We start from the raw sequence: 144,179 nt of genomic DNA, 5'->3' as shown, positions 1-144,179 counted from the left end.
CCTCTGGCAAATTTCTCAACTAGTACTTCAAGGAAGGGGAGTTCATTTGACTACTCCATTGCTAAAGCGAATTTTAGCACAGGATGGAGCCTATTAAGACATGGAAGGAAATTATTACATGCAGCTGCAGATTTAAACGTAGCAAACTTTTCATCCACTTATCAGAAATATGCGAGAGGTAGGAAGTTAGGTGTCCTTCCATTGAAGACACGTTTCTCGTGGAACCCAGAAAAGATGTTTGCGAGAGCTGGGCCTAGAGGGGATCCTAAGGCAACACCATCTATTTGGGCATACATGGTGTCATTAAAACTGAACTCAACTGTGCAAATTGCCAAGCTCATATGTTTAATGAATACTGATTCATGCAATGGTGGCAGGTCTCAATTGCCATTATATAATGCTGCAGCGCAAATATCTTTCTTAAGTGGAACATTGGTGAATAGGCTAGCAATGTCAAATGAGCACATGAACACAGCACTGCTATCGATATGCAAGTCCTGTATTGTCTTCACAAATGTGAAGAGATCCTTCACCATGTATGTGAAAAATTTGGTCAAAACTGGTTTTAACAATTTACCTAACCATTTGGCCAATGCATGTTGTGCAGCACCGGTTATAGGTAATATAGGGCATAAAGGGACATCACTTTTGTGTGCCTTGGGCTGCCCATATATATGTGAATGTAGCGAACTGTGAGGACAAACCCTGTCATATATATATATATATATATATATATATATATATATATACACGCAATAGCTCATTGCTCTTCCAAAAGTCCAGCGAGCGTTTTTTAAGCTTACGTTCGAGCAAGGCTATCTGGTCGTATTGAGCGGCATGTCTAGTGAATACGATTTTGGAGCTGTCATTAAGAATGTCATGCATTTTGTTGATATAGTGACATTTGTTAAGGATGACTATTGCCTTCCCTTTGTCAGGTTTACTGATATGTATGTCCGAGTTGGTCTTAAGGCCTCACAACACTGTAAGACATTTATGTTGCATGTGAAAGTCAGAAAAGTCATTCGGAATCCTGCAATATGCGTGCACTGGAGCAGCTAGGCATGCTTTGAAGGATTCAGCATCTTTAGTGGACGCTGGTTTGTGGTGGGATAGTTGGGAATAGAGAAGTTCCAACTCAGCAAATATCCCTTCCCGTTTGATTTGGGATGATGGCCCACCAAGATTAAAACTACACGCAAGAACAAACTCCTCGTTTTCTGAGAGTACATGGTCAAAGAGATTTGTTACGCATTTAGTGGCGTCATTAATTGCGTTGCCAAATTGCTTCCGATTAAGTGAGTTTATGGTGTGGACGTGTTTCAAATAGGTACTGTTTATAATGCGACCATCTATTGAAGCAAAATAGTGCCACAAATGGATGAAATCAAAAAATGAAATAAATTTGCGCACCTCGAACTAAGCATAGTGCAGGGCACGGCGTAAATTAGCAACCCTATTACCAATCTGCTCAATCTCATCCCGCATAAATGCTCACTCAATCGTGGGACTGTCTCATTTTCGCATCATCGATACATTTGGAAATGAAAACTGACACAACCTTGGGTCTAATACATGCTTGGAGAAATTCATATGATAGCTTACTTGTTCTTAACCTACCTGTAAATTGAACTGTGCTGATCATATCAAACAGCATGCTCCAGCCACTGTTCACAATGGGCATGGTACAGACCGTACCCAACCAGGCCATGCTTGCAAAACTCAAAACACAGTGTCCAATATTAGATGTGATTCCTTGATTGGCCCACATAATCCTTAGTGTAGTAAGAATTACACTGACAAGCAATTTAAGATGGTCAGTTGAGCTTGCAATGTTGCGTAGCTGCATGTACTGGAAGTGGCATATTAATACACAGGGCCCTGGTCTTTGCAGACGGAAAGAGCATATAGACACGCTGCACATGTTTCAGTTAAACAAAATAAGTGACAGTCATTTGCTGACTCAATCCTCAGGGCAATGCCTTGACCAATCATGGTCACCACCTGGTTTAAATTTCAAACCATGCTTGGCAGTTAACTGTCAGTCACCATCATTGGTGCATTCCCCATGACAACGCCTCTACCAAACAAAGTCCACTTGCCAACCAATCAGCACTCTCTTATATGTAATTGTTGTTTTTCCCCTTTATATTGGCATTCTTGCAAAGTGTCCTAATGAGTGCAAGATGACATATCTATTTTTTTCAGCAATATTGATTGATTTGTGTGGGATTTGCAGTTGTAGTTTATGTGCCTGAATAATCCATGATATTTTTGTACTTCTGCTTTCCATAGAACTTTGGATTTAGTGACAGCAAAATGGGTCGCCACTTCGGAAACTTGATCAGATTACGGCACATCATCACCTACACCATCTCTCCCTTTGAACAGAAGGCATTTGCGAATTATTTCTCAAAAGGCATTCCCAATACGTGGAGACGATTTAAGAGTCAAGTGTTCCGGATTGTTCCTCGTATGTATAGTAGTGTTTCCAGTAGCAAAACAGGCATTTTCTGTACTGAAATTAATTTTAAAACTTGGGGGTTTACTTTACAGGTGAAGTGTAGGTTACGTTCTGTTTGTATGGGTCTAGCTTGATCTTGTGTTAATTTTGAATAGAAATATGCACAGGACTAAGGTACCATCAATTCATGTGGCTATGATGGTGATAGCATATCAACCGTTTGTACCAAACTACCGCTTGTAGTCAAAAACATCTTGCATACACTCACACAATACAGGTAAACCTAGTTCACTTGTATTTATTTAACACCTGCCACCATTCACTAACTAAGGAAATTAAGCATTTACTCTTTAAAAACCACTTGTGCACTCTGCTATTCATGTTGCCCATTTTATCAACGAAAGCACAAAGAAGCTTAATGTACCAATGCATATGCCATGTGAATATGAGAATTGAGATCACAGACTCCATTTAATGTAGGAATCCGATATATTACTTATACTTGGATTTAGGCAAGGATAGATTGCAAACATTAATTGTGGTCATGTAGACACAGAATGTTGCACTGGATTAGAATAATCCTTCATTTTTAGGACTACCCCAAATAGAGGACAGCGGCTTTCACTTTGTGTGCTGGACCTGAACTGTTTCATACTGGAAGTGATGTGTTGTATTCTTTCAGTTTGATGAAAGTGCTTATTATAGGTCAGATTTACAAGTTGAACTGTTGCATTTTTTCTTTCCAGCATTTGTGGCAACATATCTTATTTATACGTGGGGCAACCATGAACATGAATTGTCAATGAGGAAGAACCCGGCTGATTTTGCCAACGACAAATGAATGGTGGTCTACGGAGGGGATAATTTCTAATGATGTAGCAAGGGTATTCCTGACCAATTGCTCACTTTCACTGGAAAAATTGACTCTGCTCAGAAATAAAGTATTTATAGTATACAACCTGCTGTATGCTCTCTTCACTAAATAATATTATTCTATACCTAATAGTAAATAATTACTGAAGTACTTTGTTGAATTGGGAGCAAGAAATGGAACAGTATACCTAGGTCTGCTCATGATTATGCTTTAAAGTCCAAATGGAGTGACTAATATGTCAACTGGTTGTTTGTCCATTTGGGTTGAAGGTTAAATAAAAAGCTCCTGTTTTAGCGCAGGTAAAACTGAACTTATATATATATTTTTATATATATATGTGGGTATATATATATATATATATATAAGAACAATGTTGACTGCTTGAAAAGCAGTTCCATCTCTGCTGGGATAAAACACAAAGATTGTGTATTGCTTCCACTCCAGATCTCATACTCAGTTTGTTCTGCACCCATTCTCATCCTTCAAATGTAAAATAAGTGTGTGTGTTGTACTTAAGTTGAACAGGTTTCAGAATGTTACAGTAGCTCTTTAATTATTGGGCAGTTGCTAATGCTGACTTAAAACAAATGTGATGCTTTGCACTGCTTAGGAATTCTGATCTGTAGTTGATTTTTCTTTTGATGTGCAAGTTATGAGTGACTTTCAGTGTGTATTCTTCCTGACCAATTCTGGAAAACACTTTGTAGTTGGATGGCTTGTGCAATTTGGTTCAAGGGTTAATCCAGGACTTTTGGACTTTAAAACATCAGCATGTGTCCTTGACAGAATCTGTTAAAAGTGGAATTAATAATAGGACAAGTTGACATACTAGGGTAAATGCATCAAATTGGGAGCATCACCACATTTCCACATGAGTTAATATTCTCTGCTCTACCATTGTGGGCAGAGGCGAAGTGTTGTCTCATGCAGAAGCAAAACTTGCCCATAATTATCTTGCACTGATTAGAAGGAAGACCCAGTTAAGAATAAGGTATTTCTTGAAGCAAAGAATTAATGGATGAAGAGTGGCAGCATCTAGTTACGTGATAATAGCTGCTGTGGTTGATTTGAAAGATACAAAGAATTGAAACGGTTGAGATTTCTGAATCTCCCTTTCAATGGTGTTGAGAGGATAAAGATATAATTCAGCTGTTGCACATCAAAAATGGAGTTTGCACTTCCTGTCTCCTACTAGCTGTATGATGTGCAATTGATAAAAGTCAGCCAGCAGCCTATGTGCATGTTCTCTTGACTGGAGATTGGCAGGTGGAAGAGGAATCTTAAAAAAAAGCAAAATAAAGTAACTAAAAGTGGTGAATTGATAGAAAATGGAGTTGATAATACAACAGGAAAATAAAAGCTGGAATACATCAAAGAAAGAAAGGCAATGTGTAAAAGAGTACAACAGTAAACAGATCACACAAAAAAATCCTACACACCAGTGTTATAAAATCAAAGGTCTTTCCAGTGGCTGCTGGAGGACAAAAGTCCTCAGGTGACGTCTGTCAATAAGGTTTAGTGTGATTAATATAAAATAATACTCAGATGATCGGGCAAAGGTAACAAAAGATATTAAAGTCCACTACTCAAACATACTGGTATCAATATGTGGCAACATAGAAATTATGTTGATATGATACACGTTGGAGAACCAACAAGATGTGGCAGGGAGGGCTGGTTCTCACCTGTTAACATAAAACACTTCACTCTGCTTTCCCACAGCAGTAACTCCTTTGTTTCTCTGCGACTCAAACCGCATCTGTCCCTTTTTCTGTGAAATACCATGGAAAGGTGTTGAAACTCACTCCACCTCAGTGAATTTTTGTTTGAGTTTCTCTCCCCATAGCAACTGGATCAAATGGGCCTGACCCCCGAGCTGAGGTGTTTATATGGAATTCTCTATTTTACCATGTGTTCGTGGTACATTTCAAAACATAACCATCTTGCAATGTTCTGCGTTCATGACATGTTAGATTCAGGGTTAAGGTTAGATTTTGGGTTAGGGTGACTTTATTTAACAAAGAAGATACATGTTATTGAAACATTTATTTTGTGGGAAGAGATTCCATTCCATACTGGGACAAATTTGCTGAAGGGCAGATTGTTCACTGGGAGATTATACTGTATGATCATGCTGTTGATGCTTTTACCCAGCATGATTTAGTTGAACAAACAAACCATATTAGTTTTGAGCCTTTCTGATTTGTAAAAAACTGGGTAGTAAGGAAGTTTCAATTGAGCAAGAAGAGATCTTCTTGAGCAAGAAGAGAGATACGAATTTAATAGCTTCATATGTCTTTCAAAATATATGGATTATGTGCAAGGGTGGTTGAAACTGCTCACAAATGCACATGATTAACAGCAATATTGAGAATTTCACAGTAAAGTATTGGCTAACTGTTTACCAGAATTGATTGCATAACATTAATTGTGTTCAAAAGCACAAGTCTCACAAGCAAAAATAATAAAATGTCAGAATAAAATGCCATTTTATTTGATAAGAGAGACAGGTTAGAGTGGGTGAGAGGAGCAGAGAAATTGAGATGACGGATGTCATGCCAACAGTTCTCAATGAAAAGATCAAGAGAAGGTAAGAATCCAGAGGGAGGGGTCCAGGTGGGGGGAGAATATCAGAGGTGGGTAAAATGATCCATTGAACGGGCAGAGGATTCCTGCGCAAAGAAGTGAGCCCGGAGACCAAGGCGGTGCAAGAAGAGTTCAGCATCATGCCGAGCCCGAAAGTCATTGAGATGAGGGCACAAGGGTATGAAACTAAATCCTTTGCTGAGCACTGAACGTTCAGCATTGGAGAGAGGAAGGTCAGGACGTATGGTGAATACGCGGCCGGGACTGGGATTGGAAGACAGGATGAGGACAGAGGGACAGGCAGGGGTGGAGGGTCCTGGATGGGCGTTGGTGTCGATGAGTTGTTGGAGCTTGCGTCCCTTTGCACCTGAAAGAAAAGACAAAGTTTCTTGTTGAGGTGTCGGATGAGACGAAGAATAAAATGAAGCTGGGGGCACAGGCTGCTTAGAAATAGGGTGCTGCTGGAGGGAGAGGTCGAGTGTGTTCATATGGTGGCGCACGGCACTGAGCGTGGATCTCAGGATGCGACAAGAACAGCAGTCCAAGGAGCATTGTATGTCCAGGAGATACCTGTAATCCTGGGTGGGTTTGAAACATGAGGGATGGAACTTCATTTGAAATCCACGTGGGGTAAGTCAGAGACGGAGACAGTCACTGAGGAAGAAAGTATGGCTGTGAAAGCAGAAATCCTGTTGGAGAGAAGAGCAATACTTCTTCAAGGTAGGCATTCCTTGAAGAGAAGTGTCAGTCAATTAAACAGTAAGATAAAAGCAAAAAACTGCGGATGTTGGAAATCCAAAAAAAAAATTATATTGTCATCAAACCCACTGACAAGGGTGGTGCTGTTGTTATCTGGCACACTGACCTCTACCTCACAGAGGCTGAGCATCAACTCGCAGACTCTTCCTCCCACTTCCCCTTGGACCATGACCCCACCACTGAACATCAAGCCATTGTTTCCAGGTCTGTTACTGACCTCATCTCCTCTGGAGATCTTCCTTCCACAGCTTCCAACCTCATAGTCTCCCAACCTCGGATGGCCCGCTTCTACCTCCTACCCAAAATCCACAAACAGGACTGTCCCGGTAGACCGATCGTGTCAGCCTGTTCCTGCCCCACGGAACTCATTTCTCTTTATCTTGACTCCATTCTCTCTCCCCTTGTCCAGCCCTTTCCCACCTACATCCGTGATTCCTCTGACACCCTACATCATATCAACAATTTCCAGTTCCCTGGCCCCAACCGCTTCCTCTTCACCATGGACCTCCAATCCCTCTACACCTCCATCCCCCACTGGGAAGGTCTGATGGCTCTCCGCTTCTTCCTCGAACAGAGGCGCAAACAATCCCCATCCACCACTACTCTCCTCCGTCTGGCTGAACTTATTTTCTCACTGAACAATTTCTCCTTAAACTCCTCTCATTTCCTCCAAGTAAAAGGTGTGGCTATGGGTACCCACATGGGCCCTAGTTATTCCTGTCTCTGTATGGGGTATGTGGAACATTCCTTGTTCCAGTCCTACTCCGGCCCCCTCCCACAACTCTTTCTCCAGTACATCGATGATTGCTTCGGTGCTGCTTCATGCTCCCGTCTGGACCTGCAAAAATTTATTAATTCTGCTTCCAATTTCCACCCCTCCATCGTTTTCACATGGTCCATCTCTGACACTTCCCTTCCATGACCTCTCTGTCTCAATTTCTGGTGATAGACTGTCCACCAATACTCATTACAAGCCTACTGACTCCCACAGCTACCTTGACTACAGCTCCTCACACCCCGCTTCCTGTAAGGACTCCATCCCATTCTCTCAGTTCCTTCGCCTCCATCACATCTGTTCTGATGATGCCACTTTCAAAAACAGTTCCTCTGACATGTCTTCCTTCTTCCTTAACCGAGGTTTTCAACCCACGATGGTTGACAGGGTCCATCTCCCATGCATCCGCCCTCACACCTTCCTCTCCCTCCCAGAACCATGATAGGGTCTCCCTTGTCCTCACTTATCACCCCACCAGCCTCTGAATTCAATGGATCATCCTCCGCCAACTCCAGCATGATGCCACCACCAAACACATCTTCCCTTCACCACCCCCCCCCCCCCCACCCCCTCGGTGGCATTCTGCAGGGATCATTCCCTCCATGACACCCTGGTACACTCCTCCATCACCCTCTACACCTCAACCCCCTCCCACAGCACCTTCCCATGCAACCGCAGAAGGTGCAACACCTGCCCCTTTACTTCCCCTCTCCTCACCGTCCAGGGGCCCAAACACTCCTTTCAAGTGAAGCAGGATTTCACTTGCACTTCCCTCAATTTAGTCTACTGCATTCACTGCTGGCAGTGCGGTTTCCTCTACATTGGAGACACCAAACGCAGACTGGGTGACCACTTTGCGGAACACCTTCGGTCTATCCGCAAGCATGACCCAGACCTCCCTGTCGCTTGCCATTTCAACACTCCACCCTGCTCTCATGCCCACATGTCCGTCCTTGGCCTGCTGCATTGTTCCAGTAAGCTCAACGCAAACTGGAGGAACAACACCTCATCTTCCGACTAGGCACTTTACAGCTTCCAGACTGAATGTTGAGTTCAACAATTTTAGATTATGAACTCTCTCTTCCACCCTCACCCCCTTTTTTCCAATAATTTATATAGATTTTTCTTTTCCCACTATTTCCATTATTTTTAAATGTATTTCCATCCATCGTTTTATCCCTACCTTTTAGCCTATTTCGATCCCTTCCCCCCACCCCACCCCCACTCAGGCTATCTGTACCTTGCTCGTCCTGCTTTCTACCCTTAATGTCACCTATTAGCACATTCCTTAGATAATATCACCACCTTCAACACCTCTTTGTCCTTTTGTCTATGACATCTTTTGGTTATCTCCACCTATCACTGGCCCTCTATCCAGCTCTACCTATCCCACCCTTAAACCAGCTTATATTTCACCTCTTTTCTATTTTTCCTTAGTTCTGTTGAAGAGTCATAGGGGCTCGAAGCGTTAACTGTGTTCCTCTCCGCAGATGCTGTCAGACCTGCTGAGTTTTTCCAGTTATTTTTATTTTTGTAATGTATTTAAATGCATTGATAGCAATGTGAGGTTGCTCATGTTCAAAATATGCTGTAATGTGGGCTAAAGGCATTAAACCCTTATATATTATTAAATGGAATCAGGAGGAAATGAGTGTTTCCTTCACTTCCCCCAACCATGCTTGAGTCCTTGTTATCTTTTTGCTTATTCTACACCTGTTAGATTATGAATATTACGGAGTTGATCTTTGCTTTATGAGTTGGCAACATCACCTGTACTACGTAAAGAATGTGAGCCTATGCCATGTGGCTGCCTATAAAATAAGGTGCAAAAGTATCTCCCAATGCATTCTGTCTGTTCTGTACTGCTGTGTGCACAACTATTACAGAGTACTCTGCAAAAATGAATGCTCAACTTATGAAACTCTTTGCAATTATTTGCATAGCTTCAACTCTTTTGAGCAGCCAGGTATTTATATTTCAAATTACAATATTGCATAAGATCATGTAATGAGGTTGTGAAATTAAATGTATAACAATTATTTTTTTTAAAGTATTTTATCAAGAGAAGGTTAAGAATCTGTGCTACAGTGGCTAAATATGAGTTCAAGCCTGAGATTTTACAAGGAATGGTCCAAATTATCATAATAACGTAAGGACTAAGCAGGTCCTTCAGACAAGAAGATTGGGAAAAGTGGAGGGCTGGTCATTCTGAAGTAGCCTCCTCATGCAACTTGTGGCAGCTGGTGAAAGAGTTGTAACAGTTGAGACCAAGGAGCAAGTTGCCTTCCTATATTTCAACTGGACTGCAATATGTGGTGAACTTCAGCAATGCAAGGTTCTCGCTTAGTCAAAGGTGATTTATTTTTTGAAAAGTAGGGTGGCAGTAGTTTTGGTTTGCACTACTAAGAGATTGTGGACCAACTATTCATAACTGATCTAAGCTTTTATGGTAACCACGTTTCCAGGTTATCATCTTCTTAACTAAAGATTGTGTATTTTCATGCTTGAGTAGGAAAGGTTAGTATTTTTTCTGAATTATGGAAAATGATACCTTAAAGCCACTGATTGGAGAAAATATCTCTTAAAACATTATTAATATTTATTAAGCTAGTGAGACTAAAGAGACTATTCAGTATACATATTGTGTCTGTGCAGTTATTTTCTCGATCAATCCAAGTCTACTCTTGTTGCCCATTTCACAGTTTCAGCTGGTACGCAGGTATGGACTGGTGCACCAAGGTGCTTTTCCATAGTGGGTTCCAGATCTCAGACCTATGCAGGGAACAAAAGAAAGTCATCAAGTTATTTCTTTCTGTCCATACAACTATTGGTAGAATGAAGAATGGCACTGGCAGAGGCTTGAGAACTGGTTTCTGTTGACCTGTACCAGGGAATGTGTGCATTTGTGTTAAAGACCCGTAATCAGAAAAAGTCAAAAAGAGAGATGAGAGATAATTAGAAACATTTAACAGTAATTGATTTTTGACTTTTGATTCACACAGTAGGATATAATATTGTGGTGTCTAAGGTACTGGATGATTTCAGTGTCATCATTAATAATGTAATTCTGGGCTTTCCTTGTAGGCTGATTGTGCTGCTCTAGGGCAGGTGGAGACTGTGCTGCAGAGAGTCCGAAGAATGACTCCTCTCTGGAGATGGATGACTTACAGACCCCTTGGATCATCTTGCAGGGACAATGATGAGTGTGGTTCAAAATACTGCAGGTAAACAAAAAAAATCTTCAGGAAATAATGCGAAGAGAAGTTTAAAACCTAATGAGACAAAGCTTATCATAACCAGTGTTTAGGTTGTGATCTAACTGGAAAGCACAAAGGAACTTAAACAAAAATAAATCAAGGTCTTACACATAATGTCATCTAACATAGCTAATACTTTTAAACTTTTGTACATTACTGTCTTATTCAGGAATCCCCATCATTGGAATCTGCATGTTGCAAGTAAAAAGAATTGAAAGAGGAAAGCAAAGTCTTTTCCAAAATCTCAAATTTAGCCTTTATAGTTACCAAATACAGAAAACTTGTATCACGGTCGAATTGAAAGTTAGTAAAGTGTAGAATAAAAGAAGCAAAGGAAAATTCAAATGCCAAGCAAGTGTATAGCCATTTTCATTTCATAATTTATTGGTGATAGGGATTACGATGACCATATGTTATTTTAAAGTCTTTAAATAATTAGGGAAACACTGAATTGGATTATCATGCAAAACACTTCCTACTTCATATTCTCAGCCAAGAATTGTCTTGTTTTTGCAGAGAGAAGCGCTGCTCCTTGGTTGTCCATGAAGACTGAGTTCCATACAGTGTCTTTGTAAAAAAATCACATGCAAAAATAGTCATGTAAATGGATCTTGACCAATATATTTATGTAAATAATCTTTGGGTGATGTGGTTGTATAAATGACATTTTAGCCAATGTTCTCTTGTAAATTAATTGTGTACAGTGTTTATTGTAAGTGCATATTAATATATTTATGTGTATACATATGTCAAATTAAGGCTGAATAAAATGTACAAATGTGTGAAGAACAGTGGAATCAACTATTTTCATTTGTAGTACATTAAAATCCTAGTGTTGATAACACCATCATGCATTCGTTCATTGTGATCAATGCAAAATGCAGTTACATCTATCAATTTTACTTGTTCCAGAGGCGTGTGAAATTAGTTTGTGGACATTGCGTCTTTCCTCCTGGTTGAAAATTTGTGGTTCCTTTGAAATCAGCAACTCCCCAAATGAGAAATTCACAGAATCACAGAATTGTTGCAGCGCTGAAGGAGGCCATTTGGGCCATTGTGTCTGCGAATGAACATCATGACTGAGTGCCATTCTCCTGCTTTTTCCCTTGCACATTATTTGAATAGAAACAATCATCTATTGCCCTCTTGAATGCCTCATTTGAAACTGCCTCCACCAACTTCCAGGCAAGTGCATTCCAGACTCGAACCACTTACTGTGTGAAAAAGTTTTTTCTCACGTCATATTTGCTTCTTTTGTAAATCACTTTAAATCTGTGTCCTCTTGTTCTCGATCCCTTGGTGAGCAGGAACAGTTTCTCCCTATCTACTCTATCCAGCCCCCTCATAGTTTTGAACACTAGAGGATTGACTAACAGGAAACAGAGAGTAAAGTTAAATGGGTCATTTTCAGGTTGACAAACAGTAACTAGCGGAGTGCCTCAAGGATCAGTGCTGGGACCTCAAATATTTACAATCTATATTAATGACTTGGATAAAGGGACAGAGTGCACTGGAGCCACATTTGCTGATGATACAAAAATAAATGGGAAAGCAGCTTTGAGGAGGACACAAAGATTCTGAAAAAGGATATAGATAGGCTAAGGGAGTGGCAGATGGAACACAATGTGGGAAAATGAGGTTATTCACTTTGGCAGAAAGAGGAGAAAACAAAATATTATTTAAATGGAGAGAGATTACAGCATGCTGCAGTACAGAGGGACCTGGGTGGCCTCGGACGTGAATCAGAGTTAACATGCAGGTACGGCAAGTAATTAGGAAAGCAAACGGAATGTTGCCCCTTATTGCAAAGTGATAGAGTTTAATAGTAGGGAAGTTTTGCTACAACTGTACAGGGCATTGGTGAAACTGTACCCAGATTATTGTGTAAGGTTTCAACCTCCTTATTTAAGGAGAGATATACTTGCATCACAAATGTTGAACAGGCATGGGCCTATGCTCATTGGAGTTTAGCAGAATGAAAGAAACATAAAAGATTCTGAGAGGGCTTGACAGGATGGATGCTGAGGGAATGTTTTGCCTTGTCAGGAATCCAAAACAGTTTCAGAATAAGGGGTCTCCCATTTAATACAGAGATAAGGAGGAATTTCTTCACTCAGCGGTTGTTAATCTTTGCAAATCTCTACCGCATTGAGAAGTGGAGGATGGGTCATTAAATATTCAAGGTGCAGTTAGATGTTGTTTTATCTATAAGAGTCTCAAGGGTTATGGGGAATGGGCATGAAAGTGGAGTTGAGGCCAAGATCAGGTCAGCCATGAATTTATTGAATGGCAGAGCTGGCTGGTGGGGTGGGGGGCAAATGGCCTCTTGCTCCTATTGCTTATGACGGCCTATTTTATGGAACATATTGCAAGGGAGCTGAGATGAGAGATTAAAACGATGTGAAGGGAAGTGGGTGGTGTGAAAATTGAAGGGAAATCACTACCATCACTGCTCTGGGAAATGACATCAGTAAGACAGAGCAAAGGACTAGACTAACTCTTGAAATGTACAGCATTGGGTTGTAACTTCTGACAGGTATCAGAAGGAGATGGCCCAATGAAAATAAAAGAAATAAATATTGTTACCTGCCCTGGAAATTTACATTGACCCTTCCGGTCACGGGAGCAGCTGGGGCCTGTATCGAATGACTCCTCGCAGGCCCCAGCAAAGTGTAAGTCCATCAAAACCACGCCCCTCAATGATGCAAATAGACATGGGAACATCCCCTGAAGGCAGCCTTTGATGTTCTATTTTTTCAAATAGCAAGGCGAAGTCTTGAGGATTCACAATTTTAAAGGTATTTCACAGCTTTAAAAAAACTATTTTGTTATTTCTTTTAAACAGTTAATTAATCAATAACAATAGCATTAAGTGCATATTTGGATATTTATTTTAATGATTGAATATAATTTTTAGTCAATATTTATAAATGAACTTAGTTTTTCTTTTTTAAGACTGTAATGTTGTTAAATGACGAAGTGTAATGTGCTGTAAAGTACCACATTTTTGCATGTAGAAGATGGCAACGCAAGAGAGTGTGGTGAAGAATGGAAGTCAACATTTCTCAGATGAGGAATTGAATTGCCTGTTAAACGAGGTGGAAGAAAGGTGCACATACAGCCTAGGGAGGGGCTTGGCCTAAATAGCCAAGTGGTTATGGTACTGGGTTTGTAACCCCAAGATCAAGAGTTCAAATCTCACAATGGCATTAAAAATATTAGCTTGGGTGGAGTTGGTGGCCTAGTGGTAACATCACTGGACTTGTAATGCAGAGGTTCAGGCTAATGTTCTGGGCGCATGGGCTCAAATCCCACCATGGTAGTGGGTGAAATTTAAGCTTGGCCTAAATAGCCAAGTGGTTATGGTACTGGGTTTGTAACCCCAAGATTAAGAGTTCAAATCTCACAATGGCAAACTATGAAACAATGTAACTTCAGCTGAAACAGATGGAAACGGGTTTGTACTCGAAAGAGTTACATCCTAGGGAGGGGCTTGGCCTAAATAGCCAAGTGGTTATGGTACTGGGTTTATAACCCCAAGATCAAGAGTTCAAATCTCACAATGGCAAACTATGAAACAATGTAACTTACTCGAAAGAGTATCAAGAGTTCAAATCTCACAATGGCAAACTATGTAACTTCATCTGAAACAGATGGAAACGGGTTTGTACTCGAAAGAGTTACATCCTAGGGAGGGGCTTGGCCTAAATAGCCAAGTGGTTATGGTACTGGGTTTGTAACCCCAAGATCAAGAGTTCAAATCTCACAATGGCAAACTATGAAACATGTAACTTCAACTGAAACAGATGGAAACAGGTTTGTACTCGAAAGAGTATCAAGAGTTCAAATCTCACAATGGCAAGCAATGAAACAATGTAACTTCATCTGAAAAAACAGATGGAAATGGGTTTGTACTCGAAAGAGTTACATCCTAGGGAGAGGAAAATCAAAACCTCCAAATAAAATTCAGACCATTTGTTTGGAAACAAGTTGCAGCAGTGCCGAATGTAAAACAACATTGTACCTAGGACTAAAAACAAAAAAACTGCGGATGCTGGAAATCCAAAACAAAAACAGAATTACCTGGAAAAACTCAGCAGGTCTGGCAGCATCGGCGGAGAAGTCGAGTTGACGTCGAAGGGTCGTGAGGACTCGAAACGTCAACTCTTTTCTTCTCCGCCGATGCTGCCAGACCTGCTGAGTTTTTCCAGGTAATTCTGTTTTTGTATTGTACCTAGGACGGTGGATCAGTGCCATATGAAACGGAATGATGTGACCCACTCTGCAAGGGTATGTATATATCTGAATACCATAAAGTAATTTCTGAAACTTAAAATCCTAGTTTGTGACTTCAAAAATTAAGAAAGGTCAGAAATGTTGTTTTGTGTACTAACTTTGAGTTGTCGTAAAATGCAGTTGCCTTGGAGGTGGTTTGAACTAGTTTCAGCCAATCTTGATTAGACAATACAGAAAGGTTCAGTGCTAACTTTGCACTGTTATAAAATACATTTGCCTTGCTCTGAATTAGTTCAAGCAAATATCTTGATTAGACAATACAGAAGATTACAGTGCTAATTTTCTCAGCTGTCTCCAGAAGACAACCAGATTTTTTTAAAAAATCAATTTCTTTCTTTAGACAAAGCTGGCCCATAATGCCCACGAGCGCTCACTGACCGGAGGGGGGGAGGGGGGTGCTGTTTTATATGAAGGACCTAACAGAACAGGAGGAGCAGGTATGGAGGCTGATGGGTCTCTCCAGCCCCATGATAAACAGCAGTGAATCAGATGCGGGGATGAGCGAAGGTGATTTAAAAAAAGCTGAGCGCTCACACCATCAAGACGACACTTAATTTGTAACCAAAAAAAAAAGTGCTTTTTCACACTCACAGATGGTACGGCCACATCAGATGCCAATGTGAGTTTGCTGCAGCAGCAGAGATACCTGAAAGGGGTCAGGGCGTAACAGAGCGAGTACATCGCAGCAACTGTAGCCGCAGCGGAGGAGGGAGAGGCCTTTTAGGAGGGTGAGAACTCTGACTTTGAAGGTGCCGCTGATGAAAATCCTGTGTTAACATTAAATTTAATGGTGCTTGGGGCGGGGCAGGCCTGTGATTATATAGCTGCTTTGTCGGAGGGAGGGCAATCGGAACCTCCAGGTGGTGAGGAGCTTGTGGCACCGGCAGTAAAACTCCGCCACCTCCATAACCACACAAGCAACATGTGGCTATGCAGGCGGTGAAGAGAGCCATTATGGTGTCTCATAAGCTCATTATGGTTCTGAGAAACCTGCACATGGTGAGCATGGACCTCAGTTAATCTTTGCGGATGCTGGCAAACATGTGTCCTCATTTCAACTAAGACATGATATTGCAGCTATGAATTGTTGAGTTGATCCTTGACCGCTTCTATCAGGATCTGTCACGGAGGGGTGTTATGGCACAGCAGCTGGTAAAGGCCGAGTTATTTAAAATCCCAGAGGGAAATTTTAAACAACTGTCATAACCCATATTTTCAATTGCTATATTTGTGATGCAACTCTGAACTCAAATGAAACCACCATGCCTCCAGAGGGTTTTTATATAAATTAACTAAGACATGGTTAATTTTACAAGGTATTAAACACATACACATCTACAAACTACTACCATAACTACCCCAAATTAATCACTCCTAAAATCTTCACCAAGACAATAATAACCCATAGACTTTAAATTGACACCAGGCAAAGCACATTTTATCTTCCGAATTCAAAATGAGGTTCCTTTCAATTTGTTTCCTTTGCAGACAATTGTAGGCTTACAGGCGGCTTAGATATCACATGCCTCCAATTTCGCCATACAAAACTCTTCTGTATATACCTAGCCTTCCCTTTGAATGCAAATTATCATTATATCACTGGCTCTTTGAACTCCACCTCTTCTAACAATAAAACCCTTTTCAAAGTACCAATTTTATTGGTAATATAAACATATTGCTTGGTGTCTCCTAGCTAGGTGCAAAATTGCACCCCCAGTCTTTGAATGGTTTATTCAATAAAACGTAAATATCCCCTTTACCTTACTGTTTAACATCTCAAAACATCAAAGCACCCAGATTAGCTGGTTTTAATCAAACTAACACACACACACAGGCACAGACCCTACAAGTCCAATTTAAAATAATTTCCAATGACATTATATACATTTATATCTCTTCATGATAAGGGATGAAAGTGAGAGGCCAATTTACAGCTGCAAACCAAGCCTTAATTGAAATAAAGACAGATATTTGCCAGAATCTACTGAATTGACTAAGGTCCATAGGCAGGTTCTTCAGGACCACAATGAGCTTATGGGACACCATAATGACTCTCTTTGTGAATCTTGCTAAAATGGTTTACACCTGCATCTGCACCTTCAGTCCAGCAGCTGCCCAGTTCAGAGAAACCTGCTGCTGGGCATGCATCTGGGACACAGGATGTTATGTCACGGGGACAGGGGTGATGCAGAAGACATTAGGGTCCCTTCTCCTCTCCCTCCGACACTGTCTCCTCTACCTCATCCATTGTGAAATAATGGGGGCAAATATTTTTGTATTTTCATTGCTTTGAGTTCCTTATTTATTGCTATTTTAACCATTGGCTTGACTGCAGACTTTTTTTGTTACATTTGACTTATTTCTGGTTTGTATTTTAGTATATTTATGCCTTTTTAAAAAAATACACTGTTCCAGTTCAGATTTGTTTATTTGAGTTATGCTATTCAGTTACGGTTAGCTTCTATTTAAGTGATCAGTTTTTGATACTGTAATTACACATTTGCAGGAGTCTGTAAAGTTTTATGGAAACTATTCACAAAAATGTAAGAGATGCAAAATCTTAAATATTTGACAACATAGTAATATTTAACTTAAGCAGCTTCACTTTCACATTTTGAATAATAATCACCTCAAGTTTTTCCACATTTTTTTGAATTAAAATAAAGCAATTTCTTCAACTTTAACATAACAGTTGTCTTGTTTTATTTTGGACGGATGGGTGTGTGGGAGGGAGGGATGGAAAGGCAGTGAATTTTCAGAACTCAATGTCCAAAATCAGTAGTGACTAGGTAATCTCCAGTGCCCTGGTGACAGCTGGAGCCTGGGCCGCCTCACGTGCTCCAGAAGGTATGGATGCATGTGGCTCCACATCACGCTCTTCCATTTCTAGCACTAAATCATCTTCAGGGTGCAGGGTAAGTCCTTGCTGGAGGGCAAAGTTGTGCAATGCACAACATACTACTACAATCCTCGAGACTATCACAGGTGAGTCCTGTAAAGTGCCCCTGACCTGTCCAGGCAATGGAAACTTGACTTTAAAAATGCTTACGTCCTCTCCATCACTTGATGCATTGCTACATGTGCACAGTTATATCACTCCTGTGCTTCATTGCTGGTCTTCCAAAATGGTGTCATAAGCCACATTCTCAATGGGTATCCCTTATCACCCAGTAACCATCCTATAATTCCTGGTGATGCAGTCATGGTCTGGTGCAACACTTGAGTTCGCCAGGACGAATGAGTCATGGCACTTCCCTGGCTGTTTGCATTTTCTTTGAGGATCTTCAATTGGACATCACACACCATCATCACATTCAATGAATGGGACCTCTTTCTGTTAAATAAGGAAACAGCCTCATATGTTGGCGCCTTCGATAGAAAGTGTGTTTCATCAACATCCCCAATAACTTTCAGGAAACCAGCAATCCTGTGGAATGCGAGAAACCTCTCCTTCATTCTCACAGGGGATATGTCAAAATGAATATTCTCTGAGGCCCTAAGAAAAATTGCCTTAATTACCTGGTGAATGTAGGCCCTCACAGAATTCTGTGAAACGTTACACGTTACTAATACATGTTGAAAGCACCCACTTGCAATTCAGTGCTGTTGTGAGTTTCATCTCCATTGTTAAGGCAGTGTAGCATTTTGAGATTAGATTCAGGTCTTCCTTCACTTCCTTGCTCAAGCGTAGTCGCCTGACACACAACTCTTCTGACATCATTTCATATGACATCTGTTGCCTGTACACACTCTGGGGTGGGTAAACTGATGATCTCATTTAGCAAGCGGACATGTTGCTGGACTCTCCTCTCATGGACCCTGTGCCTATGTTGAGCCCCTAACATAAGCAGCATGGTTCCAATAAGCAAAGCAGAAATTATGTGCCGGGGTTGAACATGACTCCAGGTCAACTTTGGAATCGACACTTGATTCTGGACTACCTGTTAGAAACATAGTTCACATCAAGTTACATGAAACTTGCATGTCATTTTAAACATTACACTTAAAACATTTGAAATAGCCAAATTATATAAATGGACTTGTAAAAGTAAATGCAGAACTCCTTTGCACATATATTAAATTTACCATTTAAGTGGCTTCCAAAGATCAACACTGCATTAAGAGACTCTTAAAACTGGAATACACCATGCTGCATTAAAATCCTTCATAAACACCTACTCCACAAAATATCTTTAGCTGAAGTTTATTAGAGACACTTTTAAAAGTTAAACCCATCTTGTTACATAAGAAAGCACCTTTTAAAGGAACAAACAGAATTGCATGACAAAGTTGTAAAAAGATTAAAATTCGATCTTTTTTAAAGTACAGGTAATGTGCAAAAAGTATGTGTCTATTAAAATAAAAAAGTTTTCACCCACCTAAAGAATCTCTCCAAAATGTCTGCTGCCTCTCTTCACCGCTGTTAGACCAAGAATGAAAGTGTGTAAAGAAAACCACGTAAATGCTTGAATACCTTCTGGGCATCCAGCCGAAATTTGCGCAGTCGTATCAATTTAAATGGAAAGCCTTCAATATAATGTAATCAACTGGGCAGTGCAAAATCCCAGTTAGGAAGTTTGAATGCACCACTGGATTGACAGTGAGTACCCAGAAGGTTAAGGCTTATTATACCTGTGAAGCTATGAGAATTTGCTGTAGGCCACACTGCAATACCATTGGATATGCAATACCTTATACTTATACCTTACTGCAATTTTCCATGTTTCTTAAATAATTTGAACGCTGTTTAAACTCATTTCATGTCAGGGCATCATCAATTCCAGCTTCTTGTTTATACCCGTTTGGAGCCATGGGTTATTTTCATTATGGTCAGAAAGGAAGCTGTTGGCACCATGTGCATTGTGGTTTGGTTTTGGAGGGAAAGGCAGCTGCAGCATCATGTAGCCATGTTATTTATGCTGTGTTATGCTCCAAGTTGGATTCTGCGCTGCAAGTCAGAGTTCTCCAGGAATACATTTCAGGCTTCAGCACAGAAGCTAAAACTGGAACCTGAAAACACAGTATTACTTAGGAATTGCTCTGGAAAGTTTCATGAAGGAGGGAGAATGAATCTGGGAGAAGGAATAGGTGAAGAGTGTTGGAGGAGAGTAGATCCACTGTAAATTGACTGGGGGTGTTTTGGGGAGTGTTCACTTCTGTAAACTGAGGAGTGGAATCTCATCTGCTCCTTTAATGCCATCACGTATTGTGCTGTACAGTTTGATGGGCACCACTTCTGACAGTTTCAGGATGAAGTGAAACAGAGCTGTGTCCTAGCCCCAACTTTGTTTGATATTTTCTTCTCCACGCTCCTGCTCTTTGCCTTCCCTGCAAATATGGAAGTTTACCTGCACACTAGGTCAAACAGCAAACTCTACAATCTGTTCAAAGCAAAGAGAACTCCTCTATGCTGATGATGCTATGCTAGTTGCTCATATGGAAACTCCGCTACAAGTCTCATAGGTTGCCTCTCCTATGCTTATAGTTTCTCCCTTACCACAAGCTCAAGAAAACTGGTCATGATATAGGGTGTCACATCTCTGCCCTTGATCACACTAAATAACATCCCACTGGAAGTGGTTAGCAAATTCTGCTACCTTGGGTCCACAGTGAGGACAGACAGTAGTCTTTTGATAAAGAACTTAGTACCATGCATAAGGAAAGCAGCTACCACCTTTGGTTTACCCACAAAACATGTATGGAATAAATCAAACTGACTCTTAGGACCAAAACAACAACTCGCACCTGAACCTTTCGCAGCACTTTCTGAGCATCTCATGAAAGGGCAAAGGTAAAGGTCACAAGTATGTTGGCAATTATCAACCAGCGGCAACTTTGCTGGCTTGGGGCATGTTCGCAGGATGGAAGACAGAGGCATACCCAAGGATTTTCTGTATGGCGAGATAGCTGGAGCCAGAAGACCAATAGGACTCACAAAGCTCCACTTAAAGGATGCTTGCAAGTGTGACGTGAAGGGCCTAAACATCGATTTTTGCACCTGGGAGATGCTAGCCGATGACAGGGACAAATGGCAATATCATCTGTCAGCCAGCATGCTCCACCATGATGATCAATGGTTATAGGGCCATTGGCAACAGGCGCCAACATTGAAAACAACAACCCACAACACCTGATAACCACTTCAAATACAGTATTTGTAGCAGAACCTGCTTCTCATGGGTTGATCTCTTCAGGCATCAGCAAAAGTGCATCACATGAAGCTACACCATCCCCAAGGAATTTGCTGCATGTCCATCATTTTTAAAATTAATTCATGGGATATGGGGCATTGTTGGCTAAACCAGTATTTATTGACCATCCCTAATTGCCCTTGAGGTGGTAGTGGAGCTGCCTGCTTGAACTGCTGCAGTTCTCATATAGTGTAGGTGGAAGGAAGCATGTGTATATGTCTCTGTGTTATGTATTTGGTCAGAAACTTCTTTGGAAACATTAATAAATCCTGACATAGAGGTCAAAACACTAATCTGTTGTCATGTGAGTTTGCTTCCATACTTCCTGGAAAACATCTTAGATTTTTGCAATGTTATAAAGAAAAAAGGCAACCATTTATCTACAGCAAAAGTAATCAGGCTGGGATGCATACATGGTCACTTGCATTCTAATACTATGCAATAGGGCATGGAAATATCTAGATATATCTGGATTTCTTTTAATACTTTTAGTCTGCAAGACAGAGGAATGAGTGACAGAAGTTAAAATTACTTCCATTTACTGATTGTGAAAAGCACTGTATAAATACAAGACTTTTTCCTGACAGATCTCCTGTGCATTATTCGTGCATCTGCAGCAGTTCTAAAGTTTAGCTGCTAACCTGGCATAACTTCTGCAAACCACTGCTCAAGAGCTCCCTCTGGGAATCCCAAATAATTGCAATCATCTAAAATGACCTTGTGTTCTGGTTTTGAGTCACACCTACTCCCTTTATGAGTAGGTACATCAACAAAAGTTATAGTCTCTTTATACTAGATACAATTTATGTCCAATCTTCAATTACCCTGTTGTGTTAGCTGTGGCTTGATGGGAGCATCTGTGCCAATGTTGGATGGTTGTGGTTTCAAGTCCCACTCCAAGGGCATCAGCATAAACAGTGAAAATTAGGTGCTGTACTTCTTGGCAGTTATAAGTAAAAATATGGTCTAGGAGAAAGTAATGGAACAAATCTCCAAGACCTGATAGTAGAAAGAAAAACGGGTGAGGAGATTAATGATGCATTTAAGTCATAATTTTTCAAAGCACTTCAGATTTGGAAATTATGCCTTTGGTTAGGCCAATTGCAAATATCACATTGTTATTTAAGAGAGATGAATCCGTAAATTATAGATGTCAATTATGGGGAATTACCAAAACTATTAGAGACAGTGACTGAGCCATTGGACAAGTATGATTAATGGTCAATAATCAGACTGAAAATAATAAAGGCTTTTTTATCAAGGAGTCTTTGGATTCTGGGAAAAAAGAAACACAAGGTATTGGTTTGTTGATGTTTTGTTTTATAATTTTATATTATATATTTTATAACATCCCTAAATTCAGCACACCACTTAAACTGGATGAAGGTGGGTGGTCTTCACTCCAAAGGTGCTCTCAACTATTTCTTTAACCTGGTTTAAAGATGTTGAGTTAGAACTCAGCTTTGGAGAGATGTTGCAGAGGAGGTGTTATATGGAAGTGCGTAATAATTAAATTGGAAAAACAGAACACACTCAAATACATCAATAGGGCAGAACAAAACACAAGGTTGTGAAGGAAAAATTTAGAATAGATGTCAGGAAGTACTTCTTTACATGAAGGATGACCAATTAAGAGAATGGTGAAGGCACAAACAACATTTCTAATCCTTTCCCTTTATTTATTGGGGGTGGGGGGGGGGGAGAGAGAGAAGAGAGAGAGAGAGAGAAACATTTAAGAAACATAACTTGATGGAAATAGACTTGAGCCTTCACATGCATGGTAGCACTAATGCAATAAAAACAAAGACTAGCCTGCATTTGAAAAGTTTATTAAAGAAAAAGCTCACTGGAAGTTCACTAAAGTTAACAATTTTGCATTATACACAGCAGACCTACTTTCCTGACAGAATAATTAACAAGAATCTGAGGGTTCTTTTTTTATACACAGTAAATACGTGAATCCCATTTTCCTTAAAAATATGCAACTTGTGGCTGAAGTTGAAAAATACAGAGCAGAGCTGCAACAATTTAGATTTGCTAGAAACCCTTTTCCATTACGATGGAAATATATAATATTCTTTACAGAAGCCATAAGTTCAGGTTATACAATGCTTTACTTGCCATAACCAGATTTTACAAATACATCCCAATGCAAATGTGTCATATCTGAGACAACCTTGACCCTGCAATACTCTTTGTAGAGCCAAAGTACTGTATACTGCAAAAGATGGCACTATGTTAGAGAGCAACCTCATCCACAGCTATAAAGCTTTTACTCACTGAGTTCACTATTCACCTCCATTTGTATAAGTCAACATAATCAAGTGTTATAAATCATAAGCAAACAAGTTATTTGAAACATATTTAAAAGAAAATTAGAATTAAAAGTAGTCCATTTCCCATAAGCTCTAAAAAGGTACATTGTGTAAGGTACATTTTGTAAGTTACATATACTAAATTATATTAACTAATTGTATTTAGTAATACATTTATTTGATGGGGATAACACTCTATGAACTTATATAGTTCAAATAAAATACAGGCAGTTACTTTGAGGACCTCCAAAACTATGCAAAATGCTAGTATTTAAGTTACTTCATTATTCTTCCATTACTCGTACAATTTGTTTATAGGTGGGTTGGGCTGGGGAAGAGAAGAAATATTAAACAATATAGCAATCAACTGAACATTGTATGAGTAATTTTGTAAAGAAACAAAACGTTCATTTTCAGGAAATCCCCTAAATTAAAATTGAAAAGTCACATGCAAATTGAGAGCAATGATTTGGTGAGGTATAAACACTGATCAGAACATGCTTTAATAACATTATAGGAACATACAAAAGTCAGCTGCATACTCAAATGTTCATAGTTATCACTTCCCTTTAAATTTATTTTAAATGTTTTCTGTCATATTTTATTATATCCGAATGCTTTATGTGTTTTGATGAATTCATCTATAGCGCTAGACTGGAAATAAACAAAAATACTCTGTAGAAGCTAAGTGAGGAGGAAATAGTTTCCAGTAAATTTTGTTCATCTTTGGATTCTGAAAATGAAAGTACAAATCATAGGGAGGCATTAAATGCAAACAGCTTGTTAAAAGGTCTAGATGACCTAGACATCTACAGTAATAAATACTATAAAATATTATAAGGTCAGTTATTTCTATCAAATAAACATTTATAATTAGAAATGCACATTACATTTAAAAACTTTTGATACTTTATGCGCAGACATCGTATCAAACACAAACCTATTACACCTTCAGTATTAACATCACATACACATAGCTCAAGACAACAACGGTAAAGATTGAAACCATTTTGGAATTCGGCTGACTGACAACGTTTGAGGATCTCTCTAGATACCACTGGACAGGAAGACTGCTAGTTAGTGGTTCAATGGGCATTCCATGTGGTTCAATACATTAGCAGTTTCTACAGAATGGACACTGGAAAATACATTACAGGTTACTTTGCAAGTATTAGTTTATAACAAGTGGCTCTCATTTTTTGATTACACTAAGTATTATTTGTTTGACTTCTCCGAAGTTTGCCACCAACACAAAGGCATTTCGGCAGTAACAGATGTGAGGAAAAGCATGGTTGCTGAGCTGTTCCATCCAGCTCCATTATGAAACTCTTAAGAATATGAATGTTTGCCATTTTAATTTTTAAAAAATATATTCCTGTCTTCCCCTGCATTAAAAAATTCCCTGTTCTTAATTCATGGTGCTGCAGAGGCCAATTGTTAAATCAAGCACACTTTGCACAATCAGGCTGGTCTTTCCACATCAAACACATTGGAAACATTCAACAATAATTTAAGTCTTTTTGGGAGAAGAGAAAGTAAACCTCGGCCATTCATTCACATTCTGTCACATCCATGTACTCCATACTGATGTCACTTCTCACTTCAAATGGCAAAGCACATTGATGGATTTTCAGCAGGAAATCCATTTTGCAATATTTTAAAGCAGCGAAGAGAAAACATTTTTAGAATGTGCCTCCCAAAGTAAAAAATAAATATATAAATAAGATGGCCTGATTTAGATTAATAACCCCTCCAAATAAATTTCCTTTGTCTTTTAAACTACTTATATATTTGCTGACTGCAGTCTAATTATCGTAAAGCTAAAATATGGCAAGTATACAATTTCCTTTTTAGTTGGCAGGATAATTATTGTTTTGAAACAAAAACTTTCAACATGGTAAATATTTCTAGACTGAAGTCGTTAGATTTAAAACAAAGTTACAGTAAAATAGACTCTTTAGGCTGCTATATTTCTTCAGTTCACCTAGCTGCAGATTACAAGAATGTTTGCACCCTGCACCCCCAACCCCCCAAATATTTTATTTCTTAGAAACTCCATATCCCACACTAGTGTAATCATTTTAGAGTAACATAGATATCCAGCAGATGTAGTCACAAACTATACCAACATTCAACAACACAACATGACTCGAGATGAGGAAGACAACTCGAATTAGCTTTCTTCAAAATTACATCATTACACAGCCTTACTGTTTGATGTAGCACCTTGTAAGCTACTGTAAGTATAAAACAAACCAGGGGAGAAATACAAGAGATGTATAAGGCACACCTAGTATGTTTGATGTGGCAGATTCAAACTCTCAAAGAGCATGGAACAAAAACATGGAAAATGCAAACTTGGTTATACTGCTTCAGTTTTAAAGAAATGCATTTATGTTAATCAATGATATTTAAAGCAGCAGTGTAAGTCTGATGCATAATTATTGTTGCATTGGTAGTCTGAGTTTCCAGATCTTAGACTTAATACAAAGAAACTCAATCAGTTATTTATAGTTAAAAGTACTTAAGCTGTGGCACATCCCACTTTTACTTTAAAAAAACATTCAGTTAAACAAGAAGCATTTCTGACAAATACAGTATTTACTGTAAAAGATGTCAGTTCATATCTGGTACTGTCCAGCTGTGCATATCTCAATGCTAACTCCTGTCTATGTACACTATAGGTTGGATAAGATGCTTGCCTAGTGATACAGACCAGCAGACACTTGGAAGCAGGGCAAGCTGTGTTGGTGATGCAAGCAGCTGCTATTCATTTGTCCAGCATCTCAGATAGGTTACTATAACCATATGAATGTTGTACATCTCCTGTACCAGGGTGCATGCATTCTGTACAAATGTTACACTAAACCATTTCAGACAATTCACTTATCCAGTACGCAACATTCAAAAATGAATGCAGTAAAGTACCCACGTAAACAATGTCTTAAAATGGTCATCTGGCAATAAATCCATTCACAATTATATCAACTGTGCTAGAAAGTCAATGCTGTTCACAAAAACTGTGCATCACAGTTACAGCACCAGCACATTTTTCTACTTTCATGGATTAAGTAAATTTCCCAAGTAGGTCACAGCACCCAACCTGGAAACAAAGTCTGGCCTTGAACATACTACTGCTCTCACAATTAGTAAGAGTTTTTAATATACCCTGTGATAATTCCTGATTCAGTTCAGAAACTGAACAGTATTCAAAAGGTAGACAAACTCTAGTTATCCTTACAATAGTTATGAACTTCTATGGAACTATTAAATAGAACACAAAGTAAAACACAAAAGCACGCATTGGAGATTCCATGCAAAGTGACTTGGTTTTCTTAGCTCTGATTGCTTAATTAGTGTAATGTAAAAGTTGCTCGTCACAGTGTTTACATGATTGCAAACAGAAAGAAATGATCCTTCATAATTGGGCAAAGCTTCTGAAGCTCTTAAGGTATTTGTGAAGAAATGTAATATAAGGGTTAAAAATAGTTATATGTACTGGGTTCAAAAATAGTTTAATCAGCATGTAACTCGTCATAATTTTTGTTCTGTAAAAGGTCAGGAGCCTATTTACAATTAGAAAAGTGGAAACAGTGACGTGAAAGGATTGAGAAAGTAAGTAAACAACAGATTTTTCAGGTCTTCTGTCCAACTTTTCCAAACTCATGGTAACAGGTTAGCATCCAGTCGGAGCCAATGTAAACCCTGACGAGTGTAGCGCACAAGATCGGTCATACTGCTGCTGCTGAACACCAAAGGATGCATCACTTTATCCAGTTCCACAAAAAAGTCTGTAAGCAAAAAAACAATCTTTCAATAATTTCATTCATTAACATTATTGGATCAACAAAATCGTTGAAACTTAAGTATTTATCTGAAAAAGACCAAGGTAATTTAAAAAAGAAGTAAATCCAAGTATATTTATCTGTGCCATAGTACAAATGCATAATTCAACTTGTTTTCCCATTGTTCCATGTGGTATTAATTATCACAAGGTAGCCTTAAAAAAGAAATAAAAAAGAGCAAGAGGTCATTCAGCCCCTCCAGGCAGTGCTGCAAGAGCATAAAATCATGATCAGTAAGATCATAGTTGATCCTCTACCTCAGCTACACCTTCCTGCACTACTCCCAAATCCCTTAGTATATAAAGATCTATCAATCTCAGACTTGAATATACTCAATGACTAAGCATTCACAGCTTTCCGGAGTCTAAATTCTGAAGGCTCACAATCCTTTGAGTGAAGAAATTGCTCCTCATTTTAATCCGAGATGACCAACCCTTTATTCGGAGACTGTGAGTAGGGTTTTAGCATCCCCAGCCAGGGAAACAGCCTCTCAGCATCTAACCCATCAAGCCCCTTAAGAATTTTATATGTAACATAGCTGCTACACTGGGTCTGCAGCACGTGATGAGGGAACCAACAGGAGGGAAAAACATACCTGACCTCATCCTCACCAACCTGCCTGCCGCAGATACATTTGTCCATGACTGTATCAGTAGGAGTGACCACCGCACAGTTGTTGTGGAGACCAAGTCCGGCCTTCACAATGAGGGTACACTCCATCATGTTGTGTGGCACTACCACTGGGACAGATGGTACAGATTTTGAACAGATCTAGCAACTCCAGGCTGAGAATCCATGAGGCGCTGTGGGCAATCAGCAGCAGCAGCATAATTGTACTCAAACACAATCTGTAACCTCATGGCCCAGCATATACCTGACTCTACCAAGCCAGGGGACCAATCCTGATTCAATGAAGAGTGCAGAAGAGCAAGCCAGGAGCAGCGACGGATACCTAAAAATGAGGTGTCAACCTGGTGATGCTATAACACAGGACTACTTGTGTGCCAAACAGCATAAGCAGCAAGTGATAGACAGAGCTAGGCGATCCCACAACTAACAGATCAGATCTAAGCTCTGCGGACCTGCCACGTCCAGTCAGGAATGGCACTGGACAGTTAAACAACCCACTGGGGGAGAAGACTCCACAAATATCCCAAAATTCCCCAAGTATGTCCTGTACTCAAAAAGCAGGGCAAATCCAACCCAGCCAATTACCGTTCCATCAGTCTACTCTCGATCATCAGTAGAGTAATGGAAGGGGTCATCAGCAGTGCTATCAAGCGGTACTTGCTTAGCAAAAACCTGCTCACTGATGCCCAGTTTGGGTTCCGCCTGGGCCACTCAGCTCCTGATTTCATTGCAGCCTTGGTTCAAACATGGACAAAACAGCTGAACTCCCGAGGTGAGGCAAGAGTGACTGCCCTTGACATCAAGACTGCATCTGACCAAGTGTGGCATCAAGGAGCCCGAGCAAAACTGGAGTCAATGGGAATCAGGGGGAAAACTCTCCACAGGCTGGAGCCATACCTGGCACAAAGGAAGATGGTTGTGGTTTTTGGAGGTCAGTCATCTCAGCTCCAGGACATCACTGCAGGAGTTCCTAGGCCCAACCACCTTCAACTGCTTCAACAATAATCTTCCTTCCATCATAAGATCAAAAGTGAGGATGTTCGCTAATGATTGCACAATGTTCAGCACCATTTGCAACTCCTCAGAAACTGAAGTAGTCCATGTCCAAATGCAGCAAGACTTGGACAATATCCAGGCTTGGGCTGACAAGTGGCAAGTAACATTTGCACCACACAAGTCAGGCAATGACTTTTTCCAACAAAGTAAAATCCAACCATCGCCCTTTGATGTTCAATGGCATTACCATCACTGAATCCCCCACTATCAACATCCTGGGGGGTACCATTGACCAGAAACTGAACTGGACTAGCCATATAAATACTGTGCCTACAAGAACAGGTCAGAGGCTAGGAATCCTGCGACAAGTAACTCATCTCCTGACTCCCAATGCCTGTCCACCATCTACAAGGCACAAGTCAGCACAAGTCAGGAGTGTGATGGAATACTCCCCACTTGCCTGGATGCAGCTCCAACTACACTCGAGGAGCTTGACACCATCCAGGACAAAGCAGCCCACTTGATTGGCACCGCATCCACAAACATAGACTCCCTTCAACACCGACGGACAGTAGCAGCAGTGTGTACCATCTACAAGATACACTGCAGGAATTCACCAAGGCTCCTTCGTCAGCACCTTCCAAATCCATGACCATTACCATCTAGAAGGACGAGGGCAGCAGATAGATGGGAACACCACCACCTGAAGTTCCCCCCTAAGTCACTCCCCATCCTGACTGGGAAATATATCGCCGTTCCTTCACGGTCGCTGGGTCAAAATCCTGGAACTCCCTCCCGAACAGCACTGCGGGTGTATCTACACCACAGGGACTGCAGCAGGTCAAAAAGGCAGCTCACCATCATCGTCTGAAGGGCAACTAGCAATGGGCAATAAATACAGGCCCAGCTAGCGAAGCCCATATCCCATGAATTAATAAATTAAAAAAATGTTTGAATGGGATCAACTCTCATTCTTTTATACTCTAGGAAATACAGGCCTGGCCTACTTGATTTAGAACCATAGAAAAGTTACGGCGCAGAAGAGGCCATTCAGCCCATTGTGTCTGCATCAGTCGAAAAATAAAAAAAACTGGCTTCCAATTCTAATCTCATCTTCCAGCACCTGATCTGTAGCCTTGCAAGTTACAGCACTTTAGGTGCAGATCCAGGCCCCTTTTAAATGAGTTGAGAGTTTCTGCCACCAAACCAGGCTGCAAATTCCAAATCCCACCACCTTCTGGGTGGACAAGTTTTTCTCATGTCCCCTCAACTGCCACCTTAAATCTTAAACTTCTCCTCATAGGACAAACCCGCATCCCAGGAATAAGTTTAGTGAACCAAAGGCAGTGCCCTACTCTTCGAAGAGTCATAAGGATTCGAAATGTTAACTCCTTTTTTTCTCTCCACAGATCCTGCTGAATTTTTCCAGCATTTTCTGTTTTTGCTTCATGAGTTCCTAACTGTTTGCTGTACATGCACGTGAGTCATGTACAAGACACCCAGATCCCTATGAATAGTAACATTTTCCAGTCTCTCACCATTTAAAAAAAATTGCTTTTCTATTTTTCCTACCAAAAAGTGCATAACCTCATTTTTCTCCACGTATGTTCCACTGGTTATGTCCAAGCCCATTCAATAACTAACAAAATCCTTTTGAAGTCTATTTGAATCCTCCAATAGCTGACTTTCCCACTAAACTTTGCAACAGCAGCAAACGTGGATACATTATACTTGGTTCCCTCATCTAAGTCATTAATTAGTATGTAAATAGCTGAGGCTCAAGCACTGATCCTTGTGGTACCCCATTAGTTATTGCCTGCCAATCCAAAGATAACCTATTTATTCATTCTCATTTTCTGTTCATTCCAAAATCCATACTGATCACCCTCAATCCTATTCATCATAATTTTGTATAATAACCTCTTGTGCAGCACCTTATAGAATGCTTTTTGAAAATCCATACTACATCCACTGATTTCCTCTCGTCTATCCCACCAGTTTCAATTTCAAAACGAGTTGTCAAACATGATTTCCCTTTCATAAATCTGTAGTGACTCCACCTGATCATATTATGCTTTTTTAAAGTGCCCTGATACCATTTTGTTAATAATGGATTCCCACAATTTCCTAATGAACACAGGCAAACAGGTTTGTAGTTTCCCATTTTCTCTCTCCTTCCTTTTTTGTATAATAGTGGGGTTGCACGTACCTTCAATTTACGGTACAAGTTCTAGAATCTAGGAAATCTTGGAAGATTAAATGCAGCCACTATATCTGTTAACTACCTCTTTTAAAACTCTAGGGTGTAGACCATCAGGCTCACATGATTTTTTGGCTTTTAGTCTCAATGTTCCATAACAAATAGACAAGGCATCCACAATTACACTTCCATACCAACTAGGTTATGACAAAACATTTAAATTCAATTTTTAACAAATGTGAACCAAGTAAAAAGCTTGGGATTAGGCACTGGATCTGGGATTTGAGCAAGCTCAGTACAGTGACAGCTATTGAGACCTAACCTTAATTTTAACATTTATATTTAATTTTGTCGTGCTCTTTATAGGCATGTCATATTAGGAACTTTCCATCAATATTTTTAAAAATTGGACACAAACAAGGTGTTAAGATGGCTGTTGCAAATCATATGACTTCTGACATTTGAATACAGATGGTATCAAGTCTCCAGTGAATGCCTAATTAAATATGAACATTGGTGAGGCCATCTGTGTCGTTCACACATCTCATTAAGGATGGGTCAACCCAAGACTATGGAATTTCCAGACTACCTGTCTCCATGTTTTATACTAGACAAAAGGGAAGACTGAAATTCAATTTGTGGCAGATGGAAATGAATGCCAGCATCAATCTCTAGTTGTATACAGTAACCTCCTCCATCCAAACTAGACTGAGTGGGCCTTTGGAGTGTTAAGCCAGCAGTCAAGAGATCGAAACTGGTTTCAGAGACTGCACCCTTATTCTCCCAGGATCCAGATCACCTGCAGCATCAGTCATCAGCCAATCTGAAAACCCAGACTCAAACTAACTGCAAGTCATCAGGCAGCCAAAGTGCCTAACCTGTTCAGGTTTTCAAATTTTGTTTGAGAGCCAACATCTTAAGATATCTGACTGCAAGAAACCTCAACCTGTTGTGAACCCATTACAAGACCCTCATTTTAATGTTATGTCATCCACTTTAAAAAATTCTTTCACGGGATATGGGCATCACTGGCTAGAACTAAATTTTTATTGCCCATCCCTAATCGCTCTTGAAGAAAGCACAGGCCTGCCACATGGGAGACTGAAAATTGTAACTCAAAAGACTGAATTAACTGTAATCTGCAAAGTGCACTCTATTTCTTATTAAGCTTTGTGTGCATGCTCTTGCGTGAGGCCGAGTGTGATGTTGCGTTAATCTGGGGCAAGTGAGAAAGAGTAAATAACCTTCATTGTTAAACTGAAAACTTGCTGAATTATTTAGCTGGGATGCACATTGCAAGGATAAGAAAATAGATCTCTTTCCATACTACCCATAATATGTTTTATAAGAGAGCATATACATTCTGTCCATGACAATTTTTTAACCTGTCAACCAGTTTAGGGCAAAAGAAAACTGCAGCAGTAACTGTTTTTTTAGATGAATATTATATACTATGGGTAATTGGAATTTCTTCATTGTATTTCTGGAGTTGCTCAAACAAGATGTTTATCTAGCTTTGGTTTCTAGCACCTTACATGCTTATTGTTTTCAGCTAAGTAATGGAAGCCAATCAGGAGGCCTATGATTGCGTTAAAATGAGCATTACCATTATGCTGCTTAGCCCAGAGATATATACATGCTGCTGTTGACATTCAAGCTTTAAAAAAATAAATATTTTGGATAAAAATCCACCCACCTCATTCAATACCTCAAATCCAAAAGGGAAATGCCATTGCCATAATTAAGGTGCGACAAAGTGCCCATAACTTTTATTTATATACATAACGTATTAAAACATCTGAAGGCACCTCACAACAATGTTATCAAAGAAAATTTAACATTGAGCAAGTTTGGTCAAAGGATTAGGTTTTAAGGAACATCTTAAGAGGAGAAAAGAGAGGTAATCTTAGAATTCTCATCCTTGTTTTCAAATCCCTCCATGACCTTGCCCCCTCTCTGGCTTGTAACCTCCTCAAGTCCTACAACCTTTCGAGATATCTGTGCTCTTTCAATTCTGGGCTTGAGCACCCTGATATTAATCATTCCATCAAAAGATTTCTTCAAATTCCAAGAGAATACTCTTGTCTCACAAAGTACACAGACCTACTTTAAAAAGATGATCACAATGCAAATATCACTTTAGAGCTATGATTATTTTCCTTTTCAACAATCTGAATTCCCTTTATCCTGAAGGTGCCGATTCCTGATGGATATAATTTAGTGACAGGCACTCTTGTTAACTGGACATCATTCATACAATAATGAATGTGGCAAACTATTTAAGCACAAATGGATCATAGTTGAGCATATACTGCATTCATATGGGTCCAGGTTTGGCAAAGCAAAGGCACTTACTGCTGTCTGTGAAAAAAACTGCCCACTAAAGTCTCTGTGGCGTGGGCTTCCCCTTTCCTGACAGCAGTAAAGGGGATCTCTTGGCATGCAGCAGCAGTGCTGTCAGCAAGCAGGTAAGCAACCAATCAGGCTAAAGTCTTCACACGCAGCAAACAAGGAAGTTAAAAACACAATCTCTTTCACTTTCAGGTAACACAATAAATGATGATTAGGGTTAGATTTAAAAAAATATGATTTGATTTAGATACTAAAATAGTGAGTAAACTTTTTTTTTAAAAAGTGTTTTATTCAATCATGGATAAATTTAATACCCACTCTCAGGACCAGTAAGGGCGCTAGCAATAATTATGAAGTCAACATATTGTTAAAAAACCAGTTGCACCTCATTCAACAAGGTGCAACTCTGTCAAGAGTTTTTACAGTAAGGCCAGCAGTGTAGAAGTGCAAATTTTTGTCAAATCATGTTTGTACTGGGAGATTGCAGTCTGTGGAAACCTTAGAGCACACTCTATGGAATACAGTAGACTCAAATGACAGTAACGTCAGGATTTCCATGTTATTTTGCAGATGTGCGGATTCTCGATATTGCTGTCAGTTTCAGTGGACTAATGACTGAAAATGCTGACAATGTCACTGTCATTACCACCATAAAATCCAGTTCATGGTATCCAGAAATGGACTCGACCTGCAGATGTCACTGGATTAAGATTAGGAATCGAAGTCTCCTTCCTATCTAGCAACACAAAGCAATCTGTTGATCAGCTAACTCAACATAGGCTGGGGATCGGAAAATACTTCAGGTTCTACCCAGCTTGGACTCATTACTAACTCTCTGGGTCCATCCGTGGCCTCTGATTTGTCCGACATCCAGTCTCGAATAGAAATTTCCAACCAAATATTGGGAAAACAGAAGGTCCCTGCCATCTCTGTTCCATTATCACAATTCCATCCTCCTCCCTAAGGTTGCACAAACCTTTTGCAACCATGGTGTCCTATTTAACCCCAAGATGAGCTTCTCTACCACTGCTTACTTCCACCCCGGTAATATTACCCATTTCCACCCCTGCACTAGCTCACCTGCTGCTGAAACCCTCATCCATGTATCTGCTGCTAGTTCTAGATTTGTTCAGTGCTCATCGGGCCAGCTTCCCATTTTCCATCCTCCAAAATAAGCTTAAACTCATCCAAAACACTGCTGCGTGTATTTTAACTTGCCCCACACCAAGTACCATATACCCATCACATCTATGCTTACTATCCTATATTGGCTTCTGGTCAGGCAAAGTCTTGGTATGAAAATTGACCCTTTTTCAAACTGCTCCCTGGTCTGGGCCCTTTTCTACCTCCGTAACCTCCATGAATCCTACAAGATATCTGCACTCCTCCAATTCTGGTCGTACCTTCAACTAGCTGCCTTAGCCTCTACGCGCTGGAATTTTCTCCCTACCTTCCTCTCCTCCTTTAAGATAGTCCTTCAAACTTCCCTCTTTGGCTAAGCTTTTGTTCATCTCTCCTAATTATCTCCTTTTCTGGCTTGGTATCAACATTTATTAGATTTTTACAGCAAATCTCAATGCAGAATCCAAAAAATACTGGAAATAGCTGCAGACTAAATCTCAAACTACTTTTCCCACTCTAATGGTATGAAATTTACACATCTATAATATATAAATGATGGGCTATTGCTTGATGGAGTTATCATCATATCTGTTGATGCCAAGCTGATTGATCTGGCTGTTGGAGTTCTACATTGTCTGCCTGCTAAACACAGGCTGCACTAATATAATGCACTCTTTTAACATACCAGATATGCCATAAAATAAGAGCCACTTATAACCTACCTTTGTTTTCTTTTCCTAGCTGGTCAGCTTGGTCCCACACTTCAGTGGCATACAGGAAATTGGATGTGACTTGAACGTAACTAGCTGCCATCTGGTGGATTCTCTGTGGTATTGTGACTGAGGCAGAAGAACTACTGGAGGAAGTGTTACTTCCGGAGGAATAGCTCCCAGTATTACCTGGAGAAAGTTTGGGAGAGACTGGAGATGGTGTACCTGCAGCTTTGCTAAATGAAGAAGGAAAAAGAACTTTAAAAAACTTTAAACACTTTCCAAAATGGTAAAACACAACAACAAACTTTCAGATTCAACTCAAGGAATTCTTTATACATTGGTTTAGTTTCTAGTTCTCTCCTTCATTATCTTCTTGAACATAGAGGTTCATTTTGAAGAATAGTTCTACAGGTATCAGCTTCTCTCTGACTCCTCATCCAAATGGCATAAGTGTCAGAAATTAAGTATCAGCAACTTATTTGACAAGCAGCACTCTAACCTCAACAGAGGCATACACAATTGCCAAGAAGGTACTGATTCGACTTGGAGTTGGCCAATACAGAGGCTTCTTTGGTTTTTCCAGTACATGGATCCTTAAATTACTTTTCTATCTATACAGCTAGTATAGTATTGTTGTTCAGCAGTTTTGTTGTTCAGCAGTTTTATTGGACAGAAATAAAGAAGTGGCAACATTATTCTAGAGACAGGCTCTGACCTACTTACAGAGTCCTACGGTGAGAACCTCCATCAGGACAACGTAATATCATATCGCATGGGTTGAAGCCACAGAGCCTAACCTCAGCGTTGGGCACAGTTTAAAAAGGCTCAGAGCTTCTTACAACTTGAAGTTTATTTAAATGTTTGTGATGCTTCAAATGTAATAGTCAAGAATGGATGACTGTAGCAACAGCATAACCAAACATTGAGGAGGCAGTGGCATAATGGTATTGTCACTGGAAGAGTAATCCAGAGTCCCAGGGTAATGCTTTGGGGACCCAGGACACTACTACAGCAGATGGTGGAAATTGAATTCAATAAAAAAAAACTATGAATTGAAAGTCTAATGATGACCACGAAAGCATTGCCGATTGTCACAAAAACCCATCTGGTTCACTAATGGCCTTTAGGGAAGGAAATCTGCTGTCCTTACCTGGTCTGACCTATATGTGACTCCAGACCCACAGCAATGTGGTTGACTCTTAAGTACCCCCTGAACAAGGGCAATTAGGGATGGGTAATAAATGCTGGCATAGCCAGTGATGTCCACATCCCAATGAATAAAAAAAAATAAAATTTGTTGTCTGCATGAACTATTAAATTAAGCAGTGTCTCAGGTGGGCTTTGTTTTCAGATGCAAAGAAATAGAAAATTAAAAAAAACTTAGGTTGCTTCTTATAGTCAGAATGTAGGTGGTGTTCCAGAATGGTGGTGAATTCAGAACTTAATTATGTGACATGCCTTGCTGTCATCCTGCACACCAGCAATCTAATTAATTAAGAGGTGATGGCGTAGTGGTAATGTCACTGGACTAGTAATCCAGAGGCCCAGGCTAATGCTCTGGGGACAGAGGTACAAATCCCACCATGGCAGCTGGCGGAATGTAAATTTAATTAATAAATTTGGAATTAAAAGCTCGCCTCAGTATTTTGGTGACATGAAACCATTGTTGACTATCGTAAAAACCCATCTGATTCACGAATGTTGCTGAGGGGAGACAATCTACCATCCTTACCTGATCTGGCCTACACGTGACTCCAGGCCCACAGCAATGTGGTTGTCTCTTAACTGCCCTCTGAAATGGCCTAGCAACCCACTCAGTTGTATCAAGCCGTTACAGGAAAGTCAATACGGAACGAATCTGACAGACCGCCCAGCAATGACCTGGGCACCAGAAATAACAAAGGCCCTGTCCTCCATACGAAAATCTGAAGGTTTGTGCCATGTTTGGAACAGCTGTTCCAAAACTAGTCAAATAACAGCCTGGCATATTCACACTAATGGAATTATTCCTTACATTCAAATCAGGTCAAATATCGGAATGGAAACCTTGTGCTGATTACCACCTATCACCACCCCCCGCTCAACTGACAATTCAGTGTTGAACACCAATTGGAAGTAGCATAGAGTGGCAAGAGCACAGAATATATTCTGGGTGGGGGACTTCAATGTCTATCACCAAAAGTGACTCGGTAGCATCGCTACAGGCTGAGTCCTAAAGGATACAGCTGTTAGACTGGGTCTGTGCAGGTAGTGAGGAAACCAAGAGGGAAAATTGTACTTAACCCCGGCCTTACCAATCTACCTGTCACAGATGCATCTGTCCAACAGAGTATTGGTAGGAGTGACCACCGCACAGTCCTTGTAGAGATGAAGTCCCATCTTCACTTTGAGGATGCCCCCATCGTGCTGCGTGGCACCACCACAGTGCTAAGTTGGATAGATTTCGAACAGAACTAGCAACTCAAAATTGGGCAGCCTTGAGGTGCTGTGAGCCATCAATGCAGCAGCATGTACTCAACCACAATCTATAACTTCATAGCCCAGCATGTTCCCCACTCTATCATTACCACTAATCCAGGGGATCAATCCCGGCTCAATGAAGGGTGCAGGAGGACATGCAAGGAACAGTACCAGGCATGCCTAAAAATGAGGCGTCAACCTGCTGAAGCTACAAGACTATTTGCATGCCCAGCAGCAGAAGCAGCATTCGATAGACAAATTTAAGCAATCCCACAACCAATGGATCAGGTCTAGGTCCTGCCACATCCAGTTATGAATGCTAGTGGACAATTAAACAACTGGAGGAGAAGGCTGTATAAATATCCCCATCCTCAATGACGGGGGAGCCCAGCACATCAATGCAAAAGACAAGATTGAAGCATTTGCAACCTTCAGCCAGTAGTGCTGAATGGATGATCATCTCAGCCTCCTGAGGTCTCAGCATCACACATACTAGTCTTCAGCCAATTTGATTCACTCCACATGATATCAAGAAATGGCTGAAGGCACTGGACAGCAAAGACTATGGGCCCTGACAACATTCCTGCAATAGTACTGAAGACCTGTGCTCCAGAACTAGTTACGTCCTTGGCCAAGCTGTTCCTCTACAGTCACAACACCGCATCTACCCGATGGAGTACAAAATTGTCCAGATTTGTCCTGTCCACAAAAGGCAGGACAAATCCAATCTGGGCAATTAACACCCCATCAGTCTACTCTTGGATCATCAACAAAGTGTGGCAAACTGAATAAAAGGTTGGCTTTGTAACAGGAAACAAAGGGTAATGGTCGATGGATGCCCTTGCGAATGGAAAGTTGTCTCAAGTGGTGTTCCACAGGCTCGGTGTTGGGATCCTTGCTGTTTGCATTATATATTAACGATTTGGATGTGAACGTGGGGGGAACGATTGGGAAATTTGCAGATGACACAAAGAGTGGCCAAGTAGTGGATAGTGTAAGAGGATAACCATAATCTCCAAAACGATATAGATGGGTTGGTGGAGTGGGCAGTAAAGTGGCAGATGAATTTTAACAGAGGGAAGTGTGAGGTCATACATTTAGGGAGGTCAAACAGTTACAGGGATTACACAATAAATGGGAATATACTAAGAGGGGCAGATGAAGTGAGAGATCTTGGCGTACAAGTACACAGGACCCTGAAGGCAAAAGTTCAAGTAGACAAGGTTGTAAAGAAAGCATATGGAATGCTCTCCTTCATTGGCAGAAGTATAGAATATAAAAGTAAGGATATAATGTTGGAATTGTATAAAACACTGGTGAGGCCACAACTGGAGTACTGTGTGCAGCTCTGGTCACCACATTACAGGAAGGTCGTAATAGCTCTGGAGAGAGAGTGCAGAGGAGGTTTACAAGAATGTTGCCAGGGTTAGAAAAGTATAGCTACGAGGAGAGATTGGATAGGTTAGGGTTATTTTCCTTAGAACAAAGAAGGCTGAGAGGTGACTTGATTGAGGTATAAAAAATTATGAGGGGAATAGATAGAGTGGACAGGATAAAATTGTTTCCTTTGGTGGAGAATTTTAGAACCGGGGACATAGATTCAAGATAAGTGGCAGAAGGTGTAGGGGGGACATGAGGAAGAACTTTTTTACGCAGAGGGTAGTGGGAATCTGGAATTCGCTGCCCAAGTTGGTGGTAGAGGAAGAAACTCTAAACTCTTTTAAAAAGTACCTAGATCTGCACCTTAAATGCTGTAAGCTGCAGGGCTATGGGCCAGGCGCAGGAAGGTGGGATTAGAAAGGGTACCTGGGTGTCCTTGAGCTGGCCTGGACCAGATGGGCCGAATGGCCACCTTCTGCGCTGTAACTTTTCTATGGCTCCAAAGTGATTAAAGGTGTCGTCGACAGTGCTATCAAGTGGCACTTACTCAGCAATAAGCTGCTCACTGACACTCAGTTTGGGTTCTGCTAGGGCCATTCAGCTCCTGACCTCATTACAGCCTTGGACCACACATGGGCAAAAGAGCTGAACTGAAGGTAAGGTGAGAGTGACTGCCCTTGACATCAAGGCAGCATTTGACTGAGTGTGGCAACTGGTTGTCGGGGGAGAGCTCTCCACTGGTTAGAGTCACACCTAACACAAAGAAAGATGGTTGTGGTGGTTGGAGGCCAATCATTTCAGTACTGGGACACTGCTGCAGGAGTTGCTGAAGGTAGGGTCCAGGGCCCAACCATCTTCAGCTGCTTTGTCAATGACCTGCCTTCCATCATAGGGTCAGAAGTAGGGGTGTTTGCTGATGATTGCACAATGTTCAGCACCATTTACAACTCCTCAAATACTGAAGCAATACCCAGCAAGACCTGGGCAGCATTCAGGCGTGGGCTGAGAAGTATTATGTAACACATGTGCCACACAAGTGCCAGGCAATGATTATCGCCAATAAAAGAGAATCTAAACATCTCCCCTTGACATTCAATGGTATTACCATTGCTGATTCCCCCCTGACATCTGGAGGGGGTTACCACAGAGCAGAAAATGAACTGTGCAAGCCAAATTAATGATGTGTCTACAAGAGAAGGTCAGAGCCTGGGAATTCTGTCATAACTCACCCTGACTCCCCAAAGCCTGTCCACCATCTACAAAGCACAAGTCAGGAATGTGAAGGAATATTTTCCACTTGCCTGCTTTTAGGCAGCTCCAAAACACTCAAGAAGCTTGACACCATTGAGGACAAATCAGCCTGCTTGATTAGCACCCCATCCACCACCTTAAACATTCACTCCCTCCACCACCAATGTGCTGTGGCAGCATTGTGTACCATCTACACGATGCACTGCAGCAGCTTACCAAGGTTCCTTCTTCCACACCACTTTCCAAACCTGCGACCTCTACCGTCTAGAAGGACAAGGGCAGCAGGTGCATGGGAACACCATCACCTGCAAGTTCCCCATCAAGCCACACACCATCCTGACTTGGAACTATATTGCCGTTCTTTCACTGTTGCTACGTCAAAATCCTGGAACTCACTTCCTAATAGCAATCGATATACCTACACCACACAGACTGCAGCGGTTCAAGGTGGCATCTCACCACGATCTTCTCAAGGGCAATTAGCAGTGAGCAATAAATCCTGGCCTAGCCAACGATGCCAAACAAGGTGTCAAATAATAAATAATAAAATCAAGTTTTTTAAATAGCTTGCTGCGGATATTGTAAGTGAGGAATTTAGAGTGAAGGGAAATATTTACTTAAGGATACTAGTTAATGGCAGCGATTGAAAAATGCTGCATTTAATAATTTTTCATGAATACCCCCATATTCCTTTGCTCTTCTCCCCATTCGCTTTCCTACTTTTCTTACAAAAATGCACCACCATATATTTATATATCTTACAAGTTAATTTGCCACTTAATTGTCCAGACTGTAAGTGTTCTAATGTCGTCTTATATTATGCTGCATTCTTCCTCATCATTAGCTACACCCCAATTTGGTATTGTTTGAAAATTTTAATGCTGAGTTACTTGCTCCCAAATTCAAAGCATTAATATAAATTTAGTGGTTCTTAAACTGATCCTTGTAGATTACTGCTTTCTACCTTCTTCCAATTTGTCCCATTGGTCTTTATTCAAATTGGAAGAAGGTAGAAAGCAGTAATCTCTGTTACTTTTTTTTAAGCCAACTGACTTTCCATTCAGCTGTTTGTCCCACGGCTCCACACTTTCCAACCTTTTTACCTCAGTCTACCAGGTGGTATATTTCCAAAATTTTGAGACTTTTTTTGATGAGGTAACAGCGAGTTGATGAAGTTAACGTGTTTTTAAAAATTATTCTTTCTTGTGATGTGGGCGTTGCTGGCAAGGCCAGCATTAGATGCCCATCCCAACTGACCTTGAACTGAGTGGCTTGCTAGGCCATTGCAAAGGGCAGTTAAGAGTCAAACACATTGCTGTGGGTCTGGAGTCACATGTAGACTAGACCAGGTAAGAATGGCAGATTTCCTTCCTAAATGGGCTTTTACGACAATCGACAACTGTTTCACCATTACTGAGACTAGTATTTTTAATTCCAGATTTTATTAATTGAATTTAAATTCCATCAGTTGCCATGATGGGATTTGAACCAATGTCCCCAGAGCATTAGCCAGGATCTCTGGATCCTGCAGTCCAGTGACATTAGCACTATGCCACAGTCTCAAAAGGCATTTGATAACGTGTCACCAATTAGGCTCGTCAGCAAAGTTGAAGCCCATGGAATAAAAGGGAAAACGGTGGCATGGATATGAGGTTGGCTGAGTGACAGGAAACAGAAGTGGTGAACAAAATTGTATTTTAGACTGGAGGAAGATATACAGGGTCAGTGCTTTTCTTGATTATATATTGATAAGCTAGATTTCGATGTACACAACACAACTTCATCACTCGCAGATGACACAAAGCTTAATGCATTGTTAACCGAGGAGGCTAACCTCCAAGAGAACAGACAGGCTGGTGGAATAGCTGGACACATGACAGATAAAATTTAATGCAGAGAAATGTGAAGTGATACATTTTGATAGCAAAACAAGGCTAATATAAATTAAAGGGTACAACTCTGGACAATGTGCAAGAACAGAAAGATCTGGAGTTACACGTGCACAAATCATTGTGGTGGCAAGTAGAGAAAGTAGTTAAAAAAGGCATAAGGGATCCTGAGCTTTATAAATAGAGGCACAGAGTACAAATGCGAGGAACTTGTGAACTACCTTTGTAAAACACTGGGTTAGCCTCAATTGGAGTATTGCATTTGATTCTGGGTACCATACTGGAAGGCTTTCGAGGGGTGCAGAAAATGTTCTAAGGATGGGAGGCATCAATTATGATGACAGATTGGAGAAGCTGGGGTGTTTTCGTTAGAAAAGGTTGAGAGAAGTTTTATTAGAGGTGCTCAAAATCATGAGGGGTTTGGATAGAGAAACTGTTCCTATTTGTGGAAGGGTCAAGAACAAGAGGTCGCAGGTTTTAAATGATTTGCAAAAAAAAGTGATGGGAGGACATTTTTTTGCCCAGCAAAGGAAAGGGATTTAGAATGTACTGCCTGCATGTGGTGAAGGCTTTCAAAAAGGAACTGGATAAGCACCTGTAGATAGTAAATTTGCAGGGCTAGGGGAAAAGAGCAGGGAAGTGGACTGGCTGAATTGCACTCACAGAGGGCCATATCGACTCCATGAGCTGAATGTACAATAACCATTCTATGATTCTATGAAGGCTTTGGAAAATCCAAGTATATGACAGGTACTACATTACCTTTGTCTACTCTTTCCATTACCTCTTCAAAGAATTTTGAAAGATAGTTAAGCACAAAACCTTTCGGAATTGATTTTGATTATTCTTATATTATACTTTTTATCTTTAGATGCACTGTTTTTTTCATTTATGTTAAACTGACTAGTCCACAACTCCAAGGTTTCTTCCGTCTCTCACCCGTATATAAGAACATTAGCTGTCCATCAGTCCTTTGGCACTATTACCTCTTCGATAAATATAATCTAGTGCTGTCATCTCCTGCCTGGACACTTACAATCTGGACCCAGGGTTTTATCCTCTTAGTTTCGCTAGTTTGTCAATTATGTTTCTTTCTATCCCAATCATATTAATATTCTTTTTAAACTTATCCCCTGGTAGCGTCTATTTTGCTGGCTTTAGTAGAAACTTGGGCAAAGTAGTTATTCAATATTTCTGCAAATTCTTGCTCGTTAGGTATCCTGCTCACCCTTTAGTGGCCCTATCCTTATTTTAATTTTCCATATGCTATTATGTATCTTTAGAATATTAGTTTTTCTTTTTATATTTCTTGATAATTTGATTTTATAATTTCTCGATAATTTGATTTCATAATTTCTCCTTGCATTCCTTTTTAAAAAACTTTTCTCCTATTCACCTTTGTCCTCCTCTCCTTGAGTACCGAAGTACCTCATTTTTTTTTTAAACATTCAATTTTCTCTTTTGCCTCTTTATTTATCCACGGTGCCTCATAATTAGCTTACTTATTTTGTGTTTATAGTGAAATAGATTTCTCTATAACTCTAGTGATTAACAATTTAAAGAATTCCATTTATTTTCCTGTTTTTCAAGATTTTTCTACCAGTTTATCTTTAGTCCCACCTTAATTTCTTCTTTATTTGCTCTTTTCCAATATGTTACATTTTGCCACTATTTATGCCAGTCTTGATCTTAGTCTTGAATTGTATAAAGTTGTGATTGCCATCACCCTATGGGTGAAAAAGCTAATCAACTCCCCCCCAATCCTTCTACTAATTACTTTAAATCTGGTTATTGAGCTCTCTACGAATGGAGATAGGCCCTTCCTAATTGTATATATCTCAATTAATTCTCCTAGTCTCCTTTCACTACTTCTCCCTGCCAGTTTAATTGGGTGTAGTTGAAATCTCCCATGATTATCATTCTATGTCTATTATTATTTTGTTATGATATATTTCTTTTTTTTGCTATTTCGTAGTTTATAGTATACTGGCAGAAGGATGATGGATCCCTTCTTCTAATTACTCAATCCACATGGATTGTGTCTATTTTACTGCTAAGTACATATCCTTTTAGTACTGCCACTGTTATCTTTAACTAATACAGCTACTCTACCTCCATCTTTCTTCCCTTTCATTCCTAAATGTGTTTTTTCCAGCAATATTTAGTTGCTAATCCCATTTAAAGACTTCTACAACTGTTGGAGTAGTGAATGGAATTAAAATTAACCAAGCTTGGCCTTTCTAGGTTCAAGCAAATTTCTGGCTTTGGTGTCTAAATTTAGTGTCAATCATTTTGGACTTGTAGATGGATAAATGCTCCCCCAAATTGGAATGTGGCAGCAGGGAGGTAAAATAAAACAGTACTTTCAGTATCAATTTACCAATTCATTAGCTCATAGAGGTTAAAAAGAAATCCCCAAACTATCAGCAGCCTTTGGATTAAAAGTTGCTGAAGTAAATAAACAGTAATATCATGTGAAGTGCCAAAAATCTCACCAAATAGCCTTACTTGTGCCCAATACTTAACAGAAGGACCCAGAAGTTCCTTGCTTGTCTGAACCAATGGTTTTAACACGGGAGAACTGAGCACCTCAAAGTAGTATGCTAATTGTTTAAGTTTGATTCCTAAAAAGGATGTATATTTAAAAGTACATTAGCTCCATTAGCTATTCAAATATACCAGTCAACTGTTTTTGTATCAACTTTTAATTTTTGGAAACATAATGTAAGATAGACCATTAAGTAAACTTCACAGATTCAAAAACATAACAGAAAAGATTCACACTAATCAAAAGGCATACAGAAAGGAAAAATAAATTACCTTCCTACGCCAGGTGATTGAGCCTGCGCACTGTTATATGAATTCTAGAAAATAAAATTATTTAATATCACAGCAATGAAGTATCTAGAGTAATAGCAGCCAAGTAAAATAAACTGGTGAAAAAAGCTCCAGAATAATTTACCTTGAGATGTTCAGTCAACGTTTTGGAGTATTTTAATGCACTGTCTTTCTTCAGTTTAAACAACCTCATGTACAAAAGTGACTGACATCGGAGACTAGAAAACAATGACACGAATTTTAACTTGTTAACCGGAGGAATTTACTATTGCCTATGCTTCTTCTACCCTGATGAATGCTAAAAACTGAAGGTTCAAGTAGTGGCTCAACCAATTTGAAATATAAAAGAAAAAGTTGTTGAATTATTAATCAAGATCTTTTAAAAATTACATATTTATGTGCTTATCTAGTTTCCCCTTATTTATCTATACTATTTGCCTCCATTACTCCTTGTGGTAGTGTTCCACTTTCTCATTGCTCCTTGGGCAAAAAAGTTTCTCTTGCTGACAATCCTATGTTTCAGCCCCTAATCTTAGACTCGCCCACAGCTGAAAATATCTTCTCTATCGAAATCGTTCATAATTTTGAAGCCTCTATCAAGTCTCCCCTCAGTCTTCTCTTTTAGAGAAAGAACCCCAGTCCATTCAGCCTTTCCTGATAAGTATATGCTCTCAGTTCCAGTCTTAAACTGGTGAATCTTTTTTCCAGTTATAAATGGAGGTATCTTGTAGGAAATTTCAGGCAGCAACCTGCACTCTGCAACTGTAGAGCTGGAAGTGCAACATGATCTCCCACACCTTGTTATTAATAGTATTTTGATGTAATTGAGCTTCAGTGCAAACTGGAGGTAGCATTTGAAGGCATAAAACCAAACAATTATTACCTTCATATGATTGTTAAATGAATATAAAACTAAAATGGTTAAGCAAGTATGTTAAAATACAAGTTTATTATTACAAACCACCCATATGAAACAACTTTGCTGGTTCCAGCATCAGGTTAAGTAAATGCTCAGGAGAACTGAGTAAGATTAGGACTCTAACAAAAATGTTTGTTAGTTCCCATGAATGTGTTAAGGTTCAAACTGTACATTAAATAGAAGATTGTACTAGGCTAAACCCACCACAAGACTGCCAGCTTTTTATCGGCTGCTGTAGCATCAGGTGCCATATGATTCTTTAATTTCATAGTGTACCTGGAATGAAAAAGACGATTCTTGAAACAGCAATATAAAGTACTTTTTATTAGAGGCCACTTAGTCATATACAATTATTGGTACAACAAAATGGTATTCTGAAGTCCAGGAGTTTTACTTACTTGATTAGTTCTACGGTCTCAGCATACATGGGGAAAGGGGATTTTGCTTCTTGAGAATTACGTTCCAAAGCATTACCACACTCAATGAAAGACACAACGGCATCAAGGTAATATACCGCTTTTTCAAATCTGTCCGACTACAATTGACAAAAACAGGAAGGGGTCAGTACAGAGATCCATGGAATAAATAAAAAAGATATAAAAGTCAAGATTTCATAAATATTAGCAGAGTATAAATGCAAAGAGTTAATGCTAAACCTATTTAAAAGCAACATAAATATTGTGCTTAATTTTCAATGCCCAGTTTGGGGAGGAAAGTGAAGCTGTGGAAATGTTGATGGGGAGTTTCACTAAGATGCATCAGGGATGAGGGACTTTAAAAAGGAGATATGATCTTCACTGCTTTAGTGGAAAGAGCCCCAGTTTTTCTAGTTTCTCCTCATAACTAAAGACATTTTCAAAATTCATACAGGATTCTGAAAAGGACTATTTCCACTGCAAGGGTAACTAAAGAGCATTATTTTATGATATACATCTAAAGGGGATCCTCGATCTGAAACAACAATGGAAGCAGAATTTATAAGAATTAAAAAGGGAAGTGCAAAAATATTTGTAAAAGAAAAATCTTAAAGCCCACAAGGCAAAAATTCAGAGGAATGGGATTCTATGGATAACTCAGAACCAGGGAGCCCACATCTGTCCTGTGAATTTCTCTAATTCTGTAAAGCCAAGAGAAATTAATAAACAGAAGGAAATGGGTCAGATTCTGCTAACCAGTACTTGAGGGGAAAAATAAAACAGCAGATTTTGCAGCAAAGAAACAAAGCACCTAAGATGCAAACTGCTCATATTAAAAGTGATGAGAACGATACAAGATATTCTCTAATTACTTGTTTTTAACAATCTCTGTGCTAAACAGTTAACCTTTTGTCAAATATCACGTTTCAACAGATTACTTCAGTAATTCTACCATGTAAAATATGTCTTCCCAGAAAGAATTTTAATGACATTATCTTGTGATAAACAGCAAATGTGGCTGAAATGAGAGAGAGTGACTGCCCTTGACATCAAGGCAGCATTTGACCGAGTATGGCATCAAGAATCCCTAGTAAAACTGGAGTCAATGGGAATCAGGGGGAAAACTCTCCGTTGGTTGGAGTTATACCTATCACAAAGGAAGATGGTTGCGGTCGTTGGAGGTCAATCATTTCAGTTCCAGAACATCAGTGCAGGAGCTCCTCAGGGTAGCGTCCTAGAAACAACCATCTTCAGCCGCTTAATCAATGGTCTGCCTTCCATCATAAGGTCAGAAGTGGGAATGTTCGCTGATGATTGCGCAATGTTCAGCACTATGTCCAAATGCAGTAAGACCTGGACAACATTCAGGTTTGGGCTGACAAGTTGCAAATAACATTTCCGCCAACACAAGTGCCAGACAATGACCATCTTCAACAAGAGGGAATCTAACCATCATCCCTTGACATTCAATGGCATTACCACTGCTGAATTCCCCACCATCAACACCCTGGGGATTACCATTGACCAGAAACTGAACTGGACTAGTCACATAAATACTGTGGCTACAAGAGCATGTCAGAGGTTAGGAATCCTGTGGGAAGTAACTCACCTCCTGACTCACCAAAATATGTCCACCATCTACAAGGCACAAGTCGGGAGTGTGATGGAATACTCTCCACTTGCCTGGCTGAGTGCAGCTCCAACAACACTCAAGAAGCTTGACACCATCCAGAACAAGGCATCCTGTCTGACTGGCATCCCATCCATAAACATTCACTCCTTCCATCACTGATGCATAGTGGCAGCAGTATAAGCCAGCTACAAGATGCAGTGCAAGAATTCACCAAGCCTAAGCACCTTCCAAACCCACTACCATCTAGAAACGACAAGGGTAGCAAACACATGGACACACACCACCTGGAAGTTCCCCTCCAAGCCACTAACCATCTTGACTTGGAAATATAGCCATTTGGTAGTACAGAACTTGAGTGTGCTGAAAAAAAGAGACATGTTACATCTTTTTGTCTTGCACTCATCAGACACTTTCCAAGAATACTAATAGAAGGGAAAAACAACAATTTATACTGCATGAGAGGAGTGTGCTGATTGGTTGGCAAGTGGACTCTGACGGATAGAGAGGTGCCATGGAGAATGCACCAATTGATGGTGACTAACAGTTAACTGCCAAGCATTGTTTGAAATTTAAACCAAGTAGCTTGAACCTGATTGGTCAAGGGGTTTCCTTGAGGAATGAGTCAGTGAATGGTTGTCACTTATTTTGTTAAGTTGAAACACGGTACAACGTGAGTACATGTTCTTTTTGTCTGCAAGAACTGGGCCCTGTGTATTAATATATGTAGCTTGCAGTACATGCCACACTGTGAGCCCGACTGACAATCTTAAATTGGTTGCCAGCATAATGCTTAGTACACTGAGGATTATTAAGCAAATGTTGTCCAATTGTTGAGAGTTTTGCAAGAATGGGATAGTTGGGTTCAATCTGTACCTTGCCCGTTGCAAACAGCGGCTGGGACACGCTATTTGATACGAGCCTCCAGTCTTTGGGACGCACGGCCTACATATCCAGCATCACATTGGCACTGAAATTCATATGCCACATTACTCATTTGTGAAATAAGCAGAACATCTTTTTGGCTCGATAGCAGTGTCCTGTTAATGGTGAATACCAGTCATGTTGCCCCTGCATAGTAGCAGCATGAAACAGCTAGCTTCAACTGTTGCTCAAATTTTTGAGATACCTTTCCCTTCCAGGGTAGAAGTTAGTTAGAGGTAGAGGTAGACTGGGCACTTTTCAGGGCCCGAAAGTGATGGCCTTAGGTCAGTTCATGAGTGTGTGAGGTATACAGCTTGAAATGATCTGATCAGGGTAGCCATTATCCCGCAGGATGCTTTTGATGCATCCTTTTTCAGAAGCAAGCTCGCACGATGAGCAAATCCTAATGTGTATATTGACCAATGAAGATAGGCTTGCGGTATACTGTGCTGAAGTACCCCTTGGCAGGTTTCTCAACCAGTACATCAAGAAAGGGGAGTTAATTTGACTGCTTAATTTCAGCAATGAATTTGAGCACAGGGTGAAGCCCATTAACATGTAAGGAAATTAGAACATGCAGCTGCAGATTTAAATATAGCAAATATATCATCCACATATCGAAATGCTGTGTGGTAGGAGGTTAGGTGTTATTCCATCGAAGACACATTTCTCATGGAACCCAACAAAGATGTTTGCGAGAGCTGGGCCTAGAGGGGATCCCATGGCAATACCAAAACTGAACTCAACTGCGTGAGTTACTGAGTTCATAAGCTCATTCAATACTGATTCATGTAATGATGGCAGGTCTAGATTGCCATGATACGGTGTGCAGCACAATTATCTATGGCTTCCTTAAAGTCCATTGGTGAATAGGCTAGCAATGTCAAATGAGCACAGCATTACTATCGAAATGCAAGTCTTGTAATTTATCTTCACAAATTGTGAAGGAAGCCTTCAAGGTGTATGAGGAAAACTGGTTGTAACAACTCGCCCAACCATTTGGCCAATTCATGTGCAGAACTAGTCACGATAAGATAGGGCATAAAGTCACATCACTGTGTCTGTCTTGGGCAGCCAATACATATGTGGACACAGCTGTGAGGACAAACCATGTCATATATCACATGGTAGCTCATCGCTCTTACGCAAGTCCAGCAAGTGTTTTTTAGCCTACTTTTGAGCAAGGCTGTCCGGTCATGTCAAGCGGCAGGTCCGATGGATATGAATTTGGACCAGTCATTAAGAATGGCTTACATTTTGTTGATATAGTCACGCTTGTTAAGGATGACTATTCCTGATGAGTGCAAGATGAAAAGCTTTGAGACGTCTCTTTTCTTCAGCTGGGTCAAAATCCTGGAAAACTCTACCTAACAGGTAGGTGGGTGTACCTACATCATTTGGACTGCAGCAGTTCAAAAGACCTGCTTCTCTATCATTCAGATACTGATCAGGAGTTGCTTTTGACTGGTGGAGGGAAATGCTGAAAATGGAAGAACAAGTCTATCAATTACATCTGAAATTATGTACATATGCAGGGGTATGCTGAATGACAAATTGTTTGCTTGGGTGAGATGAGTTGGTAAGGTGAGCAAACAGAGGCTGAACAGAATGAATCCTAAAATGATTACAGCATGAAAGATGCCATTCAGCCCAGTAAGCTTATGCCAGCTCTCTACAGGAGCAACTTAGCTAGTCCCATTTCACCACCCTTGTTTTTCAGACTGGAGTGGAGGAAGGTATACAGGTGTGCTCAGGGGTTAGTGCTATGACAATTGCTTTTCTTTATTTTTGTTAATGTCTTGGACTTGGGGTGTGCAGGGCAATTTCAAAACTTGCAGATAACACAAAACTTGGAAGTACAGTGAACTGCGAGGAAGATAGTGATTGATTTGCAAGTTTGCTCCTTTGTACCTTATTGATACTAGCTTTTCATTCCAGATTTTCTTAATTAAATTTAAATACCCTTGCTGTGGTGGGATTTGAACTCATGTCTTTGGATTCTTAGGCGTCTGGATTAATAGCCCAGTAATATGCTGCCATATCCAAATTCAGCATTTAGGCTCCAAAATTGTAACAAGTAATTTGCTTGTTTCATCTTCAGGATAAGGAAACTAAATAATGTCACTAGAAGGCAATTAATTTGCTCTCATCAGTTCTTCAGATGTCAGTTTGCTACCAAACTAAAAAGGTTAATCATCATTGTGAAGTACTTACCAAAGCATCTGCATTGTGCTTAAGCTTTTTTGCTTCCTGAAGGTAATGATCTGCTGAATGCAACCTAAGATTGAAAAAGGCAAAACTAGTTTCATATTTAGCGTTCACCACAGTTCAAAATTGCACAATGCTAGCACCATTGTATCATAAACCACACTTCAGCCATGCCAAGAATAATCGAATCTTACAAGTTTAATTTGAACACTTCTTTGCTGTTGCTTAGCAATTACAGAATAACATTTTGTTTAAAATTTCATTTTGAAAATATGCATGGCCTAGTCCAGTGATCAACAGCAAGGTAATGACCAAGCACCACTGACCTCGAAGACTAATGTCTGCACAGATCTAGTGATCTCTGTGACGTGGATTTCCCATTTCAAGACGTAAGCTTGAATCTGGCACCCTCAGGGGGATTGTCAGGTGCCCAGCAACAGTAGCATTACCAATTGCATTAAATGCACAGAATTATCCCCTTTTCATTAAAATGTTTAGAGAGCTAAATAAATGATTAGCCACACGCATGGGATTAAGGTAGAAGCTGAAAGATCAAACGTTCCACAGCCATTAAGAGTGCTGCTAAACAGTTGCAGGCCATTCGACGAGGTGCAATTTTTTTCCTCCCACATGTTTTTACAGCAAGACTAATAATATGAGGGCCAAGTGTTCCTTAGTTCAGAGTGGTTCTACTTGATGGCAGTAGCCTAGGAGGCTTCAGTGTATTCTATGGGGAGGTGTATTTTAGGTCACAGCAACTATGCATGTGCGGACTCCAGAAGTTGTAGTCTGTTTCGGAGGTTAATGTTGATGAACGAAGAAAGTTTCACCGGTATTACTGATGCAAAATCTGGGCCGTAAATTTATATATTCAAATTACAGCAATTACTGAACAGTCCGGTGTTACAAATTTCAAATATTAGTTTGAACATTAATGAGCTAAATTATACAATTTCTATACTTCAGAATCAGCTGTGCAAAAAAGCAGTTTTTCAAGATTAAAGTGATATAATTACATACAATTTTAGTGAGAATACAAATTCTGACATCCATTTTCGCCTTTTTACTGTCAGTTTTCCCTTGTTTTGCACCACTTGTGGCTGAAAGGAAGGATTTCGACAGGGTACTGCCAAAACTGCTTTGTGCTGAGTGCCAGGAGGTACTTGGCAGAAAGTCAGTAATAAGCAACAACTCAGTATTGTTTTTAAATCATTCACAGGATGTGAGCGTTGCTGGCAAGGCCAGCATTAATTACTCATATGTAATTGCCCTCAAGAAGGTGGTGCCAAGATGGTGTAAAATTCTTGAAAAGCTGTAGTCTGTGCAGTGAAGGTCATAGCAGTTTTGATACAACTAACTAGCTTGCCAAGCTTTTTCAGAGGGCATTTGAGAGTCAACCACATTGCTGTGGGTCTCATGTAGACCAGATTGGGTAAGAACAGCAGATTTCTGTCCCTTAAAAGGATATTAGTGATGATGGGTCCTTACGACAATTCGGTGGTTACATGGCCACCATTACTGACACTAGATATTTTAATTCCAGAGTTATTTGTTTATTTAACTCCCCAGCTGCTGTGGGGTTTGAACTTGCCTTCAGGTCACTGGCAAGGCCCCTGGATTACTAGTCCTTTGACATAATCATAATGCTACGGTATTGTTTTATAGATCAGATAGATTGATTATCCACTTTGCAAAGCACTCAGACAATTGGCAGTTTTGCTGTTATTACAATTCTCCAAAGAGAAAAGACAAGTCCAATTGCATCCATTTTTTTCACCAATGCTTGCTTGGTAATACCATAAGTTAAACTCACACAAACATTATTGATATTAGATACTCGCATATTAATCAACTTTGCCTGGCAAAGTTAAGTGAGATGGAAGCAGATCACTCGGTCCACTGAATCTGCATTGATTCTTTCATAAAATAATCAAAAATTAATTAATCCTATTATCCAGCTCCACAAAGCTGTATTTTCTTCTTCAAACATTTATCTACTTTTCTCTTCGAACATTAATCTACTTTTCCCTTAAAAAATACAATAATGCCTGCCTGAAAAGTTGCTATTTACAGGCTTTTTTCAATTCTGGTGGAACCCGGTAAATGTGGAATAAGTGCATACTGCACTGTGAAAGAGTCTCAATCCTGGATCTGAGGATGAAGAATGGGAATATTTTCTTAATGGGTAAGAAACTAAGCTGTAGTACCCAAATAACTAAAAGCTAGTGAACAGATACAAAAAGGCCAAAGAATGTTGGCTTTTCTCTCAAGGCAGTTGAAATACAAAGGGAAAGAAGTGCTGCCTCAGTTATGGAGTGTCTTGGTCAGATCCCATCCACAGTATTACATTCAACTTTGGGAACCAAATGACAGGAAAGCTATATTGGCACAGGGGTACAAAGCAGATTCACCTGAATGATGTCAGACTTAACATGTTAAATTATGAGGTAAGGTTGAATAAACTTGGCTTGTATTCCCATGAGTTTATAAGGTCAAGGAGTGGTCTAATAGATGTCAAAAATGATTAAGGAATCAACAGGGTAGATACAAATAAGTGCTTTCCTCTAATGCAGGAATGCGGAACAAGGGGGCATTAGAGTTACATTGTTCAGAAGTGAAATTACTTTCTCATGCAAAGGGTAATGGAAATCTGGAACTCATTCCCCCCAAATGGTTGTGTTTGAAATGTTTCAATTGTAATTTTTTGGACTGAGATCAATGGATTTTTTTTTTAAGTAATGTATCAGATGATATAGATCAAAGGAACTGTGAATGCTGAGTTCATTAATAAAGCTGGCAGGACAGGTGATGTTTTGCAGCTGTATCATGTGGGAGCTGGTGGACACTAATGCAATCCACATCTGAAAGGTGGATTGCAGCTTGAGAAACTTTGGTTCAGGATAGATGAACTGGAGTCCAAGCTTTGTACACTGCACCGCATCAGGGAGGGGGAAGTTACATGGACATTTTGTTCCAGGATTGAGTCACACCCTTTATGCTAGGTACTTCTGATGTGGTCCGTGGTCAGGGGCAGCAGGGTGTGACTGTGAGTGAGGTAGGTACGGGGACCCAAAGTTATGAAGCACTTGCAACTGTCCAACAGGTTTGAGGTTTTTGAAACTGTGCTAATGAAAGCAGGGACTGCAGGAAGTGTGAGCAAACTGCCCATAGTACTATGATGCAGGAAGCCATTCAATTGGAGAGAGCAAAAAAGAATCTAGTTGTAATAGAGGACAGTTTAATTAGGGGAATAGATATGCTCTTGGCTGCAGAGAACCATGAGTCCCAAAGGCTGTGTTGCCAGTCTGGTGCCAGGTTTAAGGATACCTCTGCTTAGCAGGAGAGGAACTTGCAGTGGGAGGGGGAGCATCCAGTTTTCATGCTACACATGGATACCAATGACATAGGCAGGACTAAGAGTTTCTGTTGAGGAAGTATGAGCAGTGCAGGGCTAAATTTAAAAGCAGAACCACAAAAGGTAAAAAAAAAATCACTGGATCACAATCTGAGCCACAAGCAAATTGGCATAAGATAAATAAGATTCGAGAGTTGAATGCGTGGTTCAAAGATTACTGTGGGAGGAATGGGTTGCAATTCATGGGACACTGGCACCAGTACTGGAGAAAGAGAGAGCTGTACTGTTGTGACGGTCTTCAGCTGAACCATGCTGGGTCCAGTGTCCTGGTGAGTTGTATACCAGAAAGAACTGTAAGAAAGGGCTTTAAACTAAAATAGGGTTCAAATTAGGAGATTTGGAAAGTTAAAGAGAAAGGGCAAGGTAAAACTGCAGGGTAGCGATATGGGCAATGTTCACCAGAGTATGACAGGAAGGGACAGAGTATCCAAATGTAACAGTTAAAGCCAGGCCAGTTAACCTGTCGTCAGTCATCGGAAAAGTGCTCGAATCGATTAAGGATATCTTAACAATGCATTTAGAAAGCATAGTGTGATTAGGAAAAGTCAACTTGATTTCATGAAAGGGAAATCTTATTTCACAAATTTATTGGAGTTTTTTGAGGATGTAGCTAATCATGGTAATCAGTGGGTTAGGTCAAGGGTAGAAGTTTAAAAATCAAAAGGGTTGCTAAGTACAATTAGGGAGAAAGATAGTCAAGTACAGACATTAGGAAAAAAAATCCAACAGTCTGGTCCAGGCAACAACTGAAGAAATTGAGGGTAAAAACAGAAGAGGAAGAAGAAAAATCGCGTGGGTGGTTAACATTGAGACGTGGACTAAGGGCCCGGGAAGAAACAAGATGATGGCAATGGCCCCATTAAGATTATGGTGAAAACGGACAAACAAACCAGTTGGGTAGATAAAGGGAAACCAGTAGATGTAGTATACTTGGTTTTCTAAATGGCATTCGATAAGGTACCAGTCAAAAGGTTAATACACAAGGGCTCATGGAGTTGGGGCTGTTATATTAACATGGATAAAGGATTGGTTAATGAACAAGAAGCAGAGAGCAGGGATAAATAGAGCATTTTCAAGTTGGCAGGCTGTGTCTGGTGGAGTGCTCCAAGGATCAGTGCTGGGGCCTGAGCTATTTATAATCTATATTAATGACTTGGAGGAAGAGACAGAGTAATGTATCTAGGTTTGCTGACGATACAAAACCAGTTGGGAATGTAACCTGTTAGGAGGTCACGAAGAGGCTGTAAAGAGATTTAGACAGGTTGAGTAAGTGGACAACAGGGTGGCAGAATGGAATATAATGTGGAGAAGTGTGAGGCTATTCACTTAGGTTGTAGGAATAGAAAAGTAGGACTTTTTTTTAGGAGGCATGAAACTTACAAATGCTGATGTTGAGAGAGACTTGGGTGTAGTTGTACAAGGGACACAAAGTTAGCAAGCAGTTAGGAAGGGAAATGGCATGTTGGTCTTTAAAGCACAGGGGTTGGAGTACAAGAATAAGAAAGCCTTGTTATAGTTGGTGAGACCACACTTGGACGTTGCAGGCAGCATTCACTGAGAGGGCTGTTTTCTGATTGGAGTAAATTGTCTCTATATTCTCTGGAGTTAAGAAGAATGAGAGGTGATCTCCTTGAAACATTTAAGATTATGAAAGGGCTTGACAGGGTAGATACCAAAATGTTGTTTCCCCTGGCTGGGGAATCTACAAGGGGACACAGTTTCAGGATAAGGGGCTGATCATTTAGGACTGAGATGAGGAAAACTTCTTCACTCAAAAGGGTTGCGAATCTCTAGAATTCTCTAGCCCAGAGGTTTATGGGTGTGCCATCATTGAATATAGTTACGGCTGAGATAGACAGACTTGGGGCTGAATTTTTTCCCCTATTGGAATGGAAGTTGATGGGTGGGCGTGTACAAGTGCTCTTCCGATCGGCACACCCGAATGGAGGCGCGCTGCCATTTTACGTGAGCGGGCCAATTAAGGCCCACCCAGTATGTCGTCCGCACAGAAGTGCTATGCACTCCCTGTGTATGGGTGGGTGGGTGGGGTGGGGTGGGGGGGGGTTGGAATTCCCAAAATCAAGAGTGCACTCTTTTGCGCACACGCACGGAAGAACGCACTCAACTCCCCGATGCGAAGTGCTGCCTCAGGGAGATCGGTGTACATGTAAAGAGGATAAAAATAGAAAAATAAAATTTCCCTTACATGTCCCCTCATGTGACATGAGTTGGGACATGTCCATAATTTTTACAAAATCTTCATCAAAATTTTTTAAAGCCTACATAAAACCTCATCCCACTCATGGATGAGGTTTCATGTTTTTTCTAGTTCCCGCCAGGGCTCCTGGCCTGCCTGCCAACCTTAAGGTTGGACGGGCAGGTCCATTAATTACTTAATTGACCCTATCAATGGCCTCAATTGGCCAGTAACAGGTTGGCGGGCGTGCAGCTGATTTTGCTGCGCTCCCACCTTCCTGAAAATTTAAATTGGGCGCGGTGAAGTCAGGAGTTCTCCTCAACGTCACCATGCGTCATTTTACGCATCGGTGAGCAGGCCCCGCCCCCGCTCGTCGACTCATAAAATTCTGCCCTTGGTGTCTCAGGGAACGAAGAATATGGGGAGCAGGCGGGAAGGTGGAGTTGAAACTCAAGACCAGCCAGGATCACATTCAATGCCAGAGCATGTTCGAGGGGCTGTACAATATGGAGAACATAAGTTTCATATGGAAAGAAATAAAAGACTGAGCATTTATGCTACTCCCTTTTCTGCAAATTTTAGCAAAATGAAAGTTTTATGATACAACAGCAATGAGAGTTGTTCGTGAGTTAAAATTAAGCATATAAACAGGTCAAATGATATGCCACCGCTCAACTGCACAGCCAACTTTCAATTAAGTATAATAAACATAAATCTTATTAATTATGGAATGCAGAATATAGATTTAATAAAACCTGGTTGTTTTATCTGAATATCCCTCCTTGACTTTGTTTTGAACAAGGAAACCAAGATGAAAGGCATATATTGCAGTGCAATACAAGGCAAAAAATATTAAAATTGGCTGGGTAAGCCATTAAATAATAATTAAGTGGCACCAAGCTTGGATTTTAAATGCTGAAAGATTGTAGTAGGAAAGTAAGATGAAAAGATTTTCCATAGGTTGGGGGCCCTGGGAAAGAATAATCTGAAGTAGAAATTGTGCAATGAGACTCAATTATAAGATGTTGGCAGATACGTATGGCCAACCCGTTGCTATCAATGAACAGCAAGATAATTATAGTTAACCTAGTTCATTAAACAGAACTCAATTACAACGCCAGACTTGAACCCTCACTTTTTTAAAAAACAGTTAAAGTTTGTGTTTATAAAGATGATCTTTTCTTAGTGTTGAACAATTATTTAAATTTAGGTACATGGATTATCAGAGAGATTACTATTATACTTACCGCTCATCAAAGCTGAGTTTGGGCCTTCTTGACTTTAAACCATCTCCTGATGGTGTTGATGATTGCAAAGGGTTCAAGGAATTAACTGGGTTTTTCTCTTGTAACTACAAATAAAACAAAATCAACTGTGTACTTCAATGAAAATCACAAAAGTCAATGCTCTAATCACAGTATGGACACACACCAAGCCCCATCTAACACTGATTCTGTTGAGCAGCTGGACATATAGAACTTCAGCGGCAACTAATCTTCCTAGGCACTAAACACTATTTTTATACTTTTCATGTACCCAGCCTTCTTTTATCTGGTGTCACCCAAACTATGATAGTTTTCTCTTACAGCCTTCAGTTTTGTCAGGTGATGGTTTGTGCTTTGGAGGTCAACTCAATGTTAAACATCACTTGGTGCAGCGGAGGAGACCCGCTCCAGCATGCCATCCTGTACTGCACTAACAACTTGCAGCAAAACTGGAGTGTCCTCTTCAGGATGCAAGTCTGGGCAAAATGTATAGAGATCCTGGGCTTCCCCAGAGTCAGGGACCCCTCTTGACCGCTTCATTTGGGACCAAAGAAATGCAGAGCTCGATGTGTGGTACCAGTTTGGTTGCAGGATTTGCCAGAAAGATTACATATTTAGGCATCATTCCACCATTGGACTTCACTCGAGGATGTCAGGGTTTACTCCCTTAGCCTTCACCTCTCCTGAGGTATTGACACAATAGTGGGGCTGTTTGCCCATTGTTGGGAGATTAGTCCATGAGCGCCAGGGTCTGTTCACATGCTGGTGGGCCTGTGTACTGCATGTTTAGGGGCCAAACCTCCTCAGAATTCTCTAGAAGTCTTAACCCAGGGCCGCAGTTTCCGTGTGTCGCCAATTAGGGGGTACAGCAGAAGACTGGCCGATAGAGATATTGCTTACTGACAGGGAGAGACATGCTTTGCTTTTCACATTGCTGCTAAATATGTAGATGGAAAATGAAAAACACACTAGGACACAAAAGCAGTCATACACAAATGGTAGTTATCACATCAATTTTAATGGCTAATTGTTTTAACTGATTTCCACTTCTGGTCTTTCCACACCATTCTTTGACTTTTTGCCGTTTCTCACCTCTAGTTCTCCCCATAGTTTGTTACTCCTCTCTGCTGCTGTGCCCTTGTGGAATTTCTCTCACTGCAATCCCCCACACAATCTCCTTTGTCTTGCCCTCACCATCTTTCCCTGCTCTCTCCCAAGGAACCGCTCCCCTCACAACATGCTGCCTCTCTCCCACCTTGATCTCTTCAGCCCTGGTCTTCGATTGCCTGGACCATCCTGCCTTGAAATGCTAGGCTTCCCACCAAGCAGTGCTTAGTTTTGCAAACTGCCTGATGGGAAACAATTCCAATAAGGTTTGGCTGTTAAATTTAGCAGGACCTCAGTGTTCCTGGTTGAATGTCCCGCATAAATCCCTGGTCTCAGTGTCTGAGTTCTAGCAGAAAGATTCCCTTCTGTGGTTCTCAGTAATGAGGTGCGCCCTGCATAAACTGAGTAACTACATATACACACCGGTTTCTTTTTCCAGTTTCTTTACACAGTGTGCTGCATTTTCTCACAGACTCAGTTCCTCCATTTCCAGGGATCACCCGAGGAGAAAGGGAAACACACCAGCATTTTTCAAACAGCAGTTCCCTCTTGTAATGAGGGACAATTTTTCTATTCAGTCAGAGTCTCCTCCCATGGGTGCCGCCCCCCCCTACCCCTACCCCCTCACTCCCCACCCACCCCCAGAGTGATGGTCTCCTCCCTGCTGCTTGGAGGGCAGAATTCCCTCTTCCCGGGCTATAACATGCTCTGCTCCACAGCCCTGTGGAGTGCAAGTTCTCATAGTCAATTGCTGAACGCTGTGATGCCCTCTCCAGGAGGGGGAAGAGAGTGTGGGTGAGTAGTCGTCCTGGAATACTTTCACCCCTGCACACCCTGTGTCCACCCTGTTCTCACAGACAGGCCATAAACCAAAGGGAGGGTATTAACCTTACTGATGAAAACTAAAAGCCATAAACCAACATCCAGGGCAGCAAGGAAACACTGGGATAAATCAGTACTGTCTGCAAATCAGTTCCAATTAATGTTGGTGATTAACAGGAAAACTCTCTTCAATGTATTTAATATCAGGAATTTATCACTCACCTTAATTGAAGCTTGTGCCCGATTCTGGTGCAACAGTGTGTGGGATTTATGTTTCCCTATTAGTGCACAGTTAGCACACACACTGCATCATCTTTACAGTAAAACTCTGGGACATTTTTATGATCAATTTATTATCTGTCTGTAACAGACACAGGCTCAATTAGAAATTGGTCTTTGTCAGCCTCCTTTAGTGAATGCAGTTTTAATCCAAGGGAGCAAAAGGAAGCTAAACAACTAAGACGTCTTCACAGATGGGGATGGATTCTGAATGCAGTAATCACACACAAAATGGGCTGAATGAGCAGGAGGCTGTGAGCTGTTGTATCTTTCCACAATATTACATAGCATGAAGTTTCTCTCCAGACTTGGCGCGGGGGTGAATAGCTGACTACACTAAAGATACGCCAACCCTCCAGGGCCTGTTGTCTGGGCCCAACCACCCTCAATACATTTCAAACAGTAACTGTGCAAACAAGGTAATGCCACAGGGTCCTGATAGACGTGGTGACACATAGCACAAATTAATTCATCATCTAGAATTCCAGCCTGCATCCTTTCAGGTTCTGAAGTAGTTCTCACAGAGCACACAAGGCAAGCAAGGAGCCAGAGCAGGAAGTGAAATTTTTATAAATTCTCGGGTGTAGGGACTGACAATGTTGGTTTCACTTTCATGACTCACTTTGGCTGAAATTTAACTCAATCAGGCCTGCAGTAGCATTTCAGAATCAAAAGCAGAAAAACAAGATTTCAGTTGTACAACATGAACCCAGAATACAGAAAGCTGGGCTCAGTAAACACAATCCCAAAATTAATCAGCTCAGACCAGACTCAAAATGGCTTAACAAATTAAAATTGGTATAAAGAGGAAATCTTGTGTGCTGGGGGGGAGGGGGGGGTTGGTGGAGAGGAGAGAGAACAGCTCTCTGGGGAATAGAAAACCACGCAGGTCAAAGGCTTATCAGAGGGACGGTGGGGGGAGAAATAGCAAAACAACAGAGGTTACAAATCTCAGTACTAACTCAACATTTAAAAAAATGAGAGCTGCTGTTGAAGTAACCTTGGCTGGCTGCAGTGTAGCCTGTAGCCACATTCCATCAACGAAAGACAGCATAACTACCGATTGCAGGGGCACTGATCAAGCAAATTTGTCCTGGATAATGGTGAGCTTCTTTAGTGTTGTTGTTGCACTCATGCAGGTGGATATTCCATCACATTCCTGACTTGAGCCTCTGCCCTGTTTCTGTAGCCAGTTTTGATATGGTTAGTCAAGGTCAGTTGTTGGTCATTGGTGGTCTTCAAGAAATTGATTATGGAGGACTCAACAATGATTGTAGTTTAAGGTCAGAAAGCGATGGCTGGGCTTTCTAATGAATGGTCATCATCCAACAATTATGTGGTGCAAATATCAGAGGTTTAAGTCAGTCATGGTTCTCACAACTGAATACTATCCCATGATTCTTCGCTGGATTATTTGCATGTATGTGTGCATGACAGGTGAAAACATTTTTGGCTGCAATAACACAGTTGAACACCTGTCATTCCTCACCCAAGACTTAACAGAAAAATGGCCAGTTGGTTGAAATAGGGTATGGCTACTAATGATATTTCACCATGATGTTGTCCAATAAAGATGGCAGAAAAGTAGATTTTTATTCCTAAGCTTTCAGAAGACCTTTTCTCTTTATATATCTCATTTCATGGAGCCTTAAGAAATGGGCTCATGCTTATGATTTCTTAAGGTTGGATTATTAACCTTAGTTACAGTAAGGGAGTGAGTAGTTAAAATTAAATTGAGAACCAGTTATCCTTACTCCTCATTATGCACAACTTGGTGTTAAGATGTATAACATTGGCTCCAGGCAGGTGTGTAAACACAGTTTATGACTGCCTATACTTATCTCATTCACTACAGAATAAATATTCCACAGTTCATCTGGGACACAGAAACATGAGGAAAATAATCAGACATTTGTGAACTGCACCATACTAAAACAGCACCTTGGATGTGATTTGATGCTTAAATTTTGAAAGGTATAAAAATACAATGACTTACCCTATTCTCCTTGGGACGAAGGGATGTTTTTTCTTCAGCCTTTTTATGCTTGGAAGATGAAGAACTGCTTTTGTTGCTATTACTGCTGCTATTGTTCTGCTTTGTGTTACCTGTATTGCTCTTTGAGGTGGAGGTTTGATTGACGGTTCTCCTGCGACTTTGATGTTTGTGCTCAGTCTTGGATGTTTTTTGTGCAGCGCTTGCGGATGGAGAAGACAGAGGTACCTTTTCTCTTTCAGCAGTTGATTTTGATGAGCTGTGAAATGAAGAATGAAAACTCAATTAATTATTTCCCCCTTACTATTCATAAAATGATATTGAATCAGTTTTACCTCCTTCAGAACAAACAGATTCTAAGGTGTTAAATTGCAGGGTCACACCCCACCTGCCAAAGAGTATTTAAACTCTGAAAATTGCCACTGGTTGATGACCTGTCTGTCTGACTTTCAGTGCTTCCAATAGTTCCCTCATCAGTTTCCAAACTCACCAATGTCTGCACTTCAATCAAACATGTGTCACGTTCTGTCTCTATCTGCCTGCTGGGCTATGACGTCAATGTTGGCACTGTAAGCAGCTGGTCTTACAGTCAACACTTTTATGCTCGTTGTAATTTACTTGAGTCCAATTTTAAAAAGAGTCAATTAGTGGAAGGAAATGTTGATTGCACAGGCTGATAACTTTCTTCATGGTCAGTCCAATGGTAAAAGAGACCACCAGATTCTTTCAACATGCCCTTGGTTGAAATTAAAAAAGTGAGTTGAGACACTGACTAGGAAATTTTCAGGAGCATCATAATTCAAGATAGATGGGTCACCTACAGTTCTTGCACTGTGGGTATTGAGTAGCCAAGTTTGGATTTCAGTCTAGATTATTTTAGAAGAGTGGGATGTTGATGCAGGTGACATGGGTTTTCCTGTTCAATTCCACTGCGCAATATATTTTATGTACTAATTATCCCATGAAAATTTCAAATTACCTATGCAGTACAAAAACTCCAGAATACTTGCACATAAATTGTGTTTCAATAGAAAATATAATCTGAACAATTTCAGTGATGGCACCTAATCACAATGATACAAACTTGACTTTGGTTTTTTAAATTCTTTCACAGGACGTGAGCGTTGCTGGCGATACCAGCATTTTTGTTGCCCATTCTTAATTGCCCTCAAAGTGGTGGTGGTGAGCTGCCTACTTGAACCGCTGTAGTCCATGTGGTGCAGGTACGGCCACAGTACTGTTAGGGAGGGTGTTCCAGGATTTTGACCCTGCGAAAGTGAAGGAACAGCGATATAATTCCAAGTCAGGATGGTGTGTGGCTTGGAGGGGAACTTGCAGGTAGTGGTGTTCCCGTACATCTGCTGCCCTCGTCCTTCTAGATGGTAGAGGGTTGGAAGGTGTAGTTGAAGGAGCCTTAGTGAGTTAACTGCAATGCATCTTGTAGATGGTACACTGTGCATCGGTGGTGGAGGGAGAGAATGTTGAAGGTTGTGAATGGCATGCCAATCAAGTGCGCTACTTTGTCCTGGATGGTGTCAAGCTTCTTGAGTGTTGTTGGGGCTGCACTCATCCAGACAAATTCAAGAGTATTCCATCATGCTCCTGACTTGTGCCTTGTAGCTGTACAACAGTTTTTGGGGAGCCAGGTGGAGAGTTACTCTCCACAGAATTCCCAGCCTCTGACCTGCTCATGCAGCCATGATATGTGGCAGGATCATCAATCTCATTCATGATTCATGTGGGACTGGTGTCACACACCTCAATGTACGTCCAAGCAGGTGGAATGGGTGGGGAAATGAAAAGGGGAGAAAAAAAAAGAATGGGGACAAAAAGGCTCCCTCTCCTGAATGATATCCCTAAAGTTCATTATGTGGCGTAAGATGGCAGAATGAAAATGGGATCACGATCTGCTACGATGGTTCCTATGATCAAACACAAGGTCTAAGCTTCCTCAAATTAGACTGTTGGATGAGGCAGTAGAGGGCTTTGACTATGACTATGGAACAGTTTCACACCACTAACTGCTGTGTTCAGCTGAGGACAAATTGGTGAAAATTAGAAAGGAAAAGAACATCAAAAAATGTTTACTGGTGGAAAGGGTTAATTGACGAATATATCTAAAAATAAAATAATCTATAGAACTCACTCTTTACTGCTGGAGAGCTTGTGGTTAGAATTACTCCTTTCTTCTGCTTTAGGCCTTTTGTTTTCACAACTCTCGTTTTCCCCATCGTTCTGAACAAACATGCAAAATAATGATCAAAATCTCAAATTGCCATCAACTGTAGCTTTGCACCGATTACAGTCACGAGTAATGCTACAAACAACACTTTCCAACACTTTCACGATCAATACATTCCAATAACTTTGATGTAATTTAGTATATCACATACCTACTAGATTCATGGGATCCAAGGCAAAGTGGCAAGTTGGATCCAAATTAGTACAAGAGCAGGGAGCAAAATGTAATGGTCAATGAGTCTTTTTGTGACTGGAAGGTTGTTTTCAGTGGGGCTTAGTTCCAGTTGCCTTGCTTTTTGTGATATATATCAATGGTTTTAACTTGAATGTAGTTGGTATGATTAAGTTACAGATGACATAAAAATTTGCCATGGAAAGGTAGAGAAGGAGAAAGCTGTAGACTATATACAGGACGATATCAATGGAATATTCAGATGGACAGAAGAGTGGTAAATGGAGTTTGAGAGGTAACATGTTTAGGGAGGACGAATAAGGGGATACAGAATAAATGGTAGAAAACTGAGAATCAGAGTCACAGAGGGATCTTGGGGTACACGTCCACAGATCCCTGAAGCTGTACGGACAGGTAGATAAGGTGGTCAATAAAGCAAAACAGGGTACTTGCCTTTATTAATCAGAAGTTTCCCGCTGTCGGGGGGGGGGGGGGGGGGTTGATGGCGCATTCATCTCCCTGAGGCTAAGTGCAACCTCAGGGAGATGGTCTCTATTTTTAAAAATATTAGCAATAGAGAAAAAAAAAAATTCCCTTACACGACAATGTCACATGAGTTGGGACATTTTCATAATTTCCAAGAAAACTTTATTAAAATTTTTGCCACCAGGGCTCCTGGCCTGCCTGCCAACCTTAAGGTTGGACGGGCAGGTCCACTAATTACTTTAATTGATCTGTCAATGGTCTCAATTGGCCCTTGACAGGTCGGCGGACGCACAGCTGATTTTGCTGTGCCCCCGCCTTCCTGAAAATTTAAATGGGGCGCAGTGATGTTGGGCGTTCCGCCTGACGTCACCACACATCAACTTTACACGTCGGCGAGAGGGACCTGCCACCCGCCCCCCTCCCGGCTGACTGTAAAATCCTGCCCATAGAATATAAGAGCTGGGAGATTATGCTAGAACTATATAAAACACTGGGTAGGCCACAGTTGGAGTGCTGCATGCAGTTCTGGTCACCACATTGAGAAAGACGTGATTGGACTACATAGGCGATTTACAAGGATGTTCCCCGGACTGGAGAACTTAACAATAAGGAAAGAATGGATAGGCCGTGGTTATTTTCTTTGGAACAGAAGAGGCTGAGGGGAGGCCTAATTGAAGTGTATAGAATTATGCGGGATCTAGATAGAATGCATAAGAATGCTCTATTCTCCTTGGCTGAGGGGTCCATTAACCAAGCGGCATAAAGTTAGGGTAAAAAGTAGGAGATTTAGAGGGGATTAAAGGAGCAATCTCTTCACTCAGAGGCTGGACAAGACAGAAGAAGCCCTTGTTACATTTAAAGAGTACTTGGGTGTACACTTGGGAAGATCTGCAACCTACAAGGCCACGGACCAAAGGATGAGCTGAATGGCTACTTGTTGGCTGGCACGGACACAATGGGCCAAATGGTCGTCTTCTATGCTGTAAATGTCTGACTCTATAACACCAACAGGATTGTGAAAATATAGGGAACAAGGAAAAATTTCACTTAATTTTCTTTCAATATTTTAGCTTCTACTATCCTAAATTTGAGATAGCTTTCATCTTTACAAATCTGGTCCTAGCTATATAATCAGTTGAACAAACCTATTCAGGGAGGAAAGAAGGTTCAAATATGACCTTGGAACCAACATTAGAGAGGCTAAGAATGTAACAATACTCAATCGGAATGCCTTTTCTCTCCTAGCCAAGTTTAATTGCAGCATTAAACTTATTCCCGGTTTCTACTAATTGCTGCTCAGGACCTGCTGTAAATACCCTAGTTTTCTAGGGTATACCCTGTATTCTAGATTTTTGTTTCTATGCACAGTGTGCAAGGTTAACAGCATTTTTCACTTCTTAAAAATATAGTTGCATGATTAAAGAGAGAGGGGAGGAATTAATCCACTGCAGAACAAACTCCCAGAGACAGCTATATGGCGATGACTAGTCATTCTGTTTGTGAAGTTGATTGAGGGATAAACGCTGGTCAGGACATCAGGGATGATTTGCCTGCTCTTTGAAACAGTGCTATGGGATCTTTTCTGTCCAGCTTAAGAGGGCAGACCCTGGTTTAATATCTCAGCTAAAGAAGACATCTGACTGTGCAACATTCCTTAGCACTGCACTGGAGTGTCAGCCTTTGTTTTTGAGCTTCGAGTCCTAGAGTAGGACTTGAACACAGAGTCAAATGCTGTCAACTGAGCCGCAGCTACACTAAAAAAGGGTGCTACACACATTCCTTTGAAAAGGCATGTGAAAGCTAATACTACAGTTGAAAGAATCTTAATTTAAAAAAAAACTATTTATGCTCATAAATGATCATTTAGTCCACCTCTACATTGCTTCCTTGTAGAAAAAAATGGAATGCAGTATGAATCAAAAATGCTATTTTCCCTCTCACCTTGTGCTTTCGCTTGCCTTTATTTGATTTTTTTTCAGTTGACTGCTTCGGAGTGTCTCGCATGTGCCTGTCCAAAGAGATCTCCTTGTCCACTTTGGGTTGCTCAGTTTCCTTATGAGGTGATTCAGGTTTCCTAGATAACAGACTTAAGTCAATTCTAACAATGAGTGAAGTAATATTACGATATTTGTCATCAACATCACTCAATGGTGAAAGGAGTTCTTTCTCTTCCATAGGAGAGAAAAGCCTTTGCCGAAAAAAGCTGTCTTCCCCATCAACAGAGGATTTATGGACAGGAGTCCTATTATTCTCTGAGTACTTTGGAGTTTGGGAAGCAGGAGGGAGAGTTTCACTTTGCTCAGAATCAGAGGAAGATGAGTCCGTTTCAACATACTCTCTCGATTTCTGAGGCGTTTTGTTGGCACTCTTGGGGTGTTTTCTTTTATCAACAGTTGTCCTGGTTGAAGACTTGGATTCTCTCTTTGTGCTGGGTTTTCTAGAACCCTTTGTAGCAGCTTTATGACGGTTTGCAGGAATGGGAGTCGCTCTATCAGATGTAGGCTCACTTTCAACTTTTAGCCCTCCTCTTGGTTCCTCAGTTACAGCTGGTCGCTCTGCTTTCTTCGGCTGTTTTTTACCAACTGTCTTCCTCTGTGCATTGCCATCACTTTGGGCTGGTGACTTTTGGCGACCTCTAGTTTCTGACCCTTTCTGTGCATTCCTTGAATCCCTCCCAGGAGTAGCTGTGCTTACATCCTTGGATCCACCTGGATCCTCATACGTGACACTCTGGTCTCGGTTTTCCTTCTTGTAACCATGACTCTGTGATGATTGAATGTGACTGTCCACAGATGAAGCTGGTGAAACTTTGTGAGAATTCACCTTGTTCAGCCAGTTGTCCAACTGCCACTTACTTGAAGGTGGTGGTTCAGGCTGGAACAGAAAGAAAACAGAATTTTGAATTGGTGTTCATAGATTTCTTTAAAAAACACATCCAAGTGGATGATGGTGGCACAGTGGTAACATAATTGGACTAGTAATCCAAAGGCCCAGGATAATGCGCTAAGGACATGGGTTCAAATTCCACCACAGCAGCTGGTGGAATTAATAGATATGGAACATAAAGCTATTCTCAGTATTGGTGACCATGAAACTATCAATTGCCATTAAAAACTCAACTGGTTCACTAATGTCCTTTAGGGAAGGAAATCAGTCATCCTTAACTGGTCTGGCCTACATGTGATACCAATCAGCAATGTGTTGCTGATTGTCAAATGCTCTCTGAAATTGCTTAGCAAGCCACTCAGTTCAAGGGCAATTAGGGATGGGCAACAAATGCTGGCGTGCCACTGATGCCAACATTCCATCAAAGAATGTAAAAAAAGTGAAAAACAGTTTCAAAAGAATTCTTCTGAACCCAAACACTGTCAACTTCAGTGAATGAAATCACTTTGGTTGTGCTTTTCTTTGGGCCTTTTGCAAAAACTTCCATTTTTTCCTTTCAATAAAGGTAACGAATCACTATTTCTACCATCCCCACCACAAAGTTAATAAAAATGGAATGCTTTCAAAGTAATTCTACACAAGAGGAAGCTGTTCAGGTCACAGGGTTAAAGAAGATCACATAGCAAAATAAAACCACATTAGCTAACTGGCCATGTTAAAGACAATATAGGCTAAACTAGAAATATTTCTACAAGGAAAACTGCTCTCAAGAATAAGGACCAGTATCAAATGCAGCCTTTGACAAAATACATAAAGGCATGAGAGAAGAGAATTGGCATTACTATAAGCTTATTGCCTAAGTGTTTTGCAGCTATATTAGAAATCAAAGAGCCATTGAGAGGTGTTAAATGGCTATTCTGCATCAGTCTTCATTATTGAAGATGATGCTACATTAGCAATGACAACATAGTGGTGATGCTATACTTGAACCTCAAATAGATAGAATTAGTGACTTCCAAATGGGACTAGGCTGTGGGTCGATGGCATGCAAGCTAGGGAGCTCAAATTGCAAGCTGTGCTGTGAAGCATTGGCTTATATTTAATAGTTCAGTGGAGACTGGGATTATTCCCATAGTCTGGAGAAAAGTTCACGCGCTGCCAATATTTATAAAGGAAAATGGGCTAGATTTTGATGTAGGCAGCAAACCAACAATACTCACCACAGACCTTGAAAAAAGCTGCCCGCAGAGATAGTGATTCTCTGCTGCAGATTTCCCCTTTCCCAACATCAGTTCGTTTCTGCTGCCATGTCGAGGAGATCTACAGGCATCTAAAAGCAGTGATGCCATCAAACAGCAAAAGCAGCTAATTTCACTGAAGTATTCTCACAGAGCTAACCAGGAAGTAAAAACCACCAAAACTCTTCATTTTTAGTTCTATTTATTCAGATTGCAAAATAATAATTGAGATATACACAAAATAAAGGCAGAAGAAAAAATTGTGGAAATTGTCATAATTGACATTCACCAAATATAAAATTAACTCTTTCAGGTTGGGCGAGGCTATTAGCAGTAATTACAAATTTAGTGTGTAATAATTACACCTCATTCAACAAGGTGTAACTTTTTAAAAAGGATTTTTACAGCAAGAAAAGCATGTAAGAGTGAAAGTTCTTGCCAGTTCAGTAGGTTCCAATTGATTGCAGTCTGGGGGAAACAGTTCAATCTCTGGAGAAGCCTATAATAATTGAGAACTTGAATGCTGCTGGAAAGGGAGACATGTTGCCGAAGCAGGACAAATGGAAGAATGCAAAATTTCAAACGATCACAACAATTTATACTACAGGACAATTAGGTGTTGATCGGTTGGCAGGTCAACTCTGGCCAAAGTGATACCATGGAGAAAGCAACAGAATTATAGGCTCTCCATGCTATAGCGTAATTCAAAAAATTCACTAACAGTAACTTCTGAATTTCTGTATTTAACTGTGCAAGTGTGGACTCCGGAAGCTTCAGTGAAATAATGATGGCGAGTGCTGAGATTCGCCATTAGTTTAACTTTGGTTACTGGCAAGCTGATAGATTGGACCAGAGATGATCATCTAGAAAGAAATGGTAACATTAAGGACTTCAAGCACAGCTTCTGGAAAAGTAGGCTCTGTCTCGTTAACTCTGCTAAGCAAGTTACAAAGTTGGTCAAAGTTAAAGCCCAGCTTACATGTATCTGGACTTCAGTGCCTTTGACAAAATACCACAAAGTTACTAAGCAAGTTTTGTGGAATTGGTGGGAAATTTTGGAGTTGGATAAGAAGCTGGTTAGTACCATAGACAGAAATTCATTAGTAATGGTTGCGGCTCTTGGTGAGGTTAGTCACTACTCGACTCCCAAAAGATTGAAAATAGAGCCTTTGTTCTTCACCGCTTCTCCAGTGCAGTACTGAGGGAGTGCAGTCTTACGGATGAGACATTAAACCAAGGTCCCATCTGCCAGCTCAGGTGAATTATTTCAAAGAGGAGCAAGAGAGTTCTCCCCGGTGTCCTGGTTAATATTTATCCTTCAAACAACATCACAGAAACAGAATATTTGGCCATTACCGCTTTGCTGTTCATCAGCCAATTTGCGCAAACAAGTTCTAAGTTTTCTATATCATAACAGTGACTACACTTCAAAAGTACTTCATTGGTTGTAAAAAACTATGGAACATTATTGAAAGGTGCAAGAGAAATGCAAGTCATTATTTTATTGGGGGAACACAATCACATTGTTTATATCGTCTACATTGGTAAATGACAAAATGTGGGTGCAATGGCCTCAAATAATGGCAACAAATTTCAGACAGATCTAAATGAAATGGGGAAATTGGCCCATATCCGACAGGTGCCTTTTAATATAGATAAATACCATGTGATACACTTAGGTATGGACAGCTCCATGAGATCATACCAGGACAGGAAAGACTCAATATATTTTCCATTACTTAACAAACAAAAGCCTCACTACTGACTAGAGGTGACAGCCAGAAATTGAACACCAGCTTTCTCCTCCTTTAAATGAATAAAACAATAAGATTAACCAATTTGAAGTGGAAGAGACATCTGTGTTCATAGGAAGATGGTGAGTGACATTTAGTAATTGGAAGTAGGCAAACCAAGTTCAGCAAAAAAAAAAATGGAGTTGCTGGGCTTTGGCAGCATGGAGTGGTGATATTAAAGCATGACAGTACTGTTGAAAAAGCTGGAGCTTTCAATGTTGTGTTGGAAGAACACTGGAACGTAGAACTTATTTTACTGTGTAGTGTCTGGGTTCTCACAGCACAGATAGAGTGTCCCACATTTTGGCAGTACTCAGAGGGAGTGGTGAGTTCTGGGGTCTATGAAAACTGGGGTAAGTACTGGAATTTATCAGCACTGGGGCAGATAGACTTAGTGGGAAGTGATCGTGGGGGGTTCTGCAGTCTGCACTGGAGAAGAGGATTTAGAGTGTGGAGTAAGGATGGCAAGTGGGTGGGGAAAGGAAAGGAGGAAATATCAATATCTGGGTCCTTTGTAGGGAAATATCAATGCCTAGGACGCAGTGGCATTGAAGTAGTCACAGTAGTCAGGGCATTGTAGCACTGAGGCCGGGTGTGCCCAGGTGAACATGGCTAGGCTCACACCTGGCCACTAAGCATCTCCCTTCCTTTGAGTTGACAACCATTAAGCCCTCAGTTCTAACCATAATAATCACATAGCTTATATTTGGTATGCCAGCATGCATGTAGCAAATAAGACTGTTTAATGGGAATAACTTATAAAACCGAAGTCAGGCAGTATTGACAGCTAACTACTACAGGACAGGGGGTGAGGAGGGTTAACTGGGGAGAGAACACTGATGCCTGATAATCAAAATATTTTCAGAAAATAAAATGAAAACTGTTCTGAATTGCATTTTGCCATCAGTTGTATAAGTTTAGAAATCTGTCCTAGGATAAAGAGTCTTTCAGTTGCAGGCAGAAAAGCTTATTGATGCTTGGTAGAAAACTGTGGAGGCTGTATACATGCATACTGTTGGATCCCTAAAGAGAAAAAGGAGACATAACTGAGTCAAAGCAAAAATTTTATGATGAGGCGTTTGAGAGTGGCTGTCGTAAAACGAAAATGAAATAACTAAAACGACAAAAAGACAATGTGACAATTAAATGCAAGAACTTGGAATATATTTGTAAAATATTTAATGTAACTTTATAAATTAGGAAATTTGACTATGAAGCACTGCATTGCATGTAGTATGTACAACCTTTTAATATTTATTAATTGTGCACTTCAGTGGCAATGGTCACCGCATAGGATTATCTCTTCTTGTTCCCTTAATTTTGGCTTGTACGTTCCCTACTGGTGTTATGATTGATTCACAGTAAAACTATGAATCAAAGTGTAATGGGAAAAGTGCAACAGGAAGGGAGTTTTCAGGAAGTGTCCACTAAATGCAACACTACTAATAGAAGTGCCCCAATACCTAAATTCTAGCCTTTCAGCACTTTGCAAGATAAATGATACCAGTCACTGGTATACTCTTATACAGATAAGTGCATGAAGATCAAACCCCTGACATACCTCAGGAGATATACATGATGGTTCATTCGCCTCACTGTCACTAGAGCTGCTCTCACTTTCAGAGTCTGATCCAGAACTACTTTCAGACCCACTGTGGCTACTGGAGTCAGCCCTAGGTGGTTCCATAACCTCATTGCTTTGTTGGGAAAGCTCAGTACTACTGAAAAAGAAGAATGATTTGGTTAGTCTATTAAGAAACAAATACAGATTTTTTAATATATAAAAATGTGAAGTGGAAGTAGTCACCTGTGTGGGTGTCTGAGCGCCAGATAGTTAACATTACACTAAGTGAGATTTTCTAGCTACACCAAATATCATCTCTTGTTAATCAAATGCAAAATCACCCCATTAAGCTCATTACCATGTTTCAACCTCTAATGGCAAGTAATCTCTGCGCTGCATGATCTTTTTGCACTCTAATACACAAACAAAAGTTTCAGGGAGCCTGTAACTTTTAGAAGGAGCAAGAATTATGTTTCAAGTTATTCTTAATGCTTCTGTATGAAGACCTAGTAAGTGAATATAATATTGTGAAAACAAGTTATTCATTAAACAGTACTTCATTAGAATTATTAGTAGTATTCTGGAAACACATCTTCATTCCCAAATGGGAAACCCCATGCAATTGTCAAATCAAGTAACACATCGATATGTTAACAACGTTGCTTATCTCAACTGCAGGATTAATCAGATAATGGTGAACACCTCAAGGATTATAATTTGCTTGATGCTGGCTAATGTCCCCAATTCTTGTCTCAAGTTCCTGATGCAATCACAAAATGTTATTAAGTCTACGAGTAGATGACCTGCATTCCTCCTGGTCAAAAAACGATAATAGTGCATTGTAAGGAGGCAAGGATAAAGAACAAGGGAAGGGACAAATGTTTTGGTGACCTTTCTACATTACACAGAGTTAAATACTACCTACCCTTCAAGAGTAGCCCTTGCAGGTGCTTTCCCCATATCCTAGAAATAAAAAAAAATACAAAGATACTCATAAAATTGAGGTACATTAGTACTCAAATGTAGGATACACCATTTCTTTTATACATATTCCAAAAATTTCTTTGGGAAGATGTGTCAATTCTTCACAGTAAAAATATTTTTAAAATGTAGTCAGAAAATGTGTTTTTGCAATGTAGATTCAATTAAGTAGAATTCCTCCATCCAAACACCATACAACTTTAGTACACATATAATAGAACCAGCAAAGTATTCTAAAAGATGTTTCTAAACATGTACCAAACTACCAAGCAGGCAGATTGGAACTGATGTATTAAACTATGCAAGATCGAAAAACTCATATGTTTGATAGCAGTAAAAATGTTTCTAGTTGTACTAGTAGGTTTGGATCCAAATGCAAAACTATCAGAAATAGTGCAGTTTTGGATTTTTTTTCTCCATTATTATCCCTATGCTTCAGTTTTGACTATACAGGAGGGAGGGAAATGAATGAAAAATTCCACTTGCAAACACACCATTTTTTTTGTTTTATCAAGCTGCAAAGTAAGTCAACCGGTCAACTTAGATTTCACAATACTTAATGCATTTCTTTTTCCATTTCCATTCCTTTGTTGTTCCTTTGCCGTCTGCTGCATGTGATCCTTTATAAATGGTTATAGTTCTTATTTCCATTAACTAACAGAATCACAGAATCTGCACCATTGATAAATGTAAACCTTTTTTGCCAATCAAGTATCGCAAGTTTTTGGTGAGTGAAAAGATCATCCAGGGATGTTTAACGGAAAAATCCTTGGTCCTTTCTTCAAGAAGCGAGCAACTTATTCATATTTTTCCAGCACATTAAAGGTCTGCTGCATCAAATTTATCAATAAATTGCAAGTTAGTTTCATTAAGTAAGCAATTTCACTTTTCATACACAGAAAACAAATGCTGGAGTGAAGGCAAACCTGGTCTGCATCGCTGTCTTCACTGCTGCTAAGTTTGAGGTCATCTTCCAACATTCTATACAAAAAGGAAAAACAATTACCAGCATCACCACTGTAAGATACAAATTTTGTTCTTAGAAATTCATCTGCATCAATGAAATGTTCAGCTATACTTGGGACAGCAAGTTCCATTTTAGTGTATCCCTCTCCAGACAGCTACGACACAAGGCAACAACTGGGTGTGTGGGATAAAGTCTAATAAAAAAAATATTAAATCTGTCAGTCAGGAATACAAAATCTCAATGATCTAATTGAATGGTGGAGCAAGCTCGACAGGCTGAAAGGCCTAGCCCTGTTTCTATCACAAATTAGGAAAATTCTCGCTCAAGGGAAAATAAAAGCCACATTTCCCATGGAATACTTAGGGCTGTATTTCACTGGAAAAAAGGAGTGCGCAAAAGGGGTTCTACTTAAAGACCCATCTCAGTAAAACTTCATTAAGTAAACAGAATGAATTTAGAAATAGTTGTGGACCAAGTATAAGATAATTACATTTTCAGAGCATAGAAAATGTTGAGTGATTGTTGGTAGGTAACAATCACAATCAAATTAGTCAACTGAATTAATCTCTTACAGTTTGAGTCATCCGAACCCTTAAGTTATTTTTTTAAAATTACCAGCCATCAAGGTGAATGACTAATGTGCTGTATGTACAGAAAGTCCTCGCTTTAAGTCATCCTGTTTTAGGTTGTTTCGATTTAATGTTAAGTTTTTACTGGGGACGGTATTCGTGTTTAGTGTTGTGGATTTGCATTAATATGGTTTTGTGCTGGGCATGATGAAACGTAACGTGACCCAATTGATGCTACTTAGGAGTAGCCTCTCCCACTCCCTAACGCTGCCCACTTCTCTAGTTTGCAACCTCCCCAGCTTGCCAGCTTACCTCCATAATCCCACAACCTGAAGCTGCTCTGACACCATAGGTTACTTCTTGCCTTTTGCTACTCATCCCCCAAAGACTTGCTCACAGCAAGGGTTTGGGAGTGAGTCAGCAATGGCTGGGGGTGGGGGGTGTGGGAGTGTCAGCGTCAACCAGAAGGGGAGGGCAGATGACAGTGGGGAACACAAGAGGTGGCGATCCAAAGGGCCGGAAAGCGGGAGAGGTGGCGAGTGGGACCGATGGCTAATGGGAGGCAGGTAGAAAGAGTTAACATATATTTATTTTATATTTTAATAAATTATATTGTTACTTTTTTACAAATATAGTAATGTAACACTATATATAAGCTTACAGGGTATAATTTTCAATATCTTTCTGATTGGAACCTTTTACCTTGGTTGTAATGGGGAAATCAGATTCACTTAACATTGTTTCATTTGAAGATGCATTTTTCAGGAATGCAGCAATGCTAAGCAAGGAATTACTGCTGCTGATGCCTGACATTGTCTGTACTGAAAGATTAATCAACACTGACAAATATAAATTTGCAGTTCACTATCAGAAATTTTAAAACTGACAAAATAGTACTTTAGTTTTTAAACAAACTGAAGGGACCAGGAAGCTGCTGCAATACAGCAATATGCGATCATATAAAAAATGAAAATGATATATTCACTGGAAGCAAATATACAAACAAATATGACTGATTATTAAACTATAATGTGGATTGCAGAATATAAACTGTTAAGTAGGCAAGCTGTCTAAATCCTAAACTTTAGTGCCACAAGTACGTTAAAGGAGAAAGTTATAGCATAGCACAAGATGTCTGTTCTGTACAATCCATTACTCTGTAAAATCATGTTTTGATTCTAACATTTGCTGGTGTCTAATTTAAACATGTTGATTTTGATCGCCTCTTTACCCTGAGTGGAAGGGTCGCCAAGCTGACTTTGGAGTATGGCATCTGTTGAGTAGCTTTCCTATGATTATTGGAATTTCTACTGACAAGAAACTCCGTAAATTAAACTCAGAATGGACAATAACAGTAGAAATCAAACTGGCAGAACAAATTGCAAATTTGGAGAGAGAGGGGTATGCATGAAAGAAACAAAACGCAAGTCATAGGCAAGGGGAAAACTGGGGTATGCAAAGTAGCTAAATGCAGGCTAGATACTTCTAATTTAAAAAAAATTCAATTGTGATGCAGATGTCTTAATAAATGTACACAGTGATTTATAAATATCAATGTCTAGTACAGTTTAAAATTCATTGCTGGCTAAACTATCTTTAAAGAAGAACGTTTTCTTACTATTATATGGCAAGAACATGGAGTTCAAAGTGATGATTACACAAAACAAAGTCACAGAACGTGAAGGTACCCAACACTTATTTCGCAACAAGAATCGCACCACTGAGTTTTCCTGATTGCATATAGGATTGGTAGTGAACTGCTCAGTATTGTATATTGTTTTTGGAGGAAGAAATTAAATACATCACCACAAAGGGTCACATACGGCAGTCTATTGCAGAGATGCCCAACCTTTAGGTCCAAGGTCATACTTGACCCCTGAGCTTTGAAAATCCAACCCTAAAAGCACAAGCTATTTGTACTGACCCCCTCTGTGGGTTCTGTGTGTTTTTAGCTCTAGTCTATTAGCACCTTGTGAAATACAAAAATCAATCGGAACAGTTACTGAAACATGCATCTATTTGGCAAAGTCAAATCCTTGCAACACTGTGATTTACTGTTTTCTAGGTTCTGCTAGTCTGAGTGAAATCCAGATAACTTTCTAAAAAAACAGAATTTGCAATAAGCTTCAGTAGGCTAAACTGTCATGGCTCAGTCAATACTATCATTTGAATGAATGATTTGAGGCCTCCCTTTTTTCAAGATCTTTGAGCACATCATCCTGGAGGTCTGGGCTCACCATTCCAATTATTCTTTGTTTAAAGCCCTTCAGTCCAGTTTCTACTTTGTTTAGTGTCCACTGCAGCCTGACAAAAATCGACTTTTTATTTGACTGTGGTATGTTCCAGTCTCCCTATTCTCAACCTTTCTAAAGCGTTTGATACATGCACACCACATTGTCCGCTCCATGGTATCATCTGCATTTGGTCCCACTTTTTAAAGAAATTTACTCTCTGAATGTGGGTGTCATGAGCAGGGCCAGCATTTATTACCCATCTTAAGTGTCCTGAGAAGATAATGGTGGGCCACCTCCTTGAACTGCTGCAGTTTCTTCTCTGTGTAGTGGTTTAATATAACTAAGTGACTTGCTAGGCTACTTCTAAGGGCAATTGAGTATTTTTGAATTATTCGCTAACGGGGTAAGGGCATCATTGGCTGGACCAGCATTAATTGCCCAATTGTCCTTGAGAAGGTGAAGATGAGCTGCCTTCTTGAACTGCATTAGTCCATGTGGTACAGGTACACCGACATATTATTATAGAAAGGGAGTTTCAGGATTTTGACCCAACGACTGAGAAGGAATACCGATATAGTTCCATGTCAGGATGGTATGTGGCTTTGAGGTGAAATTGCAGGTGGTGTTCCCATGCAACTGCTGTCCTGCCATTCTAGATGGTAGAGGTCATCAGCAGAGTATCTTATAGATGGTACACACTGCCACCACTGTGCATCAGTGGCAGGCGAAGTGGATATTGAAGGTGGTGGATGGGGTGCCAATCAAACAGGCTGCTTTGTTCTGGATGATGTCAAGCTTCGAGTGTTATTGGGGCTGCGTTCATCTAGAAAAAGAGAGTAGAGTATTCCATCACATGTCCGACTTGTGTCTTGTAAATGGTGGACATGCTTTAGGGAGTCAGGAGGCGAGTTAACCATTGGAATTGTATACAAACCAAGTCAGGTAAGGATAGTAAATTTTCTTCCCTAAATGACATTAAAGAACTGTATGCGATTTTTTAAAAATACAAACATTCTTGACAGCTTTATGGTCATTTTTTTAAATTATGAATTTATACCAGTTTTTTGTTCCCAGATTTCTTTTTACATTCAAATTATCATCTTCCATGACACTTATTCACTGCATTAACAGACTAGGCACCTGGATTACTAATATATTAGTTTAACCACTATATTACCACGCTCCAATATAATCAGCACTTTCCATGCGATCGTTTTTCCTTGTACTCCACCACAGTCATCTGTAACGTGCCACAAGGTTCCACCCAGGAACTATTAACTCCTATTCCTTATCTGCATGCTCCTCCTTATCATCCAAAGGTATAAAGTCAGCTTCCATATGCATGTTGAAAACGCACATCTCTAATTATAAAATAAGAATCCATGGTCACCACCATACTTGTCTGACTGCTTGTAAGGCAATGTGAATTTGTAGGAGACCTCTATATGTCCATTACCATTTTGTTCAGTTCTTGCCAAATAATCTGCACCTTAGCTCCATCCTCCCCTTTGTTACTCCTTCAGGCTCAACTTATTTGCGTTAATCTTGGAAGTTTTGTTTGCTGTGTTTGGTAGGTGGGAACATGACGACAGGCATGGGCATTTAGACAGGAGTACAGGAGAGGAAAATGGAGGGAACTGGGGGTGGTAGGAGGGAATAGCAAAGGGGCAGAAAATAAGTATTCAGGGCAGGAAGAGAGAGAGAGAGAGAGAGAAACTAGAGAGAACAGAAAGGTGAAGGCTGTAAAGTGCTAAGTTCAGAAGGTTCTACACATTCAATTCCGCCCCCCTCCCCAGGTGTTTAAAAACAAAAGAGCTTACCAACGATTTTGTGGAAAAGCCCCAGTGGTTTTCAGCACTCTGACAACTTCAACTAAAGCTTCCCCAAATTCATTGGGAAAGATTTGAAGAAATATTGGGTCAAAAATCCTAGAACTCTCTTCCTAGCAGCACTCAATGTACTTAGAACTACATGGACTGCAGCAGTTTAAAAAGACAGGTCACAACCATCTTACAGGAAATTACGACACGGCAATGAATGTTAGATTCACACGTACATGCATATTAAAAAAAAAAATCCATTTTAAGAGCCACATTCTAGCCCTGGTCAACATTAAGAAAAAAAATCTGGTTTTTGTATCACACCTTCCAAATCCTCAGCAAGTGTCAAAGCATTAACAGCCAAGAATTACTTTTGGGATTTCTCTGTTGTCCAGTGACAAATGCAGAGAATAATTTTTACACAATACAGTGCCAGAAACAGCACTGAGACTATGTTAATCTATTTAAGTGGCATTACTTGAAAGACTAATAATAGCCAAGAAAACCTGATGTTTTTTTGAAAAGTAACTTGTGATTCCTTATTACCACTTGTACAGATAATGCTTCTGTTTAATAGGTCGTCTAAAACATGCCACTTCCAATAACACTGCATAACAGGGCAGCATGAGTGAGGAGGGACAAAAAAAAAAAGACCCTGAAAGAGAAAAAGACATCTTGGTAGTTCTGCACTGCTAGATTAGGTTAGGTCAAGGAGCTGGTATGATCCCCTCAGCCCATGGTGTAACAGCACCCCCAGGAATACTTATCTCAAACAGATTCAGAATCTGGTAAAAGTAATGAAAAGAGTAGGTCATCTTCACAAAGGAGACAGACAGACTAAACACTTGTGACACTTAGCTGCTAATTCCCATCTATACCACTACATGATCTGCACTACCCAACATTCCTGCAGATGACACCTGAACACCTTTTATTGAAGAAGTTGGGAAAGTGACCTAGCTCTTTAGGCAATGGAGAAAGAATAACAAAAGGTATGGAGACTGTTATATAGCATCATCATTTGCAACTCAGGTCCAAGCACCAAACAAATATACTGTATACCACACAAGTCTGCTTTCTACGTTAGAATGAGAACCCAATGCAGACTTACCTTGAAGCAGTTTGGTCAGTTTCAGAGCTATTTAAAAAGAAAGAAGGTGTTAAATCATAATGTTTATAAGCTATTAAATTTGGTACCTAAGTTTTGCTTCATAAACTTTTAGTGTTTTGGAATCCAAAGTAGTTTTAAAAAAGTAAAAAGCTACATTTAACACTTCTCTATTTCTGTTCTCTTCAGTTAAGAACACATTTTATCTACAAATGCATGCCAATATTGCTGAACTGCATGATTTAACACATAAGAAAACCAAACCAATCAAGTTTCAATTATGGCATTGAAATTCTTTGTTGCCAGGTCCTCTTGTTTGCTGTGTAATCCTGGTACTATTTCAGTTATACTTGTTACTAATGTACTCAATACTTAATAAAAACTGAATCAAGAACTGCAAACTTAGGGACAATAAAAAATCATTATGGCTTCCACCAGTGGGTTACATTGGTGTATAACTGGCTGTTGGAAAATCAAAGTGGAGGCAGTGGAATCCTCATAATTCATAATGCACTATCAGGATGCCCAGAAGATTAAATATTTAAAAATGATGGTTGAAGAGGAGGGTGGCACTTAAATGATGATTAGGTTCAGTATAAACCAGCTAATTATTTTAAAGCATGACAAAATACATTCGCCTGGAAGCCCTCCAGCAACTTCATTGCTCTTTTGTAAATCCATTCAACCAAAGGAGACATCTAACTTGCAAATGCTTGGCAATGACATCACTGTTTTCCTGCTTCAATAGAGTTAAAGTCATTGTAGCATAGGATGAGACCATTTGGTACATCAAGTCCAAACTGGCTCTCTGTAGAGGAATCCTATCAGTCCCATTCCTGCACTCTACAATAATCATCAATAAATGCAGCACTGATTAGGACTTGAACATGGAGGGTAGTGTAACATGATCTCCATGGCTTGTTGGGTCACTCTACAGTCTGAAATAATGGGAACTTCCATAACCACTGCCAACAGAGGCTTCGGATTGGGGCTGACACTTATACAGCTCAACACCATACCACACAATGCATTCACCCTTTAGTTGTTGGAGAGATCCTCCTCACCTAATAGTTCCCAAATTATCCCTATTTGGAATCACTGGACTTGTGTTCAGTTATGCACAGAATAATCACCAATAGGCAAGCGATGTGCATTTTAACTTCTCCAACAAGCTGTTAGCAGCTGCCCTCTCTCAAATACCATTTTCACTTTAACATATATCAAGTGTAAACTAACATTTTGTATAGTCTGAAGCCCATAATTAATATAGATCCCATGATTTGGGAGATGCAAGGGAAGTTGAGACCAAGATTTTGACGACAGGATCCCATACTGCAAGTTTACAATCTTGATCACAACAGTAGGGGAGAGAACAATTAGAAGCAACAATTCTAATGCCATTTTCATATAGCATTTGCCGCAATTACAAAGATGATTTATCTATTTGGATGGAATTTATTTTTAATGGGGAAGAGGAGAAAGAGATGGCAGTTTAAAAACAAAAGTAAATCAACAGGAACTTTAAGTGGAATATTTTTTTTTTCAGATGTTTATTTCATTGTGAATAGTCTTATTTTACAATAAAGTTGATTATCCAAGAGTGTCCCCTCCAGAAGATAAGGACATTGACATCATAACAACAGACTTGAAACTTTACAAGAGATGCCTTTAGTCATATTTATTGACAATTGAAAAGCATGGAAATTAATTGAAATACAAATTATACAGTATACAAATATTAAAATAATTAAATCAGTAAAATTACAAAACGGTTTAACATTTTTAAAACTACCTTTCATATCATCTGGCTTCACACACATCTGAGTTACGCACACATATTTTCAAAACTGGTGCCTGCCACAACCCTTTGCCAGTAGCCAAGTGTACCAACAAAACTATCTGGAAGAAGCCAATTCTAATATGAACAGGCTGCAGAATCATTAAATGCACCCTTCCCATGATAAGTATATTCTCCGACACTGCATGTTGCCGAAACAATTTATAAACACAGCATCAAGATCATCTACTGGTTGTGGTACTATACTGTTCAGATGACTATTAGGTGACAAAGAAACTGGACACATTCCAGCCTAAGGCTTACTTGCAGATTGCATACTTCATTAAACATCTTCCTCAGTCAAAAATATGCTGAAAGAAGAGGGAAGGATTCCTCCATGCTCTAAATGCATTAAAATTGTAAACCCAATCTTTATGCAAAGGGTTTTATGATTACTGAAGAGAGTGCAGAGAAATTCTTGTTCCAAAATAAGGCAAAATGAAAATTACTTACCATTTTGCTTGGTGATGACTGGAGGTTGATTTTGATGTTGCATTGTATCTCTCTGCAATTAAAATCTCATTATTAAAAAAAATATAGTTCTAAACACTACCAAAAACCATTCAGGGCCTTCAATTATGTGCAATAAATTTCTACCTAATTTATAAGGTACTGGACAAAGGCTCTCTTAATTATCAAGGGAGCATGTCTAGAGAGTAGGTGAGTCACAGACTAAGCAGGTGCCAGGTTCAATGCTTGATCTGTGCTGAATTAACTGATCTTAATTGGGTAGTGATGGAAGTACTCCAATTGGTCTCAGTAGGCTGAGGGTGAAAATAATTTTGTTGTTCTCATTGCTAATCACTGCCCTTTGTGGTGTAATCACAGGATGAGGGTAGAATCAGGTTCATCCTTGGTGCACAGGTGAACATTCTATCCACATTCAATAGCTCAGCAGGGAGTCAGAGATCAAGAGGGAGAAGGGAGGTTGGGGAAGGCAGACGCACTTGCTTTGATATAGGTTTGGAGGAAACTGGGGTTCAGGGAAGAAATTCCAGAGCTTTTGGCCAACTAAAGGCACAGTGATCAATGGTGGAGTGAAGGAAATGGAGGTTGTGTAGGAGGTCAGAGCTCGACTGCAGTGTTTTCATAAACGTAGGCTGGAGGAGGCTACAAAGATAAGAGGCGGGTGGTGCATAAGGCTAATAAGGGAACTGACTGCACGAGAAACATGGAGACAAAGAAGCTTATTGACAGCAGTGATGACGGGTGAGCAGGAATTGTGTTTTGGATGAGCTTAAGTTTAAGAAGGGAGGAGAGGAGGCTGGCCAGGAGATCATTGGAACAGTCAGTCATAAGGTGACAATTCTGAACCAGATTTAACAGCAAATGGGCTGAGGGAGGGATGGGCGATGTTACATAGCTGGAGGTAGAAGTAGTTAGTCTTTTTGTGGCAGAGGACATATATTTGGGTGCTCAGCTCAGAATCAAATTGGGTACCAAGGCTTCACAGAGTTTGATTTGGCCTGAAGCATTGGTCCCAAAAGGGGATGGAATCAGTGGTTAAGGGAGTGAAGTGTGAGGGGTAATGAGGCAAAAAGACAATGGCATTAGCATTTGAAAAGCTAAGTTGGAGGAATTTTTCTATCACACGGATAAAAGTAGAATCAAGCAAGAGAAATCCAATTTGTGGAAGGGAAATCCATAGTTGGATAATACAGGAAAGTTTTTGAAAAAAGGATAGTGTCAACCTTGGCTCAGTGGTAACATCCTTCCAAAATTAGGTTGAGGATTCACCCCCTTTTTCAGGGACTTGAGCACATAAATTAGGTTAGCATTATAGTGTAGTACTGAAGGAAACACACAGAAATAGAACATTCAACTGTGGTGCCAGTCAGTTAGATCAATGCTGATTTGTATCCCAGCACAATTTACTTGCCTTTGCTCCATACCTCTTGATACCCTCCACCTAACAAATATTTATTGATCTCAGTGCTGAAAGTTTCAACTAAGCAGCATCAGCATCCACCACTTCATGGAAAGAAATATCTGGATTTCCAGTGCCCTGTGAGAGAGAAAAAGTGCTTCCTGATGTCACCCCTAAAAGGCCTAGCATTAATTTAAGATTGTTCCTTTGTTCGAGATGGAGTGTTGGACACAGATGACATCTTTGGGATGAGATGTTAAGCACAAGTTACAACTGCCCTCGCTAGTGGACATAAACGATTCATAGTGTTAAACTTCTGACAAGATGGTGAAGTAGGAAACCAATTGTTTACTTAATACTAGATTTATTTACAGATTGCAACATTGTAAATGCCTTCCTTTACCTAACACCTTTTGTCCCAGTAGTATGTGCTTAAGGTACTTAAATCAATTAAGGTACTTACATCAATCAGTGCCTTCCACTTATATATCCTTAATCTTAATAATACAATTAACATAACATTAATACATAGTACTATTCAGAGAGCAGGGGGGTTATCCAAGAAGTCCTGACCTATGTTTGTCCCTCAACACCAGTAAATCAATTTATCTGGTCTAAAAATAGAAAGTGCTGGAAAAACTCAGTAGGTCTGGCACCTGTGGAGAGAGAAACAGAGTTAATGCTTCAAGTCAGACATTAACCATGGGCTGAATGGCCACTTTCTGTGCTGTAACTTTATGGTTATACGGCTATCTCGCCACAGATGCTGCCCGACCTACTGAGTTTTTTCACCACTTTTTTATTTCAGATCTCCAGCACCCGCAGTATTTTGCTTTTGTTTCAGTTTATCTAATCATTTATCCTTGCTGTTCATGGGACTATGCTGCAGACAAATTGGCCACCGTATTTATCTTATGACAGTGACTAGATTTCAAAATTATTAACTGATGGATTTTATCATGTTCTGTGGAAGTTAAAGGCACTACATAAATGCAAGCTTGTTTTTTCTTTCAATCTTTGGTCAACATTTACACTTCAAGTATATTAACACTTTAGATTTAACCAGGTAAATAACACATTAAATAATTATGAAGTGTTTATTATTTTGACCTAATTACCCCTAGCATTATTGGATATTTCAGCGCTACTATGCATTCTTCATAATCAACAGGAACAGATACATTCCTGGGTAAACAATCTTATGCCACCATTTTCTATTCTTAATCGATAAGGAGGTGTTAACAACTAGCCACTAAGAAAGAAATATTGTCTATCAACTTCATATTTTAGCACCATTTTCGCTTGCTCCAAACGCTCGTGATTACCGGCATGTGACTAGTGTCCAGTTCTTTGCTAATTGTTGTCCTTTAATTAATTAATAGGCATGTTTTTCCTTCCTGCTGTGAAGAAGTACCTAGCTGTCCTGGGCTTTCGCCACCCGAGCTTGCCAGATGGTGGGCATTGCAGAACTAAATTTACACCTGACCATGTCAATCTGACTTGGAATAAAAGGCTCATCAGATTCTGAAGACAAATTATCCCTACAACCTTAATGTAGCCTGAAAGTTGTAAATGAATATGGGCAACTGTTAACCATTAAGATAATTTAGTTTTTAAATCACTCCACTTAGGTAGTGAATATATGTTTCATTTTATTATTGTGACAAGGTTTTAAAACTATAAGTGGATTCCCATAGAAGTACTCTGGGGGGGGTACATGACGGCACATGGTAGAATTTTAATATCTGCTGGGCGTGCAGTAAATGGATAATAGTGGCATTTCCTGATTGAAGTTACACCCCAAAATAGTCAGAAAAGAGTGTTAGAATTTCAGTGCTACAGACAAAGTATAAAGCTATTATATAACACAAGCAAATGCAATTAATCAATCTTTTAAGGTGTAGGTGTCGCTTTCAAAGATTAAAAATGGTTAGCTAATGTTAAGTAAACACTGGTTAAGTTCATAGACAGGTCAGGTATGATTGTGTTTCTCTGGTGTTTTTCTGTCACTGCAGTTTGTACATTCCAAGTAACTGCCTTTACTCCTCATTACCTTTGCGCAGAGAGAAATTTAATTAGCGTGCCATGACTTAAGTATGCAGTCTTTGTTTAGATTATGATAAAAGAAGATCTTCCATGCTTTGGCTGTCAGCAAGTTGGATGATATGTAATTTTCTACTGACAGGAGCATCACACCATGTAATGAAGACTAATATGGATAAATTAATAAACATCCCATTTTAAATAGTTTTAAATACTTACTCTGCCCTGGTACATTGTAGTTAACATGCTGAGATTCCTAAAAAGATAAAAGATAATAAAGATGTGAAATGTACTTCAACTAAAATGATCATTCTAGGACTGGAAATGGAACAAACTTCTCCTTTACCCATAGATGTTCCGCTGACTATCCAAATTTTAAGCAATATAGGCCTCTAAAATCCACTGCCATTCAGGAAATTTTCATAGTGTACTTTACCTGCAAGATCGTGTACATATTCTGTAGGGTTTTAATCACAATACATGTTGGAAAACAGTGCTGGAAGTAGTTTCTTAAATTTACTCACAATTAGGACCTCTTTCGAACCCAGTACAATGAACTTTCCACTCACCAAAATCTGTTAATTGAGCCTTAACCAGAGAAAATAAACCCTGAAGAGAATTGAAATGCACCTTTGGTAGGGACAAGAATCTAGTCAGTGGGGTAGATAAGAGCAGCTACAGGACAAAAAAAGGATCAGATGCAGCATGAAAGCAAAAGGAAATGGAAGAGAGAAAGAAACACACCAAGGTTAATCCCAAGCTGTAGTGATTTTCAATTTGCAAAAGATGCAAAGTAGTGAAGCTTCCTCAAACTAGTTAGTAAGTGTGCTTGTAGATTTGCTGCAAAATGAATGCATCATCTTCAATACAACCTGACATCTGTACATAATCACAGGTTCCCCTTAGCTGTGCATTAGTGGAAATATTCACTTTACCAATGCATTTGAGCTTCCCATCTCAGGAATGGATTTACATTTGTTCAAATAAATCGTTAATATCATCAACATTAAAATGTAATGTGTCAAATTTTAAAGTTTATATATTGCAGGTACATTTTTTCTACTAAAAGGATACAAAGATACTCAAGTTCCCTTGCATTGTGAATTCCTCTGCAATGCCTTCCTCACTCTTGCAGTGTGCTTGTCCTTTGACATTTCTTCTTTTTCTCTCACACTGAGTAGTTCCTTTATCTTCTCCCACATCATGGATTCACAGCTACATTATTTCTTTCCTACATCACACCAATTCCACTGTTCTTGTACTCTTCTCTTGACCCCAGTTTTAAAAATTCCATGTCTGTAGAAGTAAACACAGATACCCACCTTTGTTGGAAATGGAAATTTTGATGGCTCAGCCTTGCACGGTGTATGAATTGCTGTCAGAGGTGGTGGCCAGGAGTGTGTCATTTCCTACAGCACACAGTGTACAATGGGTCAGAATTGTATTCCATGACAGATGACGCAATAATAAATCCTAACCAACAAGTAATTTATACAGAGGGTCATGAGGACTCGAAACGTCAACTCTTTTCTTCTCCGCCGATGCTGCCAGACCTGCTGAGTTTTTCCAGGTAATTCTGTTTTTGTTTAGTAATTTATACAGAGCAAGCTTGATGGGCTGTATGGTCTACTCTTGCTCCTATTTCTTATGTTATATTCTGATAACAGCTCAAAAATCTTGTAGCTTCAACTACCTAATACATTAAAAAGTTTATTTTTGCACACACATCCTGGCAACATTTTTCATTATAAATTTATATAATCAAACTTATAATGGAGAGTGACGTAGACCCAAAGTATAATTACACCTTCCCACCAATTAGAACCTAAGTCTACATAATCAATCTGCATTATAAATATGGGCATCAGAATTTACAAAAGATATATAAGTACAGAATTTTAACTAATCTGGGGGCTGAATCACAGTGCGCCCTGGTCAAATTATCCCCCGCCTTCTAAGAGCACTTCACTTAAATATTGAACTTGGTCTTTGACTTCCCATGTATAATCCAACAGAGGATCAACTAACTAACTAACTAAAGATGGTTATTTGGTGGTGCAGAACTTGAGTATTGCTGAAAAAGAGAGACGTCTTTTGTCTTGGACTCAGCAGTTTAATTTTGCAAGAAAATACCTTGTCTGTTGCAAAAGCGGAAGGGATATGCTGTTTGATATGATCCTCCGGTCTTTAGGACTTAAGGCCTACATACCTGGCATCTCACTAGCACTGAAATTCATACACCACATTACTCATTTGTGGGATAGTGGAAAGGTCATTTTGGCTTGATCCTGTTAGTGGCAAAAACCATTTGTGTTGCTACTGCATAGTAGCAGCGTGAAACAGTTAACTTCATTTGTTGCTCAAATTTTTGCGATATCTTGCTCTTTCAAGGAAAGCTTAGGGGAACTCGGCACTTTTCAGGGCTGAAAGCGACAGCCTTTGGGCCCGTTTATGAGTTTGCGGGATATACAGCGTGAAGTGATCCATCAGGGTAGCCATTATTATCCTGCAAGATGCCTTTGATGCACCTTATTTCAGCACAAAGCTTGCATGGTGAGCAAATGGCTCATTTACGAGGTTGCCATTAGGACCAATCTTAAAGCGTGTGGGAACTATAAGAGTCCCAACGAGTGTATCGACCAGTGAAGGTAGGCTTGCGATAGACCATGGTAGAAAATCTGGCAAATTTCTCAACTAATACATGAAGGAAAGGGAGTTCATTTGACTGCTCCATTTCAAAGGTGAATTTAAGCACAGGATGGAACCCATTAAGACATGTAAGGAAATTATGACTTGCAGCTGTGGATTTCATTATAGCAAATGTACCATCCACATATCTGAAATATAAAAGGGATGGGAGGTTGGGTGTCATTCCATTGAAGACATATTTCTCATGGAACCCAGCAAATGTATTTGAGAGAGCTGGGTTTAAAAAGGGGATCCAATGGCAACATCATCTATTTGGACATACATGGTGTCATTAAAGCTGAATTTTAAGTTGCCAAGTTCATACAATTTCACGCAATGGGTCTAGATTGCCATGGTATAGTGCTGCAGTGCAAATATCTGTGGCTCCCTTAAGTGGAACATTGATGAATAGGCTGGCAATGTCAATGATATTTGTTATATTTAAATCTGCAACTGCAACTGCATGTAATAATTCCTTGCATATCTTAATTGGTTCCATCTGGTGCTCAAATTCACCATTGAAATGGAGCAGTCAAATGAATTCCCTTTCTTTGAAATCTGCTAGGGGGTTCTCTACCATGGTCTACCACAAACCTACCTTCACTCGTCAACACACGCTGTGGGACTATAGTTCCACTCGCTATAAGATTGGCCTTATCGGCAACCTCGTAAATAGGGCCTGAGCCATTTGCTCACCACACAAGCTTGATGCTGAAATAGGCATATCCTGAGGGATAATGGCTACCCTGATCAGATCATTTCACGCTGTATATCGTGCAAATTCATGAACAGGCCTAAGGCCTGGAAAAGTGCCCAGTCCACCTCAGGTTACCCTGGAAAGGCAAGGTATCTCAAATATTTGAGCAACAAGTGAAGCTAGCTGTTTCATGCTGCTACTATGCAGTAGAAACACAGGTGGTTTTTGTCACCAACTGAATGCTGCTGTCAAGCCAGAAAGGCGTTCCAGCTATCTCACAAATGAGTAACATGGTGTATGAATTTCAGTTAGTGTGATGCCAGGTACATAGGCCATACGTCACAAAGACTGGATTCAATCAAACAGCATGTCCATTCCGTCGTTCGCAACTGTCAAGGTAAGGGCTTTATCCAACCAGCCCATGCTTGCAAAACTCAAAAGTGTCCAACTTTAGGTGTGATTCTGCGATCAGACAACATTTGCTAAATAATCCTCAGTGTGTTAAGAATTATGCTGACAACCAATTTGAGATCATCAATCGGGCTCGCAGTGTGGCGTGTGTGTACTGGAAGCTACATATATTAATAGACAGGGCTCTGTTCTTTGAAGACAAAAAGAACATGTACACACATTGCACCTGTTTCAGCTAAACAAAATAAGTGCCAGCCATTCATTGGTTCATTCCCCAGGGCAACGTTTTGACCAGAGTCAAGCTGTCTAGCTTAAGTTTCAAACAATGCTTGGCAGTTAACCATCAGTCACTATCAAATGGAGCATTCTCCATGGCACTGCCTCTACCAATCAGAGTCCACTTGCCAACTAATCAGCACACACTTCTCATGCAGTATGTATTTCCCCTGACAATGGTATTTCTTGTGAAGTGTTCTGATGAGTCCAAGTTGAAAAGCTTTGACAAAAAGTATCTCTTTTTCAACAAAATTAAAGATACTTCATCCACTTATAGATTTTCACTACTTTTTAATTCCACAGATTTCAATGCAAGCGAAGCTCAATTTATTTCTGTATAACGAACTTTGAAGTAGCATACATTTATAACAGGAAAACAGTCTAACAGTTAAAAGTTAATTTTCATGCCTTCCACCTTTTCTGGTTTTGCATTACTGTATCACCATTGTTGTTCAGTTGATTCAAAGCATTCAGTTTAGCAAAATGGGAAGAAATATCCACAACACCTTATGGCCATTGCAAAACAACTGCAAAGCATTTACAAAGGAGATCCAGCTGGTATTACCAAGTATGCCCTCTGAGTTGCTTTTGCAAAACTGATGGCAAGATTGGAATTCACATGGTCATCTTTGAATAAATGCATCATCTGCATTATACTGAGCCTTGGAGACCAGAATTATACAAAGTTTGATCCCTGCTATATGCTAAATTAGGCAGCAGGAAAGCACTATAATTGTACTTAGCGGATGAAGAGGGAAAACGTGAGCAAGGATTACTACTCTCAGTACATATGCATGTAAAGCAATTGAGTGAACACAGGATTGGTCTTGGTTACAATTAACCACACCATAAAATCAAACAATCTGCAGGGCCCTGACCCATAATACCAGATAAAGTGCCTGCAATATTATACCCCAGCAGTACAATTGCCTTGAATAAGTCAGCATCTCTGGGAAAGGAGGGAATAAAGGGTGAGAGGAAAAAATAAAAATGCCAGGAGTAAAGATGAAAGAAGTACTAACATCAAATGATCATAACGGACATACCTTTAGAATCTCATCCACACAGCTGGCATCACCTGACACAGAAGACTGTAAATTTCAAAAAGAAATAACTGTAATTTTTTCTTACTAACAGAATATTTTATTTGATGGTTTCATGTCTGCTGTATACTACCAACATTGCTATCAAATCATCAGCAATACCACCATTTTTAACAAAGTTGAACCCGATCCAATGAGTGGGAGATCACTTATGCTTAAATTAGTGAACCAACAAACTAAAGGTAGATAATAGAAAGCATTCCATGAAAAAGCCAAAGGCTCATACAATAACATTTTAAATACCGTGGATCATAGCACCTCCCAGAATCAAAGCCACATAGAAATACAGGTCTGGTGATATAATTTTGAAGTTTTAGGAACCCAGTTTTTGTTCCACTTTCTATCAACAAACATTGCCACTATGCTGGAGCCTACAGTCATCAAGTTTTGAATTTAATACTGCAATTAGGCAAACAGCAACATATTGGCCAAACAGAATTCAAAACAGTTGCCCATTCATGTGATGTAGACATCACTGATAAGGCCAGCATTTGTTGCTCATCCTTAATTGCCCTTGAACTAAATGACATGCTAAGCTATTTAAGTCATTTAAGAGCCAACCACGTTGCTGTGGGTTTGGAGTGACATGTAAACCAGACCAGTTAAGGGTGGTAGATTTCCTTCCCTAAAGGATATTAGTTTTTATAAGTAATGATAATTGCCATGGTCACCATTACTGATATTAGCTTTCAATTCCAGATTTTATTAACTGAATTTAAATTCCACCAGGTGCCATGGTAGGATTTGAACCCAAGACCCCAAAGCATTTGGGTGGGCCTCAGAGCTACTAGTCCAGTGACATTGCCATTATGCCACCATCTTCCTTTTGTTAATGTGGCTAAACAGCTCCTCAGTCACTCCCAATTTATTCCTTGTGTACAAAAAGTAATACCAGCAGATGCTGGAAAAAACCCAAGAAAATACAGAAAACATTCAGTTCAGGCATCATCAATAGAGAGAGCAGAAAAATTGATGTCTTGGGTGCAAACCCATCATCAAAATTTAGAAGGCGCACAGCTGAAATGTCAACTCTCCTGTTCTCTCCAAAGATGCTGAGTGGCTTCAACTTTACTGGCTTTTGTTTCGCACCTTTCTTTTACTATATTTAAATGTTAGTCCTCATTAGCTCTATTTGATGGGTGACAGTACTTTTTGACAGCCCTTATTTATACAGCAGTCTGCTGCTTGAATATTTAATTTCAGAATATTTTTCAAAACTAGTTGAACCAAGCTGGTAATCAGTGATAAAACAGTCTTGCTTAGTTAAGTCATTGTTAAATAAAGTTTTAAATAAAAAGTGGGGCACTTATTGCTGCTACCTACAGTAACAAACAATATACAGTGATGAACAAAGGTTAATCAGCTATTGCATTGCAAATTCATTCAGTGCAATACCATAGACTTTTAAATAACAGATTCTAAAATAGTCCTGAACAAAGGGAGAAACCATTTCTTCCTCTTGAATTAAAAATAATGAAATATCCAATATGTATTTTATAGATTTTGTAAGGACATCATTAGAAGTCCAGTGCAAGAGGCAAATGCATTGCCTGCATGGTAGGACCATTTACTTGGACTACAATAAACACAAGCAGCCCTGGCACAAATTACATTTCCTGGGTGAGAAAGCATATTATATGACTAAATAGTAAGTTCAGCTATTAGATTACTAAGCAAGCAATTTTGCTTTTAAGTCTTTAATTTTAAGTTTAAAGAGTCATTCATTCTCTATGGTGACCCAAAGGTTTGACTATAAAGTAGGGGCTGGTTGGCCAACTTCCATTCCTATGTACCAACAATTGTTACACTAAGCATGTGGTAATGCTTGATAATGCAAAAGTCCAAAAATTATAAGTGCTATGAATAATTCTAACCCAGAAGGAACTGGATTCGGGCCTCACATCAGGCAACCCCAGTGAATGGAGATTAGCGTTCTCATCTCAGAATACAAGGCTGACAGCCAGGTGGGTACTTGTATCCAATGGAAACAAAGTGGCAATACCCTTTCATTCTATCAAGCTGATCCTACTGGTAGGAGATGGAGAGTCAGGCCAATAGCCTATCCATGTAAAATGGGTCATTGTTACAGAAACAACCCAGATAAAATGCTGGATATAAAAAGGGAGTGGAACAAATGCTTCATGTACTAGTCAGAGCGAAAACTCAAAGCAGAAAGTGCTCACTTTACAGTCAAGATTCTCAGGTAGCCCAATTCTTAAAAGTTCTCTACAAAGACAAAGCAGTGCAATCTGTCTCAGCAGGGACAATAAGGTAATATTTGGAAGCAGTTAAGTGCAGCTCAGCTAACTATTTTATGGCCTTAGCTTTGTATTGAACTAACTGTCATTCTGTATTGGTTGTAAAGTCTGGGTTTGAGGTTTTAAAACTACTTGAAAGAACTTGTGTCAGGAAAATACCAATTTTTATTTCAGGCAAGATTTTACACCTTGCCGGTATATCAATAAAGTTGCTTTAAAAAACTGCTGTTAAAAAATTGAGACAATTTGCTTACCTCCACTTGCTGAGATGGGATTTTTAGTTTTGAGAGATGTACTTTGTTGCCTGACTTCATTTCTGCCAGACTACTGCCATGAGACTGGTTACCATAATGCTCGGAAGGAATCTTCGGTTCTAATGATTCATTAGGGGCTTGATCCTGTCCATCCATAGGCCTTACATATGCAGTGGGTTTCTGTAACATTGAGTTGGGTTTGGACATCAATGCAGGAGTGAATGACTGCGAAGAATGCTGCCCACTGGCAGGAAATGTGTGAACACGTGATGGAGAGTCCCAGGTAGCGTCCAGGTCTCGAGGAGATTTTGACCGATGCCGCTCCTTACTATGGTGGTCACTTCCTTGAGATCTGGAATGATTAGAACTTAAAGAAGAAGAAACTGCAGGTGGTTTAGCTGGACTGACCGAATGGGATTTTGAATGCTCAGATCCATGTTGGCCACTTCTCTTACGACTGCTATATGAATCACGGTCGTGCCTCTGGCTACTGCTACTGCCAGTATTACTGCTGCCACCACTAAGTCTTTGGCTACTGCCATGGCTGCTTTGCAACCCTGAACTTGACCTCTTCTGTGACTGTGAAGAAGTACCAGGAGCAGAAGTTGCTGGACCCACTGGAGTCCACTTACTACTTTGGTGAGATGTACCGTGTCTCTGCTCACCAAAAAAAGGTTGATCAGGTTTCTCATCTGTAGTTGATGGAACTGTCCCTTTGGGTATGCCAATGAGCTTTTGAAGAGATTTATCTCCTATCAAGTCTTTCATTTCATCGTAATTTCCCAACATGCTCTGGATTCTGCTAGAAAGTTTATCTTCCGTTCGCCCCTGTATTTGAAAAAAATATATATTAAAGAGCAGAAAACTCAACTTTTAAATAAAATTGTTTAGCTTATGATGAATGCAACAATTTACAACTACAGTGCATAAAGTGGCAACTTTGTGAATCATGACAATCATAATAGCAGGCGAAATACATCTACGAATACATACGGTCTTCAGTTTCAATTACAGCTGTCGTATTTTTTGGGATATGACCGAGAGAACCTATACTTGTTACATCATAAATCAACAAAAGGTCAAAATTACACGACCAGGTGCAGCTCTAACAATATCACAGAACCAAATACAGGTACAACCACAGCGTGGAGCCAGACACAGTCAAAACTTCAGTATTGAACATTACCATTTAAAAATACATCCTGAAAACAGGGTGAAATCTGCTCCTGCATCTCTCTTACCCCAAAAAGTAGGACATTTTCATTTAGACTGTATCTTTCTCTGCTTGATTATGACAAATTTATTGCACTATGATTATTTGTGCAAGGAATAAAGTTTATAGTAAAGGCAGCTCTCATAGTACCTTCGAAAAACTCAGTTTTACAATCCTTAAAATTTATGAAATATTTGGGAAACTTAGGATTACATAGAATAGACCATAGCAAGAATGTAAGACATTGAACAAGCATGAAGTAGTAAACTGCCCTAAGTATACATGACACACATGCTATTGTGAAAAGTAAAGAAATAGTTTTGCTTTTTGGTGAACTGTGGCTCTTCACTACAAAGTTGAGTACCTCCAAGCGGCAGAAAAACAAACAACTAACTTTTTCTCCTGAAACACATTCATGCACAGAAAATAAAAGTATAGCATGTTCAAAAAAGATTTCGCTTAAGCCCATCAAATTCATTTCACACAAGACTCTTGAAGCCAAGACTTTCCATTTGGCGCCAGTGGAGTCCACAAAGATCTTTGTCATATTTGCTAATATGACATACATATCTAAGTAAATCATTAAATATGAAGCTACTTGAGTGGTGTAAATATTTTACATATTAAAAGCTTATTTATTCAGCTTCAAATTTGTTTTTGCCATCTCAAAACATTCCCATTTTAGGATCACAAGTGAATGGGACAGGACACATGGCTTCTTGTCCTAAATAAGCTGCATGTTCAAGGGTAATTATTAGCTTTGCTCACCCATATTTACTGTACCTGTACTTTATACGGCTCAGCAAAGAGAGGGGAATTTCCAGCAAAAGTCTCCTCATTCTGAATTCCTTGATTTCTTCGCTCACGTTCTTTCATACGTAGTACATTTCTGTCTTCACGGTTCATGTTTCTGATAATAAAAAAAACCAACCAGTTGCATTTCCAAAGAAATGTTGATGGTATGAATCTAAAAGAGTCTTTTACAGCTTGCAATTTTTGAGAACATCTTCATGTGTTAAAATGAGGAAGCCTCATAATTAATACAGATTTGGAAACTCAAATAAGCCAGATGCAGCCAGCAAAACAGACACCATAAGTTACTAATACATGTAGATGAAGTAAGAGCACAAACATGAGTTAGCAGTATGGTTTTATGTTAGCTATACTGACATCATTAGGTTCAGTACTTTCTCCAAACCAATCTTTTACCAATAAGGTAATCACCACTCCCACTTGATCAGAATCAACAGAAAGGTAAACTTGTAATAAAATGATGGCTGGAGACAATGACTTTCAAAAGAATTGAGGTATTAACAATAAATTTTACAAATCAAACACCTAGGTTTTGAGAACTGCTATTTTCATATTGATTTTATAGTACAGTGTCTACAACTCATGAGGACTTACTTAAGTTAATATGAAGCAGGAAGTAAAACTGCTGCACAATGCACAGAAAATGCAAAATCATGATAGTCCCCAGGACTCCATCTCTGGCTCATTGTGATTCTTCCTAAATTCAGACTTGATTTGTCGCCATAACATATTGAAGTAATTCAATAAATGTTGTGCATCTTTGTTAGAGAGCAAATCAAATCAGAAGAATTTCTAAAAAGCTGGTGACAACTTGTTAAAATTATGAAGCTTCCACCTCCCATATTGTTGAAATAGATAATGCAGTTAATGTTTCTTAAGTCACATCTTTGCAATTGACTTCAATGTTGATAGCTAGTGCACTTTGCAGATAAGTGCCATACTGTGATGAATGTGGATGGTGTAAATGGTGAGATCTGTGTATTCTGATATATCTACATATGATTGATTGGCAGCCTTGAGAGGTGATGGCATGTGCCTTGGTGGTTAATTCAGTTAAACATCACCTGGTATTGTTAGCAGGCTATGCCCTTTTATTTCTGAAAATGGTTTTTCAACTTTCAATTGACTGGAAATTTAGTTATTTGAACTGAGATAGAGCAATCTGCTTAAAAATGCAAGGCCACATTCCAATGTGAAGATGAGAAACCAACAAATCACCCTCAGGGGAGTGTGAAGAAAGAAATTTCCTGTAATTCAGGCATCTATCAAAACTCATAACTTCCGAAGGAAGAGACAGCAAAAATGCAAAGTACTGGATACTGAAACAATGGTTGCCACAGACCTTATTTTTGATGTGTGTGCACCCGCTCCCTAATGGCTGTATGAGGGATGAAAGCTTGACATCGCATTTTATTATTTTTCTTGGGTTTAGTGGTTAATAAATTTGCTCTTTGACTCAGCAAAACCTTGCTTTGGCCCCTTATTGCTCACAACTTAAGCAGTTAAATAAATTCTGATTTGGAAAAGGCATATCCTCATCAAAAAGAAACTTAAACCTTTAACGTGACCAACCAAGGGGATTGAATGGAGGGGAGCCAGTTCACCACTTCTCACCTGGTCAAAAGCAATCTAAAAACTGTAATGCTAAAGTGCTAAAATGTCCACATTCAATATCAATGTGTTCATTGAACAGGATGAGATGACTGGTGAGAAGTTAGGGGCACTGTCCTTGGAAAAATTAAAAGGTGTAGAAGTGTAGGCATTTAGAGATGGAGATCTGCCCGAAAGCCAGAAAAACAGAAATTTTAAAATAGGCGGCAAAACATCGAGGTGGAAATTGAGGATACTGAAACAGATAATTAATTGTGAGGAGGGCGAGAGCGTGGGAGAGGGAGAGAATAAGAGAGAGAGAGGACAAGAGGGGCATGAATGGAAGGAGGAGGGTGAATTCCAGGAAAGAGAAAAGGGAGTTTAAATTAAAACAGCTCAAGTTGAGAAGGGAGGATCCCACTGTACTCATTGAAGTCAGCCCTGGTGAGGAAACCACCTCCTAGCTTACACTTTAGGGTGAAGGTATACAAGTTTGCCCATTTAATCTCTATATTTGATTAAAAAGAGATGGACGTTGCCTTTATCTCTTTTGCAAGGTTAGCACAGCAGTTAGTGCTCAACTCAACACTGGTCCCTGCTGTTGCTGAGTAAGGTGACAGGAAAGGTTCATGAGGTATACTCCCTCTTGCACGAGGAAAGTGCAACAAGCAATGAAGCAGCAAAAAGGACTATTTTAAGTGTGTACCATTAGTGCTAGAGGTGTACTGTCAGAAATTCCCTACCCTCAAAACAGCCTGACCAGATGTGTCTGGGATTTGAATGGTTTAAGCAGCTTTCTTTTGGCCGGTGGGTACGGGCACTTAAAATTGAGGCAACCTACAAATAGCTTTGTGAAATAATTCTGAGTTCAAAACCTCCATTTTCTACCCATAAAGGAACAGAGAGCACCGGGAACAGGCAGGCAGCAACCTTGGCTGATGTTTATGAGCTTATGCAAAAACCCTTGTCCCAAAGGAAACTCTTCCCTAGTCACCCCCAACCAACTGAGAAGGATAGAAGCTGGGGGAATGATAGGAATCTGAGTACCCATGGGAGAGAAGGGACAGCTGGAAACAGAGTGGGCCCTCCTCAGGTCAGAAAGAATGGTGCTGGGAAGAGGAGGGAGGCCAAGAAATCTGTATGTTTTAACTGCCACAAAGTAGGTCACTTCCATGTTGAATGCTGGAGGTTATGGGAAAAATCCTTGAGATTTGTTGGGGCACATAAACCCCGTGAAGAAAACACAAGTCAGATAGACAGCATTGCAGACCAGGCTATGGTTCTGACTGCAGCAGCAAATCCTTGTAGAAGCACTACTGAAAGTGCAGGTGAGTTTAAAAAAATCCCTACGAGGTACAAGTATTTTGTATCAGAAGGAAGAGTGGCACATTTACCCAGAGCGAGGAGAGTAAGCCTAGAATAATATGGAGGGATAAAGGGGCCAGTGAAACTCTACTGCTGAGAAAAGGCAGTCCTTTTCCACCAGTAAGTGCTAAGGTGTTAGTATAAGTTATTGAAGACCGGGGGGGTTCATGCCCATCCCCTTATACTATGTTACTATGTGCAACTGGAGTGCAAACCTGTGGGAGGATCATGGGAGTTTTTTTATTCAATTACGGGATGTGGGCTTTGCTGGCTGGGCCAGCATTTACTGGTCATCCCTAGTTGCTCTTCAGGAGGTGGTGGTGAGCTGCCTTTTTGAACCGCTGCAGTCTAGTCCACATGGTGTCGGTACACCAGCAGTGCTGTTAGGGAGGGAGCTCCAGGATTTTGACCCAGGGACAGTGAAGCAACAGTGACATATTTCCAAGTCAGGATGGTGAGCGACGGAGGTGGTGGTGTTCCCATCTATCTGCTGCCCTTCTTCTTCTAGATGATAGTAGGCATGGGTTTGGAAGGTGCTGTTTAAGAAGCCTTGATGAATTCCTGCTGTGCATCTTATAGATGGTACAAACTGCTGCTACTGTGCATTGGTGGAGGAGGGAATAAATGTTTGTGGATGTGGTGACAATCAAGCAGGTTGCTCTGTCCTGGACTGTGCCAAGCTTCCTGAGTGTTGTGGAGGCTGCTTTCATCCTGGGTAGTGGGGAGTATTCCATCCCATTCCTGATGTGTGCCTTGTAGATGGTGGACAGGCTTTGGGAAGTCAAGTGAGTTACTCGTCGCACGATTCCCAGTCTCTGACATGCTCTTGTAGCCACAGTATTTATATGGCTAGTCCAGTTGAGTTTCTGGTCAATTGTAATCCCCAGGATGTTGATAGCAGGGGATTCAGTGATGGTAATGCCATTGAACGTCAAGGGGTGATGGTTAGATTCTCTCTTGTTGGAGGTGGTCATTGCCTAACACTTGTATGGCGCAAATGTTACTTGCCACTTGTCAGCCCAAGCCTGGATATTGTCCAGATCCTGCTGCATTTGGACATGGACTGCTTCAATATCTGAGGAGTCACGAATGGTGAACATTGAGCAATCATCAGCAAACATCCCCACTTCCGGCCTTATGATGGAAAGGTGGTCATTGATTAAGCAGCTGAAGATGGTTAGGCCGAAGACACTAACCTGAGGAACACCTGCAGTGGTGTCCTGGGGCTGAGATGACTGACCTCCAACAACCACAGCCATCTTCTTTTTTGCTAGATATGACTCCAACCAGTGGAGAGTTTTCTCCCTGATCCCCATTGACTCCAGTTTTGCTAGGGCTCCTTGATGCCACACTCAGTCAAATGCAGCCTTGATGTCAAGAGCAGTCGCTCAACTCACCAGGTGAGAGTCATTCCCAGTTTGTCTGTGGATGGGATTGACCTACTCCTCAGAAATGACTTGGTGGCATCAAAGTTGAAGACATTCCCTGTAGTCTCAGGTTGACTGAGGTCAGGGGGACAAAACATCTGCAGGAGGAAATTCCTGACATTTTCCCTGACTGTGGTAACCTGGTCTATGGCCAGCCAAACACCGTCAGAGGAGGCAGAAGTGGCTCTGCAGACAGATGACCCTACTGTTCGGCTATCTTAGATGGGTGGATGAGACCTAACAAGGCTGCTCACTGCATTTAAAAACATCTGGAGACACAAGCCAGGCTGCACCACTTTAGTTCTACATGATGTGGATGTGGGAGAGGTCCCTCCCACAAGACAACATCTCTACTGTTTAGGTCCAGAAAAACTGGGCCAGGTTCAGGAGGAGCTAAGCTACATGCTGCAGCACCAACCAATAGAGCCCAGCATCAGTAGCTGGAGCTCCCCAGTTGTGCTTGTACCCAAGCCAGATGGCTCCACAAGGCTCTGCATGACTACCGCAAGGTTAATGCAGTGACCAGAGCCGACTCCTACTCAATCCCACACCTGGAAGGCTGCATAGATAGGGTAGGTAATGTAGCCGACATTACAAAGGCAGATTTACTCAAGGGGTGTTGGCAGGTTCCCTTGACTGCCCGTGCAAAGGAAATCTCCACCTCGGCGAATCTGGATGGGCTGAGTGTTGAGTCATGCCATTTGGACTCAAATGCCCCAACCACTTTTCAAAGGCTGATGAACCAGGTAACCGTGGGCTCATCCAATTGTGTAGTATACTTAGACGACCTCCTAGCGTATTGTGAGTGACACCTGGGAAACTCAGAACAACTGGAAGCCTTCTTCCAGAAATTGGTTAGCTGACCTAGTGGTCAATTTCACAAAGAGTGAGTTTGCGAAGGTTCAGGTGACCTACTTAAGACACATGGTGGGTCAAGGACAAGTACTGCCCAGAGCTGCAAAGGTACAAGCAGTAGTAGTTTCCCATTCACACAACAAAACTGGAAATCATGAGTCTTTAGGGATGTGTGGGTCAGGCTGCAAATTCATCCCAAACTTCAACACTGTAGCTGACCTGTTCAGAGCTCTACAACAGAAAAAGCCAAAAGTAGCATGGACCAAAAAATGCTAGACAATGTTTAAAAAGCTGAAAGCCATTTTAATAAACAAACCAGTGCTAAGCAGCTCCAGGCTTTAACCAAGCAGTTGAAGTAGCCACTGATGCTAGTGACCTCTGGGAAGGGGCTGTCCTCCTCCAGCAGGAGGAATCAGGGATAGAGACACCAATTGGGTACTTCTCAAAAAAACTGAACAAACATCAGAAATGGTTTTCCACAGTAGAAAAAGATACCCTAGGTTTATTGCTAGCTCTCAAACACCTTGAGATATATCCTAAATGAATAGAGAGAGACCACAGTCTGTGTTGACCACAGTCTATGCCAACCACAGCTCTTTGACCTTTGGGGAGAAATTCAAAACTCAGGATGCAAGGTTATTCCTTTGGTGTTCATTTCTCTAACCATATCGCCTAAAAATCACCCACATTACAGGGAAATTGCATGTGATTGCAGACAGCCTGTCCAGAACTTAGAGACCAAGTTAGAACTGATAGGATAATCTAGGCCAAGGCTAAGAAAGTAAATGGAAGTAAATGTGTTTTGTTTTGTGCTTTTGTACCTTGTGTGACTGGGAGGTCTTATGAGGCTATGCCTTTCTATTTTTGAAAATATGATTGATCAACTTTCAACTGACTGGAAATCTTACAATTTGAATGGAGCAAACCACTTAAAAATGCAAGGCCACATTCCATGGTGAATGTGAGAAACCAACAAATAACTCTCAGCAGTGTGAAGAGAGAGACATTTCCTAAAATCCAGACACCCATCGAAACTCAACTGTCTAAGGAAGAGACATTAAAAGTACTGGATATTGAAACAATGGCTGCCACAGACTGACACACCCAAAAACCTTTTGGGAATACACAATGGGTGAAGTGTTTCAAGGCAAAGGCTACTAGCCACTAGAGAGAGGTTGTAAGTGACACAGGCGGTGACAAGGTCTTCAGCATAGGAAACAAGCTGAGGGATGCGCTCTCTCCCTCTCTCTTTTGGAATAAGCATGTTGCCTGGGTCAAGAAGCCAACTCTACCAAAATTTATCAGCAAACAGAGATCTTGTAATAATTGCAACATCATTTATATCTGACCGCATCCAAGAAACCAGCTAATCTAAATTGGCCACAACATTGAAAATCTACCCCTCAAGGGCAATCAAAGGACACTTAGCCATATATTATTTTACCTAATACAGCCAATCTATTCAAACTAACAGCATACCTATTAATATCTGTATTTAGCTCAAGTATTATTAATGTCCTTTTCTCAGTATATGTTCAAAGAATTTTGAGCGGTATATCTTTGGCTGATTTTCTTCTAGCCAACAGGCAGGGTCCATCTTGGGTACATAGCTTTATTTAAAAAAAGGTTCTATGGTAGCATTTCACCACTTAAGGTGGTGATCAACCATGCTTCAAAGGAAAATTTCATTTTGAGAGCTAATAGAGGGGAAATATCCGTTGTTTTATTACTGAGAATAAAGTTTGCCTCAGTACTGAACGACTTCTGATCAGCGATTTCAAACTCCATCTCAACTCATCATGCCCTATCTCCTGAGTTCACTGTCTTTTTATCTTCCTGAAATCTCTCCCATATAAGCTTCCCCCATATTTACAGGCACCCCATTGACCTAGCCATTTTACGCATAATCCCATCATTTCAAACACAGATAAGGCCATCTGATTTCTTGTATCATCCTCCACCTGCATCCCCTTCCACACCAACTCTACCTCCTCCTGTATCCATTCCCGAAATAAAGCACCACTCCCAATTCACTTACAATTGCACTTTCAAAACCCCAACTATTTAGTCCCCTCTGTTCCTAACAACATTCCTACAGCTCAACCACATTTGTGACTTGCTCAACCACACCCTCACCTCCACCTTTGATGCCCTAGTCCCCAATAAAACCATTACTCTCCTCACCTGGCCATTCCCTGCAACAGTCCTCATCTCCACTCCCTCAGGTTCCAGGAACTCCGAATTGATATGGCAGGCAACGGATTTAATCATCCACTGGCAGATCTGCCTGGACCATTTAAAACACTAAATTCCATTTAGAAAGATTCTACAAGGAGGAGGCAGCATCCCTGGCTAACTAAGTTAAGGATGGGATCAAATTGAAAGAAAAATCATACAATGCTGAGAAGATTAGTGTTAGGCCTGAAGATTGGCAAAATTTTAGAAGCCAGCAAAGGGTGACTAAAAAACAATGAGGGAGAAATTAGAATACGAGAGTAAACACAGGAGAAATATAAAAACAGGCAGTAAGAGCTTCTACAAATACATAAAAAGGAAAATACTCAAGTGAGTGTTGGTCCCCTAGAGGATGAGATAGAGGAATTAAGAACAGCAGAGGCTTTAAGCAAGTATTTTCTGTCTGTTTTCATAGTAGAACACAAAAAGCATCCCAATGATAACATAAAATCAAGGAGCAAAAAGGAAGAACTTAAAACAATCGCTAGAGAAAAGTGATAGGAAAATTAATGGGACAAAAGACTGACCTGATGGCCAGCATCCTAGACTCTTAAAACAAGTGGCTGCAGAGATGATAGATGCATTGGCTGCAATCTTCCAAAGTTTCCTAGTCTCTGGAAAGGTCCAAGCAGATCAGAAAACTGTGAAGTAAACATCTCTATTCAAGAAAGGAGGGAGACAAAGCAGGCAACTTTAGGCCAGTTAACCCGACATCTGTCACTGGGAAAATATTAGAATCTACTAAGTAGCAGCAGGACATTTAGAAAATCATAAAACGATCAAGCAGTCAACGTTTTATGAAAGGGAAATAGTGTTTGACAAATTTACTAGAGTTCTTTGAGGAAGTAACAAGAAAGGTGGATAAAGGGGAACCAATATGTTGTGTATTTGGATTTCCAAAAGGCGTTCAATAAAGTGCCGTACAAAAGGTTACCATGCAAGAGCTCATTTTGGTGGGGGCAATATATTAGCATGGATACAGGATTGGCTAACCAACAGGGAGCAGTTAAGATAAATGAGTCATTTTCAGGTGGGCAAACTGTAACTAATAGGGTGGCAAAGTGATCAGTGCTGGGGTCTTAACTATTCACAACCTATATTAATGACTTGAATTTGTTGTCCAGGATTGTACTAAATTTACTGATTATAAAAAGATAGGAAGGAAAGCAGGTTGTGCCAAGGACAGAGTCTGCAAAGGGACATATGTTGTTAAGTGAGTGGACAAAAATTTGGCAGATGGAGTATAAATGGGAAAATGGCAGAAACAATAGATTATTTTAATGGAGAGAGACTGCAAGATGCTGCAGTATGGAGGGATCTGAGTGCCCTCGTGCATGAATCACAAAAGTTAGCAAACAGAATGTTGGCTTTTCTGCAAGGGGAATGGAGTAGCAAAGTCTTACAGCTGTACAAAACTGTATTGTGCACAGTTTTGGTCTGCTTACTTAGGAAGGGATGTAATTGCATTAGAAGCAGTTCACAGAAGGTTTAGTAGGTTGATTGCTGGGGTGAATGGCTTGACTTATAGGGAAAGATCAAGCAGGTCAAACCTATATTCACTGACATTTAGAGGAATTAGAGGTGATCTTATTGAAACATAAAAAATTAAGGGGGCTTGATAGGTGAGAGAATGCTTCCCCTTCTGGGGGAAGCTAGAACTAGGGGGTACAGTTTCAAAATAAAGGGTCTCCCATTTAAGATAAGATTAGGAGGAATTTCTAAGAAATTTCTAAATCTCCTTTCACATGAACTCTCCCCCAACTATTCAGGTTAAAACAATCTACAGCCCTAGTTACACAATTCACCAGTGCACTCGTCTCAGCACGGTTGAATTGAAGTTGTACCCAACATTACAGTTCCAGTTTTCCCAGTACTGGGACCAGTGACCCATAAACCAAAACCCATTTCTCCACATCAATCTTTAAGCCACACATTCAACTCTGGAATCTGATCTATCCCATTCCAATTGTGGCGCTGGTAGTAATCCAGAGATTATTGCCACCTTTGTGGTTCTGCTTTATAAATTTAGTCCCTAGCTGCTCATACTCCCTCACCAAAGGTTCTTAGTCCTACGTATGTCATTGGTACCCATATGAACCAAGAGAACTGGATCCTTCCCCTCCTACTAAGTTCTCCAGCCCTGAGGCTGGCACCAGATGGGCAACATAGCCTTTGACTCCAGTGAACAGTATCCCCCAAATTATGCTGCTCCCTATGACAACTACATTTTTTTTACTCCCCCACTCGAATGGCTCCCTGCACCAAGGTGGTGTGGTCAGTTTGCTCATTTCCCTGTGGTCCCTGCTCTCATCCACACAAGTTGCCAGAACCTCTAATTTGCTGGACGATTGCAAAGTCTGAGGCTACTCCATTGCTACCTTCTGGACCCCCATACCTGCTCACTTGTGGTCACACCCTCCTGTCCCTCACCACAGACCAAATCTGAAGTACCTAGTCTAAAAGGCACCTCTTGGAGCAAAATGTCCAGGTAACTTTCCCCCTCCCTGGTGCATCACAGTGTCCAGACTCCAGATCAACAAGTCTGAGCCAAAGTTGAGTTCCAGATACTTACTGCAGATCACATTGGCATCCATATGTTACAGCTCCAACAAATCATCTGCCATGCTATCTTTATTGTGTTTAACTAATTAGGTTTCGAGTTTAGAAATGTGTCTGGTGAAACCAAGCAATTTAATTAGCATGGTGGTATTGCCACACAACATGGAGGATATCCTCCTACCAACAATGTCAAAGACACATCTGCCTCAGGGAGATTGGTCAGGCGAAGTTGAGCAAGTTTTCCCCCTCTTGTTGGTTCTCTGACCACCTGTCGCAGGCCCAGTCTGACAAATATGCCCTCCAGAACTTGGCAACCTCAGTCAGTAATAATGCTATCGAGCCACTTTGGACACTGAAGGCCCCCACCTAGAGTACATTCTGCACCATTGTTACCCTCAGTCCAAATGGTGCACCACGTGAAGGAGCACTGATTCACCAACTGAGGGAGGGTGGTTGATGGCACTCAGGAGGTTTGACCTGATGCCATGAAACATCATGTGGTCCGGAGACAAGGTTGAGTCCCTCCCATATACAACTGTGTTGCCACCTCTGGACAGTCTGTCCTGCCAGTGGGGCAGAACACGTCAACAGATATGGATGGAACAGTCTGCGGCATTGGCTGTAAGATATGATTCCACGAGTATGACTATGTCAAGATGTTGCTTGACTAATCTGTGGGACAGTTTTCCTTATTTTGACAAGTCCCCAGATGTTAGCAGGGACCACTTTACAGGGTCAATTGGATGTGGTGTGTGTTTGTTGTTACCGCTGCCTAAGTTACATTCTGGTTTTCACCTATCCATGATCTCTCCCCTCCCTATCACCAGCCCTATAACCCTTTTAAGTTATCTACACTCATGTAATTTTGGCCTATTGACCACCCCCAATTTTAATCGCTCCACAGTGGCCATACCTTCAGTTGCCTAGTACCAAAGTTATGGAATTCCCTCCCCATATCTCTCCACCCCTCTACCTCGCTTTCTTCCTTCAAGATGGTTCTTGAGGAAGGAACTTACACTTCTGATTAAACTTTTGGTCATCTGACAAATATCTCATGTGGCTGTGCCATATTTTATTTTATAATGCTCCTGTGAAGTTCCTCAGGATGTTTTATTAGATTTATACAGCACTTTTAAAGTAAGGTGTACTGTACATAGAAACTGTACTGAATTCTCATGCAAAAATTAATTTTTCCAATAGTGGGTATAATTTTTATAAGCACTGAATGTGGTAAAATCACTTGGCACATATCTTCCAGAAAGTCTTAGTCTCATTAGCAGGGATTTGATGTTGATTGTTAAGATTCACTCCATCTACCTAGATACATGTGAAATTCCTGTTGCTATGCTCACAATGACTCAAAAGATATGGGAATTCTTGGGCTCTCTTTTTTTAAAAAAAAAGAGGGATGTGGAGTTCCAAATATGAAAGGCTTTTACAACTATCATTTCCCAAGATTGAATGAGAAAAGCCTGTTTTTTCTACAGCAGAAACAAGTGCAACACGATTTAATATAAGATATATTGCGCAAGTATGTAAGTTATGAAGTGGCCGATGATGGTAAACCCAAGGAAAATTACAAGTGCAAACACCTAAAAGTGTTAGCCTAAACTACTGGTACACAACTTATGTTGGACCTTTAGAAAACAACAATGATACAGGCCTGCAAACAAATCTCATTTCCTTCACCTCAACCAAAAATGATCCATGTTGTAGAAAGGTCAGCCAAGTAATGCTCAAAGTGAACATTAATAAAATTTCAGAAATTTGTGGTTCTTCTGTTGATCACAAAAAGAATGAACCAATAAAATTTACCTACCATCTAGGAATGGACCTGGGAGACTGAACTTGAAGAAGCAACATCAATTACTGTAGGCAAGACTGAAAGGTAAGTGCACATATTTTCCAGTCCATGATAACAAATATCCAGACAGGACAGGTTTGATCTCTGAAAGTAGGCATGACAAAATTGTGATACAAAAAGAGTAAAGTATGAAATGGCCAAAGTAGTACAAACAAAACTTACTAGGTTTCTGCCACTGTAAATACTGGCCTTATATGGATTTAGCAAACAAATGCATAACATATGGACATACATCTAAAATTTATCAAGGCATAGAGAAATGTCACTTGTACATCATCAGATGCAGATTAAAGATTATAGCAACCAATTCTATGATAACAATCTTCAACTTGATGATACATGATGCAGTTTTATTCATTTTTCATCACTGTGTGCCTGTGGTTGTTGTCTCTGCTGACACCAGTCAAGCAGCTGTTACTTGCTTGTGATATAGGCAACTATTATTCTCACATGATTAATGATGGCAACTTGCCTGTAACTTCAGTAAGAAAACTGAATAAGGGGACAGGATCATCCTCAAATTTTGGAATTCTACAATGGTACAGCAATATCCCAGGTGTAGGGAAAAATAATTGCTCTGCAAATGATAATGGTTCTATTTGCCAAGAAAATTACTAAAAGTACAGAAGAATCAATATAATGAGACAATGAGAGGAATAAGAAAGAAAAATTACACATTGGTTCAGTATGGTAGAGGATACAATTCACTCCAAACAACTTCTAGTACTAAGGCATCTCTCAGTGACACTCAGTGCCACTATTAAGGGAGTGGCATTTTTCAGCTGGATGACATATAGAAGTGAGGCACAAAAGAATTATGAACCCAGGGCACACTTCAGTAGGATGGAGTGGGCCAAAGTTTTCAGGTGGGCTGCCAAGAGTGCCGGACTACTTAGTGAGGGCAGAGCAGCAACACTTCTTGGAGATGGATGCTGCGCAGTACTAAGTTCTTTTCTTTCTTGGGATGTGGGCTTCACTGGCAAGGTCAGCATTTGTTGCACATCTCTTAATGCCCTTGAGATGGTGATGAAGAGCAATCTTTTTGAATTGCTTCAGGCAATCTGGTGCAGGTACACCCACAGTGCTACTAGGAAAGGAGCTCCAGGGTTCTGACCCAGCAAAAGTGAAGGAACAGGGATTTCAGATTCAAGTCAGCATGATGTATGGCTTGGAGAACTTGCAGGTGGCAGTAACTGTATGGAAAATACATTGTGCATTTTGGTCAGTTAAAACTACCATACACATATACCACCAGAGGGAGTTTAGAAGGAGAATAAAGGAACCAATTTTTTTATATAGCACATGCAGTTCTAATTTAATGTTTCTTTCTGAATTTTACTGTCCCTTCCCAAAAACTTCACAGTGCTATTCCGATGCATCTATTTCCCTTGTCCTTTTCAGATGTAGAGATCACAAGTTTGGAAGGTACTGTCGAAGGAGCTTTGGTAAATTGCTGCAGTGCATCTTATAGATGGTATACACTGGTGCTACTACTGCATGCCAGTGGTGGAGCGTGTGAATGCTTAAGTTGCTGAATGCGATGCCGATCAAGTAGGCTCCTTTGTCCTGGATAGAGCTTTGAGTATTAGTGCTACACTCATCCGAGCAAGGGGTGGACAGGCTTAAGGGAGTTAGAGGAGCTGTGAACCTGAGAGCTCCCAGCCTCCTACTTGTCGCTGTAGCCACAGTATTTATATGGCTGGCCCAGTCAAGCTTTTGGTCAATGGTAACACTCAGGATTTTAATCATATAGAATTCTGTTATTGAATATTAAAGGGAGATGATTACTTTTTCTCTTGTTGGGGATGGTCTTTGCCTGGCACTTGAGGCGGAAATGTTACTTGCTACTTATTAGCCCAAGCCTTAATGTTGTCCAGGACTTGCTGCATGGACGTGAACTGCTTCAGTATTGGAGGAGCTTGTGAATGGCAACTGAAGGCTGCACAATCATCTGCAAGCATTCCTACTTCTTGGTTTCCTCACCACCCCCGCAGGACCAGATTGCAGACAGGTTCTCCACATGGCCAGCTCGGTCAGTTGTAGTAATACTGAGCCACTCTTCATGGTGGGCATTGAAGCCCCCTGCCACCCAGAGTATATTCTGGGCCCTTGCAACCCTCAGTGCTTCTTCAAAATGGTGTTCAACCTGGAGCAGCTGGCACTTGTGTGCACCAAAATGTTAAAAGCCACTTAGCAGCCCAAGCCTGAATGTTAACCAGGTCTTTCTGCACATGGACATGGACATAGACATGGACTGCTTCAGTATGAGGAATCACAAACGTTACACATCCCCATTTCTGACCTTATGATGGAGAGAAGGTCATTGATGCAAGCAGTGAAAATGATTGGGCCTAGAACACTGCCCTGAGGAACTCCTGCAGTGATGTCCTGGAACTGAGATAGATGGACCCCAACAACCACAGCCATCTTTGTGCTAAGTATAACTCCAACCAGTGGAGTCTCCCTCCATCTCCTCACAATTCCCAATAACTTCAGTACGTTGGTTAAACATGATCTGCAATTCTTCAAACCAGGCTATCCATTTCTATTTAACCCATCATTCAAGAGGGTTCCTAATTACAATTTCAAACAATTTCCTTACAATCATGCTTAGACTTGGCAATTCATCCATAGCACACTAAGAGCGAGACCAGGGCCTAATCTACTTCTGCAACTTGCTTATCTATTTAACTTTTGATTTGGAGGAAAATGTAACTGGGCTAATTAGTAAGTTTACAGATGACACTAAGGTTGGAGGAGTTGCAGACAGTGAAGAGGATTGTCAAATGATACAATGGGATATAGATCGGTTGGAGACTTGGGCGGAGAAATGGCAGATGGAGTTTAATCCGGATAAATGCGAGGTAATGCATTTTGAAAGGTCTAATACAGGCAGGAATTATACAGTAAATGGCAGAACCCTCAAGTGCATTGACAGGCAGAGGGATCTGGGTGTACAGGTCCACAGGTCACAAAGTGGCAATGCAGGTGGATAAGATAGTCAGGAAGGCATATGGCATGTTTGCCTTCATTGGCGGGGTATTGAGTATAAAAGCTGGGAAGTCATGCTGCAGCTGTATAGAACCTTGGTTAGGCCACACTTGGAATATTGTGTACAATTCTGGTCACATTACCAGAAGGATATGGAGGCACTGGAGAGGGTGCAGAGGAGGTTTACCAGGATGTTACCTGGTCTGGAGGTTAGTAGCTATGAGGAGAGGCTGGAGAAACTCGGATTGTTCTCACTAGAGCGACGGAGATTGAGGGGTAACTTGATAGAAGTTTACAAAATTATGAGTGGCATGGACAGAGTAGTCAGAAGCTTTTTCCCAGGATGGAAGAGTCAATTACTAGGGGACACTGATTTAAGATGAGAGGAGAAAACTATAGAGGAGATGTGCGGGGCAAGGTTTTTTACGCAGAGGGTAGTGAGTGTCTGGAATTCGCTGCCAGAGGAGGTGGTGGAAGCAGGTAGATTGTTTAAGAGGCAGATTGACAAATATATGAATAGGATGGGAATAGAGGGATACGGACCCCGGAAGTGCAAAATGTCTTAGTTGACGGGCAATATGATCGGCGCAGGCTTGGAGGGCCAAAGGGCCTGTTCCTGTGTTGTACTTTTCTTTGTTCTTGTTCTTTGTGATTTTGAAAGTTTCTAACCCATGATCAGCATTTAACTACATCTTCATTTTCAGCATTGATTCACTGCAAAGTAGTGGTTTAATTTTTAGGCCGTCTTGCTATTCTCAACCACCACCTGCCCATCATTTATTTTTGTTACTTTTAGATATATGACTGATTTACTTCCTCATTATCTCTCATTAATTCTTCACATTTGTCAGACTGTTTTTATGGATCAATCTATCCTGCTCCTTTCCTGAACACAACACACCACATAAGAAACTAGCAGTTTTAAACCTTACATAGCTTGCATAATAAAGTTCAGAATATAATTTCTAGGTTAAAAATTAATTACTTCATTATTTTACTGTCCAATATATCAATCAATTGAATTGCTTTGTAATACACTCAAACACCTTGTCTGCAAAGGAGCAGTAGCAGCTTGTTCTTAAATACAGTATCAATTGCCAGTGCTTCAATTCAGCCATGAGATATTTATCAGGGTGGTGTTGGAATTTGCAAGTTTTATTCAATATTAATTTTTCACACTTAAGATAGCTATACTATTTACAAATATTCTGAAGTTCAAAGTATTACAACAACTTGAATTTATATAAACGTTCAACATAAAATGTTCAAGGAATTTTACAAGCATTATCAAACAAATAATTTGTTACCAAACCACGAGATGTATTAGGCCAGGTGACCAAATGCTTGGTTGAAGAGGCAGGTTTTAAAGAACACCTTAAAGGAGGAAAGAAAGGAATAAGGACAGAGGTTTATGGGAGGGAATTCCAGAGGTTCAGACTTCACAGCTGAAGGCATGGCTGCCAGTGGTGAAGCAATAAAAATTGGAGATTTTCAAGAGGTGGGTTCTAGGGATGGAGGAGATTAGAGAGATTGGGGGGAGGGCGAGGCTACAGAGAGATTTGAAATGAAGTGAGAGAATTTTAAAATAAAGGCTTTGCTTCACCCAGAGCTAATTTAGGTCAGTGAACACAGTGGTTGATGTCCTTGGTCTGGTTATGAGTTATGACATGGGCAAAATTTTGGACGACCTTAAGTTTACAGAGGGTATAGCATGGGAGGCTCGCCAGGAGTTAGAATAGCCAACCATAGATGAGGGTTTCAGCTGATAAGCTAAGAGAAAGGCAGAGTTGGAGGGTGGAAACAAGCAGTCTTGGTGATGGTGCAGATTTGTGGTCAGAAGCTCATCTCAGGGTCAAATATGAGGCCGAGTTTAAGAACAGTCCGGTTCAGCCTTGGACAGTTGCCAGAAAGGGGGATGGAGCTGGTGATTAGGAATATGAGTTTATGGTGGGGACCAAAGACAACGGTTTTGCTCTGCCCAAAATTTAGATGGAGAAACTTTGTTTACCCAACGCTCAATGTCAGACAAGCAGTCTGACATTTTAGAGACAGGGAAAGGGCCAAATGAGGTAGAGCAAGGTGCCATTAGTGTATATGTGGAAACTGACACTGCTTTTGGATGATGTCACCAAGGGGTATCATGTCAAAGGGAACAAAGGGAAATAAGAGTGGGCCAAGGACTGATCCTGGTGTGTGTGTGTGTGTGGGGGGGGGGGAGGAGGAGGCACCAGAGGTAACCACACAAGAACAGGAAGAGAAGTTATTGGAAGTGATACTCTGAACATGATTAGATAGATAAGAGAATGGAACTAGGTAAGTGTCGTCCCACCCAGCTGGATAACAGGCTTTGGAGGAGGATGGTGTGGTCAATCTTGTCTAAGGTTGCAGACAGGTCAAAAAGGATGATTTACCTCCGTCACAGTCATTTACAATGTTATGATTTTGCCAAGAACCGTTTTGGTACAGTGGTGGAAACCTGATTGGAGAATTTCAAAACATGGAGTTCCTTACAACATGTTCAAGAGCTTTGAAGGAAGGAAGATTGGAGATGGGGCAGTAGTTTGCAAGAATAGAGGGGCCAGGGGTCTTTTGAGCAAGGCGATAACAGTACTTTTTTTGCACCTTCTCTACTGCCTCTGTATTCTTTTCATAATATGGAGACCAGTGCTAATTCAAAAAGATGAAATGTAAATAATAATTCAATTTCAGAACACCTGAGCTGCATCCAAAGTTGAATTTGATGACCTTCATTCCCAATACCCAACGGTAAAAATAAAACCATAGCACTGAATCAAAATACTGTACTCTAATTTCAAAAACATTTCAACTTTTAGAAAGAATTGAGGGCACTGAGCAAAATTTCTTAACCGAAACAACCGAAATTTCTTAATCAAAAAAAGCAACACAGATATTTTTAAGGGTGTGCTTACACTGTTAGTTTAGCATTGGGAAGCTGACATTACTTCATCATACTTGTACAAAATTGGTGTACATTTAGAGTAAAACTTCTGGGAGCGGCAAGCTTCACAATACTTTGGTTTGACACCACATGAAGCGCAAATCTAGTTTGGTGTCAAATCTGATTTGCAAAATTGGACCCTAAGAAACTCTGTACTGTCAATTTAATGATGAGAAGTGACAAACTTCTTTCAGATCTAATGTCAGAAGCATGACTCTCTTATCAAGAATTACAACACACAAATTCTTTTCAAATGCTGTAGTTGGGCTGATTGTAAAATTTGCCTTGTTCTTTACCATTTGGCAGAAGTTTGTCCTTTAAGATTTTTAAGACCTTCTAATTAGTTGACATCTTTAGGATCCAATCTAAATTGATCCAGACTTCAGAATAAAACAAAAGGATTTCTTTTAATTTGAATTGAGTGCCTGCTATACATGTGATATAACAGTATGCAAAGACTGCTGCTAGCCTTAGCATTTTATTTATACTATTAAAATAAGCTGCTTATACTTGTTGGGTTCATGAGTACCATAGTGTAAAAATCCCATTCAACTGGCAGCTTTATGTTCAGTTCATATTCCACAACAGTTCCTAATTTACATGTTTTGAATGCAGACGTATTATGCAAGGCAGTCAATAAGGTTTATAATCAATGCACGAGATACTGTAAACCTTTAAAAAATAAATGCTGCTGCATTTTGAAGGGATATTTGCATCAAAATAGCGTCACTATTATATAGTGTAGTACCCAAATTTTGGTGACTACAGAACTCCTTATGACTGTCTCTCTACATATTTCTTGACTTCTTCATTGCCTTCAATATTATGACCTACTTTGTCCTAACCACAGTGGTGGACCTGACAATTTATTTTTTTACTAGCTTAAAAGCTAAGGCAAAAATCAAAAAAAGCAACACAGATATTTTTAAGGGTGTGCTTACACTGTTAGTTTAGCATTGGGAAGCTGACATTACTTCATCATACTTGTGCAAAATTGGTGTACATTTAGAGTAAAACTTCTGGGAGTGGCAAGCTTCACAATACTTTGGTTTGACACCACATGAAGCGCAAATCTAGTTTGGTGTCAAATCTGATTTGCAAAATTGGACCCTAAGAAACTCTGTAAATTGACCTGGTAAATGAATTGTTAGGTGAGCAGAGATCCTTCTCTCACCTCTCTAGAAAGTTAAATTTGTAATCATTGGGGTGACAGCTCTTCCCATGCACATATTCAGGTATGCGCTGAGCTAAAAAGTTCTGACCTGGGAGGAGCCAAGTAATACAAACTGGGTTCTTTTGCATGGCTAGAATCTCAAACATGTTTAATTGTATCAGGCCATTAGTCGTAGTACATTACATACATTCTAAAGATTTAAAAATTGTCTTGATATGAATGAACAGCAACAAAAAATATTTTTCAAAATCTCCAATTATCAAACTTTGGAGAAAATGAGACTATAAAATCAAAGGAGTTCAATTCCAAAATGATTCACATTTAAACACACTATATTAAAGCCTCTCAAATATATCTAAACTTGTAATAACCAATGTTTTAGATACTCACCCAGTCTGAGAAGCCATGGAGAAATGTGTGAAGCAATGCAAAAGGCTTCACTGATCTAAAAGGCACAATCAGCTCACATCTCTTCTTATATCTCTTCTCTCACGAATCAGGAAATAAACTTTTCTTCTGCAATTTTGAGAGAAATAGTAAACCCGGTTAGATAAAGAAAAGCTAGTTCTATTTCTGGATGTACAACATATAACAACAATGAGGCTAAGAATAGCACACATAAAACAAGCAAGGTTCCATGTTAATACCTAAAATGTCCATTCTCCTCCTCTACAACTGTCATGCTGCTTATGGTGCTATTACCAACCTCAAATTCAGGACCGTCTCTGAAGCCGACCACACACTCCTCCCTCCAAGTTCAGTAACCACACCCTATAGGCCATAAGATTGTGCTTGCTTTGTTTATCTGCGAGATCTGGCTGTACCACCTCAAGCTGTACCATCACTCCCTCTCCTTATAGGAATCCAAGAACCTCTGTAGAGCTGAAATCCAACCCCCCATCCACAACCACTTCACGACAAGCTCTCTCCTCAGAAATACCTTCAACATGGAATCAAATTAGAAACTTTTTCTAACTACTGCTTTACCTGTTGTAGCCTCTTCAATGTTCAACTATTAGCTCTCACTTTCCCTCCTAAGTCCTCGACCCAAATCTCCCTCAGCACGTCTTGCCCATGAAACGGACAACTTACTCTCCTCATCCCTTCTTAAGGCAACACATACTTCATCAGCCCCAATTTTGCTAACTGACACGCTAATCCTGCGTGCCTTCCATCTGATCCACAGTTCAGAATCTATGCTGGTGAGATGGTAACTATGACTCTCGCCACATCCCACTTGACTTCTCCATCACCTTCCACAATGTTAATCATTCCTTTTTGGCAGTCTTATCTAGTTCTACTTATATCTATCAGAATACAGGCACTACATCACCTCAAAGGAGCTACCATGGTCTGCCCTCAAGTCACTTCCCATAACATTTACACACTACTTTGGTAATATTACCCAGAATAGATTAGTTTCAAATGTATATTAACAACCTGCCTTGCCCATTCATCCAAATGTTGTTGCTACACTCCAATTGCCCGCCTGACATGAAAACTTGTATAAGTCAAAATCTTCATTTGATTTGTCAGAGAACTAACAGCAACTCTTGCCTTGACTGCCATCCAGGAAGGGCAGGACTTCGGGAGGCGATAGTGTATTGTCGCTGGACTAGTAATCCAGAGACCCAGGGTAATGCACTGGGGACCAGGGTTCGAATCTGGCCATGGCAGAGGATGGAATTTGAATTCAATTTTTAAAAAAATCTGGAATTAGAAGTGCAATTGTGACCATGACACCGTTGATTGTCATAAAAACCCTAATGGCCCTTTAGGGAAGGAAATCTGTCATTCTTACCTGGTCTGGCCTACATGAGACTCCAGACCCACAGCAATGTGGTTGACTCTTAAATGCCCTCTGAATTGTAACAAACTGCTATAAAGACACAAAAAAGGAATGAAACCAGAGGGACTACCCGGCATCAACCTAAGCACCGGAAACGACAACGGCAATCGAAGGCCTGTTGACCCTGCAAAGTCCTCCTTACTGGGAGCTAGTGCCAAAATTGGGAGCTGTCTCCCAGACTACTCAAGCAACAGCCTGATATAGTCATCCTCACGGAATAATACCTTACAGATAAAGTCCCAGACTCCACAATCACCATCCCTAGCCATGTCGTGTCCCACCGGCAGGACAGATCCAGCATAGGCGGCGGCACCGTGGTATACAATCGGGAGGGAGTTGCTCTGGCAGTCCTCAACATCGACTCCAGACCCCAGGACGTCTCATGACATCAGGCCAAATATGGGCAAGGAAACCTCCTGCTGATTACCATGTACCACCCTCCCTCAGCTGATGAATCACTGCTCCTCCACGGAGGTGACACTGAGGGTGGCAAGGACGCAGAATGTTCTCTGGTTGGGGGACTTCAATGTCCATCACTAAGAGTGGCTCGGCAGCACCACTACTGACCGAACTGGCTGAGTCCTAAATGGATCTGCAGTAGGTGGTGAGGTAACCAACAAGAGGGAAAAGCATACTTCCCCTCATCCTCACCAACCTGCCTGCCACAGATGCATCTGTCCATGACAGTATCAGTAGGAGTGACCACCGCACAGTCATTGCGGAGATTAAGTCCCATCTTCACATTGAGGATACCCTCCATCATGTTGTGTGACACTACCACCGTGCTAAATGGGATAGATTTTGAACAGATCTAGTAACTCAAGACTGGGCAACCATGAGACACTGTGGGCCAGCGGCAGCAGCAGAACTGTACTCGAACACAATCTGTAATTTCATGGCCCGGCATATCCCCCACTCTACCATTACCATCAAGCCAAGGGATCAACCCTGGTTCAATGAAGAGTGCAGGAGGGCATGCCAGGAGCAGCATCAGGCATACCTAAAAATGAGGTGTCAACCTGGTGAAGCTATAAATAGGACTACTTCTGTGTCAAACAGCATAAGCAGCAAGTGATAGACGGAGCTGAGCAATCACACAACCAACTGATCAGGTCTAAGCTCTGCAGTCCTGCCACATCCAATCGTGAATGGCGGTGGACAATTAAACAACTCACTGGAGGAGGTGGCTCCACAAATATCCCCATCCTCAATGATGGAGGAGCCCAGCACAACAGTCCAAAAGATAAGGCTGAAGCATTCGCAATAATCTTCAGCCAGAAGTGCTAAGTGGATGATCCATCTCGGCCTCCTCCTCCTCCGGGGATCCCTAGCTTCACAGATGCCAGTCTTCAGCCAATTCACGTGATATCAAAAATGGCTGAAGGCACTGGATACTGCAAAGGCTATGGGCCTTGACAACGTTCCAGCAATGGTACTGAAGACTTGTGCTCCAGAACTTGCTGCGCCCCTAGCCAAGCTTTTCCAGTACAGCCACAACACTGGCATCGACACAGCAATGTGGAAAAGTGCCCAGGTATGTCCTGAACATAAAAAGCAGGACAAATCCAACCCGGCCAATTGCCGCTCCATCAGTCAACTCTTGATCATCAGTAAAGTAATGAAAAGGGGTCGTCAACAGTGCTATCAAGCAGCACTTGTTCAGCAATAACATGCTCACTGATGCCCAGTTTGGTTTCTGCCAGGGCCACTCAACTCCTGACCTTGTTAAAGCCTTGGTTCAAACATGGACAAAAGAGCTGAACTCCCGAAGTGAGGTGAGAGTGACTGCCCTTGACATCAATGCAGCTTTTGACTGAGTGTGGCATCAAGAAGCCTTAGCAAAACTGGAGTCAATAGGAATCAGGGGGAAAACTCTCCACTGGTTGAAGTCATACTTAGCACGAAGGAAGATGGTCGTGGCTGTTGGAGATCAGTCACCTCAGCTCCAGGACATCACTGCAGGAGTTCCTCAGGATAGTGTCCTAAGCCCAACCATTTTCAGCTGCTTCATCAATGACCTTCTTTCCATCATAAGGTCAGAAGTAGGAATGTTCGCTGATGATTGCACAATGTTCAGCACCATTTGCGACTTCTCAGATCTGAAGCAGCCCATGTCCAAATGTAGCAAGTCCTGGGCAATAACCAGGCTTGGGCTGACAAGTAACATTCGTACCATACAAGTGTCAGGCAATGACCATCTCCAACAAGACAGAATCCAACCTTGATGTTCAATGGCATTACCATCACTAAATCCCCCACTCTCAACATCCTGGGAGTTACCATTGACCAGAAACTGAACTGGACTAGCCATATAAATACTGTGGCTACAAGAGCAGGTCAGAGGCTAGGAATCCTGCGACGAGTAGCTCACCTCCTGACTCCTCAAAGCCTGTCCACCCTACAAGGCACAAGTCAGGAGCGTGATGGAATACTCCCCATTTGCCTGGATGAGTGCAGCTCCCACAACACTGAAGAAACTGGACACCGTCCAGGACAAAGCAGTCCGCTTGATTGGCACTACATTCACAAACATTCACTCTCTCCGCCACCAACATACAGTAGCAAAAGTGTGTACCATCTACAAGATGCACTGCAGGAATTCACCAAGGGTCCTTCAACAGCACCTTCCAAACCCATGGCCTACCTCCTAAGAGGACAAGGGCAGCAGATAGATGGGAACACCACCACTTGGAAGCTCCCCTCCATGTCACTCACCACCCTGACTTGGAAATATATCGCCATTCCTTCACTGTCACTGGGTCAAAATCCTGGAACTCACTTCCTAACAGCACTGTGGATGTACCTACACCACATGGGTTGCATCGGTTCAAGGCGGCAGCTTACCACCACCTTTTCAAGGACAACTAGGGATGGACAATAAATGCTGGCCCAGCCAGCGAGGCCCACATCCTGTGAATGAATAAACAAAATCTCAAAGTTCTCCCAAGAATCATTACTACAATACTGCTTTATTCTATTTCTGAATTATACACTACCTTCTTGGCTAGCTCACCACCACCATTAACTCTGAGGCTTGATTAATGGATTACTCATTTAAATGGTCACAGCTAGCAATCGAATTTGCACAAAAACACATATGATCAGTCACAACTTCCTTTACATCTGGTAGGAATTTGACAGTTCACATGGTCTCCTTCTGTGCTGTAACCCATTCTATGATGCTTACTTCCTAGTGCTTTCCTACATTCTAATAATAGTCTGGGAACAGAGAAAGAAAAAAGTAAGACTTGCATTTATGTAGCATCTTGCAAGACCTCAGGACGTCCCAATGTACTTTACAGCCAATTAAATACTCTGTGAAGTGTTGTTCTTTGAAGTAACAGAAAGGGCTAAAATAGATACTGCAGTTGATGTGTATGGTCTTTCAAAATGCATTTGATCAAGAATCATATCATAAACTTGTTAGCAAAACTATGGGATTAAAGGGGCAATGCCAGCGTGAATACAAAATTGGCTATGAACTAGAAAGCAGTGTACACACGCTTCTCAGACTGAAGAAACTACACACAGTGGTGTTCCTCACTCTTTTCGATGTAGACAATTCCACAGTTGGCAGATGATTAATGAAACTCAAATGTAACAAACAGTTAGGGGGATAGTGACAAATGTCAGGAGGACAGACTGGTGAAATGGAAGGACACATGGCAGATGCAATTTAACACAGAAAAGTATGAAATTATGCATTTTGGTATGAAGAATGAAGAGCACCAACATAAACTAAACCGTATAATTTATAGCTAAGAGAGACCAGAGATGTGCAAGCACAAATAAACTGTTTTACCCTCTCATCTGAACTATGACAGCAGCATTCCCTCAGCATTGCACTGGGAGAGTCAGCCTAGTCTGCATACTCAAAACCTTAAGTGTGACTTTATCCAACCCATTAAAAAAATCTTTCTACATCACACCACTGACCGCCTCCAAGGAGAGTCTGACCACTTTCCCATGACATTTGATGGCATAACTATCAGATTCCTCATTTAACATCCTGGGAGTTACTAACCAGAAACTCAAGTGGGCCAGCCATATAGATGCCAGTGCTACTGGAGCAGGCCAGAGGCTGGGTATTCTGAGGCAAGTGGCACATCAGAAGTCAAAGGAATACTCTTCACTTGCCTGGATGAGTGCAGCTTCAACAAACACTCAAGAAGCTTGACACTATCCAGCACAAAGCCGTTCACTTGATCGGTACTCCATCCACTGGCTTAAAACACATTCCCTCCACCATTGGTGCGTTTCAGTTGCAGTGTGGACTATATACAGAATGCACTGCAGCAACCTGTTTCTAATGCATTTACATCTTTCTTTAAATAAGACGGCCAATATTGTATACAGTGCTCCACAAGCCACAAACTCTTTTGCTTTTAAATGCTGTTTCTTTCATGCAAACAACCAATTCCATTTTAAAATAATAAATTCTTCCCAAACAGTTTGTGGCACAGAATTTCTATTCCAACAATCCTCTGTTCAAAGATATAGTTCTGAAAATCTTCCTTAATTTGCTATGATTATCTCATTACAATCTCATTAACCAGTGAAAACAATCCATCACTATTTACCTTATCACAATCCCTTGGCTTGAAGGCCTCTTTTAAGTCATAAGGGAACAAAGTCACCACTAATTTATAGCTCTGATAAAAAAATACAAGCCTTAGAAGTTCAACATACCTCCTTTTTTTGTATTTGGTTACAAAACTAATGATAAAAAGTCTTCGAATGGCCTATCTACTGCCATCTTGTACCTCTGCTTTATTTAAAATCTGACCAATTAAACTAGATTTTCTTACCAAATATAAGACTATACTTCCACTCTTGTTACATTAAGCTGCATCTGCCATCACCCAGCCTGCAAGTCCATGTCTCCTCCTGTTTTTCACAATCCTCATTACAATTAGCTATGTCCCCTAACTTGGTGCCTTCAGAAAATGTCAACATTGCTGCCTCTCTTAATTTCCAAGTTCACTTCATTTGTGTATGGAGTAAGTTTAGATCCATACAGGTCTCTTCAAAACAGCAATCACAACAGTCCAGTCCAAGAAACTTCCTTTTACTCCTGCTCTTTGATTCCACCCCCAGGCACCTCTATCCAGGTAGACATACTTCTCCCCCAGGTACCTCTCTATCAAGGGAGAAGCAGTGGCATAGTGGTACTGTCACTGGACCAGTATTCTAGAGGCCCAGGGGGCTTGGGTTCAAACCCCATCATAGCAGATGGTGAAATGGTCAATAAAAATCTGGAATTAAAAGTCTGATGATGACCACTATACCACTGCCTAATGTCCTTTAGGAAAGGAAATCTGCTTGTCTGGCCTACATGTGACTCCAGATCCGCAGAAATATAAACGCCCTCTGAAATGACCTAGCAAGCCACTCAGTTGCGGTCAATAAAAAGGAGCAAAACCAGACAGGCCACCTAGGCAGCGGAAACAACAACTGACACCACAGGGGCTGCAGCGGTTCAAGACAGCAGCTCACCATCAGGGCAATAAACACCCACATCCCATAAATAAAATTAATTAAAAAACTGCCAGACAGTCTTCTATCATTTTCCGTAATAACCTTCGATTTTTGCCTTGGCTTTGGGGGAGTTACTCTCTGCAGAATTCCCAACCTTTGACCTACTCTTGTAGCTACAGTATTTATATGGTTGGTCCAGTTCAGTTTCTGGTCAATGGCAACCCCCAGGATGTTGATTACAACATAGGTTAGCTCAGTCCTGAAATTCCACAGGCAAGTACATCAACTTGGAGTCACTTTTGTCCCCTCACAAACGCTGCTCGTGAAAATGGATAGCCCTGTACATAAATGGCCATGGAGAAGTAATCCACCCTGTCTTCTAAATGCTGGAGGAGTGGCACAAAACAGAATGGTGTGAAGCTGCTGCTGAGTCCAAAGTGATCTAAGCAAATGGGAAACCAAACTTTGCAGAGAGCAAGTGAATCAGAGTGAGTATATAACCCATGAAAAGGACAGCAACATTACTTGTATATGCAATTATGTATTTAATTGATGGCGCCAGTGTGCAATCAAATTTACCTTTCAACCACCAAGTTGAACTTCGAAGCAGTTCTCTATAGTTCCGAAGAAAATGAATCATAAATAAGTGAAATCAAAAAATGCGTCCTTAGAATCACTTTCAACTGCACTTTACTTTCTTGGGTAGACCTGTGCTTTGCATACAACCAACCCAATCTGCTAGACTTTATTGTAAATTTTTGGTAATCAAAAAAGCAGTCTAGGTCAGTAGCAGTAAAGCAACAGAACAATAGGTCAAGGAACAAATTGGGAGCAAACTACCTTATATCTAACATGGTATAATGAGACAGGGCTAATTTGTAATCTTATACTAAAGGATCCTTTGGGGAATAGTGGTCATATGATGAATTTCATAAAGCTCGAGTGTGATGAGCTTAACTTCAAAACTAGGTTCTCAAATTGACACAAAATTTACACGGCAAGCCAGTTGACCAAGGTTGATTAGGAAACCAGATTAAAAAATATGACATTAGATAAGCAATGGTAGACAAAATAATTCATAATGCTCAATGAACATGCATTTCCCTTGAGGAACTAAAAACTCTATGGGATAAGTGGTCCAATCATAACTAACTGGGAAGTTAAAGGATATTGTTGGATTAAATGGAGCTTATAATGTTGCCAAAAGAGAGAGAGGGTGGTAAGCCTGACTACTTGCAGGGTTTTAAAGATCCAAGAATGACCAAGAAGCTGATAAAGAAGGAGAAAATAGAATCAGAGAGTAATCTAGCAAAAAAATGATTGTAAGAGCTTCTACAAGCATGTGAAAAGGAATAGACTGGCAAAAATAAACTTGGCTCCTTTAGAGGCAAGGGTAGGAAGAATTATCACGTGGAATAAGGAAATGTTAAACAAGGAGAGGGCAGAAAAGTAGAGTTCTGTCATGATCTTGCTGAATAGCAGAGGAGCCGTGTGGCTTACTCCAGCTTAGATCATCTTAATCCAACGGTACAGGTTGTGAATCTTTTATCTATAAGTCCAAAAACTGAACATCCAAAAACTGCATTTTTTTTTAACCTCAACAATCTTTACGCGAAAAGTCTGTGACCTGAGCAGACATGAACCTCACCAACTGCACCTGGCCTTTAACGCAGGAAGTCTAGTTGTTTATCCACACTGTTTACCTTGTGAACTCTCTCCTACAAACAGAATTGCAGATGGTGCCACAGGTGGGAACTTATTACCAGTACCTGTATTTATTATTCAGTGGTACATCTTATTTTAACCATTTACTTTAGACTATAGCTAGCCTAGGCTTCGGCCATTGTAATGTAATTAGGCCTAGGCCTATATGCGATATCTGAAAACCAAAATTATCTGAAATCCAAAATGCAATTGGCCCTGATGGTTTCGGATAAACTAACTATATTATGATTTGATCTTTCTCCCATTTTTCACTTTATTCAATTCATAACATGCAGCTCTAATAAACTTTGATCCAATCCGTGTTGCTTAAAACGACTGGCATTCACTGTTGAGCATGCCTTTTTTCATCAGTTGGCTCTGAAAAGGTATCTAACAGTGCATTTTTTAAATGTTTATCCGAACACAAGAATTGTGTTTGATTTCCCAATAGGTGCCCACAATCTTTGAAAAATGTTCAAAGCAACTTTCAAGTCTTGTAAGAGTCTGGTGAACATTTATGGAGTATCACTTTTTAAAATTCATTCACAGATTTGGGTGTTGCTGGCAAGGTGAATTATTGCTAATCCCCAAATGCCTGAGAATTTGGTGGTAAGCCACCGTCTTGAAAGGCTGCAGCCTGTCTGGTGAAGATACTGCCACAGTACTGTTAGTTACGGAATTCTAGGATTTTGACTCTGTAGCAGTGAAGGAACGTAAGATTGGAATCTGCTCATCAGATTCCATACCTTTGCCTTTGTTTCCCACCACCTCCATCCACCCCCACCAGTCTGGCAAATTCTTTATGCTTCAGATAATTATCCAATTCTCTTTTGAAAGCCTTGACTGAATTTGCCTCCACTATGCTCTCAGGTAGACCATTCCAGATCCTAACCACATGCTGCATAAAAATGTTTTTCACCGTTGCTTCTTTTGCCAATCATCTTAAATCGTTGTCCTTTGGTTCTTGACCATTCCACCAATGGGAACAGTTTCTTCCATGCACTTTATTCAGACCCCTCATGATTTTGAAAATTCTAACAAATCTCCTCTTAACCTTCTCTTCTTCAAGGAGGCCAGCCCCAGCTTCTCCAATCTATCCATGTAAATGGTTCTAGGGATGAGGAGCGTGCGAATTCTTCTGCACTCCCTCGATTGCCTTCACCTCCTTCCTAAAGTGTGGTGCCCAGCATTGGACACAATATTCCAGTTGATGCCGAACCAGGGTTTTTAAATACAAGTTCATTATAACTTGCTTGCTTTTGGGCTCCATGCCCCTATATATAAAGCCAGGATCTTGTATGCTTTATTAACTTTCTCAAACTGCCAGCTTCAATCATTTGTGCACATATAATCCCAAGTCTCTCTGTCCCTGGACTCCCTTTAGAATTATATCCTTAATTTTATATTGATCTCTTGGTTCTTCCTACTGAAACAAATCACCTCACATTTCTCTGCATTAAATTTCAGTTGACACTTGCCCACACATGCAATCAGTCTAAGTGCTTTGATGTTTATCCTATCCTCCTCACAGTTCACAATTTTGCATTAATTTTGAAATTGTGCCCTGTACACTAAAGTCTAGGTTATTAACAAAGATCATTAAAACAGTGGTCCTAACACCAAACCTTGGGGAACCTCACTATATATATCTTCCAGTCATTTGGTAGTACAGAATTTGAATTTTACTGAAAACAGACATTTTGTTTTGTACACATTAAGACAATCACAAGAATACTAATTTAAGGGGAAGCAACAACTTTATAAAAACAAAAAACTGCGGATGCTGGAAATCCAAAACAAAAACAGAATTACCTAGAAAAACTCAGCAGGTCTGGCAGCATCGGCGGAGAAGAAAAGAGTTGACGTTTCGAGTCCTCATGACCCTTCGACAGAACTGTCGGAGTTCTGTCGAAGGGTCATGAGGACTCGAAACGTCAACTCTTTTCTTCTCCGCCGATGCTGCCAGACCTGCTGAGTTTTTCCAAGCAACAACTTTATCTGTACGAGAAGAGAGTGCTGATTGGTTGGCAAGTGGGCTCTGATTGGCAGAGATATTGCCATGGAGAATGCACCAGTTAATGGTGATTGACAGTTAAAAGTCAAGCATTGTTTGAAATTTAAACCAGGCAGCTTGACCCTGATTGGTCAAGACATTGCCCTGAGGAATGAACCAGCAAATTGCTATCACTTTTGTTCAGCTAAAACAAACACGATATAGATACATGTTCTTTCTGTCTGCAAAGAACAGGGCCATGTATTAATATATGTAGCTTCCAGTACAAGCAAATGTGCCACACTGCGAGCCCAACTGATAATCTTAAATTGGTCGTCAGCATAATTTTTAGCACAATGAGGGTTATTTAGCAAATGTTGTCCAATTGCAGAATCACATCTAATGTTGGGCACTGTTTTGAGTTTTGCAAGCATGGGCTGGTTGGGTACCTTGCCCATTGTAAATAGCAGAAGGGACATGCAGTTTGATACGATCCACCAGTTTTTGGGACATATGGCCTATATGCCTAGCATCACACTGACACTGAAATTCATAAAGCACATTTGTGAGATAGCGGGAACGTCTTTTTGGCTTAATCCTGAACAGTCTTGACAAGGTGGTATTTACAATAAATATTAATGACTTGGATGAGGGAAATGAATGTACTATTGCCAAGTTTGGAGATAACACAAAAATAGTTGGGAAGGCAAGCAGTGAGAATGACACAAAGAGTCTACAGAGGGATATAGACAGGTTAAGTGAATGGCCAAAAACGTGGCAGATGGAATATAATGTCGGAAAGTGTGAGGTTATGCAATTTGGCAGGAAGAATAGAGGAGCTGCATATTACTTAAATGGAGAAAGACCAAAGAAAGCTGCAGCACAGAGGGATTTGGGGTCCTCGTGCATGAATCGCAAAAAAGGATAGCACACAAGTTCAGCAGGTAATAGGGAAGGCAAATGAAATGTTAGCTTTCATTTCAAAGGGAATGGAGTATAATAATAGGGAAGGCTTACTAAAACTATACAAGGTACTAGTTAGGCCACACCTAGGATACCATGAAGTTTTGGTCCCCTTAACTGAGGAAAGATATACTAACATTGGAGGCGGTCCAGAGAAGGTTCACTAGGTTGATCCCGGGGACGGAGGGATTTTCTTATGAGGAGATCGAGTCGATTGGGCCTGTACTCATTGGAGTTTAGAAGGATGACAGGTGACCTTATTAAAATACATAAGATTCTTAGGGGGCTGGACAGGGTAGATGCTGAGGGGTTGTTTCCCCTTGTGGGAGAGTCTAGGACGAGAGGGCATAACCTCAGAGTAAGGGGACGCCCACTTAAAACGGAGATGAGGAAGAATTTCTTCTCTCAGAGGGTAGTCAATCTATGGAATTCTTTACCGCAGAGGGCTGTAGAGGCTGGGTCGCTAAGTATATTCAAGGTTGAGATAGACAGATTAAATCAGTAAGGGAATCAAGGATCAAGGGGAAAAGGCAGGAAAGTGGAGCTGAGGATTATCAGATCAGCCACGATCTCACTGAATGCCAGAACAGACTCAATGGGCCAAATGGCCTACTTCTGCTCCTACGTCTTATGGACAGGTAAGGATGTTTCCTCTTGTGGGTGAATCCAGAACTAGGGGGCATTGTTTTAAAATTAGGGGTCACCCTTATAGGGCAGAGATGAGGAGAAATCTCTTCTCCCAGAGGGTTGTGCGACTTTGGAACTTTCTGACTCAGAAGGCGTGGTCACTGAATACTTTTAAGGCGGAGGTAGTAAGAATCTAAGGTGATCAGGATAGACAGGAATGTGGAAATCAGAAGCAAACAGATCAGCCATGATCTTATTGAATGCTGGAGCAGGCTTGAGCGGCCTAACGGCCTACGCCTGCTCCTATTTTGCATGTTGGTGCAAATACGCGGATGCAGCAAGCAATGAGGACAAACCTTGTCAATTATATCTTGCAGCAGTTCATCACTCTTACACAAATCCAGTAAGCACCTTTTTTGTTTTAAGCTTACTTTCGAGCAAGACTGGCCGGTCATGTTGAACGGCAGGTCCAATGGATACAAATTTGGACCAGCCATTAAGAATGGCGTGCATTTTGTTGATTTGGTCACGCTTGTAAAGGATATCTATTCTGGTCAATAGGGTATATGTCCAGATTGGTCTTAAGACCTCACAACACTAAGACATTCGTGTTGTACATGAAAATCAGACAGGTCGTTCAGAAACCCACAACGTATGCGCTAGATCAGCTAGGCAGCATTCAACAATTCATCACTTCAGTGGACGCTGGTTTGTGCTTGGAGAGGAGTTAGAACTCAGCAAATGCCTCTTCCCGTTTGATTTTGGATGAAGGCCCACCAAAAGTGAAACCATGTGCAGGAACAAACTCCTTGCTTTCTGAGAGTATCTGGGCAGAGAGATATGTTACATGTTTAGTGATGTTGTTAACTATGATGTGTTAGCTGCTTAAATGAGTTTATGGTGCGCACATGTTTCAAACAGGCACTGTTTATAGTGCGGTCATCTATTGAGCCAATATAGCGGGATAAACAGATCAAAATCGACAAAAGAAAGAAATCTGTACACCTCAGGCCGAGTGCAGCGTAGGGCACGGCGTGAATTAGTCAATACATGCGTTGGGATTCTTACAGTCCCACGCACTATAAGATTGGTCTTGTCAGTAACCTGATAAATAGGGCCTAAGCCATTTGTTCACCATGAAAGCTTGATGCTAAAATAAGGCACAAAGGCATCCTGCAGGATAATGACCAACCTGATCAGATCATTTTGCATTGTATATACTCATGAACCAAACTAAGACCGCCACTTTCAGCCCTGAACAGTGCCCAGTGTACCCCAGATTAACCTGGAAGGGAAAGGTATCTCAAAAATTTCACGCTGCTATGCAGTAGCAACACAAGTGGTATTTGCTACAGGATGCTGTCGTCAAACCAAAAAGTAGTAGTTCTGCCTATCTCGCAAATGAGTAATGTGGTATATGAATTTCAGTGCTAGTGTGATGTGAAATATATAGGCCGTACATCCCAAAGATTGGATCGTATCAAACAGCATGTTCCTTCCGCTGTTCACAATGGGCAAGGTACAGACCATACCCAACCACCCATGCTTGCAAAACTCAAAACCCAGTGCCCAACATTAGAAGTGATTCTGTGATTGAACATTTACTAAGTAACCCTCAGTGTGCTAGAATTGCACTGACAACCAATTTAAGGTCGTCAGTCAGGCTCGTAGGGTGGTGCATCTGCGCAAACTGGAAGTTACATATTAATATCCAAGGCCCTGTTCTTTGCAGACAGAAAGAACACATATGCACATTGCGCCTGTTTCAGCTAAACAGAATAAGTGACAGCCATTTGTTGGTTCATTCCTCAGGGCAATGTCTTTACCACAGTCAAACTGCCTGGTTTAAAATTTCAAACAATGCTTGGCACTCAACTGTCAGTCACTACCATTGATACATTCTCCAAGGCAACGCCTCTACCAACTAATCAGCACTCTCTTCTCATACAGTGCAAAGTTGTTGCTTCCCCTGACATTCTTGTGATTGTCGTGTGCAAGATGAAAAACTTTGACAAAACGTCAGTTTTCAGGAATATTCATATAACTTCCTTCAGTCCGATAAAGAACCATTCACCATTACTTTGTTTCCTGTCACTCAGCCAACTTCTTATCCATGCTGCCACTGTCCCTTTTATTCCACAGGATTCAACTTCGCTGATTAGCTTGATACGTGGCACTTTATCAAATGACTTTTGGAAGTCCATGTACATCACATCAATCACATTACCCTCAACCTTCTATTACTTCATAACAAAAAAATCAAGTTAGCTACACACTATTTTCCCTTACCAAATCAGTGCTGGCCTTCCTTAATTAATCCACATTTGTCCAAGTGTCTGTCCCGAATTACCATTTCTAAAAGTTCTCCCGCCACAGAGATTAAACTGACTGGCATACAGTTCCTTACACACACTTTTTAAAAAAAGACAATCGTGTAAAATTTGTAAACCTCCAGTCCTCTGGCACCACTCATGTCTATGGGGGATTGGCAATTATGGCCAGTACCACTGCAATTTCTATCCTTACTTTTCTCAGTATCCTTGGATGTATTTCACATCACCTCTGGAATTCCGCCCCCATGTCCATATTTGAACTAAGGCTGTAATGAGATTTGGAGCCAAGTAGGACTGGCGAAAACCAAACTATGCATTTGTGAGATTATTGATGATTATGTGCGGCTTGATTCCTTCCATCACCTTGGCGATGAATACAGAATGGGGCAAAATTAGCTAAATTGCATTTGTCTTGCTTTTTGCGATCGTCTGGCATACCCAGATGATTTCCCATTTTGTCAGGTAGATGTCAATGTTGTAGACTGACTGGAACAAGGCATACCTGATTCTGAAGCACAAGTCTTCAGCATTATGACTGGGTTGTTATGGGGCCCATAACCTTTGCTGTAGCCAGTATGTTCAGCTGCATATTGTTACGACATGGGCTGTATTGGATTGGTTGAAGACTGGCTTTTGAGAGACCATGGAAGTGGCTGAGACGGATCATGCACTGGGCACTTCTGCTTGAAAGTGGTTATAAATGCTTCAGTTTTGCCTTTTGCACTGATGATAGGTTCCACCATCATTCCAGATGTGGATGTTCATGGACAACATCCTTACGCTAGGTTTAATTGTCCAGCACCTTTCACAACTGATGTGGTATGACTGCAGATATGATCCACTGGTTGTGGGATTCCCTACTCTCTATAGCATACAGCTTCTGCTGTTCAGTAGAAACGTAGTCCGTGGTGTAGTTTCACCAGGATAGCATAGCACACCATTTTTAATTATACCTGGTGCTGCCCTCCTACATTCCTTGTTGAACCAGGTTGGTTCCCCTGGCTTGAGGGCAACAGTAGAGAGTGTAATATGCCAGGCCATGAGGTTACAATTGTGCCGGATGTGTTGATGCCCCACAGCACCTCATAGGTGCCCCAGTTCTGAGCTGTTAAGATTTATTTTTACCCTTTTTAGCACATTGACTGTGTCACATGACATGGAGGTGACCTTAGTGTGAAGGTGAGAGTTGGTCTCCACAAGGATTGTGTGGTGGCCACTCCTACCAATACTGTCATGGACAGATGATTCTGCAACAGTAGATTGGGGAGAATGAGGTCAAGTAGGTTTTGTCACCATCTGCTGGAGACCCAGTCTGGGACTCAGCCATCTAAGCCAATAGCAGCGCTACCAAACCTTCACCAGCATTGAAGTAGCTCTCGCAGAGTACATGTAATGCTCTTGCTACCATCAGTGCTTCTTCCAAGTGGTAATCAGCATGGTGGTGTACTGATTCATTAGCTGAGGGAGGGTGGTAAATGGTAATCAAAGGAGGTTTCCTACCCCATATTTGATAATACCACAAGACTTTATGGGGTCCAGAGACAATGTGAGGGTTCTTAGGGCCACTCCATCCTGACTATGTGCCACTGAGTTGCCAACTCTGATGGGTCTGTTGTGCTGTTGGGACGGGGCATACTCAGGAATGGGTGATGGAGAAGTCTGGGACGTTGGGGTAATTTTGAGAGTATGACTATTTGACTAGTTTGTGGGAGCATTCTAATTTTGGCGCTAGTCCACAAATGTTAATCAGGAGAACTTTGCAGGACTGACTGGGTTGGGTGAGCCCAAGCAATACTAAGAATTAGCACATTATTCAAAATGTAGTACCAGATAAGCAAACTTCCAATTTAAAAATCAAGATCAGATTCCAGACTGATGTATTAACATTGATGAAATGCCTTTGCTGAAGCATTCAAAAAGCGTTACGTGCTCTCCTGTTAGTGTTTCACATTGACCCAATTACATCAGAACTGGTTACAGCTAGTTTCAGACTAGATATTTTGTGTAGAGTTTCAAACATGACACATCATGAAGCTCTGCTCTGGATGACATGAATAGGGGCAGTTTTTTTTTGCACTGTTTGCCATTCCCACACTACACAGGCTTCCATGTCCTGAGAAAAGTTGTTTTCCAGCTACTGCTAACTAGCAGAATACCAGATGCGGTAGTATATATCACTGACAGTTAAGGAGTTTTCCTTTGTAACACTTATACAATTATCTTAATTCAGTAGAACGGAATTCCCCCTGAATCAATTCTACACTGATATAAGCATCCCATCACCTATTTACAAGCAACAATTGCCCACATGGAGACACCAAATGCAGAGAAGGTGACCTATATGCTGAACACCTAAGTCTTATCTGAAGGTATAATCTTTAAGTCTCTGTGGCTCGCCACTTTAATTCCCCTCACATTCTGAGCTCTCAGTATTGGGTTTCATAAAATGTTTCTAAATGCTCACCATATATCCAGGAACAGCAACTTATCTTTCTTAGCATGCATGTTGACTTTAGTAACTTCAAACCGCTTTTCTTTAGAGCAGGGGTTGCTGGTGAGGTGGTGGGTGGGGGGGGGTGCATTCTTGGTTAGCATTGCTTTTCTCTTTTAGGAAATGGCAGACCAACCCTACTTTGTCAGCATTTTCACTTCTAATTTCAGACCTGATGCGCAGGTCTTCCATTTTCCTTGTTTCTTGCCTTTTGAGCAAACATCACAATGTACCTTAATTATTCCCACACACTTTTTCTCTTTAATGCTTCTTTCCATTGTTGATGTACTGGTTGCCTCATTCCCCTTGCATCTTACTTCTGCTTTTCAATGCTTTCCCCTACCCAATTACTGTCTCAACATTCTCGTTAATTTTCTGTTCTGAAGGCTAAAACATTGATCTGCCCATTCTCTCTACAGTTACTGTTTTGTTTTCAGCATTTCTACTTGCATTCCAGGTGCAACTGTGTATTTTTATTTGTAAGCAAAGGGGTGCATACGGAACAATAGATTCCGCAGCAACAAGAAAAATTAGGGGAGGTGATTGAAAGCTTAGTCAAACCAGAAGGTTCCGAGAATGGGGAAGATGAAGGAAAATCAAGGGGTTTAGGAAGAGATGGCAGAGTCAAATGAAGGGTTTGCCAGCAATAGTAGAATAAAGTGAGGAGAGGATTTACAAAAGACTTAAGCTGGAAAAATTGGAAGGTGCCTGTTGGGATGCAGGACAAAGATTGGATGGGGTGAAACCATGAACATATTTGCACACAAGTGACAATTCTGAAATCCATGCACTTAAGAATGAGGAATCAGTGACACAAGGGCACAAAAAATAGCACTGGTCCACTTGGCCCCTCGGGTCTGCTCCTAAGGTCACAGCTGATCTGATTGCGGCCTCAGCTCTACTTTCCTGCCTGCCCACCATAACCCTCGATTCCCTTGTTGATCAAAATTTAACTCAATTCTTGAATAAATTCAATGACCCAGCCTCCACTGCTCTCTGGGGAAGAGAGTTCCTCAGGCTAACGACACTCAAAAAAATTCTCCTCACCTCTCTCTTGAATGGGAGGCCCCTAACATTGAAACTCTGTCCCTTGGTTGAAGGCTCTGCCACCACCCACGCTCACCACTCCTGCTCACCCCCCACCCCACCCCCACCCCCGACTCTCACTTCCCCACGTGCACCCCACCATTCCGAAGGGAAACATCCTCCAGCATTCACCCTGTAAAGTCCCTTCACAGTCATAAAGCTTCAATAAGATCACATCATTCTTATAACCTTGAATGACTGTAGGTCCAATCAGCTCAACCTTTCCTAATGCCATAACCCCTTCACCCCAGTAATCAGTCTAATGAACCTTCTCTGAATTTCTTCTAATGCAACTATATTCTCCCTCAAGTAACGAGACCAAAACCATACACAGTACTCCAAGTGTGGTCACACTAAGGCCTTGTAGAGCTGTTCCCCTTAGAATAAATGCCAACATTCATTTGTCTTCCTAATCATTTGCTATACCTGCACATTAATTTTGTGATTTATGTACCAGGACACCCAGGTCCCTCTGTGCCATTCAGTTCTACAGTCTCACTCCATTTAAATAATATACTGTTTGTCTATTCTTCCTGGTAAGGACATTTTCCCACATTATACTCCATTTGCCAATTTTTTGTGTACTCACTTAACCTACGCCCCTTTGCAGACTCCTTATATCCTCTTGACAACTTACTTGCCTACCCGAGTCATCACCAAATTCAGTACCACATGCTTGGTTCTTTAATCTAAGTCATTGACATAGATTGCAAATAGTTGAGGCTCCAACACTGAGCCCTGTGGCTCTCCATTAGTTGCAGCTTGCTAACTTGAAAATGATCCATTTATCCCTACTCTTCTGCTTTCTGTCAGCTAACCAATCCTTTATATTATGCTAATATGTTAATGCCTACACCATGTGCTCTTATTTGATGTGGCACCTTATCGAATGCCTTTCAGAAATGCAGGTACACATCTACAGGTTCCACTTTGCTTGTTACATCTTCAAAGAATGCCAATGTATTAGTCAAACATGGTTGTCCTTTCACTCTGCCTGGCTGTATTATGATTTAATAAATATTCTGCTTTTACCTCCTTAATAATGGATTCTAGAATTTTCCCTATGACAGAGGTTAGGCTAACTGGCCTATAGTTTTCTGCTTGCTGCCTCCCTCCTTTCTTGAATAGAGCTGTTAAGTTTGTGGTTTTCCAATCTACTGGAATCTTTCCAGAATCTAGGGAATTTTGGAAGCCAGACACAAAAGACTGTTCAACACTTCTGCCATTTCCTTGCTTCCCTTTATTAAAAGGGGGCAGTGCTCACTTAGCTACTCTTTCCATTTTTAAAAACTCGTACCGTCTTTATACTTCTAGCTAGCTTTTTCTCATACTTTCAATTTCTCAACCATTCTTGGCTAGTTTCTAAAATCTGCCCACTCTTCTGAATTACCACTAATCATCGCAGAATTGTATGCATTTTCTTTCAATTTGTTACAATCCTTAATTTCCTTAGTTAGCCATGGAATAGCTAAATGGAATATATCTTTACTGACATTAAATATTTCCTTTAAAAGGCTGACACTGCATCTCTTCTGTCCTACGTTTTAATCTATTTTAATCTATTTGCAACTCTGTCTTCATAAACCTAAATAAAGGCAATTTCAAGGGTAAGATACTAGTCTTAGATCCACACTTCTCACCCCCAAACTGAAGACAAGGAAACAAGTAAAAATAGAACAAAAGTGTGATTTGATGAGTTATTGAATTAGCAGAGGGCCATTGAGAACTAACACCGTCAATATAAAAACAAACTTGATGATATATCTGCCTTATCTGTAGCCAACACATTGGTGTCCTTGAACTTTGCAAAATCATCATGTGTGCATTTCCTATCGCCCAGATTTTACAGCACAAATTGGCCATTCAGCCCAACAGATCTCTGCCGGTGTTTATACTCCACATAAGCCTCCAGCCACTTTACTTCATCTCACCCCATCAGCACATCAATTGCACCAAACAATGGTCACATCCCAAAAAGATGGCAACTATATAAAGCTTCCTGATAATAAACTCAACTGTACCCTACATATGCAGTCATATATGCAGACATTCAATATAAATTAAACTGAACAATTTATTCATAAGTAACTTGACTTGTAAAACTTTAGATGAAATGAAATAATTATCTAACCAAATCATTATGACTGATACCTGTAGGATGCAAAACAAAAACAGAATTACCTGGAAAAACTCAGCAGGTCTGGCAGCATCGGCGGAGAAGAAAAGAGTTGACGTTTCGAGTCCTCATGACCCTTCGACAGAACTTGCGTGCGAGTCCAAGAAAGAGTTGAAATATAAGCTGGTTTAAGGTGCACACACCTTAAACCAGCTTATATTTCAACTCTTTCTTGGACTCGCACGCAAGTTCTGTCGAAGGGTCATGAGGACTCGAAACGTCAACTCTTTTCTTCTCCGCCGATGCTGCCAGACCTGCTGAGTTTTTCCAGGTAATTCTGTTTTTGTTTTGGATTTCCAGCATCCGCAGTTTTTTTGTTTTTATACCTGTAGGATGCAACACAGGACAGAAAAACTCAAGCAATATTACCAGCTCTTGTATTGCTCTGTGATCAGGGATAATGTAGTGCAACATAGGCCTGCTCCACCATTCAATATAATGGCTGATCCTCTATCTCAATGCCGTACTCCCACTCTCTCCCCATACCCCTTGAACTCGAGTCCAGAAATCTATTTCCTTAAATATATTCAGTGATTTGGCCTCCACAGCCTTCTGCGGTAGAGAATTCCACAGGTTCACCACCCTCTGAGTGAAAACAAAAACAGAATTACCTGGAAAAACTCAGCAGGTCTGGCAGCATCGGCGGAGAAGAAAAGAGTTGACTTTTCGAGTCCGTTCTGTCGAAGGGTCATGAGGACTCGAAACGTCGACTATTTTCTTCTCCGCCAATGCTGCCAGACCTGCTGAGTTTTTCCAGGTAATTCTGTTTTTGTTTTGGATTTCCAGCATCCGCAGTTTTTTGTTTTTAACCCTCTGAGTGAAGATGTTTCTCCTCACCTCAGTCCTAAATGGCCTACCCTGTATCCTGAGACCATGAGCCCTTGTTCTAGACCACCCTCCAGCCAGAGGAATCAACTCTACATCTAGTCTGTTCAGCCCTGTCAGAATTGTATATGTTTCAATGAGATCCCCTCTCATTCTTCTAAACTCCAGGGAATATAGGCCTAGTCAACCCAATCTCTCTCATATGACAAAACTGCAATCCCAGACATCAGTCTGGTGAACCTTATATCCACAGTACTCCAGGTGTGATCTCACCAAAGTGTACACCTGCAGTAAGACATCCTTATTCCTGTACTCAAGTGCTCCCGCAATGAAGGCCAACATGCCATTTGTCTTAACTACTTGCTGCACCTGCATGCTTGCTTTCAGTAACTAGTGTACAAGGACACCCAGGTCCCTATGTACGTCAACATTTCCCAATCTATCACCATTTAAATAATACTCTGCCATTCTGTCTTTCCAACTGAAGTGGAATACTTCACACTTATCCATGTTATACTGCATTAGCCATGTATTTGCCCACTCACTCAACCTGTCTAAATCACCCTGAAGCCTCAACATCCTCCTCACCACTCACATTCCCACCAAGTTTTGTGTTGTCAGCAAACTTGGAAATATTACATATAGCTGGGGCCCAAGCACCAATCCCTGTGGTCCACTAGTCACTGCCTGACACTCCGAACAAGACCCATTTATTCCTATACTCTTTTCCTGTCTGCTAACCAATTCTGAATCCATGCCAATGTTACCTCCAATCCCACGTGCTTTAATTTTGCACACAAACCTCTTACATGGAACGTCATCAAAAGCTTTCTGAAAATCCAAATACACCACATCCACTGGTTCTCCCTTCGCTATTCTGCTAATTACGTCCTCAAAACACTCGAGTAGATTTCCCAAACATGATTTCCCTTTCATAAATTCATGCTTTGTCTATTCCTCTTGATATTTTCTAAGTGCTCTGTTATCACATCCTTTATGACAGCCTCTAGCATTTTCCCTACTATTGATGTTAGGCTAACTGGTCTCTAATTCCATACTTTCTCCCTCCCTCCTTTTTTTAAATAGTGGAGTTACATTTGCCACCTTTCAATCTGCCGGGGCTGTTCCAGAATTTTGGAAGATGACAACCAATGCATCCACTATTTCCATGGCCACCTCCTTTAGTGCCCTGGGATGTAGATTATCAGGACCTGGGGATTTATCGGCTTTTGGTCTCATTAATTTCCCCAGCACTTTTTTCAGTAATACTAAATTCCTTCAATTTCTCCTTCTCACTAGACCCTTGGTTCCCTAACATTTCTGGGAAGTTATTTGTGTCTTCCTCCATGAAGAGAGAACTAACATAGTTGTTTAATTGCTCTGTCATTTCCTTGTTCTCTATTATAAATTCTCCCGGTTTGGACTGTAAGTGTCCTACATTTGTCTTCACTAATCTTTTTCTTTTTACATACTTACAGAAGCTTTTATGTTCCTTCGAAATTTACTCTCATACTCTCTCTTAATCAAACTCTTGGTCCTCCTTTGCTGAATTCTAAATTGCTCCCAATCTTCAGACTTGCTACTTTTTCTATCAACTTTATATGACTCCTCTTTGGATCTAATACTATCCTTAATTTCTTTTGTTAGTCATGGTTGGGTGTCTTTTCCTGTTATGTTTTTGTATCAGAAAGGAATGTATAGCTTGCAATACATATACTCGTTCCTTAAATATTGGCCATTGCCTATCCACCTACATGCCTTTTAATGAAGTTCCCCAATCTATCTTATCCAACTCACACATCTGTGCTTTTTAATGTTAAATTTATTTAAATTATTAATAGACAGCAGCAGTTATGTTTGAACACAAGTTTTTAAAAAAAACTTTTTAACTGTATCTCAAAGAGTCCATGCCTTTAAGAGAAAGTTGGAAAGAAAAAAATAGCTTGATATACTGTAGTTATTCCTAAATGCAAGCAGTATGAGCTTCAATATCTGGTCTCTTCTGAGCCAGGAAATCATAAGGTTGGTACTGGAGGTACTAGGAGTACCTTGAACAGCCCTGGAGTAGGGAGAGAAAAAATGTCCTTAGATCTTAGCCAATCTATCTTGGCTAAGATAGATTGGGGAACTTCGTTAAAAGGCATGTCGGTGAAGATGAAGACAAAATGGGGATCATTTGTTATGCACTATAAAGTCACACTGTTTACAAAGGTGTATGGAAAGTTTCTACTGTTTTAAATCCTTCAAAAATGAGCATTCCTGCTGCAGAAGTAAAACAGTTCAAACTATTCCTCGGAAATCAAAAATCTACAGTAATTACCCGCACCTACTCTTTTTTGTAGACCACAAGAAGCATCATTTTGATATTGACCTCTAGCAGAGGTAGATAACAACAACATAGATTTATTAACGCAATGAAAGATCCCAATGTGCTTCACAAGAGCCATTATAAAACAAAAGTATGACCCCGTGCCACAAGGAAATATTAGGCCAGATGGCCAACAGCTTGGTCAAGGAGGTAGGTTTTAAGTAAGGTCTTAAAGGGGGAAAAAGCGAAGTGGAGAGGCAGAGAAGTATAGGGAAGGTATTCCAGAAATTGGGGTTTAAGCAACTGAATGGCACAGCCACCAATGGAGTGATTAAGACTAGGAATGCACAAGAGGCCAGAATTAAAGGAGTGCAGATATCTCAAGAGTTGTGGGGTTGGAGGAAATTACAGAAATAGGGAGAATGAGTCCATGAAGGCATTTGAAAACGAGTATAAGAATTTTAAAATCAAGACATTACTTGATGGGAAGCCAATGTTGGTCAAGTTGCTTAGTGGGCTTATTGTTTTCTCATCTCTGAAAATCCCTAATGGCGATCAGAGTGACAGAGGACCTGATACTACCAGGCATTTTTGGAAGCTGATTATAGGGAAAAATAAATTCTGTAATGTGATTCATTGTATATGAAGTACGTTGAAACGGTTGATGGTTGTGATAAGTCATTATACAAATGTAGGTATTTTAATGAATCCTCTACCAGCTATCATATGGTCTCATAGTTTAAATTGTGGGTCATGCAGGCTGAGAATATATATCTCATGTGGATCTTAATCTCCTTGGAAGAAGCCCCTATATTTTTTGTGAAAATTTTGAACATAGATTGGGATGGGTTGAAGGACAGTCCTTTCAAATGCTTTTGAAAAGACAGGCAAATGCCATTTACCTTGGCTTTCATTGAAGGCAAAAATCAACCAAAGTAATAGAAAGAAGTTTTCAATCTCAAGAGATCATAGAGGTCATACACTCAATGGGGTACTTTTTGATGAATAGTCAGATGTTGTAAACATATCAGATAAGTTGCACAAAAAAGACCCCACAAATCACAATGAAAATGATCCAGGTAATCTGTTTTAGTGCTGTTGGTTGAGGATTAATATTGGCCTGAACAGTGGAGGGATCTATTCAGGATTTTGCTGCCAAACCACACACAACTGGTACTATTTTGTTTACTAATTCATGAGTTTCAGCAAACAGAATAATTTCAAGATCAACAAGCTATGGACAAGCAAGTCAAAAATCCTGAAACTACACAAGTTTAATGCTGCGATTTTGTTCTCTGCAGGCACTCAGCCTCACAAGACAAACAAGTAATGTGACAGTATGGTGCAAATTTGATCCAAAAACGGGTCAGTCCATTTAGAACAGGAGAAGCAAAATAGATTAAAACAAACACTTGAAACAAATTTATATGTAACATATTAGAACAGCTCAGTTTAAGAAAAAAACAATAGTCTGGCTACTGATTTCATTTCAAGTCATAATAGTAATTAAAAATACTAATTACCCTTAACATTCACATTTCAAATGTCAGTTTTAATGCAAGGAAATGAGGCAATCCTAAAAAAAATTGCAGAATAATTTGGAACAATGCCATTGTTTAGTAAGCCTTCCCATGAGGCTACTTCTCATTCCCCTTCTCTGTCCCTTATCCTGTTTTCCAATTTTATGCACATGGCTACAGATCATGGCTCATCACCATTGTGATATCACAGGAACAGCTTCATTGCCAACACTGTACATTCAAAACTGCCCATGAGTAAAAAAAAATCTACAAGTTTATTCAGGAACCAAACTATACATTAAACTTAGCTACTCTACAATTTGAAGAAAGAAACAAACCATCACTAAAAGATACACTCGGAGAATGCAAATAGCGGCATTTGTATTTAAACAAGCTTCATGGTATTGAAGGAAATGGCAAAGGCAAATACACATTTTAAATCTGATATAAAACCAGGCTCAATTCATGGCAGTTGTGGACAACTATAAATAGCTTACGCTACATACCACTTGCTGGTCCAAGACAACTTAGCTGATAGATCCAACACCTGCCACAATTCAGGATAATGGACCTCAGCAGATTTTGTCAAGATAAAACGTTCCTAAGTTCGCACTGTCACCAGTACATAAACGCGGTCAATATTAAAAGAAAACTTCAAACATAGCAAAATTAGATTAATAGATTAACCACCGCTCAGAACACTTTGTGGGGGGGGGGGGGGGGGGAAGGGGGGAGTCTATGTCGTATGTTCTTCCGTTCCTTTTCCGAGAAACTGCATGGTTAATCCTATTGCTGCCAACAATTCTGACGGTGGACATCTTTGTCAATGGATTTGTAGTTCTTATCGAGCGCCTCAATTACCTTCCGATAGTGTTTATTGGTCGGGAAGGACAACTACTCCCGGGATGCAGTGTTGCTGCGATGCGCAGACTCACCTCCTGCAGACCCCGTTTGAACAAAAGGCTTCGGCCCCAGTGACGTCGCACGGACTTAAAAAAACGGGGGGGGCACGACGACACAAAATTCAGCAGATCACACCTCAATCCTCCATCGCCCTGAACGACAACAGTTCGGGGACAAGCATTAAAAACAAACTTAAGACTAAGGCCAGGTATTAAAAAAAAAATTTTTAAAAACGTGAAAAATCTAATGCCCCGGCAATGAAATTTTTTGGCGGGGAGGGGGTGGGGGGATATATTTTTTGATTTGAAAAAAATCAGCTGGAATCCCCACCGGGGGGGAGAGATACAAGGGTGCAGCGCTCTCCACCTCCCTCCCCCTTCCTCTCCCGGGGGGGGGGGGGGGGGGGGGGGTGGACTTGGCGCTTCACAGACGCCTGGGCCCATTGAACACAGCGCAGCCAGTAAACCACAGCGGCGGCTTTGTTTTACCTTCAATCCCGTCTGAGGTCCTCAGCCATTCTCGCAAAGCGACACCAAACCGGGGAGGGTGGAGGAGAAAAGGAGGATGAACCCCCGCCGGGAGGAGGAGGAGGAGGAGGAGGAGGAGGGGGGGGGGGGGGGAGGCGGTAGTGGTGGTGGCGATAAGGACCAACTGAACTGGCCGGGCCGCTCCTATCGCCTCCCGATCGCACTCAAAAAACGAACAACGCCTCCCTCCCGGATCGCCAGCCGCCTGTAGTGTCCCTTCACGATCATCGCCGTACGATTGTTGTTTTTCTTTTCAAAGAGGCGGAAAAAAACGATGCTTTAAAATAAATAAAAGTTTAAAAACAAATGAAATCACGCCGCCGCCATTTTAGGTGCCGGCCCCGAGCAAGAACAGCTGGTAACCAGGGGAGAGCTGGTCACGTGACACCCCACCAGGGGGCGGGGCCTAACCGCTGCCCCTGTGCATCACGAGATAAACTAGTCGCTCGTGACTGGTTCCCCACAGCCCAAGCAGAAAAGTGGGGGGTGGGGGTTTACGTTATGAAAGGAAGGATATAAATGCGTTGGAAGCAGTTCAGAGAAGGTTTACCAGACTAATACTAGAATGGGTTCTGGTTTTGTTTTGGATTTCCAGCATCTGCAGTTTTTTTGTTTTCATCTCTAGAATGGGTGGGTTGACTTATGAGGAAAGGTTGGATAGACTAGGCTTGTGTTTTCACTGGAGTTTAGCAGAGTGAGGGGTGATTTGATTGAAGTATGCAAGATCCTGATTGGTGATAAAAACAAAAATCTGCAGATGCTGGAAATCCAAAACAAATACAGAATTACCTGGAAAATCTCAGCAGGTCTGGCAGCATTGGTGGAGAAGAAAAGAGTTGTTGTTTCAAGTCCTCATGACCCTTCCACAGAACTGAGTGAATATAAGGAGAGGGGTGAAATATAAGCTGGTTTAAGGGGGGGTGGAGAGAGAAGTTGAGAGGGCAGGGTTGGTGTGGTTGTAGGGACAAGCAGGCAGTGATAGGAGCAGATAATCAAAAGATGTCACAGACAAAAGAACACAGAGGTGTTGAAGGTAGTGATATTATCTAAACGGATGTGCTAATTAAGAATGGATGGTAGGGCACTCAAGGTACAGCTCTAGTGGGGGTGGGGTGGAAAGACTAGCAGGGAATAAAAGATTTAAAAATAATGGAAATAGGTGGGAAAAGAAAAATCTATATAAATTATTGGAAAAAGCAAATGGAAGGGGGAAGAAACAGAAAGGGGGTGGGGGTGGGGGTGGGGGTGGGGGTGGGGGTGGAGGAGGGAGTTCAAGATCTAAAGTTGTTGAATTCAATATTCAGTCCAGAAGGCTGTAAAGTGCCTAGTCGGAAGATGAGGTGCTGTTCCTCCAGTTTGCGTTGGGCTTCACTGGAACAATGCAGCAAGCCAAGGACAGACATGTGGGCAAGAGAGCAGGGTGGAGTGTTAAAATGGCAAGCAACAGGGTGGTTTGGGTCATTCTTGCGGACAGACCGCAGGTGTTCTGCAAAGCGGTCGCCCAGTTTCCGTTTTGTCTCTCCAATGTAGAGGAGACCGCATTGGGAGCAACGAATGCAGTAGACTAAGTTGGGGGAAATGCAAGTGAAATGCTGCTTCACTTGAAAGGAGTGTTTGGGACCTTGGACGGTGAGGAGAGAGGAAGTGAAGGGGCAGGTGTTGCATCTTTTGTGTGGGCATGGGGAGGTGCCATAGGTGGGGGTTGGGGAGTAGGGGGTGATGGAGGAGTGGACCAGGGTGTCCCGGAGGGATCGATCCCTATGGAATGCTGCCGGGGGGGTGAAGGGAAGATGTATTTGGTGGTGGCATCATGCTGGAGTTGGCGGAAATGGCGGAGGATGATCCTTTGAATGCGGAGGCTGGTGGGATGATAAGTGAGGACAAGGGGGACCCTATCATGTTTTTGGGAGGGAGGAGAAGGCTTGAGGGCGGATGCGCGGGAGATGGGCCGGACACGGTTGAGGGCCCTGTCAACGACCGTGGGTGGAAAATCTCGGTTAGGGAAGAAGGAGGACATGTCAGAGGAACTGTTTTTGAAGGTAGCATCATCAGAACAGATGTGACGGAGGCGAAGGAACTGAGAGAATGGGATGGAGTCCTTACAGGAAGCGGGGTGTGAGGAGCTGTAGTCAAGGTAACTGTGGGAGTCGGTAGGCTTGTAATGGATATTGGTGGACAGTCTATCATCAGAGATTGAGACAGAGAGGTCAAGGAAGGGAAGGGAAGTGTCAGAGATGAACCATGTGAAAATGATGGAGGGGTGGAGATTGGAAGCAAAACTAATAAACTTTTCCAAGTCCCAAAGAGAGCATGAAGCAACACCGAAGTAATCATTGATGTACCGGAGAAAGAGTTGTGGGAGGGGGCCAGAGTAGGTCTGGAACGAGGAATGTTCCACATACCCCATAAAGAGACAGGCACAGCTGGGGCCCATGCGGGTACCCAAAGCCACACCTTTTATTTGGAGGAAGTGAGAGGAGTTAAAGGAGA

The 144,179-nt window shown here is 40.7% G+C and overlaps 3 protein-coding genes across 8 annotated transcripts in view; 2 read left to right on the top strand and 1 right to left on the bottom strand.

Moving 5' to 3' along the window:
* Nucleotides 1–3,419, top strand: part of LOC121281159 (cytochrome b-c1 complex subunit 8) — an 8,370-nt gene extending 4,951 nt beyond the window's left edge. The window contains exons 2-3 of the mRNA XM_041193890.1: nt 2,296–2,473; nt 3,211–3,419. Of these exons, the coding sequence (XP_041049824.1) occupies nt 2,320–2,473; nt 3,211–3,305 (249 nt within the window). The 5' untranslated portion in view covers nt 2,296–2,319 and the 3' untranslated portion in view covers nt 3,306–3,419. The remainder of the gene's footprint in view (nt 1–2,295; nt 2,474–3,210) is intronic.
* Nucleotides 3,420–7,417: 3,998 nt separating this feature from the next.
* On the top strand, nt 7,418–11,363 carry LOC121281418 (liver-expressed antimicrobial peptide 2-like). The gene is made up of 4 exons (XM_041194362.1): nt 7,418–7,439; nt 9,143–9,246; nt 10,543–10,682; nt 11,232–11,363. The coding sequence occupies exons 1-4, from the start codon at nt 7,418–7,420 to the stop codon at nt 11,266–11,268; spliced, it is 303 nt and encodes a 100-aa protein (XP_041050296.1). The 3' UTR covers nt 11,269–11,363.
* Nucleotides 11,364–23,015: 11,652 nt separating this feature from the next.
* On the bottom strand, nt 23,016–141,767 carry aff4 (AF4/FMR2 family, member 4). 6 transcript variants are annotated; one of them, XM_041194571.1, is made up of 24 exons: nt 141,651–141,696; nt 141,195–141,314; nt 115,297–115,422; nt 95,858–95,984; nt 93,862–94,689; nt 91,293–91,337; nt 87,497–87,583; nt 86,394–86,430; nt 82,718–82,769; nt 80,431–80,457; nt 74,656–74,710; nt 73,674–73,711; nt 72,746–72,902; nt 67,209–68,141; nt 64,515–64,603; nt 62,372–62,627; nt 58,150–58,253; nt 51,297–51,360; nt 46,511–46,647; nt 46,317–46,388; nt 45,318–45,411; nt 45,176–45,219; nt 35,385–35,608; nt 23,016–27,308 (listed from the first exon to the last, which is right to left on the bottom strand). In XM_041194571.1, exons 3-24 carry the CDS (start codon nt 115,311–115,313, stop codon nt 27,181–27,183), a joined length of 3,615 nt encoding a protein of 1,204 aa, XP_041050505.1. In that variant the 5' UTR covers nt 115,314–115,422; nt 141,195–141,314; nt 141,651–141,696; the 3' UTR covers nt 23,016–27,180. The 6 variants fall into 6 exon arrangements, with proteins under 6 accessions (XP_041050505.1, XP_041050502.1, XP_041050503.1 ...); XM_041194568.1 differs by having other exon boundaries at nt 72,746–72,905; nt 141,651–141,695; XM_041194569.1 differs by lacking the exon at nt 141,195–141,314 and having other exon boundaries at nt 72,746–72,905; nt 141,651–141,767.
* Nucleotides 141,768–144,179: the final 2,412 nt, after the last annotated feature.

Source organism: Carcharodon carcharias, chromosome 8 (genome assembly GCF_017639515.1).
Source record: "Carcharodon carcharias isolate sCarCar2 chromosome 8, sCarCar2.pri, whole genome shotgun sequence".
Lineage (NCBI taxonomy): Eukaryota > Metazoa > Chordata > Chondrichthyes > Lamniformes > Lamnidae > Carcharodon > Carcharodon carcharias.
This window is presented reverse-complemented; position numbering and strand designations above follow the sequence as displayed.

Bases quoted from the DNA above. Each gene is read 5' to 3' on its own strand.
- LOC121281418 (XM_041194362.1), top strand. From the start codon at position 7,418: ATGTGGAACATTCCTTGTTCCA. The intron at 7,440-9,142 runs GTCCTACTCCGG...ACCATGCTTGAG, and splicing joins GTGGAACATTCCTTGTTCCA to TCCTTGTTATCTTTTTGCTT. The intron at 9,247-10,542 runs GTGAGCCTATGC...CTTTCCTTGTAG, and splicing joins ACCTGTACTACGTAAAGAAT to GCTGATTGTGCTGCTCTAGG.
- aff4 (XM_041194569.1), bottom strand. The intron at 58,254-62,371 runs GTAAGTCATTGT...TTTTATTTGTAG, and splicing joins TTCGTCCCAAGGAGAATAGG to TTACAAGAGAAAAACCCAGT. The intron at 45,412-46,316 runs GTGGGTTTAGCC...ATTGTTTTCTAG, and splicing joins AAAAAGCTGGCAGTCTTGTG to TCTCCGATGTCAGTCACTTT.